At 39.3% G+C, this 140,799-nt stretch overlaps 1 protein-coding gene, 2 long non-coding RNA genes and 1 pseudogene across 8 annotated transcripts; 2 read left to right on the top strand and 2 right to left on the bottom strand.

Moving 5' to 3' along the window:
* Positions 1-13,674: 13,674 nt before the first annotated feature.
* LOC111770122 (small ribosomal subunit protein uS2 pseudogene) lies at positions 13,675-14,376 on the bottom strand (annotated as a pseudogene).
* A 13,505-nt stretch (positions 14,377-27,881) lies between these two features.
* ZNF782 (zinc finger protein 782) lies at positions 27,882-80,789 on the bottom strand. 6 transcript variants are annotated; one of them, XM_070249010.1, is made up of 7 exons: positions 80,689-80,748; positions 79,484-79,629; positions 78,956-79,310; positions 78,512-78,567; positions 74,514-74,640; positions 32,145-32,240; positions 27,882-31,433 (listed from the first exon to the last, which is right to left on the bottom strand). In XM_070249010.1, exons 4-7 carry the CDS (start codon positions 78,524-78,526, stop codon positions 29,569-29,571), a joined length of 2,103 nt encoding a protein of 700 aa, XP_070105111.1. In that variant the 5' UTR covers positions 78,527-78,567; positions 78,956-79,310; positions 79,484-79,629; positions 80,689-80,748; the 3' UTR covers positions 27,882-29,568. The 6 variants fall into 6 exon arrangements, with proteins under 6 accessions (XP_070105111.1, XP_070105109.1, XP_070105110.1 ...); XM_070249008.1 differs by having other exon boundaries at positions 78,916-79,310; positions 80,689-80,742; XM_070249009.1 differs by lacking the exon at positions 79,484-79,629 and having other exon boundaries at positions 80,689-80,789.
* LOC102149159 (uncharacterized) lies at positions 80,778-111,366 on the top strand. Its single transcript, XR_289316.4, has 3 exons — positions 80,778-80,991; positions 98,703-98,863; positions 111,142-111,366. It is a non-coding gene; the product is annotated as an uncharacterized lncRNA (long non-coding RNA).
* Positions 111,367-133,872: 22,506 nt separating this feature from the next.
* On the top strand, positions 133,873-135,436 carry LOC138920489 (uncharacterized). The gene is made up of 2 exons (XR_011431725.1): positions 133,873-133,998; positions 134,119-135,436. It is a non-coding gene; the product is annotated as an uncharacterized lncRNA (long non-coding RNA).
* The last annotated feature ends 5,363 nt before the right edge of the window (positions 135,437-140,799 follow it).

Raw genomic sequence — 140,799 nt, 5'->3', positions numbered from 1 at the left:
TTTTCTCTTTGCTTTTTAGTTCTGGAGGTTTCTATTGATATATCCTTAAGCTCAGAGATTATATCCTGAGCCATGTCTAGTCTACTAATGAGTCCATCAAAGGTATTCTTCATTTCTGTTACAGTGTTTTTGGTCTCTGGCATCTGTTTTTTTGAATTTCCCTCTCTCTGCTTACATTGTTCATATGATCTTGCATGTTGTACACTTTTTTCCATTAGAGCCCTTACCACATTGATCATGGTTAAATTGCTGGTCTGATAATTCCAATACTCCTCCCATATCTGACTCTGCTTCTGATGCTTGCTTTGTCTCTTCAAACTGTGTTTTCTTTTACCTTTTAGTATGACTTGTAAATTTTTGTTGAAAGCCAGACATGATGTACCAGGTATAAAGAACTCTAGTACATAGGCCTTTAATTGTGTTGTTGTGAGGTGTTGCGGGAGGGGAAGTGTTCTAAAGTCCAGTGATTAGGACTCAGTCTTTTAGTGAGCCTGTATGCCTGGGCTCTGTACTTCACAAGTTCTCATTAGTGCCCTTCCTCACATTAGGAAGGGGAGTGAGTTCTCCTTCCTAATGGAGGCTGGAGTTGGGTATTTCTCTCCCTCCAAGTCATTTAGGTTCTGATAAAACCTCAGCAGGTTAGCCTCTGATCACAGTTTCCTTTGAGGGCAAACCTTTTGTTAAGAAGAACAGAATGCTCTGGCGGACTGTAAAATGGCTACTTTCCCCCTCCCCCTGCCTGAAGCATGAGAAGATTTTTCTCCAGTCTTCACTGGGAGAACTTGATAGAGCTTCTGGAGGTAAAACTCATGAAAGTGTGAGGACACTCCCCTAAGACTGGGCCACCTTGAAGTTTCTGATCTCTTAAACTTGCTCCTACCTAGCCTCTAGCAGTTCATCAGTTACAGTTCAGACTTTTCTCAGTGCTGGTTTGCCATGGAAGTTTCTGCTTACGGGTCTCTGTTCCAGTAAGTCATGATTCTCTGTATCTGCCTCTGTGTCTCTTCAATTTTTGGGGCTGTAGTTTGTCTTGTGACTTCAATTCTTTGATGTTTCTAAGAAGAGTTGTTGACTTTCAGCTTGTTCAGCTTTTTACTTGTTACTGGGACAGAGTAACAGCTTCCAAGCCAGACATTCAGACTATCTCCATCCTCTTTTTTCTTTTTCTCTTTTTTAATTTAATTGTTCTCTGGCACTAAAGAAACTCCAGGTTAATGTTATATTTTCCTTGCCCCCTTCATCAAATCAGCAATTTCTACAAGGAGCCCTTGCTCCTTTCATTTAAGAACCCAAGATATGGGCACTAGGTATGCTTATTACTATTGGGGTATCACTGCTTCTATGTACTCTCAGCAGACAGAGCTAGAATATATTTATATGAACCCACACTTAACTTAAACATGAGTTCATACTAATGTTTCTGACTCTAATCTAGCACCACAGAGTCCATTGTAGCATCTTCCCTCTTGCTAATTTGTAACTTATTTCTCTGACAGAGAGAAACCTAGCTCTCTACAATATATTTACTTATTTGCTCAACTCTCATATACATGCAGCTTCAGAATTGCTAAACTCTATCCCTGTTAGAACAAATTTGCTAGCTAAAGTAGTGGTTATATATAATTCATTTTGTCTTTGGCCTTATCTTATCTAGACAAAACATTGTTTTCTGGATTTATATGGGTCAGCTCCTTCCCAACCACGTTCAGTGAGGTTATGTCGTTTGTCATAGTCTACATTCCATCCTGAGTTCCTTCGACTCCAGTCAATTTTTAAAATTTGCATGTAGTAAGTCACTCTTACTGGGCTACAGTGCTAGGGGTTTTCAGAGATGCACAGAGTCACGTATCCTCTGCCATACAGAACAGTGCCATCACACTAAAAATTCCCTTGTGTGGCACTTTTGTTGTCAATGACTCCCTATACTGCCAACCCCTGGCAACTACTGAACTATTTTTCACTCCTCGTTTGACATTTTACAGAATGTCATGTAAATTAAATCATAGAATATGCAGCTCGTGAGGTCTGGCTTTGATCATGTAGCAAAATTCATCTATGTTGTTATGTGTGTCCATAACTTACTTATTTTTACTGAGGAATAGTATTCCAGGGTATGGATACACTAAAGTTTGGTTGAAGGACACTTGGTGGCTTCCAATTTTTTACAATTATAAATAAAGACACCGTAATGTAACATTCACATCCAGGTTTTTGTATGAAAATTAGTTTTCAATTCTCTTCTTAAAATCTTTTCTTCTTTGAATTGTCTTATATGTCTATTCTTTTGTAGATATGCTGTTTGGATTACTCTACCTTTATAGAAAGTCTTGGAATCTCTTAGTGTGAATCTTCCAATTTTGTTCCTCTTTTGCAGAATTGTTTTAGCTCTTCTCGTTCCTTTACTTTTCCATGTAAATTTTAGTATTAGTATGTCAATATCTATAAAAAGATTTCAGAGATTTGGGAGAATTGATATCTTAATCCTTTAATCCATGGAAATGGTATATCTCATTTAGCTCTTTGATTTCTTTCATCTGTGTTTTGTAGTTTTCAACATACAGATCCTGCACATATTTTGACAGATTTATGCATAAGTGTTTTTTTCCTCTCCTTTTTTTGTGTTATTAGATTTTTGTATGAATAGGTTTTTTAAAAAAACATAAGAAGTGGGGTTCAAGATGGCAGTGTAGGAGACTCTGAACTTCACCTTCTCTCATGGACACAACAAATTTGCCAGTACATATGAAATAATTTTCCTCTGAAAAGGACCTGAGATCTAGATGAACAGTGCCTCTAAAACAAAAGGGAAAGAGACACACCACCTCAGGCACAGTGACCCACATTTGGGAAAGTATCCCCCAAATACAGAACTTTCCCTCAAGGAGTGAAGGGATTGTGCTGCACATCTGGCACCCCAACCCTTGGGCCTGGCACCAGAAAGGCAAGCCCTCAAAATGTCTGTTTTGAAAATTAACAAGGATTAAGTCCAGGGGAACCATGGAACTGTAGGGAATGGAGAATCTGCTCTTAAAAGGTTTGTGCACAGACCCACTCACCCTGAGATCCAGCACAAAAGCAACAGTTTGAAAAGCACCAAGGCCATAAGTGAGGGAGTGCCACTTAGTAATCCTAAAGCAGCTGCTGAAGAGGCAGGAACCTGCAGTGGCTTTCTCTGGGGATGGAAGCACTGGTAGGCACCATTTTGGGTGTCCTCCCTCTAGGCTGCTAGCACTGCTGGGTGTGCCCCACACCCCACATTCCCCATGCAGTAGCTGTGCCACAACTGTGCTCCACCCACCCACACCACATCCACAACCCTGCCACAGCTGGCCAACACACATAGCCCACACAAGGGCTCTAGTGGCCAGGGAAGATATGCTTCTGAGACCCACAGATCATCTCCTACATAAGACCACTCCTTCAAGACTGGGAGAGGTAGATATTTTGCCTAATACATATAGACAAACGTAGAGAGTAAGGCACAATGAGGCAGAGTAATATGTTCCAAGCCAAAGAACAAGACCAATCCCCAGAAAAAGACTTGATGAAATGGAGATAAACAGCCTACTTGATAAAGAGTTCAAAGTAATGGTCATAAAGATGCTCACTGAACTCAAGAGAAGAATGGATGAACACAGTGAGAACTTCAACAAAGAGAGAAAATATAAGAATGCACCAAATAGATGTTATAGCTTAACTGAAAAATACACTAGAGGGGTTCAACAGCAGAATGGATGAAGTAGAAGCATGAATCAGTGAGCTGGAAGACAAAGCAATGGATCTCACCCAGACAGAGCAGCAAAAAAAAAAAAAAAAAAAAAAAATTGAGGGGTCAGAAGATGGGCACGGATGTTAGCTCAGAGCTAGTCTTCCTCAACACAAAGAGGAGGATTGGCAGCAGATGTTAGGTCAGGGCTAATCCTCCTCAAAAAAAAAAAAAAGAAAGAAAGAAAGGATGCCTTAAGGGACCTCTGGGACAACATCAAGTGGAATAACATTTGCATTATAGGAGTAACATTTGTATTAGAAGGTTTGCATCTCAGAGAAGAGAGAGAGAAAAGGCTAGAAAAATTATTTGAAGAAATAATGGCTGAAAACTTCCATAATCTGGGGAAGGAAACAGATATTCAGGTTCTAGGAAGACTGGAGAGTTCCAAATAAGAAAAGCTCAAAGAGAACCACACCAAGACACATGATAATTAAAATGGTAAAAGTTAAGGATAAAGAGAGAATCTTTTTTTTTTTTTTAGGAAGATTAGCCCTGAGCTAACTACTGCCAGTCCTCCTCTTTTTTGCTGAGGAAGCCTGGCCCTGAGGTAACATCGTGCCCATCTTCCTCTACTTTACACATGGGACGCCTACCACAGCATGGTGTGCCAAGCGGTGCCATGTCCACACCCGGGATCTGAACTGGTGAACCCTGGGTCGCTGAGAAGCAGAACATGTGAACTTAACCGCTGCGCCACTGGGCCAGCCCCTAAAGAGAGAATCTTAAAAGCACCTAGAGAAAAATAACTTCTTACATACAAGGGAAATCCCATAAGGCTATCAGCAGATTTTTTAGCAGAAACTTTAAAGGATGAAAGGGGGTAACATATTCAAAGTGCTGAAAGAAAAAAATTCCAAGCAAGAATTCTCTACCCAGCAAGGTTATCATTCAAAATTGAAGGAGAGACTAAGAGTTTTCCAGATAAGCAAAAGCCAAATAAATTCACTACCACTAAACTGGCCTTACAAGAAATGTTAAATGGACTTCTCTAAGCTGAAAAGAAAAGACACTAATTAATAATAAGAAAAATATAAATATAATAATCCCACTGGAAATGGTAAATATATAGTAAAGGTAGCAATCAATCACTTATAAAGCAAGGATGCAGGTCAAAAGACAAAAGTAGTAAAATTAAGTAAAATTAATTCATTAAGGGATGCATAAAATAAAAAGATGTAAAATGTGTCATCAAAAATATAAAACGTGGGGGCAGGGGAGTAAAAATGTAAAGCTTTAGAATGTGTTCAAACTTAGGTTGCTATCAACTTAAAAGAGACTAGGATATACATAGGATGTTATATGTGAACCTCATGGTAAACATAAAGAAAAAACTTATAGTGAACATACAAAAGAAAATGAGAAAGGAATCTAAACATAATACTAAAGTAAGCTATCAAACAACCTGGGAAGAGAGAAAGAGAAGAAAGAAACAGAGAAGAACTATAATGATAGAGAAGGGAACTCTTCCAAACACATTTTATGAGGCCAGCCTTAACCTGATACCAAAACCAGATAAGGACACCATAAAAAAAGAAAATTACAGGCTAATATCCTCGAAGAACATAAATGCAATTAGTTTACGACAAAGGAGCCAAGAACATACATTGGAGAAAGGACAATCTCTTCAATAAAGGTGCTGGGAAAACTGGACAGCAACGCGCAAAAGAATGAAACTAGACCACTATCTTACACCATAGACAAAAATTAACTCAAAATGGGTTAAAGACTTGAATGTAAGACCTGAAACTCTAAGACTCCTAGAAGAAAACCTAGGTGGTGATTTCCATGACATTGATCTTAGTGATGTTTTTGTGGATCTGACTCGAAGGGCAGGGAAACAAACGGAAAAATAAGCAAACAGGACTAATCAAACTAAAGAGCTTCTGCACAGTGAAGGAAGCTATAATGAAAACAAAACGACAACCTACCAATTGGGGTAAATATTTGCAAGTCATATATCTGATAAGGAGTTAATATCCAAAATTTATGAGGAACTTGTACTACTCAACAAAAACAAAAAAACAGATTAAAAAATGGGCAGAAGATCTGAAAAAACATTATCCCAAAGAAGACATACAAATGGCCAAAAGGCACATGAAAAGTTGTTCACCATCACTAATTATAAGGGGAATGCAAATCAAAATCACAACGGGACATCACCTCATAACTGTTAGAATGGCTATGACCAAAAAGACAAGAAATAACAAGTGTTGGAGAGTATGTGGTAAAACAGAACCCTCATACACTGCTTGTGGGATTGTACATTGGTGCAGTCATGGTGGGAAACAGTATGGAGATTCCTCAAGAAATTATGGATAGAAATACTATATGACCCAGCTATCCCACTAGCAGGTATTTATCTGAAGAATACAAAAACACTAATTCAGAAAGATATCTGAACCCCTATGTTCATTGCAGCATTACTTACAACAGCCAAAGATACAGAAACAACCTAAGAGTCCATCAATGGATGAATAGATAATGATGCAGTATATATGCAGTGGAACACTTTTGTTTTTGTTAGTGCTGTTGAGTCATTTCTTTTTTTTTTTTTAAGATTGGCACCTGGGCTAACAACTGTTGCCAATCTTCCTTTTTTTTTTTTTTTAAAGATTGGCACCTGGGCTAGCAACTGTTGCCAATCTTTTTTTTTTTCTGCTTTATCTCCCCAAACCACCCCCGTACCCCCCCCCCCCCGTACACAGTTGTATATCTTAGTTGTAGGTCCTTCTAGTTGTGGGATGTGGGACGCCTCCTCAACATGGCCTGACGAGCGGTGCCATGTCCGCGCCCAGGATCTGAACCCTGGGCTGCCGCAGCAGAGCGTGCGAACTTAACCACTCGGCCACGGAGCTGGCCCCTGTTGAGTCATTTCTGACTCCTAGCGACCCTGTGTACAGCAGAGTGGAACCCTGCCTGGTCTTTTTGCACCATCCTCTATTCTGGTGCCATATCACAATTCTCCACTGTTGTTCATAGTCTTTCATGGCCAATATTTTCAGAAGTGGGTGGCCAGGTCCTTCTTCCTAGTTTGTCTTAGTCTAGAAGTGTCACTGAAACCTGTCCACCATGAGTGACCCTCTAGGTATTTGAAATACTGGTGGCATAGCTTTTAGCATCACAGCAACATGCAGCTGCCACAGTATGAAAACCAACAGATCAGGAAAAAACCCAGGCTGCAATGGTGAGACCACTGAATCTTAACCACTAGACCATAAGGACTGGCTAATGGAATACTAGTCATCCATAAAAAAGAATGAAATCTTGCCATTTGCAACAACATAAATGGATATTGAGGGTATTATGCTAAGCAAAATAATTCAGAAGGAGAGAAATATTGTATGATTTCACTCATATGTGGAATCTGAAAACAAAACAAATAGAACAAAAACAAACTTATGGATATAGAGAACAGATTGGTGGTTACCACACAGGAAGGGTTTGGGATTGGACAAAAGGGGTGAAGGGTGTCAGTTGTAGGGTGATGGATGGTAACTAGGCTTTTGGGGATGATCACCTTGTAGTATATATGGATGTTGAATTATAATGTTGTACACCTGAAACCTGTATAATAAAAAAGAGAAATCCCCTCATCAAGTTCCTATTCATTACTTGTATACAGGAATATGATTGACTTTAAAAAAGATTTGAATTGAGGTAATATTAGTTTATAACATTATATAAATTTCAGGTGTACATCATTATATTTTGACTTCTGTATAGACTGCATTGCACCACCAAAGTCTAGCTTCCATCCATCACTATACACATGTGCCCCTTTACCCTTCTTGCCCTCCCCCGGCCCCTTCCCCTCTTGTAACACCAATCTGTTCTCACTATTGATGTGTTTGTCTATCTTCCACATATGCATAGAGTCATATGGTAATTGTCTTCCTCTATCTGACTCATTTCACTTAGCATAATACCTTCAAAGTACACACATGTTGTCACAAATGGCAAGATTTCATCTTTTTTATGGCTGAGTATTATTCCAGTGTGTGTGAGTGTATGTTTGTGTGTGTGTGTGTATATATACACACCACATCTTTATCCATTTGTCCCTGATGGGCACCTAGGTTGCTTCCAAGTCTTGGCTATTGTGAATAATGCTGCAATGAACATAGGAGTGCATATATCTTTTTAAGTTAGTGTTTTTGTGTTCTTTGGATAAATACCCAAAAGTGGAATAGCTGGGTTATATGGTATTTCTATTTAAAAATTTTTAAGGAATCTCCACACTGTTTTCCACAGGGATGCACCAATTTACATTCCCACCAGCAGTGTATGAGGGTTCCCTTTTCTCTACATCCTCTCCAACTCTCATTATTTTTTTGTCTTTTTAATAATAGCCATTCTAATGAGAGTGTGGTGATATCTCATCATAGTTTTGATTTGCATTTCCCTATTAATAGAGATGTTGAATATCTCTTCATGTCCCTGTTGGCTATCTGTATATCTTCTTTGGAAAGATTTGTGTTCATATCCTCTGCCCATTCTTTGGTTAGGTTTTTGTTTTCTGTGAGGAAGATTGGCCCTGAGCTAACAACTGTGCCAATCTTCCTCTATTTTGTTTATGGGTCACCACCACAGCGTGGCTTGATGAGCACTGTGTAGGTCTGCACCTGAGACTCGAACCCATGAACCCCGGGCTGCCAAAGCAGAGCATGCGAACTTAACCACTACGCCACTGGGCTGGCCCCAGGTTGGTTTTTGTTGTGGTTGTTGTTGAGTTGTATGAGTTCTTTATATTTTGGATATGATCTCATTATTAGATATATGATTTGCAAACATTTTCTCCCAATTAGCATGTTGTCTTTTTGTTTTGTTAATGATTTCCTTTGCCGTGCAAAAGGTTTTTAGTTTGATGCAGTCCCATTTGTTTACTTTTTCTTTTGTTTCCTTTGCCTGAGGAGACATGATATTCAAAAAGATACTGCTAAGACCACTGTCAAAAAGTATACTACCTATGTTTTCTTCTAGGAGTTGTGTGGTTTCAGTTCTTACATTCAAGTCTTTAATCCATTTTGAGTTAATTTTTGTGTATGGTGTAAGATAATAGTCTGCTTTCCTTCTTTTGCAGGTGGCTGTCCAGTTTTACCCACACCATTTATTGAAGAGACTTTCTCCATTTTATGTTCTTGGCTCCTTTGTGGAAAATTAGCTGTCCATAGATGTGTGGGTTTATTTCTGGACTCTCAATTCTGTTCCATTGATCTATGCATCTTCTTTTCTGCCAGTACCATGCTGTTTTGATTACTATAGATTTGTAGTATATTTTGAATTCAGAGAGTGAGATACCACCAGCTTTGTTCTTTTTTCTCAGGATTGCTTTGGCTATTCAGAGTCTTTTGTTGTTCCATATACATTTTAGGATTCTTTATCCTATTTCTGTGAAAATGTCACTGGGATTCTGATTGGGATTGCATTGAATCTGTAGATGGCTTTAGGTAACTTGGACATTTTAAGTATGTTTATTCTTCGAATTTATGATCATGGAATATCTTGTCCTTTCTTTATATCTTCAGTCTTTCAACAATGTCTTATAGTTTTCAGTGTACAGGTCTTTCACGTCCTTGGTTAAATTTATTCCCAAGTATTTTATTATTTTTGTTGTGATTGTAAATGGGATTGAATTCTTGATTTCTCTTTCTGCTAGTTTGTTAGTGTATAGAAATGAGACTAATTTTTGTATGTTGACTTTGTAATCTGCCATTCTACCGTATTCAATAATTATTTCTAATAGGTTTTTGGTGGATCCTTTAGGGTTTTCTATATACAGAATCATGTTATCTGCAAGTAGATAAAGTTTTACTTCTTACTTTCCAATTTGGATCCCTTTTACTTCTTTTTCTGAAACTTCCAATACTATGTTGAATAAGAGTGGTGAGAGTAAGCATCCTTGTGTTGTTCCTGTTCTTAGAGGAATAGCTTTCAGTTTTCACCATTGAGCATGATGTTGGCTGTGTGTTTGTCATATATGGCATTTTTAAGGTGTACTTTCCTTATGCATCTTACTGATAGTTTTTATCATAAATGGATGTTAATCTTGTCAAATGCTTTCTCTGCATTTCTTAAGATGTTGATGTGATTTTTATTCTTCATTTTGTTAATGTCGTGTATCACATTGATTGATTTGCAGATGTTGAACCATTCTTGTGTCCCTGGAATAAATCTCACATGATCATAGTATATTATCCTTTTAATGTATTGTATTCGATTTGCCAATATTCTATTGAGGATTTTTGCATCTATGTTCATCAGTGATATTGGCCTGTAATTTTCCTTTTTTGTGTTATCCTTTCTGGTTTTGGCATCAGGGTAATATTGATCTCATAAAATGGGTTAGGAAGCATCCTGTCCACTTCAATTTTTTGGAAGAGTCTGAGAAGTATAGATATTAAATCTTCTTTGAATGTTTGGTTTCACCAGGGAAGAATTCATCGGAGAAGCTGATTTATCCTGGATTTTTGTTTTTTGGGAGGTTTTTAATTACTCTTTCAATCTCTTTACTTGTGATTCATCTATTCAGATTCTTTATTTCTTCTTGATTCAGTTTTGGGAGGTTGTATGATTATAAGAATTTATCCATTTCTTCTAAGTATCCAATTTGTTGGTGTATAGTTTTTCATAATATTCTCTTATAATCTTTTGTATTTCTGTGGTATCCATTGTAATTTTTTCTCTTTCATTTATGATTTTATTTGGTCCTTCTTTTTTTTTTTCTTAGTGAGTCTAGTCAAGGGTTTGTCAATTTGTTTATCTTTTCAAAGAATCAGCTCTTAGTTTCATTGATGTTTCTATTGTCTTTTTAGTCTCTATTTCATTTATTCCTGCTCTGATTTTTATTTCCTTCCTTCTACAGACTTTGGACTTCATTTGTTCTTTTTTTCTAGTTCTTATTGTTAGATTATTTGATATTTTTCTTGTTTTTTAAAGTAGTCCTGTATTGCTACATACTTCCCTCTTAGAACTACTTTTGCTGCATCCCATAGGTTTTGGTATGTTTGTGTTTTCATTTTCATTCGTCTCCTGGTATTTTTTGATTCCTCTTTTGATTTCTTTGTTGATCCAACAGTTGTTCAGTAGCATGTGATCTAGCCTCCAGATATTTGTGACTTTTGCAACTTTCTTCCTGTAGTTGATTTCGAGTTTCATACCACTGTGGCTGTAAAGAGGCTTGATATTATTTTAATCTAAATTTATGGAGACTTGTTTTGTCTCCTAATATATGATCTATCTTTGAGAATGTTCCATGTGCACTTGAGAATGTGTATTCTGTTGCTTTTGGATGGAATGTTATATATACATTAAGTCCACCTGGTCTAATGTTTCATTTAAGGTCATTGTTTCTGTGTTGACTCTGTCTGATGCTCTATCCATTGATGTTAGTGGGGTATTAAAGTTCCCTACTATTATTGTGTCACTGTTAATTTCTCCCTTTAGGTATGTTAATATTTGCTTTATATACTTTGGTGCTCCTATGTTAGGTGTACACATATTAAGTGTTATGTCTTATTGGTGGAATGTCCCCTTTATCATTACATAATGTCCATCTTGTCTCTTATCATTTTTGGCTTTAAGTCTATTTTGTCTAAGTATGGCAACACCTGTTTTATTTTGCTTGCTATTTGGAGTATTATCTTCTATCCCTTCACTCTGAGCCTATGTTTGTCTTTAGAGCTGAGATGGGTCTCCTGAAGGCAGCATATTGGTGGCTCTTGTTTTTCAATCCATCTATCCACTTTTGTGTCTTTTGATTGGTGATTTCAAACTACTTACATTTAAGGTTTGACATATGGATTATTGGTATATGAGGGCTTATTACTGCCACTTTATCTTTTGTTTTCTGGTTGTTCTATATTTCCATAATTTCTTTTCCCTTGTATTTCTGTCTGCCATTTCAGTTTGGTGATTTTTCTGTGATGTGTTTCTCAGTTTCCTCTTTTTTTTTTTTTTATTTTTAATGTTTCATGACTCTGCTCTGAGTTTTTGTTTTGTCGTTACCATGTAGTTTGTATAAAAGATATCATAGATGAGATGGTTCTTTTTCTGCCAATAGCATCTTATCTCCATTTGCCTATGCAGGTTCCATCCTTTTCCTGTTCCCCCTCTATGTTTATGTTGTCGCAAATTATCCTTTTCTGTATTGTGAGTTTGTTACCAAATTAAAATGGTTATAGTTATTTTTGATGCTTTCTTTCCTCCAGCCTTTATAATTAATTGTTTTCTAACCTATTCTGATATAGAGTTGCAATTTTCTGATTCTGTCTATCACCTTGCTCAAAGCTGTGTATACCTTTGTTATTTTGTTTCAGGTAGGAGGGCTCCTTTCAACATCTCTTGTAAGGCAGGTCTGGTGGCAATGAACTCCCTCAGCTTTTGTTTGTCTGGGAAAATATTTATTTCTCCTTCAAATCTGAAGAATACCTTTGCTGGATAGAATATTCTTGGCTGACAGTTTTTAATCTTTCAACATTTTGAATATATCATTCCAGTCTCTCCTGGCCTATAGAGTTTCTGCTGAGAAATCCGCTGATAGCTTAATGGGGGTTCCTTTTTCTAAGTAATTTTCTTCTTTCTGGCCACTTTCAATATTTTGTCTTTGTCATTGACTTTTGGCAGTTTTAATATAATGTGCTTTGGAGAAGGTCTCTTTGTGTTGAGACAACTAGGTGTTCTATTGGTTTCATGTACTTTTATATCCAGTTTCTTCCCCAGGTTTGGGAAGTTCTCAACTATTATTTCTCTAAATAAGCTCTCTGCTCCTTTCTCCCTCTTCTCCTTCTGAGATACCCATTATCCTTATGTTGCTTTTCCTAATTGAGTCAGATACTTCCCATAGAATTGCTACATTAAAAAGCAAATCTTAGTTCTCTGTCCTATTCCACCTGAATCATTTCTAGAGTTCGATATTCAAGCTTGCTAATTCTATCTTCCATATTACCTGCTCTATTTTCAATACTTTCTACTTTATTCTTCAGCTCATTAATTGTATTCTTCATTTCCAGAATTTGTGTTTCAACCTCTTTGGTGAAGTACTCCTCCTGTTCATTAATTTGATTTCTGAGCTCAGTAAACTGTCTTCCTGAGTTTTATTGTAACTCATTATTGTAATTTCTTCATGACACCTATTTTGAATTCTCTATCAGACCACAATCTTCTGTGACTTCAAGTTTGGTTTCTGGAGAGCCATCATTTTCTTCTTGTGCTACCATGTTACTGCAACTCTTCATGGTGCTTGATGAGTTGTTCTGCTGCCAGTGCACTTGTGGTAGTAAACACCTTTCTTATTTGGATGCAGCTTTGGTTACTTTGATTCTAAGCTGATTCTTGTTGTATTTGGGAGCCTCCATTTTTCGCCCTCCACTGACTCTGCCAGAGGCATTGACAGTTCCCTCCTTGTGCTGCCTTTGCCTCTAAGATTGTTGATGCCTTGCTGCTTATATCACTGTAGTTGTGGGTGCTGCCACTGGGGTCATCAGGGTGCAAGCACCTTTGCTGCTTCTGGGGTCACCTGGATGTCATGTTACCTCAGCATGGTGGAGGGAGGTGGTGAGGTGAGAGCTGGGGTCATGCGCACCTTCACCACCTCTGGGTTTATTGGCTCTGCGGGCACCACTGCCACATATGGGGCTGATGTGGGCACGTCTACTGCAGGGGACTGGGGTTGTGGGCTCCACTGTCAGTTTCCTGGCTCTCTTCACAGGCTCAGGTGCTGCTGCTCCTGGGTTAATCTGAGGGTGCTGACAGCACTACTGCCAGAGGTGCTGAGTTCTTTGGTGTTGCCACTGCTGCCAGGGACCTGGGATCTTGTGTCCATCCCCCATTGCCAGTAGGGCTGGTGTTGGTGGTGCCATTACCGGGACCTGGGTCACGTGAACTGCTGTGGCTCCTGAAGCCTCAGGTCACAGATGCCCCTTTCCACTTCTGGGGGAGAGGGTGATTGTACCCAGCACATGGGAAACTTCCCAGGTCAGCATCCACCACATCAGACCCACTTAGTGAGCTCCTTTTCTGTTGCACAGGATGGCATGTCCACCTAGTGCAGAGTAGACTCTGTGTAACAAAGAAAAATGGTAGGCACGTTAACATAATATGCCTCTGTGAGAGGATGGCGGTCAGTCCTGAGATCAGTACCAGAAGTCTCGGCTCCTGGAAGGCTGCCCAGATCTGGTAAGTGAAGGTTACAGGAGTGAAGCAGCCAGCAGTGAGTGTCTCCAGTGGCATCATCAAACTTCAGCACAGCTTTCTGGATAGTATTCATCAACAATGTGACACTGTCATCAGCTGGGTTTTCAATGGCAACAATGGCACAAAGTGCCAGCAGAAACATCTTCCAGGTTCTCTTCAGATTTATGATGTAAGTGCCTTCAGTTTTCCTTTTGTAGTTGAACTGTTCCATTTGGAAGTCAAGATTGGTGCCACCTAAGTGGGTTCCTGCTTCAAGGAACTTGAGAACATCCTCCTTCATTTGCAGGACATGAAGGGCTCTAAACATTGTGGAAGTTTCCCTTTAAGTTATGATGGGAACTCAGAACAATGCCATATCTACTCCTCTCTGGGTAGTGCAGAAAGGCCCATTTGGTGTATAGTGTAGTTCAAATCCAGTTTCCTTACTGATTTTCTGTTTGGATGATCTATCCATTGTTGAAAGTGAGGTATTAAAGTCCTCTACTATTATTGTATTGCTATTTATTTCTGCTTTTAGTTTGTTAGTATTTATATATTTAGTTGCTCCAATTTTGAGTGACTATTTTTAATTGTTATCTCTCCCTGAAGAATTGACTCCTTTATCATTGTATAATGAGCTTCTCTGTCTCTTGTAATCTTCTTATTTTGGCGAGGAAGATTGGCCCTGAGCTAAAATCTGTTGCCAATCTTCCTATTTTAGCTTGAGGAAGATTCACCCTGAGCTAACATTTGTGCCAATCTTCTTATATTTTGCATGTGGGACACCACCACAGCATGGCTTGACGAGTGGTGTGTAGGTCTGTGCCCAGGATCTGAAGCTGTGAGCCCTGGGCCACCAAAGAGGAGCATGTGAACTTAACCACTATGTGACTGGGCCAGCCCCTCTTGTGACCATTTTTAGCTTGAAGTCTATTTTCTCTATATAGGTTTAACTACCCCAAGCTCTCTTTCATTTACCATTTGCTTGGAATATCTTTTTCCATCCCTTCACTTTCAGCCTGTCTGTGTCCTTAAAGTTAAAAAGAGTCTCTTGTAGGTGGCATATTCAATCTTGTTTTTCTTTTTTAATCCATTCATTCTCTTTTGATTGCAGAATTTAATCCATTTACTTTTTTTTCACTTTTTAAATTAAGATTATGATAGTTTACAACCTTGTGAAATTTCAGTTGTACATTATTTTTAGTCATGTTGTGGGTACACCACTTCACCCTTTGTGCCCTCCCCCCACCCCCACTTTCCCCTGGTAACCACTGATCAGTTCTCCTTGTCTACATGTTAACTTCCACCTATGAGTGGAGTCATAGAGAGTTCATCTTTCTCTGTCTGGCTTATTTCGCTTAACATAATACCCTCAAGGTCCATCCATGTTGATGCGAATGGGACGATTTTGTCTTTTTTATGGCTGAGTAGTATTCCACTGTGTATATATACCATATCTTCTTTATCCAATCATCAGTTGCTGGGCACTTAGGTTGGTTCCACGTCTTGGCTATTGTAAATAATGCTGCGATGAACATAGGGGTGCATGGGACTCTTGGAATTGCTGATTTCAGGTTCTTAGGATAGATACCCAGTAGTGGGATGGCTGGGTCATAAGGTATTTCTATTTTTAACTTTTTGAGAAATCTCCATACTGTTTTCCATAGTGGCTGCACCAGTTTGCATTCCCACCAACAGTGTATGAGGATTCCTTTTTCTCCACAACCTCTCCAACATTTGTCACTTTTTGTTTTGGATATTTTTGCCAATCTAATGGGTGTAAGATGATATCTTAGTGTAGTTCTGATTTGCATTTCCCTGATGATTAGTGATGATGAGCATCTTTTCATGTGTCTATTGGCCATCCTTATATCTTCTTTGGAGAAATGTCTGTTCATGTCCTCTGCCCATTTTTTGATCGGGTTGTTTGATTTTTTGTTGTTGAGCTGTGTGAGTTCTTTATATATTATGGAGATTAACCCTTTGTTGGATAAGTAGCTTGTAAATATTTTTTTCCCAATTAGTGGGCTGTTTTTTTGTTTCAATCCTGTTTTCCCTTGCCTTGAAGAAGCTCTTTAGTCTGATGAAGTCCCATTTGTTTATTCTTTCTATTGTTTCCCTCATCTGAGGAGTTATAGTGTCTGAAAAGATTCTTTTGAAACTGATGTCAAAGAGTGTACTGCCTATATTCTCTTCTAGAAGACTTATTGTTTCAGGCCTAATCTTTAGGTCTTTGATCCATTTTGAGTTTATTTTTGTGAATGGTGAAAAAGAATGGTCAATTTTCATTCTTTTTACATGTGGCTGTCCAGTTTTCCCAGCACCATTTGTTAAAGAGACTTTCTTTTCTCCATTGTAGGCCCTCAGCTCCTTTGTTGAAGATTAGCTGTCCATAGTAATCCACTTACTTTTAAAGTAATTATCGGTAGGGAAGGACTTAGTATTGCCATTTTGTCAAATGTTTTCTGACTGTTTTGGTGTTCCTTTGTTTGTCTATTGCTGTTTTCGTTTGTGCTATGTTAACTTTTTGTGGTGGTATGCTTTCATTCCTTTATCTTAATCATTTGTATATCTACTACAGGTTTTCCTTTGTGGCTACCATAAGGCTTAAACAAATTATCTTATGGATACAACATCCTATGTTAAGATAACTTCAATAGCATACAAAAACTCTACACTTTTACTTCTCCCTCCCTCACATTTTAGGTTACTAATGTTATAATTTACATCTTTTTAATATTGTGTATCCAATAATAAATCATTGTACTCATATTTAATGTTTTTTTTTAACTTTTAAACTAGAGTTGAAAGTGATTTGTACACCATCACTATATTAGAGAATCTGAATTTGAGTATATAATTAGATGTACTGCTGAGTTTTACATATTTCTATTTTTATGTTAATTAGCATCCTTTCATTTCAGCTTGAAGAACTCCCTTTAGCATTTCTTGTAAGGTAGATCTGGTGGTGATGTCTCTCAGCTTTTGTTTGTTTGGGAAAGTTTTTATCTCCTCTTCATTTCTGTAGGACGGCTTTGCTGGGTACAGCATTCGTGGTTGACAGTTTTTTCTTTCAATATTTTTAATATGTCATTCCACTCTCTCCTAGCCTGAAAGATTTTTGCTGTGAAAACCACTGATAAGGGGGTTTCAATGTATGCAATCAATTGCCTTTATTTTGCTGCTTTAAAAATTCTCTTTCTTTTTGACTTTTGACAATTATAATGTGTATTGGCGTAGCCCTTTCCATGTTCAACCTTTTGGGGACTTTTGGGTCTCAAATCTGGGTCACCATTTTCTCCCCATCTTTTGGAATTTTTCAGCCCAGTTTTCAGTCTATTTGTTTCTTTAAATAGACCGTCCCTCTCTCTCTTTCCTTCCTGGGATTCCTATAGTGCCTATATTATTTCATGATATAAATCTTGTATGCTTTCTTCATTCTTTTTAATTTTTTCTCCTATGACTGGATACTTCCACATACTTTCTCTGAGTTCACTGTTTCTTCTCCTTGGTCAAGTCTGCTGTTGAAACTTTCTATTGAGTTTTTCAGTGCAATCACTCTATTCTTCATCTCTAGAATTATTATTTTTCTTTGTTGAATTTCTCTTTTTGTTCATGTATTTTTCCCCTAATTTCATTTAGTTGTCTGTGTGTTCTTGTAGTTTAGTGAATGTCTGTAGGAGGATTATTCTAAATTCTTTGTCAGATCATTCATAGATCTCCGTTTCTTTAGGGTCAGTTTTTGGAGCTTTATTAGTTTCCTTTGGTAGTGTTATGTTTACCTGATTCTTTGTGATTTCCTTGTATCCTTGCTTTGGTTTCTGTGCATTTGAGGAACTGGTCCTCTCTTCCAGACTTTACAGGTTAACTTTAGCAGGGAAAGACCTTCATCAGTCAGCTCGGCTTGGGGCTCTGGAGAGGTGTGCCAGTAGTGTCTGTGGGCAGGTAAGGCTTGCCATTAAGGTCTTTAATTGTGTGATGTCACTGCCTGTACTCTGAGGTGTGGGGAAGGTGCCAGCAGGGCTCCATGTTCAAATGAGACTTCTGGATGGGTTCCATTGTCAGTCATGGCCACTAGTTGGGCTCTGAAGTCACCTCTGGTTGGATGTAGTCACAGGCTGTTGCATGGTATTGAATTGGTAGCCACTTCTTGGACTCTGATTGGGTGGGGTTGCAGGCTCTGTTTGCAATTTCTCTTGGTTGAGTGGGTCCTCAGGCTGTTTCTCAGATGGTGCCATTGGTTGGACACTTGATTCAGGCAGGATCACAGGGAAGGCTTTGGGACTGGATGGGGCTTCAGGTTGTGCTCTGTAATCAGGTGGGGCTGCAGGCTGTGCTCTATGATTGGGCAGGCTGCAGGTTGTGTGCCACTGTTGGGTGAGGTCCCTGGTTGGTCTCCCTGGTCTGGGGGGCCTCCAGCTGTATCTTGCAGTTGGGTGGGGTGGGAGACTGTGCTCTATAGTTGGGCAGGGTCACTGGACTTCCTGGTCAGAAGGGAGCCACAGGCTATGCTCTGTGATTGGGTGGCATCATTGGCTGGGATACCTGACTGGGCAAGATTGCAGGCTGTACTCAGCAATCAGGTGAGGCCATTGACTGGGATCTGTTGCTGGGTGGGGCTGTAGGCTGAGCTCTAAGCCTGTCTGGAGTCATTGTTTCAGCTTTCTGGTCAGGCAGGGCTGGATGTTATGCCTAGCAGTTGGGCAGGGCTGTTGTCTTACTTTCCTGCATGGGTGTAGTTCATTGGCTGGGGACCCAAACCAGGCAGAACTCCTGATTGACCTCCTGGGTCAGATGGGGCCACTGGCTCAGCTCTGCTAAGGAGCAGAGCCACTGGCTGGGACCTTGGCTCAGGCACCACTGCCAGCAGGTTTGCTGAGATCTTCCTGTTAGTTGCTATAAGCCCTTCTTCTGTGTCTGCCCCTCCTTCTCTGTCTCTGTTTCCCGGTGGTCCAGCACCACCCATTCCCCTGGTGATTCCTGTGACATGAGACCTAAGTGGGCCTCTTGGGTAGCATCTTTTAATGCTGGGGATCCTATATGTCCACCTTGGGCTTTTTTCTACCCGAGAAACTGTAGACACAGGAGGGCTCTAAGCATGGCACTGTGACAGCCTGGGGGGAGAGGCGATGTGGCCAAAGTAAGATTGCATCTCTTACTCTTCTAATGTGGTCCTTTCCTTTCTGTGTGTTCAAGGGGGTACTTCAGTATCACCCCTGGGTTCTGAGATTTTCATGAAGGTGTCTTGAATATGGATAGTTGCTAGTCAGTTTTTCATGAGGGGGTTCGAAGCTGAGGACGACCTCTTCTTCCATCTTGCTAATGTCACTCAAAATTACATCTTTAATGTAACTGGCCCCTCACTGCAACTTATCTATTTCTATTATGAGTGTGAGCAACAAGTCTCAGTAGTATTGGAGGAACCACGACTCTGTCACCAACAGAAATCACAAATATTCTCATATATCACATACCAGTTATTTTAAGTATTTAAATTTGCTGATGTCTACTTTGAAATTATGATAGTTAATAAATCTGACACTAGATTTTGGTATTTGATGCATTAATGAAGTTCACATTTATTACCATACCACAAATTTATATTTAAAAAGTTTTGATTACTTTTAGTACATTTGGTTTTCATTGTAATCCTATTATGCTTTATGCACTTAAAAAATTTATTGGGAAGGACTATTGTCTTCACTGAACTGCCAAAGTTGTCCACTGCATAAAATATTCAGAAACCAAGACACGAGGACTTGGCATTGCAATAACCATATTAATTTTCAGTAACATTACATTTCCCTACTATTTTGATTTAAAATACCACACACTGATTTCATACAGTGAATTAATTTTGATTAATGGAAGCCAGTAACAAACTTGAAGGAACCAATACTAATTAGCTACGGTGATTTGTGAAAATATAAAAGGTAATGAATCTTCATGAGTTGGTCTGCCAATGGCCCACAGCTATTCACAAGGGTCGTTGGCTTACTATTGCTAAACAGCCCTTCCAGAGAAAGGAAGGGCACCTGAAAGCCATATCTGATTAGAAAAATGAAAGACGTCAGGGCCCCCATAATTAAGTTTCACAAATAGTCTAAGTGGGATTTAAGAGGTAGAATGAAATTAATATTAACTGATAGCAGGAGTGCCACATAAGGGGGTAGGGAGATTTAACTCTTAGAAAACTACCCAACACAATTACAAATCTTTCCCATGGGCTTAAAGAAAAATGCTATAGATAAAAACAAGTACTTAAAATGTAAAATCATACATCAAATGCCCGACTAAACTGTTCAGCTTCTTAGAAACAAAAAACTTGGCTTTCCAGTGATTGAGGATATTGACTTCAGCTCTAAAAATTTCCAAGCCACAAACTGGAAAACAATCAGAAATAAGCAATAGAACTGAATATGGCTAAAGATGCTGTTATAGAAATAAAACAAAACATTGTCCCTTAAGTAAATTATTAACCATACTAAATTCAAATAGGAAAAGGAGGTGAAGCTAGAGGGAAGATGGTGGGATTAGGAAGGACTAAGAATCTTTCTCCCCACCTAGACAAAAATTCTGCTGGCAGAATCTGTCTGATGTAACTATTTTGGAACTCTGGAGTCTATTGAAGGCTTGCAACTTGCAGGGGAAGGCTTGGGCTTGTTGACTGCTGTTAATTTCAGCCCTTAGCACCACAGCAGGTACTCCTCTTTCATACCCCCAATCCCACTGCAGGCCACTATGAACGTGTTCCTGGAGCAGTCTGCATGTAGCCTTTGGGTCCAGGGTGGGCACCAAGGACCCATCCTCCAAATATCGGGGATCTGTTTTGATTGCTAATTGCTGTTTCTGATCACAGAGGTGCAGAGACAGAAGTGGACAGCCATTGTTATAAACCCCACCTCCATGGTTGTAAGCTCCTCCTCCTCAGGCTGAAGCATCTTCTAGGGGATTTATAGGGCCAGCACTGTTTTCTCCTTCATTTTTCTCTTTTTTTCCATTTTTTTGGAGGCAGACATTTATAGACAAGGACAAAAGCAACCACACATGTAAGGGAATTTAGAAAGTCATCATGAATGCCCAGGGAAAGGAGCAGGCTCAGAAAAGACCCAAGAAGACCTTAAGTTCATACCCGAGGCTAATTCCTAGCATAGAGACACCCTACAACATTTTAAAAATGAACAAAACAGTAAACCTAGGGAGAAGAGAGAGAATCTGATTTCTAGAGTCACTAACATCTAGTTTTCAACAAAAAAGTCAGAAGGCATACAGAGAAACAAGAAAGTATTGTCCATTCAAAGGAAAAAAATAAATCAAGAGAAATCATGCCTGAAAAGTCTGGATGGTGGACTTTACTAGACAAAGATTTAAAATAACCGTCTTAAAGATGCTCCAGGAGCTAAAAGAAAATGTGCACAAAATCAGGAAAAAGACGTATGAACAAAATGGAATTATCGATAAAGAGACATAAAACATAAAATGGAACAAAAAGAAATTCTGGACCTGAAAAGTACAATAATTGAAATGAAAAATTCAATAGAGGGATTCACAAGCAGATTTGAGTAGGCAGAAGAAATAATTGACAAACTTGAAATATGAGAATGGAAATTATAGAGTCTGAGAAAAAGAAAAAAAATTAAGAAAAGTGATCAGAGCCTAAGGGACCTGTGGGACATCATCAAGTGGACCACATTGTGGAAGTCTGAGAAGGAAAAGAGAGAGAGAGGGGCAGACAGATTATGTGAAGAAATAATGGCTTAAAACATCCCAAATTTGATGAAAGACATGAATATAAACATTCAAGAAACTCAACAAACTCCAATTAGGATGAAGTCAAGCACTCACACTGAGGCACAATGTAATCAAACTTTTGAAACACAAAGTACCTTGACAGCAGCAAGAGAGAAGCAAATCGTCACATACAAGGGATCCCCACAAGATAAAGAACAGATTTCTCATCAGAAACTTTGGAGGTCAGAAGGCAGTGAGTTCATATATTCAAAGTGCTGAAGGAACAAAACCGTCAACTATGAATCCTGTATCTGGCAAAACTGTCTTTCAAAAAAGAGGCAGAAAGTAAGACATTCCTAGATAAAACAAAGATGACAGAGTTCATAACAACTAGACCTCTCTGAAAGAAATGATAAAGGGAGTCCTTCAGGTTTAAATGAAAGGACACTAGTAACTCAAAGTCATATGAAGAAATAAAGACCTCTGGTAATGGTAAATATAAAAATAAGTATAAAAATTAGTATTACTATAACTGTGGTTGGTAACTCCACTTTTTGTTTTCTACATGATTTAGAGAATAATGCATAAAAGCCCCTAATTATTAGTTTATGTTTTTGGACATACAATGTATGAAGATGTAATTTTGTGACATCAATAACTGAAAGAGTATAAATGGAGCTGTATAGGAGCAGAGTTTTTGTATGTTATTTAAATTTAAGCTGATATAAATGAGAGTGCTATAACTTTAGGAAGTGAAATGTAATCTCCACAGTAATCACAAAGAAAACAGCTATTGAATATACAGAAAAGAGAAGGTAATTTAAAAGTTTCACTACAAAAAAAATCAGCAAAATACAAAAGAAGATGAATGCAGGAAATGAGGGACAAAAAGGCTTCAAGGCATATAGACAACACATACCAAAATAAATGGAAGTAAAACAGAAGTAAGTTTCTCCTTGTCGGTAATTACTTTAAATGTAAATGGATTACACTCTACAATCAAAAGAGAGACTGCCAGAATGGATTTAAAAAAACCATGATCTAACTCTATCTATCCAACTCTACATGAGACTTACTTTAGATCCAAAGACACAAACTGGTTGATAGTGAAAGGAGAGAAAAAAAATATTCTATGAAAATAGCAACCAAAAGACAGCAGGTGTAGCTATACTATCAGACAATACAGAATTTAAGTAAAAGAGGTTAGAGAAGACAAAGAAGAACATTATATATTAATTAAAGGTTCAATACAGCAAGAAGGTATAACAGACCATCAAAATACATGAAGCAAAAATTGACAGAATTGAGAGAGAAACAGACATTTCTATAATGAGATTTCAATAACTCACTGTCAACAATGGATAGTACAACCAGACAGAAGATAAATAAGGAAATAGAAGATGAACAAAATAAACCAACTAGATCTGACAGACATTTACAGAACACTGTACCCAACAACAGAACTCATATTTGTCTTAAGTGTACATGGGACATTCTCCAGGAGAGACAAAATATTAGGATACAAATTAAGTCTCAATAGATTTAAAAAGACAGATATCATACAAAGTCTCTTTTATGACACAACAGGATGAAGACAGAAATCAATAACAGAAGGAAAACTGGGAAATTCACAAATTAAACAAGACACTCTTTTTTTGAGGAAGATGAGCCCTGAGCTAACATCTGCTGCCAATCCTCCTCTTTTCTGCTGAGGAAGACTGACCCTGAGCTAACATCCGTGCCCATCTTCCTCCACTTTATATGTGGGATGCCTACCACAGCTTGGCTTGCCAAGCAGTGTCATGTCCGCACCCAGGATCCGAACTGGTGAATCCTGGGCCGCCGGAGTGGAACGTGCAAACTTAACCGCTGTGCCACTAGGCCGGCCCCACAACACACTCTTAAACAAACAATACATCAAATAAGAAATCACAAGGGGATTTAGAAAATACTTAGGGACAAATGAAAAGGAAAACGTAATATACCAAAATCACTGGATGCAGTGAAAACAGGGCTAAGGGGGCAAGTGTGTGGGAAGTGCTGCTGCGCAGCCTCAGTGGAGCACCAAGCTGACCAGAAAAAACGTGTCATGATCCCCAGGACCCTGAAAGTGCCTGCCATCAGAGCAGCCAGCAAGAGAGCATTCCCTGCTGGTGTCCCATTTTTACCTACCTCAGACTGTCGCTCTCCATGAAATCAGGCAGTACCACAGGTGCAGGAGCTTCTGATCCTCAACAACCCTTTACAAATCTGATCTGGGAAGTTGCTCAAAGCTTGCAGCCTGACCAGAGTGGGGCCATCAGGATTTACAGGAGGCCCCTGACATCAACCTGTTTGGTCTGTTTGAAGAGACCAATCTCTGTGCTATTCATGCCACAAGGTTCACCTTCCTGCCCAGGGACCTGCAGCCACTGTGGAACTTCCGTGGGGCAAGCACTTGGCCTGTGGGCCCAGTAGAAGACATCCTCTTATGGGGATGCAGGCATTGGATTTTGCTTTTTCCAAGAATAAGTTACTGAAACATATGATGCAAATGGAAAAGGAAATAACTGAAACCCTCATTTCCATTTTAAATATAATAGGTGAATATAGAGCATTAATGCAGGGAGTAAGGGCCAGCAATTAAAACTGATGGTAACTTAATAGTTGCTGTTGCATACTTATGTACAGTAGACTCATCCTTTCACTATAACCTTCTATACTTGTTTTCCTATATCTTGTGACTACAGGCATACCTTGGAGATAGTGCAGTTTGGTTCCAGACCATCACAATAAAGCAAACATTGCAATAAAGTGAATCACACAAGTTTTTTGGTTTCCTGGTCATATAAAAGTCATGTATATACTACACTGTAGTTTATCAAGTGTGTAATAGCATTATGTCTAAAAAAACAATGTACATACCTTAATTAAAAAATACTTTATCGTTAAAAAATGCTAACCATCATCTGAGCCTTCAGTGAGTTGTAATTCTTTTTGCTGGAGGACCTTGTAAAAAATGTAGTACCTGTGAAGTGCAATAAAATGAGGTATGCCTGTATTGTCTTTGCCCTGTTCCAATAATTTCAATATGAAAATAAATTATACTACCAAATACAAGACTGCTTTTGTCTCATCACTTCATTGGATTTCACCTCATCTGCTGCTGAAGCACTTACAGGTATAGTCATGCCCATACCACTGATGAGTGCTTCCCTTGGAGATATGGAAGGGCCTCTGAGAAGTCAGCTCAATCTCCCCTCCAGGTCCTTATCAACATTCTCCAGTAACCAAGATGAGTTTCAAACTCTGGCCCAAGTCCTGCCCCTATGAACTCTACACATTGGTAGGTGACTCTCTATTACTTGAAACGGTTTTTTTTTTCAGGTCCTGATACACCTGTGGTGAAGAATGTAAAACCTCATGCCTTTTGCCCACGATTAGGGCCAAATCAGCTGCCAATCTCTGAGTCCTCTTTTCTTAAGAGTTCACCATGATGTGATTCCATTACAAAGGAGAACTCAGGATGCAGTTCCTGTGTAAGAGGCACCACGGGTCACGCCTGAAATCACTTCCAGTATAACAGGGAAACAGAACTTAGGGCAGCACTGGCATTATATGCTGCCAAAGTTAAAGGTTGTATGTGTGTATGTTGTTAGCTCTATCCTGAAGTGTGGCTTCTCTCCAGAATGTTTATACATCTGGTGTGTATACACGCTACCCTGAACTGTAGCAGAGAACCCAAGTGACAATACTTCAGCTTAGTTTTGGCTTCTAAAAGCTTCCATCAGAGAGAATCTCTGGGGGGAGGGAGGACAGTGAAGAGTCACGGAGGGCTTTTTCTGCCTTTGTCGAAAAGCAATTTCCCAGGAACTGGATAATTAGAAAATGTTTTGGGCTAAGTCACGTCAGCCAGACAATAGGGCCTGAGGCTTCAAAACTTTCAGAAATAGTGTCATCAGATAGTATAATTGGTGCCACCATAGGGTGAGGAATTCCCACCTATCACATCAAGGCTGCACCTCCTTTAGGCCTAATTCATTCCTGTTTTATTATGAACTATAATCTTGCTTCAAGCTCTTTTAAGGAACACAGACCTTTATTTTGATTTTTAATAATACTAGTAAAATAATGATATCTATTTATTGCTTACTTACTCTGTGCCAGGCATTGTTTTAAGTGACTGACATAGATTAACTTAGAAAATGCCTCCCAAAAGGACTGTAGGTAATTATCATTATTATGCATCTTTCACACATGAGGAAACTAAGGAACATAAAGAATTGACTTGCCCAAGGTCACATAGCCTTATGGGTAGGGGGAAGGGAATAAACACCCAAGTAGTAAAGTCAGGAAGCCACTTGGCAAATGCTGAGTCTCATAATACATGGGGGATCCAAAATTAACTTCTATAATTTTTAAAATCAACTGTATTGAGGTGTAATAAAAGTGTACACATTTTTGGTACATTTTCACAACTCATTTTGATGAGTTACATCTTTGTAAACACTATCACAATCTAGATACAGAACAATCCATCACGCTAAAACAGTCCCTAGTTCCCCTATGCAGTTAATCCTCACCCCCACTCCTAGGCAAACAATGGTCTGATTCCTATCCCTCTAGATTAGATGTCTTTTCTAGAATTTCATAAAAATGGAATTATACAGCTCTATTTTCTTGGCTTCTTTTCCCAGCCGAATCTTACTGAGATTTATCAATGTTGTTATACGCATCAGTAGTTCCTTTCTTTTTATTGCTGAGTGGTATTCCACTGTAAGGAAATATTTCTGTTTATACACTTATCTGTTGATGGACATTTTGGTTCTTTCTAATTTGGGGCTATTATGAATTTTGGTACAGTTCTTTAAAAAAATTATTTAAAAATTCTTTATGTTTCTCTGGGAGGTAAATATTTAGAACTGAAATTGCTGGTTGTAGGTAAGGTATCATTACCTTTATAAGGAACTACCAAATGGATTTGTAATGCTATCATATTATAGTTCTAATTTGCACTTCCTTGAGGACTAAAGCTTTGGACATCTTTTCTAGTACTTACTGACCGCCTACATATATCTCCTTTAATGAAATGCCTGTTTTGACCATTTTAACTGGATGCTTGTATTATTATTGCATTATGAATATTCTTTACATATTGTGGATGCAAGTCTTTGTGAGATAATTCTACTTCTATTTTTGTCTATAATTCTATTTCTCCCAATATTCATTTTCTGTAATCTTTGCTTTTCTTTTTTCCTTAATAAAGTCTTGAAAAGGAGACACTTTAAATTTTAATAAACTCCAACTCATCTTTTTTGCTCTAACATTTCAAACTTTTTTGTGTTACATCTCAAAAAATCTCAGTGTCTCAAAGTACAACTAGTTTCTTCTGTTTTCTAATGAATTTTGTACTGTTAGCTATTTTGTTTGGATCTATGATTTATTTTGAAGAAATGTGTAATTATGGTGTAAACATCAGTGTGCATTTAAAATATATGAATATCCAGTTATTTTATCACCATTTTTGAAAATAGTCATCCTTTCCCCATCAAATTACCCTGAAACATTTGTCAAAAATCCACTGACAATTTTCAGTTATAGCTCAGATAAGCAGAGAGCAGGAAAGAACATTGCTCCTATCCATAAAACAAGAAAACAGCTGGGCAGACTTTACATTAACAACTTTTCTTGAACATATCAGATATCTGAGATCACACAGCAAAAACTAACCCAAAGTCTGGAGAGCTAGGTGGCTGCAGGGAGAAACAAGAGCCCAGGCAGTTGCTAACTGAGACAGAGAATACCAAACACCATATAAAATGACTCTAATGGAGAAGCTAAACAACATGCAAGACCAGATAGGTTATTTCAGAGAGAAATGGAAAGTACAATAAACTTTAAACACTAGAAATAAAAAACACAGTACCGTAAGTGAAGAATGCCTTCAAAGGGCTCATCAGTATACTTGACACTGCTGAGGAAAGAACCAGTTATCACTGAAGACAGAGAGGGGGAGGAGGAGGAGGAGGAGGAGAAAGAGAGATATTTGTGTGGGGGCATATATGCTTAAATGTATATGTTTAAATGTACTGGTGACCCTGAGAGAATACAACAGTACAGAGAAAACCTTGTTTGGCTTCTTTGAAAGGAGACAGTTTAGTAACAATGGCCTTTCCTATATGCACAGGTCAGAAGGCAGCAGGAGAAAGGAAATGTAGCGTGGGATTCTGAATTTTCAGATAGTTCCTGTAAAAGGTTTATTTGTTATTCACACACATGTGGCAAAATGTAGCTGATGTCAGAATAGTTACTAAGCAAGGGGTACATAATTCTATTACAATGATGTTGAGTTCCAGTACACATATAAAACAAATAACTGTTAAGTGGCATGCACAAATACATACACAGATAAACAACAGAGAACTCAGAAAATATTCACATACATTCAATGCTGTTCAGTTTATGGAATTTATTTCTTGTTCTTTTAAAGCTGCTTCACCTAGTGAATGTCTATGAATCAATATGGTTATATTTCATTAAATGTTTTAATACATATGAAACAATAGCTTTGACATAACAATTTCTAGGTAAAGGCTATTACTTACCTTTCTCAAATTGACAGATTTTCCCCCTGTAACACACTGAGAGATATTAAAGTTTGATGACTTGAAAACTTTCACACATTCACAACTCAATTATCAGATATTGAATGAGACATCATTTTTTGATAAAGGATTTCCTACATATGTTGAAATATTGAATTTCTTTCCCTGATTATTTACGTGACTGATGAGGAACAGTTGTGGATAAGAACTGTGGTGATTCAGGATGTCAGGGGATTCTTCTGAGTGATGTTTCCCATATATACTGAGTTCAGATGTCCACAGAAATCATATTCATACGCTTTGTTAACTGAGGGCTGGTGACTATATGTCAGTATTAAGTATACCCAAACCTGTAGAAGCTCAGGAAAGAAAAAGTTTATTTCCTCACTGCAAAAAGTCTGTGTACATGGAGGAGAAAACTCCATCCCATGGTCACTCTTTGACCCTGTTTCCTCACATCTCATACTCTCCCATCTTCAATGCATGAGCCCCATGGTTTCAACTGGGGGTAATCTCCACTCCATTCTGATAAGGGACAGAAGAAAACATTGAGAATTTGAGGGATGTATTTAATGAGACTTGTCATTGACCCTCACATTCCACTAGCTAGAGGTTACTAACATGACCCCATTTGGATGACAGAGTGGTTGAGAAATTTGGACTAGGTGTAGCATGAGGGAGAAGAGAAAATGGGTTACTGGTGAACAATTAATGGTCATTATATGACATACGGGTACTACCCCAGTCTAAGTCAAATTGAGGGCTGACTTATAGAAGGATTCCCCACATCCATTACCTCTTGTACATTCCTTGTCTGTGTTGAACTATGAGGTCTCTACCCTCTATGTATTTTCTGCTGTACTGAGAAAGCTGGGTTTTGGCTGAAAGTTATCATACACTCATTATATTCTCAGTTTTCTCATTGTGTGATTTCAATCATGAATGAGTTTTGACTGCTGGTACAAGTTTTCACATTTTTATTACATTCCCAGAGCTTTTCTGCAGGGTGAGTTTTCTGCAGATTGAGTGCACAGAGTATTTCTCATATTCATTATCTTTATAGAATTTCTTTGCTGCATGAGTTCTCTGATTAACAATGAGGATTGTACTCTGGATGAAAGACAGCCCATATAAAATACGTTCCAAGAATTTTTCTCCTGTGTAAGTTGTGTTTAGTGAAGGTTGGTATCTTGCAGAGGAACTTCCAAGTGTTCACTATATTCATAGGGGTTTCCCTCCTATAAGTATTCTCTTTTGTATCGTAAGATTTGATTTCCAGCTCAGAGTTTTTCCATATTCTTTACATTCATATGTTTAATTCCCTGTGTGGGCTTTCTGATGTTCTCTAAGGCTTGATTTCTGGCTGAAAGTTTTCCCACATTTATCACATTTGTGGGGTTTCTCCCCTGTGTGAGTTCTCTGATGTACTCTGAGATTTGACTTCTGGCTGAAAGCTTCTCCACAGTGATTACAATTATAGGGTTTCTCTCCTGTGTGAGTTCTTTGATGTTTTCTTAGGACTGACTTCTCACTAAAAGCTTTTCCACATTCATTACACTCATAAGGTTTCTCCCCTGTGTGAGTCCTCTGATGTCCTCTGAGATTTGATTTCTGCCTGAAAGTTTTTCCACACTCATCACATTTATAGGGTTTCTCCCCAGTGTGAGTTCTGTGATGTACTCTGAGGTTTGATTTCTGGCTGAAAGCTTCCCCACAATGACTACATTTATAAGGTTTCTCCCCTGTGTGAATTCTATGATGTCCTCTGAGTTGTGATTTCTGACCGAAAGCTTTTCCACATTGATTACATTTATAGGGCTTCTCCCCTGTGTGAGTTCGATGATGTTTTCTTAGACCAGACTTCAGTTTGAAAGCCTTCCCACATTCATCACATTTATATGGTCTTTCCCCTGTGTGAGTTCTCCAATGATTCCTTAGGCCTGACATGTGGCTGAAAGATTTTCCACATTCATTACATTCAAAGGGTTTCTCCCCTGTGTGAGTTCTCTGATGTACTATTAGGATTGACTTATAGTTGAAAGATTTCCCACATTCATTACATTCAAAGGGTTTCTCCCCTGTGTGAGTTCTCTGATGTATTCTTAGGCCTGACTTTGCACTGAAAGCTTTCTCACAGCCATCACATTTATAGGGTTTCTCTCCTGTGTGAGTTCTCTGATGTTTCCTTAGGCGTGACTTCTCACTGAAAGCTTTTCCACATTCATGACATTCATGCGGTTTCTCTCCTGTGTGACTTTTCTGAGGCTGAATCAGGTGTAAATTCATACAGCAGGATCTTCCACATTCATTACACTCATAGGATTTCACCATTATGTGAGTTCTCTGATGTATATTAAAAGTTGACTGGTAACCCAATGTCTCTGTACATGTGTCAAGATCAGAGGATTTGTCTGTTGTATGAGTTCTCTGATGCACTGGGAGGGCTGAATTATGGCTGAAATTCTTTCCATATTCAAAAGGTTTTACCGCTATATGAATTTTCTGATGTTCTCTAATGTGTGATTTTTGGCTGAAAGATTTCCCTTCTATGTCAGCTCTTTGAGTGAGCCTACTGAAATTATTTCTGTTTTCAGTACATTGATGGAATTCATTAAACTCACAGTGACTCTTCTCCTCTGGAGGACTGTTAGGCGAGACTATAAGGGTTGATTTATCACATTGCTTTTCCCCAAATTTGTGTTTCACTTTTGAGTGGGTACTCTTAGATGTCATGAGGGCAGTCTTTTCAAGGAAAGCTTTTTCATATTCATTATATTCAAAAGCTTTCTGCAAAGTCTGAATTGTCTGGTGCTGACTAACTTCCTCTTTATGACCAAAGGGTTTCACATTTTTACTATAAACAAAAGATTTCTCTCCAGTATTAGCTCTGCCATCCTTAATACTGAGAAGCCATTTCTCACATACATTAAGCTCATGAACCTTCTTTCTTGAATACTGACAGTGTGGGGCCAATGAGCTGAGATGCAAGTAAGCAGGCCTTGTAGTGTCAAATTTACAGGGCATTGTTCTTGCAGGAAAAATGTTTATGTCCAGATTGCATGGTTTTCTTGAAATTTCTTGCTCTGTAGTCAATGATTTGTTGGTGAATAAAACTTGCCACAAATGTTTGCCTTGGTTTTCTAGGCTCTTCTCTGAGAGATCCTCAGGTTGGGATTCTTCTAAAAATGAGAAAATTACAAATATTTCATGATATTTAACACGTTTCTTATGGAATGGGACTTAAAGACATCTGCCCTACTATGTGTGTGACTCCTTGGTTTTTGGCTCAGTTCCCCAACAATAAAGTAATTCCAAGTGTGTATTCTCTCTTTTTTGTTGTCAATAAAACTTTTTGTAGTGGAAGAGAAAAATGAATATACATAGATATTTGGCATCTTCAAGATGTATAATTTTCAAAATTGGTTAAAGAAGAAGATATAAAGGAAAGGAATAATTGAAAATAGAGGATACATTGAAGAGAGTTGGATCCAGTGAAGAGAAAAAGTAGAGAATGGGATAAATTCAAAAAGGATTATGGCACTAAGCAGATAACAAAAACCAACGGAAGATGGCTTCAGTGGATTTATCTGCTTTAAAAACCTTTCTTAGTTTTTACCTGTTTACTGTTAAGTATACATCCATTACTTAATTTTTCAGCTGCACATGGTATACTTAGCTCCTATCTGTTAAAGATGAGACTATCAACATGCTTACAATTCATTCCTTTTGTTAGCTGTCCCTATTCCACATTTTACTATTATTTCTAAAATTTCAAATGTAAAGGTCTCTAAAAGGAGAGTGCTGAAAAAATACTTCAAATTGCTCACTTGTAGCCATTCACTTTGGATCTAATTTTCTTGGACATCTTCTGTCAGTATTCAACAACTCACCTGGGGAGCTTCTGCTTAGAAGTTCTTTCTTTAATAACCATGGATCATCTCCTTGTTCCAATGTGAAGATCAGTTCTGGTTTCGTAAAGCAGTACCCTATAAATGGGAAATAATTTAGCATTTGAGTTAACTGCATAGGTTTTACTGTTTCTCAATGTGAAGGAAGGCATAGCTTCAGGAGCAGCACATTGAGGGTGCTCACCAGAACTTTTTTAGGAGGAATTGACAATAAAAAACATTTTCCTATAATTTAAAGAATCAGTCTCCTTAAACCCTTGAATCAGAAGCCTAAATAACATTAAATTCTAAAATGGTCAATGTGTTTCAAATAAGAGATTGCATAAGGACTTCCAAGTCTTTCCATAATGGAGTAAAAGGAATTGATTACCCCTCCATATCAGACATCTAAAAAACCATACATACTACATGAAATGGTTTTTAGACTTTAGACAACAGGCAGTGCAGACAGGGATACCTGAGAATACGGAAACAAATGAAGTGAGGACTATGATTATCACAGCGTACTGCTGAGTTTCCAACCCATAGCACAAAAAGAGAGCACCAAAACAGAGTGCTTACCTGGCTGACTCAGTAAGTTGAGGCAACAAAACTAGATTTTAAGGAAGCCATGGCAACTAGAATTTGTAGGATAAAATACCAGAGAAGAAAGAGTTGTACTGATACAGTGTCTTGGGGATCTGCACAAGGGTCTCCTAAGTACTAACTTGTATAACTGTGTAGAGAAAGGACCAGTGAGAAAGAATAGGCTGAAAAATCACCAAAGCACACACAGAGGTAGGAGGTTTCTGTTCTCACCAGTCAGGGTAGAAAAATCTCATAATTCATGGCCAATTGAGTAGAGTAACCAGAAGGGTAATTATTTCTGAGTAGAGGAGACAAATTTTAGTCCTAGACCAAAGTCAGCTCTGAATCCAGCATAACAAACCTTAAAGCAATACTTGAAAGGATTAAATTAATTCCAAATAACTGAACGACATCCCAGAAAAGGCCCCAAAAGATTTAAAATAATATAACAAAACTAGTAGCTAAAATATAAAACTCATAACATACAACACCCAATAAAAAATTACTAGTTATGAACAGAAGCAGGGATACACGACCCTTGTCAAAGAAAAATCAATCAGTAGCAACAGAATAAGAAATGACACATACGATAAAGCTAATAATCAAGGCCATTAAAACAGTGAATAAATGCCATATGTTCAAGAAGAGAAAGAAAAATATTAACATGATGAGAAGAAAAAGGGAATTTATTTAAAAAGTTCCAAACTGAAATTCTAAATACGAAAAGTAACTGAAATAAGAAAACAAATCAACCAAACAACAAGCAAGAAAACACTAGATAGGATTATTAAGAGTATAGATATCACATAAAGAAGAATAAATACATAAGACAGATTAACGACTTTAAGGCATAGCAATGAAAACCATGAAATAAGAAACCCACAGTGAATAAAGACTGGAAAATAATAAACAGTTATCTGTGACCTGTGTGATAAGATCAAGCAGTCAAACATATGTGTAATTAGCACTTTAGAAGAAAAAAAGGACGATAAAAAATTTGAAGAAATAATGGGCAAATGTTCAAATTTTGATGAAGTGTATAAACTCTCAGATCCAAGAAGCTAAATTAATGCCAAGGAGGAGAAACAAGAAGAAAATCATACCAAGGTACCTTAAAATCAAATTGCTGAAAACCCCTGATAAAGGGAAAATCTTAAGTCCAGAGAAAGACGAAATATGTACAGAGGGATGAAGATAAGAATGAATGCTACTTCTTGTCAGAATTATGTAAGCCAGAAGACACCAAAGTGAAATTTTAAAGTACTGAAAGAAAAAAAAAATCTACCTAGAATTCTATACTTAGCAAATATAAGACATTTTCAGATAAATAAAAGCTGAAAGAATTTATCTCCCAATGACATATATTACAGGAGAAATTCTTCAGACAGAAGAAAAATGCTATCAGGTGGAAATTTGGATTTAAACAGTTATGCACTGCATGATGATATTTTGGTTCACAATGGACCGCATATACAATGGTGGTCCCATAAGATTATAATGGAGCTGAAAAATTCCTATAGCCTAGTGACGTCACAGCCGTTGTAATGCCAAAGCACAATGCATTACTCAAACCTACTGCAATGCCAGTTGTATAAAAGTATGGCACATACAATTATGTACAGTACATTATACTTGATAATAATAAACGACTATGTTACTGGCTTATGTATTTATTATACTATTATTTTCATCATTTTAGAGCATACTCTTTCTACATATAAAAAAAGGAATACTGTAAAACAGCATGCTGTGTCATGCCGATGGCAGCCTCATACATCTCATGTTTACTGTGTCTCTTGATTGCATAATTTTCTCTTGTGCTTGATTTATTCTCACATTGTTTTGTTCACATGGCCCCTAAGGGTACAAAATCCACTGCTAATGTTGCCAGTAAGATGCCACATCAAGCGACTGACCAGGAAACAAAATTAAAAGTGACTAAGGACTATGAAGGTGGAAAATCAGTGATGGTTAATTGCTTGCCAGTCAGGCATGTCCCATTCCAACATAGCTACAATCTCGAAGAACAAAAACAAAGTGACGGAAGCTGTTAATGGATCTACTTCATTTAAGGCAAGGACACCAACAAAATTGCGAGACAGGTCTATATCGGACATGGAGAAACTTCTAATGACCTGGATTGAAGCCCAGACACAGAAGTGTATCCCTTGCAACACTGTGACAATTACACCAAAGCAAAAAGTTTGTTTGCAATGTTGAAAGAAAGGGTAGGATTCGACTACGATGTTGAATTTACTGTTAGCTCTGGGTGGTTTAAACAATTCAAGAATCGTTATTCATTATATAATGTGGAAGTGAGAGACGAGTCTGTGAGTGCTGATGTGCAGGGAGTGAAAGAATTTTTTAGGAACTCTAGATAAGCTGATTGTGGAAGAAAATTATTTCCCAGAGCAAATATTCAATATAGATGAAACCTCCCTATTCTGGAAACAGATGCCTGAAAGGACTTTCATCCATAAGTAGGCCACATAACTCCCAGGTTTTCAAAGCTTTGAAGGACAGGATAACAGTCTTGCTTGGGAGGCAATGCTGAAGGCTACAATTGGAACCTTTTGTGATCTGGCACAGTGGGAACCCCAGGGCCTGCAAGCATATCAGTAAGCACACACTGCCAGTGTACTAAAGGAACAGTAAGAAGTCACTGATGACCCAACGTCTCTTCCAAGATGTCCTCCTGAATTGCCATGCCAGCAAAATGGAGAAGTACTGTCTGGAGAATAACATACCTTTCAAGATTTTGCTTATTGTTGATAATGCTCCCAGACATCTTTCTACTGGTGATCTTCATCCCAATATCAAAGAGGTGTTTCTCCCTCCAAATACCATCTCTTTGATCCACCCAATGGATCAAGGAGTTATAGCAGCTTTTAAGGCTACTACTAGAGCAAGACCTTTGCACAGGCTATTGTTGCAACTGAGGAAGACACTGATACAATTCTGGAAGGATTACAACATCTATGACTGCATCCAGAACCTTGTTTAGGCTTGGGATGATTTCGCCAAGGAGTGTATGAATGGCATCTGGAAGGAGCACTCAGAGGGGTGTCCGTGACTTTAAAGTATATGCCAGGGGCCGGCTCTGTGGCCAAGTGGTTAAGTTCGTGTGCTCCGCTGTGGCGGCCCAGGGTTCGGATCCTGGGCGCGGACATGGCACCGCTCGTCAGGCCACGCTGAGGCGGCGTCCCACATCCCACAACTAGAAGGACCTGCAACTAAGATATACAACTGTGTACGGGGGGGGGAGGGGGGCGGGGGGGGGGCGGTTTGGGGAGATAAAGCAGAAAAAAAAAAAAAGATTGGCAATAGTTGTTAGCCCAGGTGTCAATCCTTAAAAAAAAAGGAAGATTGGCAACAGTTGTTAGCCCAGGTGCCAATCTTTAAAAAAAAAAAGTATATGCCAAGGATGAGGAGGTTGCAAAAACCAATAAGGCTGTGGTAGAGATGGCAAACAGCTTTAACCTGGGCGTGGATGAGGATGACACTGAGGAGCTCCCAGAGGTGCTTCCCAAGGAACTGACTAATGAGGAATTACCGGAACAGGAATGCATAGCTGAAGAAGAGGCAAGAGAAAAGGAAACTGCAGAAGAAAAAGAACCCCCAAGAAAACTCACAAACTGGGTTTAGCAGAAGCTTTTGCAAACCTCAACAAGCCCCTTAAAAAGCCTGAAAACAGACTCAACACCAAAACGTTTTCATTAATAGAGAGGAATGTTCATGGTGCATTATTTGCTTACAAGCAAATCTATAATGAAAAACAAAAACAAAAACAAAAAGAAACCAAGCAAACCACCGTGGGCATATTTCTGAAAAGACTGACACCTCTTCAAGAAGAGCCTCAGGCAGATCCTTCAGGAGGTGTTCCAGAAGAAGGCATTGGTATCAGGAGATGACAGCTCCATGCGTAGTATTACCCCTAAAGACCTCCCAATGGAACAAGATGTGGAGGTGGAAGAGAGTGATTTTGATCATCCTGATCCTGTGTAGGCCTAGGCTAATGTGTGTGTTTGTGTCTTAGTTTTTAACAAAAAAGTTTACAAAATAAGAAAAGAATTTAAAAATAGAGAAAAGTTTATAGAATAAAGAAAATATTTTGTACAGCTGTACAACGTATTTGTGTTTTAAGCAGTGTCACCTCAAGAGTTAAAAAAATTAAAACGTTTATAAAGCAAAAAAGTTACAGTAAGGTTAATTTGTTACTGAAGAAAAAAATTTTTCTAACAAATTTAGTGTAGCTGAAGTGTACAGTGTTTATAAAGTCTAGAGTAGTGTACAGTAATGTCCCAGGCCTTCCCATTCATTCACCACTCACTGACTCACCCAGTGCAAGCCCCCTTCAAATAAGTGCCCTATACAGGGGTACCATTTATTATCTTTTATACCATATTTTTTACTTTACCTTTTCTATGTTTAGATATGTTTAAATACAAAAATACTTACCATTGTGTTACAACTGCCTACAGTATTCAGTACAGTAACATGCTGTACAGGTTTGTAGCCTAGGAGCAATAGGCTATACCATATAGCCTAGGTGTGTAGTAGGCTATATCATCTAGGTTTGTGTAAGTGTACTCTATGATGTTTGCATAGTGACAAAATCACCAATGAAGCATTTCTCAGAATGTATCCCTGTCATTAAGTAATGCATGACTGTACATAGAAATAAAGAGTACCACAATTTGGAAACATGAGGATAAAGATAAAATAGTTTTCTCATTTTCTGAACTCTTTTTTCAAGAAAGGTAAATTATCTTTTAAAACAATAACAATTGAACAATACCACCAAGGATGGAAGGCAAAAAATGGAAAATTATTATAAGATTCTTGTAATACATATGAAGTAATAATTTGTGATAAGTTGAAGACCTACATCGTAAATGCTAAAACCACCACATAACCACAGAAAAGAGGCACAGCTAATAAATCACTAATATAGATGTAATGGAATCATTAAAAATACATAATTAATCCAAAGAAAGCAGCAAAAGTAATAAAAAGGGAAAAACAGATTGGAAAAACAATTAACAAATAGCCATATGGTACATTTAAACACAACCACATCAATAATAACATTAAACACAAATGGTCTAATCACTGCAATTAAAGGGCATAGATTAACATATTGGATATAAAAGCTAGACCCAAATATATGATGTCTACAAGAAATCCACTTGAAATATAAAGACACAGATAAGTTATAAGTAAAAGGAACAAAAAAGATATCATGCAGACATAATAAAAGGAAAGTCTGAGTGACTATATTAATATCAAAATAAAATTCAAAAGAAAAAATATCACCTGGGATAAAGAGAAATGCTACACAATGATAAAGGGAATAATTCATCAAGAGGACAAAACAATCCTAAACATTTTTCCATCTTATAACACTACCTCAAAATATATGAAGTAAATCCTGATAAAGCCGAAATAACCAAATCCACAATTACAGCTGGACGGTAACTGAATCTTCTCAATAACTGATAGAAAAAGTAGATGAAAAATAAGTAAGGGTATAGAAGACTTGAACAATACTATTAACCAATATGACCTAATTCCCATTTACAGAACACTGATCCATGGATTTAAAAAAAAAAAGGACCCAACTATATGCTGTCTACAATAAATTCATTTCATAAATACATTCAAATTGTTTTTCCCTTACAAGGTATCATTTTTCTCTCATTGCCTTTAAGATTTTTCTTGTCTTTAGTTTTCCTAAGTTTGAAAGTCATGGAGTTCTGGCTTGGATTCCTTTGGTGTTATCCTACGTGGAGTTTGCCCAGCCTCTTCAAGCTGCAGGCTCTTCCTTCTGAGACTCCCGAGATACAAATGTTAGACGTTCTGTTGTAGAGCCATAGTCCCCGAGGCTCTGTTCATTTTTATTCAGTCTTCTCTGTAATGACTGAACCACTTCTATTGTTCTATCACAAAGTTCAGTGATTTTCTTCCTCTGTCCTCTCCATTCTGCTGCTGCGCACATGCACTGAGGGTTTTTTTTTTTTTAATAAACTTTATTTTAGAATAGTTTTAAATTCACAGAAGATTTGCAAGGAGAGAAAAGAAAATTCTTGTATACCCTGTACCCTATTTACTCTACTGTTAACATATCACTAGCAGATTTGTCATAACTAATGATATAATATTGATACATTATTATTAAATAAAATCCATACTTTATTCAGATTTCCTTTTTTTCCTCCTAATCTCTTTTTCCTGTTCCACAGTTCCATCCAGGATATCACATTACATTTACTTGTCATATTTCCTTAGCCTCCTTTAGATTCTAAATGACTTGCCTCGTTTTTGATAACCTTGACAGTTTAGAAGACACTGCAAAAATTCCTTCAGTTTGGGTTTGTCTGATGTTTTTTCATAGTTTAAAAACAGGGTTTTTCTCCCCAAAATAGACTACAATGTAGAGAGACTACAGAGGTAAAGTGACTGCTCTTCTTATCCCATCTCATCAAGGGTACATGCTATCAACACGACTTATCACTCATGATAACCAGGATCATCTGGCTGAGCTGGTGTACGCCAGGGTTCTCTACTGTAAAGTTACTTTTGTCCCCCTGTACATATTGTACTCTTTAGAAGGAAGTCACTACCTCACTACAGGCCACTAAAGGGGTGGGGAATTATGCTCCACTTCTTTGAACGTAGAATAGGTACATATATTATTAGGAATTCTTCTGTATTGGAGATTTTTCTGTTCTCTCTCATTTATTTATTTACTTATTCACTCATTTATATCAGTATGGACTTATGGACATTCTATACTTTGGGTTATAAACAACACTGTTATTTTATTGCTCAAATTGTTGCAGCTTTGGCTACTGAAGGCTCTTTCATTTGGCTTCTCTGTTCTTTGATATGCCACCATCATTATTTTTTAAGAATTTCCTTATGTTCCTCCACACTCATATGTTCCATGCCCCAGCCCTACAATCAGCCATGTCTCCACAGAACTTCGGCTCCTTTTATTGGAGAATGGCACTAGAAATTACTTATACATTTATTTAGATTTCCTTTTTTATGATTTAGTTTTAGAAGATTATGTTTTTAGGAATTTGTCCATTTCATCTAGGTTGTCCAATCTGTTGGCATACTATTGCTAATATTCTTATTTTTATTGCTATAGAATCAGTAGTACTCCCCTCACTTTGGTTTCTGATTTTAGTCATTTGAGTCTTCTCTCTCTTTTTTTTTTTTTTGAGGAAGACTAGCCCTGAGCTAACTACTGCCAGTCCTCCTCTTTTTGCTGAGGAAGCCTGGCCCTGAGCTAACATGTGTGCCCATCTTCCTCTACTTTATGTGTGGGACGCCTACCACAGCATGGCGTGCCAAGTGGTGCCATGTCCGCACCCGGGATCCGAACCGGTGAACCCCGGGCCGCTGAAAAGTGGAACGTGCGAACTTAACCACTGTGCCACCGGGCCGGCCCCTCTCTTTTTTTCTTATCTGATCTAGCTAAGGTTTCTGAATTTTGTTGACCTTTTCAAGGAATCGACTTTTTTTAAAGAAATGTTTTATTGAGTTAACGATAGGTTACAATCTTGTGAAATTTCAGTTGTACATTATTGTCTGTCAGTTGTATTGTAGGTGCACCCCTTCACCCTTTGTGCCCACCCCCCACCCCACCTTTCCCCTGGTAGCCACTAATCTGTTCTCTTTGTCCACATGTTTAAATTCCTCATATGAGTGGAGTCATACAGAGATTTTCCTTCTCTATCTGGCTTATTTCACTTAACATAATTCCCTCAAGGTCCATCCATGTTGCTGCAAATGGGACAATTTTGTTCTTTTTTACGGTTGAGTAAAGGAATTGACTTTTGATTTCATTGATTTTGCCTATTTTTAAAATTCTTTCTCTCTTATCTCCTTATTTATGCTAGCTTTAGCTTTCATTTGCTCTTCTTTCTCTAGTTTGTTAAGGTGTAAAGTTAGGTTATTGACTTGAGATCTTTCTTCTTATTTAACGTATATTTTTACAGCTACAATTTTCCATCTTAGTGTTACTTTCATCAGATCTTTCTTCTTATTTAATGTATATTTTTACAGCTACAATTTTCCATCTTAGTGTTATGTTCATCACATCCCGTAAATTTTGGTATGTTGTTTTTGTTTTCATTCTCTCAAGGTATTTTCTAACTTCCCTTAAGATTTCTTCTTTGACTCATTGGTTGTTTAAGAGTGTGATGTGTATTTTCCATATATTTGACATTTCACTTCCCTTCTGTTACTGATTCCTTAGTTTCACTAATTGTGATCGGAACAGATACTGCATATAATTTCAACTTTTACAATGTAGTAAGACTTGTTTTTGGTCTAATCTGGAGAATGATCCACATGCATGTGAGAGAAATGCATATACTGTTGTTGGGTGGAGTCTTTTATATGTCTGTTGGGTTCAATTGGTTTATGGTGTTGTTCAAGTCCTTTATTTTATTTGTGTGGTGTTCAATCCATAATTGAAAGTGGGGTGCTGAAGTGTTTATTATTATAGAACTGTCAAATTCTCCTTTGAATTCTGTTAATGTTTGCTTGATATAATTTGGGACTCTGATGTTTGGTGCATATATATTTACCATTGTTATGTCTTCTTGGTAAATGGACCCTCTTATCATTATATAATGTCCTTTGTGTCTCTTGTAACAGTTTCTGAATTAAAGTCTATTTTGTCTGATATTAGTATAGTCACCCCTACTCTCTTTTGGTTACTATTTGTATGGAATAGCTTTTCCCACCTTTGATTTTCAACCTATTTGTATCTTTAGATCTAAATTGTCTCTTGTAAACAGCATAGAGTTGGATTTTTAAAAAATTCATTCTGCGTATCTCTGCCTTTTAATAGAATTTAATTCATTTTCATTTAAAGTAACTATTGACAAGGAAATATTTAATTCAGCTACTTTGCTATTGGTCCTCTGTATGTTTTATAGTTTCTTTGCCCTCATTTCCTCCATTATTGCTACCATTGGTTGATTTTTTTTTTTTGTACGGATGCATTTTGATGTTATTCTCATTTCTGTTTGTGTATATTCTCTCTATATTTTCTCTGTGGTTATCATGGAGATTACACATAACATCATAAAATTACAACAATCTAATTTCAATTAATAACTTCAACCCACAAAAAAACTACACAGCTCCATCCCCTACTTTTATGTTACTGATGTTACAAATTACATTTGTATACACTGTCAGTCCAATAACATGGATTTATAATTATTTTTACACATTTGTCTATTAAATTTTGCAGAAAGTAAAAAGTGGAGGTATAAACCAAAATTAATAATTATATAAAATTAATTAAAATAATGGCTTATATATTCACCCATGTATTTGTCTTTACTGAAGATCTTTATATCTTCACATGGTTTTAAGTTACTAGGTAGCATCCTTTCATTTAAACCTGAAGTATTCCCTTTAACATTTCTCATAAGGCAGCTCCAGTAGTAATGAACGCCTTCAGATTTTGTTTACCTGGGAAAGTCTTAATTTCTCCCTCACTTTTGAAGGACAATTTTATGGATACAGAATTCTCACTTGACAGTTTATTTCTTTTAGCACTTTGTATACGTCATCCCACTGCCTTCTGGTCTCCAAAGTTTTTGGGGAGAAACTGGCTAATAATTGTATTGAGGATCCCTTATATGTCACTTCTCTCATTGCTTCCAAGATTCTCTATTTGTCTTTTGACAGATTATGAGTCTTAGTTTGGGTCTCTTTGACCTTATCCTACTTAGAGTTTATTGAGCTTGCTGGATTTGTAGACTCATGTCTTTCATAAAGTTTGGAAAGTTGTTAGCCATTATTTCCTTAAATAATAGCTCATTTCTTGTTCTTCTCCTTTGGGGAATCCCATTATATGTTTGTTGTTCTTCTTAGCAATATCCCACAAGTTGCTTAGTCTCTGTTTACTTTTCTTCACTCTTTTTCTTTGTGTTCCTCAGATTCGGTACTTTCAATTATCCTATATTCAAGTTCATTTATTCTTTTTTCTGCTTGCTGCTATCTGCTGCCAAAGCCATTTAGTGAATTTTTCATTTCACATATTGCACTTTTCAACTGCAGAATTTCCGTTTGGTTCCTTTTTATTACTTCCATCTCTTTGTTGGTATACCTATTTTATTCCTATTTTGTTTTCCTGATAACCTTTAGTTCTTTTCCCATATTTTCTCTTAGCCCTTTGATAATATTTAAGACAGTTATTTTAAAGTGTTTGTCCAGGAGCTCATCAAGATGGTGGCATAAGCAGATTCTGAACTCATCTCCAGCCATGAGCACAACCAAGTTACAACTATTTTTGGAAAAATTACCCTGGATGGAAAACTGAAAACTGAATAAAAATAATCCCCACAACAAGGGATAGTCCTGACTAAGGTGGAAGAAGCAGAAATTCCTGCTGGAGAGAAAAAAAAGCCACCTTCAGGAGCAGCAGAATTTCTCAGCTGGCTGGGTGGGAGCCACTGTAAGGTATGCAGCCCTCCCTGGAGGAGTGAGGTCTGGAGCAGGGACCGATACTGCTATAAGCATCCTTAAGACTCAGCACAACTGAAATGAGGGTCTTACTATCTGGCTTTGCTGGCTATTAACTGCAGCGAGAATACCCCCAGAAAAGCTATCCAACAAAAGCTGAAAAGACCTGGGTCTTAAAGGGCCCACGCAAAAACTCACCCGTCTCAGCAACCTAAAATCACCAGAGAGAAGGCTGACAGCACTTTGGTGAAAAGAGACTCACCTGATGGGCTCTGGGGGCATCTTGGTGAGAGGAGGGACCTCTCTAGAGACCGAGAAATTGGTGGGGGCCATTGTTGTGACTTGGCCCAGGAATGCTGACACAGACCCTCGGGGATGCCACTGAGGTCTTCCCCTGGCCTGCTAGCCCAGGGGTCTGCCACACCCATAAGAGTGCAGATTTAATCAAGTTCAGCCAGGGAAGGCAGCCCACCCTAGGGACTGGTCCCGCTAAACAGCAAGCCCTCAGGCTACTTGTTGGCCTGCACTGAGTGGGTGCCTTGATCCTCTACAGGTAGGCAACTGTGTCTGCCTCTGTGGGGCAGGGACTGTGTGAGGACCAGGTGAACTGTGGTGGACACTGGTGGAGAAGGGGCCTCTGCAGTGGGCCGCTGGGGTATGTCCCAGGGGGTTGGGAAGTGTGCAGGGACCAGGACTCTGTTGACGGTGTGTGCTCCTGTAGGGGGTGAGGCCTATCAGCAGCAGTAGACCTGAGCTTCACAAATGGCCATGAAAAGGATCAGCCCCACCTTCCAAAGCCTGAAACAATTGAGTTCTCCCCTGTCGAGGGGCAGCCCCACTCAGCTGCACTCCTAAGAAAACTGACAACAGTCTTGTAGGCCTGAGGCCTATAGCAACTGTAAGCCCCTGAGCCTAGCAACCAGCTACACTGGGTACCTACCCAATTAACAGGAAAACTGCAAAAGGAGAGTGCTGGTAGACCTTGTAGCCAATGGTGCTGAGGCTCCCCAAACTGGATGTACAAACAGCTGGCCAGGGAAAGAAAGACTAGACTCCCTGGGTACCTGAATTAAGAGCAACCCTGCCACAGCAGAAGAACACAAGCAGCCCGCAAAGGGGTCATTCCTGGATCGTTTGGACTGGTGACGAGTGGGAAGCACACTGGTGGGCCTCAAAAGGCATCTCTTACATAAGGCCACTTCTCCAAGATCAGGAGACAAAGCCGACTCACCTAATACACAGATATAAGCACAGACAAGCAAGAGAACAGGATAAAACGCCAGAAAAAGGACTAAATGAAACAGAAATAAGCAACCTACCCGACGAAGAGTTCATACAAAAACTCATAATGCTCACAGATACTGGGATAAGACTGGATGAACACAGTGAGCTCATCAACAAAGAACTGGAAAATATAAAAAAAGAACTAATCAGAAATGAAGAATACAATACTGGAAATGAAAAATTCATTAGAGGGACTCAGTAGCAGAGTACAGGATACAGAAGAACGGATCAGCAAGCTAGATGAAAGACTAGAGGAAATCACCCAAGCTGAACAGAAAAAAGAAAAAAGAATTAGACAGAATGAGAACAGTCTAAGGGAACCCTGGGACAATATCAAGCACACTAACATTCGTATTATAGGTATCCCAGAAGGAGAAGAGAGAGAGACAAAGAGGCAGAAAATTTATTTGAAGAAATAATAGCAGAAAATCTTCCTAACCTAAGAAAGGAAACAGACATCCACATACAGGAAGCACAGAGAGCTCCAAACAAGATAAGCCCAAAGAGGCCCACACCAAGACATGTTATAATTAAAAGGTCCAAAATTAAAGAAAGAATCCTAAAAGCGGCAAGAGAAAGGTAACAAGTGACATACAAATGAAAGCCCATAAGGCTTTCTCAGCCAAAACCTTACAGGCGAGAAGAGGATGGCATGACATATTTAACGTGCTAACAGGAAAAAACCTACAGCCAAGAATACTCTATCCATCAAAGTTGTCATTCAGAATGGAAGGAGAGACAAAGAGCTTTCCAGACAAGCAGAAATTAAACGAGTTTATCACCAAGAAACAGGTTCTACAAGAAGTGCTGAAGGGACTTATTTAAGTGGGAAAGCTATCACCACAAATAGGGATAAAAAAATTATCAAACCTCCCCCCAAAAAATATCAGGAAATAAAATCACTGGTAAAGGTAAAAATATAGTAAAGGTAGTAGATCAACAACCTGTGAAGAAAATATGAAAGTTAAAAGACAAAAGTACTAAAATTACCTATTTCAATGACAAGAGGGTAATGGATAGACACACACAAAACAAGAGATTAGAGACGATTTCAAAAACATAAAATGTGGGATGAGAGGAGTGAAAAAGTAGAGCTTTTACAAAGAGGTCAAGCTAAAAGGACTATCAACTCAATAGAAATTGCTATATACGTAGAATACTATATATGAACCTGATGGTAATCACAAATCAGAAACCTATAATAAGTAAGCAAACAAATAAGACAAAAGAAATCAAACATATTACTAAAGAAAGCCATCAAACCACAAGGGAAGAGAGCAAGAGAAAAAGGAAGGAACCGAGAACAACTACTAAAACACCCCCCCAAAAAGTAACAAAAGGGCAATAAATACATATTTATCAGTAGCTACTTTAAATGTCAATGGACTAAATGCTCCAATCAAAAGGCATAGGGTGGCCAATTGGATAAAAAAACAAGACCCATATATATGCTGCATACCAGAGACACAGTTCAGACCTAAAGATACTCACAAACTGAAAGCGAAAGGATGGAAAAAGATACTCCATGCAAATGGCAAAGAAAAAAAAGCAGGGGTAGCAATACTTATATCAGACAAATTAGACTTTAAAACAAAAACTGTAACAAGAGACAAAGAAGGGCGCTATATAATGATAAAGGGAACAATCCAACAAGAAGACATAACACTTGTAAGTATCTATGCATCCAACATAGGAGCACCTAAATATATAAAGCAATTATTAACAGACACAAAAGGAAAAATAGTAACATAGTAATAGTACGGAACTTTAACACTCCACTTACACCGATGGATAGATCATCCAAACATGGAACATTCTGAAGGATTGATCACATATTAGGCCACAAAACAAGTCTCAATAAACTTAAGAAGATCAAAATAATACCATGCATCTTTTCTGACCACAAAGGTACGAAACTGGAAATCAATTACAGGAAGAAAACCAGAAAAGCCACAAAAATGTGGAGATTAAACAAAATGCTACTAAACAACAGTTGGGTCAATAAAGAAACCAAAGGAGAAATCAAAAAATTCCTGGAGACAAATGAAAATGAAAATACAATATGCCAAAACATATGGGCTACAGCAAAAGCAGTTCTAAGAGGGAAGTTTATAGCAATTCAGGCCTACCTCAACAAAGAAGAAAAATCCCAAATAGACAATCTAATAGCACACCTAAAGGTACTGGAAAAAGAAGAACAAACAGAGCCCAAAATCAGCAGAAGGAAGGAAATAATAAAAATCAGAGCAGAAATAAATGAAATAGAGACTAAAAAAAAAAAAAAGAAAAAAATTAATGAAACCAAGAGCTGGTTCTTTGAAAAGATAAAATTGACAAACACTTAGCTAGACTCACCAAGAAAAGAAGAGAGAAGGCTCAAATAAATAAAATCAGAAATGAAAGAGAAGAAATTACAACAGACACCTCAAAAATACAAAAGATACTAAGAGAATACTATGAAAAGCTATACATCAACAACTTGGATAATATAGAACAAATGAATAAATTCTTAGAAACATACAACCTTCAAAAACTGGACCAAGAAGAAGTAGAGAATGTGAATAGACCAATCAACAGTAAGGAGATCGAAACAGCAATCAAAAACCTCCCAAAAAATAAAAGTCCAGGACAAGATGGCTTCCCTGGTGAATTCTACGAAACATTCAAAGAAGACTTAATACCTATCCTTCTCAAACTCTTCCAAAAAATTGAAGAGGAGGGGAGGCTTCCTAACTCATTCTACAAAGCCAACATTATCCCGATACCAAAACCAGACAAGGACAACACAACAAAAGAAAATTACAGACCAATATCACTGATGAACATCGATGCAAAAATCCTCAACAAAATGCTAGCAAATCGAATACAACAATACATTAAAAAGCTCATACATCATGATCAAGTGGATTTCATTCCAGGGATGCAGGGATGGTTCAACATCTGCAAATTTATCAACGTGATACACCACCTTAACAAAATGAAGAGTAAAAATCACATCTCAATAGATGCAGAGAAAGCATTTGACAAGATACAGCATCCATTTATGATAAAAAACACCAAAATGGGTATAGAAGGAAAATGCCTCAACATAATAAAGGCCATATATGACAAACCCACAGCTAATATCATTCTCAACAGAGAAAAACTGAAAGCTATCCCTCTAAGAACAGGAACCAGACAAGGATGTGCACTGTCACCACTCTTATTTAACAGAGTATTGGAAGTCCTAGCCAGAGCAATCAGGCAAGTAAAAGAAATAAAAGGGATCCATATTGGAAAATAATAAGTGAAACTTCCACTCTTTGCAGATGACATGATTTTATATACAGAAAGCCCTAAAGAATCTACTAAAAAACTTTTAGAAATAATAAAGGAATACAGTCAAGTTGCAGGATACAAAATCAACATACACAAATTGGTTGTTTTTCTATACACCAACAATGAAGCAGCAGAATGAGAAATTAAGAATACAACCCCATTTACAATTGCAACAAAAAGAATAAAATACCTAGGAATAAACTTAACCAAATAGGTGAAAAATCTGTACACCAAAAATTATAAAACTGTTGAAAGAAATCAAAGAAAACACAAAGAAATGGAAAGATATTACGTAATCTTGGATTGGAAGAATTAACATAGTTAATTTAGTCCATACTTCCTAAAGCAATCTATAGGTTCAATGCAATTCCCATCAAAGTTCCAAAAACATTTTTCACCGAAATAAAATGAATCCTAAAATTTATATGGAACACCAAAGACCCCGAATAGCCAAAGGATTCCTGAGAAAAAAGAACAAAGTTGGAGGTATCACACTCCCTGATTTCAAAATATACTACAAAGACATAGTAACCAAAACAGTATGGTACTGGCACAAAAACAGACACACAGATCAATAGAAGAGAATTGAGAGCCTAGAAATAAACCCACACATTTATGGACAGCTAATTTTCGACAAGGGAGCCAAGAGCATACAATGGAGAAATGAGAGCCTCTTCAATAAATGGTATTGGGAAAACCGGGCAGCCACATGCAAAAGAATGAAAGTAGACCATTACCTTACACCATGCACAAAAATCAACTCAAAATGGATTAAAGACTTGAATGTAAGACCCGAAACCATGAAACTTCTAGAAGAAATCATAGGAAGTACACTCTTTGACATTGGTCTTAGCAGCATATTTTCAAGTACCACATCTGACCAGGCAAGGGAAACAAAAGAAAAAATGAATAAATGGGACTACATCAAACTAAAAAGCTTCTGCATAGCAAAGGAAACCATCAACAAAACGAAAAGACAACCTAATGATTGCGAGAAGATATTTGCGAACCATATATCAGATCAGGTGTTAATATCCAAAATATATAAATAACTCATACATCTCAACAATAAAAAAAACCAACCACCCAATTAAAAATAGGCAAAAGATCTGAACAGAGATTTCTCCAAAGAAGATATACGGATGGCCAACAGGCATATGAAAAGATGCTAAATATCATTAGCTATCAGGGAAATGCAAATCAAAACTACAACAAGATATCACCTCACCCCAGTCAGAATGGCTATAATTAACAAGACAGGAAACAACAAGTGTTGGAGAGGATGTGGAGAGAAGGGAACCCTCGTACACTGCTGGTGGGAGTGCAAACTGGTGCAGCCACTATGGAAAGTAGTGTGGAGTATCCTCAGAAAATTAAGAATAGATCTACCACATGATCTAGCTATTCCACTGCTGGGTATTTATCCAAAGAACTTGAAAACACAAATGCATAAAGATACATGCATCCCTATGTTCATCGCAGCATTATACACAATAGTCAAGACTTGGAAGCAACCTAGGTGCCCATCAAGGGATGAATGGATAAAGAAGATGTGGTCTATTTACACAATGGAATACTACTCAGCCATAAGAAAGGATGAAATCCAGCCATTTGTGACAACATGGATGGACCTTGAGGGTATTGTGCTAAGTGAAATAAGTCAGGGGGAGAAAGTCAAATACCATATGATCTCACTCATAAATAGCCATATGATCTCACTGAGATAAAAACGACGACAAACACACACATAGCAATGGAGATTTGATTGGTGGTTACCATAGGGAAAGCAGGGAGGGGGATGGCAAAAGGGGTGATTAGGCTCACATGTGAGGGGATGGACTATAATTTAGTTTTTGGGTGGTGAACATGATGTAACCCACACAGAATTCAAAATATATTATGATGTACATCTGAAAGCTATATAATGTTATAATCCAATGTTACTGCAATAAAAAAATAAAAATAAAAAGTGTTTGTCCAGTAAATGAATGTCTGAGCTTCCTCAGGGACGGTTTCTGTCAATGTATTCTGTTCCTTCAATGAAGCATGTTTTTCTGTTTCTCTGTATGCCTTGTAACTTTTTGTTGAAAACTGAGCATTGAGCATAACGTGGTAACTCTGGAAATCAGATTCTCCCCTTTTGCAGAGTTTGCTGTTTTCTTTTTAAACTGTTGGAGGTTATAGTATTCCATTTGTTCTGAGACATTTCCAAACTATTTTTGCAAAGTCAATGGCCCATAGTGTGTGATCACTGAAGTCTCTGTTCCTTTAGTTCATATTCACTTTTTTTTTAATGTTATGATAGATTACAACCTTGTGAGATTTCAGTTGTACATTTTTGTTAGTCATGCTGTGGGTACACCACTTCCCCCTTTGTGCCCTCCCCCCACCCCCCCTTTTCCCTGGTAACCACCGATCTGATCTCCTTATCACTATACTAACTTCCACCTATGAGTGGAGTCATGTAGAGTTCGTCTTTCTCTGACTGGCTTATTTCGCTTAACATAATACCCTCGAGGTCCATCCACGTTGTTGTGAATGGGCCAATTTTGTCTTTTTTTATGGCTGAGTAGTATTCCATTGTGCATATATACCACATCTTCTTTATCCAATCATCAGTTTCTCGGCATGTAGGCTGGTTCCACGTCTTGGCTATTGTAAATAATGCTGCGATGAACATAGGGGTGCAACGGACTCTTGAGATTTCTGATATCAGGTTCTTAGGATAGATACCCAGTAATGGGATGGCTGGGTCATAGGGTATTTCTATTTTTAACTTTTTGAGAAATCTCCATACTGTTTTCCATAGTGGCTGTACCAGTTTGCATTCCCACCAACAGTGTATGAGGGTTCCTTTTTCTCCACAACCTCTCCAACATTTGTCACTCTTGGTTTTGGATGTTTTTGCCAATCTAACGGGTGTAAGGTGATATCTTAGTGTAGTTTTGATTTGCGTTTCCCTGATGACTAGCGATGCTGAACATCTTGTCATGTGTCTATTGGCCATATTCATATCTTCTTTTGAGAAATGTCTGTTCATGTCCTCTGCCCATTTTTTGATCGGGTTGTTTTTTTGTTGTTAAGCCGTGTGAGTTCTTTGTATATTATGGAGATTAACCCTTTGTCGGATAAGTGGCTTGTAAATATTTTTTCCCAATTAGTGAGCTGTTTTTTTGTTTCAATCCTGTTTTCCCTTGCCTTGAAGAAGCTCTTTAGTCTGATGAAGTCCCATTTGTTTATTCTTTCTATTGTTTCCCTCAACTGAAGAGATACAGTGTCCGAAAAGATTCTTTTGAAACTGATGTCAAAGAGTGTACTGCCTATATTCTCTTCCAAAAGACTTATTGTCTCAGGCCTAATCTTTAGGTCTTTGATCCATTTTGAGTTTATTTTGGTGTGTGGTGAAAAAGACTGGTCAATTTTCAATCTTTTGCATGTGGCTGTCCAGTTTTCCCAGCACCATTTGTTGAAGAGACTTTCTTTTCTCCATTGTAGGCCCTCTGCTCCTTTGTCGAAGATTAGCTGTCCATAGATGTGTGGTTTTATCTCTGGGCTTTCAATTCTGTTCCATTGATCTGTGGACCTGTTTTTGTACCAGTACCATGCTGTTTTGATCACTGTAGCTTTGTAGTATGTTTTGAAATCGGGGATTGTGATTCCGCCGGCTTTGTTTTTCTTGCTCAGGATTGCTTTAGCAATTCGCGGTCTTTTGTTGCCCCATATGAATTTTAGGACTGTTTGTTCAATTTCTGTGAAGAATGTTCTTGGGATTCTGATTGGGATAGCATTGAATCTGTATATTGCTTTAGGTAGTATGGACATTTTAACTATGTTTATTCTTCCAATCCATGTGCAAGGAATGTCTTTCCATCTCTTTATGTCATCGTCAATTTCTTTCAAGAAAGTCTTGTAGTTTTCATTGTATAGATCCTTCACTTCCTTGGTTAAGTTTATCCCAAGGTATTTTATTCTTTTCGTTGCGATTGTGAATGGGATTGAGTTCTTGAGTTCTTTTTCTGTTAGTTCATTGTTAGTATAGAAATGCTACTGATTTATGCACGTTAATTTTATACCCTGCTACTTTGCTGTAGTTGATTATTTCTAATAGTTTTTCTGTGGATTCTTTGGGGTTTTCTATATATAAGATCATGTCGTCTGCAAACAACGAGAGTTTTCTTCTTCGTTACCTATTTGGATTCCTTTTATTTCTTTTTCCTGCCGAATTGCTCTGGCCAGCACCTCCAGTACTATGTTGAATAGGAGTGGTGAAAGTGGGCACCCTTGTCTTGTTCCTGTCCTCAGAGGGATGGCTTTCAGTTTTTGTCCATTGAGTATGATGTTGGCTGTGGGTCTATCATGTATGGCCTTTATTATGTTGAGGTACTTTCCTTCTATACCCAATTTACTGAGGGTTTTTATCATAAATGGGTGTTGGATCTTGTCGAATGCTTTCTCTGCATCTATTGAGATGATCATGTGGTTTTTGTTTTTCATTTTGTTGATGTAGTGTATCACGTTGATTGACTTGCGGATGTTGAACCATCCCTGTGTCCCTGGTATAAATCCCACTTGATCATGGTGTATAATCTTTTTGATGTATTGCTGTAATCGGTTTGCCAAAATTTTGTTGAGGATTTTTGCATCTATGTTCATCAGTGATATCGGCCTGTAGTTCTCCTTCTTTGTGTTGTCCTTGTCAGGTTTGGGGATCAGGGTGATGTTGGCTTCATAGAATGTGTTAGGGAGTTCTCCATCTTTCTCAATTTTCTGGAACAGTTTGAGGAGAATAGGTATTAAGTCTTCTTTGAATGCTTGGTAGAATTCTCCAGAGAAGCCATCTGGTCCTGGACTCTTATTTTTCGGGAGGTTTTTGATTACCGTTTCTATTTCCTTACTTGTGATTGGCCTATTCAGATCTGAGAATGTATTTTTAATTTTGCACTTCTAAATTTGTTCAAGTGTGCTTTATGGCCTAGAATGTATTCTATTTTGGTGAATGTTTCAAGTATGCTTCAGAAGAATGTGCATTCTTCTGTTGTTGGAATAGTCTATATATGTCAGTAGATCCAAGTTGGTTAATAGTGCTGTTCAGGCCATCTATATTCTTACTAATCTCCTGCTTTCTTGATCTACCAATTCTGACAAAGCAGAGTGTAAGGCTCCAACTCTAATAGTGGATTTGTCTATTTCTCTTTTTAGTTCTATCAGTTTTTTGCCTCATAGGTACATAGCTATTTAGGAGTGTTATGTCTTCTTAGGGAACAGACTCCTTTACCAGTATGTAATGTTCTGGTAATGTCTGTAATGACTGGTAATCTTCCACGTTTTTAAGTATACTTTGCCTGAAATTAATATACTTACTTGCAATTTTCTTTTGATTAGTGTTAGCATGGTATATTTTTCTGTATCTCTTTACTTTTAACCTGTCTGAGTCTTTGTATTTATCATGTGTTTCTTGGAGAGGATATAGAGTTGGGCTTATTTTTTTATCCAATCTGGCAATCTCTGTCTTTCACTGAGTGTTTTTAGACCATTCACATTTACTGTGATTTATTGATATAGTTGGATTAAATTTTTGCAACCTTTCTCTTCATTGCATTTGTTCTTTGTTTTTCTCCAATTCCTTTTTTTTTTTTTTGCCTTCTGTTTTTAAGGAGCATTTTATATGAATCTGTTTTATTTCTTCTCTTACTGTATCATTTATACTTTCAAAATCATTTTAGTGGTTGTCTAGTGTTTACAAGATACATTTTTAAGTAATCTATGTCCACCTTACAATAACACCATAACCATATCACTTTACATGTAGTGAAGGCATCTTTATTCCCTGTGGCCCTTGCCAACTCTTGTGAAAGTGCTTTCATTAACTTATCCATATGCTATAATCACCTCATACATTGTTATTGTTATTATTTTCAATTGCATCCTGGATATTCTAGGCATCATGTTATGAGACTCTGGATATTCTTTATCTTCTGTTTTAGTAGGTTTCCTCTGACACCATGGCAGCTGGAGAGGGAGATATTGTTTCTTACTGCCATTGAAGTCTGAAGTCCAGGTTCTCCTCTTGGCCTCTACTGACACCATGGGGTAGGGACTGGGGCCATTTTTTGCTGCTAGTCAGCGGTGAAAGTCCTGGCTCTCCACTAAGCCTCCTCTGACATCACCCCAAAGGAAAGGTGGAGGGATACCTTGTTAGGATGAACAATGGTACAAGTCTTTCCTGATGGAAGAGGGATTCAGTTTTCTCCATGGTGTTTAGTTGAAGCAGAGCAGTTGTCCAAAATTTTCTGTCTTTTGAGGCTGCCCCTTTCCTTTTACTTGTCTAGAGAAAGCAGGCTTTACTGGGAATTTTTTGTTTGTGCCCAGTGGCTGGCACAGATTGGGTTCTTTGGGTGGTTGGTTTTATCTAGTACCCAGGCTCAGATATGTTAGCAAAAATAAAACTGAGGAAACTCGGTGTTCTTTCTTGGGTTCTGAGATCACTAGCCAGTCTGTTTCCATCTTTCCACTGTCCAAAATCTTGTTTGTTTTATAAATAACATCTAGAGTTTTAGCTGTACTTAAAGAGAGGAACAGGTGAAGTATGTCTAATCAATGTTACCTGGAACTATCAGTACCAAAAATTTTCATACTTAGGGGTTGCTTTTAAGTGTAATTTTTAAATATGTAAAATATTTATGTAGTTCAAAAACCCAAACTGTATAAAAAGGTATATTCAGGATCCCACTTCCATTCCTCTCCTTTCCACTCAATCGCCTCCTATCCCATTTTTATTATTTTCTGATTTTTCTTTCAGTATTTTATTTTTGCAAATATAAGCAACCATATAATTCCTGCCTCTCTTCTCTTCTTACTCAAAAGATGGCTTTTTATACACACTGTTCTGCTTCTCTGTTTTTGATTTTATACTAAATATTACTCATTAACTGTACATAAGCTCTTGCCTATACTATGATGCATAGTCTTCATTTGCGGATAGGTGTAACCCAAGTTTAGTCAATTAGTCAATGATGAACATTTGGGTTGTTGATATTTTACTGCTATTACAGCAATGCTGTAATGTATAACCTTGTGCATATATTATTTTGGACTTGTGCAGGTATAGCTTAAAAATAGATCCCTAGAGGTGAGATTCTGGGCAAAAGCTAATGCATCTAGAATTTTTCTTACTGCCAAAAATTTACATTTCTTAAAGGCAGATGTGACTGTGCTACTATTTTACTTAAAACACTCAATGATTACTCGTTGCTTAAAAACTTCAGAATATGGACTCAAGAAAATATATTTTCTTGGTTTTCTTCTACATCTTGTACCATATGCCCTCTTGCTTTCTTTGTTCCAGCCTTACTAATCTGTTTTTAGGACCCTGTGCTATCTTCTCTTCTACCAAGGATCTTGGTACTTGTTCTTTTCTATGCTGGGAAGACTTATATTTCTTTATTTCACTTATTTCTACATTTTCCTTATATTTGCTCAAGCATCATTTTACTTTAACATTTTTTTTTGAGTTTGAAAACTTTCATAAAAATAGTATATAGTCCAGTGAACCCCTCCGGACATATCCTTCACCTAGCTTCAACAAATATCACATATTTTTTACGGGAAGTTTTCACTGAGTTCACTTAAGTACTGCTATTAGAGAAATTGCATTGCATATTTTTGCTTCCTGGTGTTTATCAAATTTAGAGTCATATCTGTTTATATAACTTAATTTCAATTTCCCCTCCAAATTTTGAGCTTCCTGAAAGCAGAGACATTCTGTATTTTGTTCATAATTACTTTTCCAACACTTAGCCCAGTATTTGGACTGAGTGTTCAAACTATCCTAGGAAAATTAAAGTCTGTGCTATTAAATATCTTGAGAACTGCATAGGTGTCTACCAAATACTGGCTATTTGGTAAATACTTGTTATGTTTTAATTGCATTTCTTCAAGATCACATACTGTATAAATCACAGTTACGTCAGAGAAGGAGATGCACTATAATATATAAATTAAGGATTTGTTTTAGTCACTTGATACACAATTTGCATAATGCAGCAAAAGCAGTGCTGAGAGAGAAATTTATAGCACTAAATGCTTGCATTAGAAAAGAGGAAATGTCTTAAATTAATAAGTCTATAGAATCTCGCGTTAAGAAACTATAAAAGAGCACAATAAACCCAACTTCAGCAGAAGGAAAAATCAAGAGCAGAAAATTGAAAACAAAAACAACGGAGAAAAATCAATGATAGAAGAAGCTGGTTTAAAAGAGCAATAAAACCGACAAACCTCTAGCAACAATGAACAAGAAAAAAGAGATGGCAGAAATTATCAATAAGATGAACACAACCAAGACATAAATAGATACTACAGACATCAAAATGACAATTAGAAAATAGTATGAACAACTCTACACATATACATCTGACAGATTGAATAAAATGAACTAAGTGCTAGATAAGCAAAAATACCACAATCCACCCAATAGAGATGATTTAAATAGTACTATAACTATTAAACTGATTTGTAATTTAAAACACCCCAAAGAGAAATCTCCAGGCCTAGAAGCTTTTGCTGGAGAATTCTACCAAGCATTTCAAGAATAAAAAAACATGACTTCTATACAATTTCTTCTAGAAAACAGAAGAGTAGGGAATAATTTCCAACTAATTTTATAAGACCAGCATTATCCAGATATGCTTTTGTCTAGAAGATGAGGACAACACAAAATTATAGACCAATTTCCCTCATGAATAGAGATGCAAAACTACTTAAAAATATTAGCAAATAGAACTGAGCAATAAATAAAAAGAATTAAACAACATGACCAAGCAAGGTTATTCCAAGTAAGCAAAGCTGGTTCAGTATTCAAAAATCAATCAATGTAGTCTACCATATTAATGGGGTAAATAAGATAAACCACATAATCATTGCAGTAGATACAGAAAAAGTTTTTGACAAAATTCAATATTCATTCATGATAAATACTCTCTGAAAACTAGGAATAGAGGGGAACTTCAAGTTGATAAAGAATATCTGTAAAAGATCTCCCACTACATAACATTATCTTGTGAAAGACTGGATGCTTTCTCTCTAAGGCTGGAAACAAGGCAAATCTGTCTGCTCTTACCACTCATAAGAAAGTTCAGCAAAGTCTCAGCATAAAAGAACATATAAAAATACTTCTATAAAGTAGCAACCAATAAGGAAACAGAAATTTAAAATACAATGCCATTTATAATCACTCAAGATAATGAAATACTAAGGTAAAAAACAGAACATGTACAGGACTTTTACGCAGAAAACTACAAAACAGTGATAAAAGAAATCAAAGATATAAATAAATATATATATTTTGTTGATGGACTACAACACAGTAAATAAACTCTTACACAACTGATGACTTACATTTAATGTAATTCCTATCAAACACCAAGCAAGATTTATTTTTAACATAATGACCACATTATTCTAAAATTTATATGTGAAGATAAAGGAACTAGAATAGCTAAAACAATATTGAACAAGAAGTATAATGTGGGAAGCATCACTCTACGTTATTTGGAGAACCCAGAAATAGACCCATACAAGTACAGTGAACTGATTTTTGACAAAGGTGAAAAAGCAATTCAATGGAAGAAATATAATGGTGCATGAGCAAATGGATATCTAAGGGCAAAAAAATCTCAACTTAACTTCACTCCGTATACAAATATTAACTCAAAATGCACCACAGATTTAAACATACAATGATCTAATTTTTTTTTTTTTGAGGAAGATTAGCCCTGAGCTCACATCTGCCACCAATCCTCTTCTTTTTGCTGAGGACGACTGGCCCTCAGCTAACATCCATGCTCATCTTCCTCTATTTTATATGTGGGACGCCTGCCACAGCATGGCTTGATAAGCGGTGTGTAGGTCCACACCCAGGATCCAAACCAGTAAAACCTGGGCCACGTGCAAACTTAACCACTGCGCACTGGGTTGGCCCCAACAATGACCCAATTTTTAAAATTTGGAGAAAACTTTTAGACCAAGGACTTGGTGAAGCATTCTTAGACACGACAACAAAACCGTGACAAATTGGACTTCTTCAAAATTAAAAATTTAGGCTCTACAAAAGACTTTATGAAAAGGATGAAAAGGTAAGTTACAGACTGGCATAAAAATCCACAAACCACATGTATGAGAAAGAACTCATATCTAGATTACATAAACTCACAAAACTCAATGGTAAAAATACCCTCCAATTAAAAAATGTGCAGGAAGAGGAGGGAACATCCAAACTCATTTTATGAGGCAAGGATTATCCTGATACAAAACCAGACAAGGACACCACAAGAAAAGAAAATTATAGGCCAATACGCCTGATGAACACAGATGCAAAAATCCTCAATAAAATATTAGCAAACCAAATTCAACAATACATTAAAAGGATCAGACACCATGATCAAGTGGGTTTCATTCCAGGAATGCAAGGATGGTTCAACATCTGCAACTCAATGTCATAATCACATTAACAAAATGAAGGATAAAAATCATGATTATCTCCACAGATGCAGAAAAAGCATTTGATAAATTCCAACATCTATTTATGATAAAAACTCTCAAGAAAGTGGGTATAGAGTGAACATATCTCAACAAAATAAAGGCCATATATGAGAAGCCCACAGCTAACATCATACTCAATAGTGAAAAGCTGAAAGCCTTTCCTCTAAGATCAGGGACAAGACAGGGATGCTCACTCTCACTACTTTTATTCAACATATTGGAAGTCCTAGACAGAGCAATTAGGCAAGAAAAAGAAATAAAAGGCATCCAAATTGGAAATAAAGAAGTAAAACTGTCTTTGCAGATGACATGATACTATATATAATAAAAACCCTAAAGATTCCACCAAAAAAATTGTTAGAGCTGATAAATGAATTCAGTAAAGTTGCTGGATACAAAATCAATACACAGAAATCTGTCGCATTTCTATATACAAATAGAAAGAGAAATGAAGAAAACAATCCCAGTTACAACTGCATCAAAAAGAATAAAATACCTAGGAATAAATTTAACCAAGGGTGTGAAAGACTTGTACATGGAAAATTGTATAACACTGATGAAAGAAACTGAAGACACAAATAAATGGAAAGATATTCTCTGCTCATGGATTGGAAGACTATGTTAAAATGTCCATACTATCCAAACTAATTTACAGATTCAATGCAATCCCTATCAAAATTCCAATGGCATTTTTCACAGCACTAGAACAAAAAATTCTAACATTTGTATGGAACCACAACAGACTCCAAATAACCAAAGCAATCTTGAGAAAGAAGAACAAAGGTTGAGGTGTGATGCTCCCTGATTTCAAACTATATTACAAAACTATAGTAATCAAAACAGTATGGCATAAAAGCAGAATAGAGAGCCCAGAAATAAACCCAAGTGTATATGGTCGATTAATTTAGAACAAAGGAGCCAAGACTATATAATGGGGAACAGACCGTCTCTTCAATAAATTGCTGTTGAAAAACTGGACAGCCACATGCAAAAGAATGACACGGGACCATTATCTTACACTATACACAAAAATTAACTCAAAATGGATCAAAGACTTAGATTTAAGACCTGAAACCATAAAACTCCTAGAAGAAAACATAGGCAGTAATCTCCTTAATATCAGTCTTGATGATGAGTTTTCGGATTTGAAACCAAAAGCAAAGGTGGTATTATTCATTATTCAGCCATAAAAAAGAATGAAATCTTGCCATTTGCGACAACATGGATGGAGCTTGAGGGCATTATGCTAAGTTAAATAAGTCAGACAGAGAAAGACAAATACAGTATGATCTCACTTATATGCGGAATCTAAAAGAAAAAAATAAAATAACAAACCAAGCTCACAGATACAGAGAACAAAAGCTAGAGGTGGGGGGTGGGGGATGGGCAAAATGGGTGAAAGGAGTCAAATGATACAAACTTCTAGCTACAAAATAAATAAGTCATGGGGATGCAAAAAAAAAAAAAAAATTTGCAACGGAGAGTCTAGTGTAAGATGGTGGACTAGGAAGTCCTAGCCATTTTTCACCAGTAATGATGTGAAAACTACCCATTGACAAAAACAGATCTGGGATAGCACTAGAGTATAATTAAGACATTGCAGCAATCTAGAGGAGCACAAAAACTGAGAGTAGTGGCACAGAAATGCATAGAACACATTTTATGCGTCACTCCATCCCTTAGGCTGGCACAGTTTGGTGCCAAGAGGGATTGTGTCAGCCACGACCTCCCCCTTAACAGGGAAAAAAGAGAGCAGGAGGACCCCTGCAGCCTTTGCCACCAACGACCCCAACAGCCCTCGCTGTTGCAAGATACTTGTAACTTTCTCCACTGAGGACACCCATGGTCTTTGCCCACGGTTATCCCAGCGGATGGAACTGCCTGGTGTCCGTGTTGCTGTGACCCTCTAGAGCAGGAGATGCTACCGAGCTCCCTTTGGGGCTGAAGCCACTGCAGCTCCTCTCATCTGCCACTCCCCGCCCCTGCTGCCCCCCGGCAACACCATGCACTTGTTTGAGCCCTGGACTCTGGTGTGGTCATTGTCTGTGCCTGTCTAATGGCACTGAAAGGGAACCCCTTAGCTACAACATCCACCTGTAGGGGAAAAAGAGAGCAGAAGGAATCCAGCAGCCTTTGACACCAAGGACCCTAGCAGATCTTGCCACTGCTGTAGACACCCACAGCCTTTGCTGACAAGGACCCTTACAGTCTTTGCCAATGCTGACTTCAGCTGATGAATCTGCCTGGTGGAACCAGCAGAACTACACCACCACTGCCCCCCCAGCTCCCACATACCCATAAAGAATTCTGTAAAGTCTGGAAGAGGTGACTGCTTTTTCAAATGCAAAGACATCAACATAAAGCTACAAGGAACATGAAAAATCAAGCAAATATGACACTACCAAAGGTAAGCAATAAATTTTTAGTAACCAATCCCAAAGACATAGAGATCTATGAATTGGCTGACAAAGAATTAAAAATAATTGCTTTAGGGATGATCAGCTAGCTACAAGAGAAGAGAGAGGGACAACTCAATGTAACCAGGAAAATATTTCAGAAACAAAATAAGAAGTTCAACAAAGAGATAGAAATCATAAAAAAGGACCAAACAGAAATTCTGGCACTGAAGAACACAATAAATGTAATGGAGAGTGTCAACAGCAGACTCGATCAAGGAGAAGAAATAATCTACAAGTTTGAAGATAGGTCATTTGAAATTATCACATCAGGGGAGCTGGCCTGGTGGCGCGTGCAGCAATTAAGTTTGCAGGTTCTGCTTTGGTGGCCCACGGTTTGCCGGTTCGGATCCCGTGGGCGGACATGGCACAGCATGGCAAGCTATGCTGTGGTAGGTATCCCACATATAAAGTAGAGGAAGATGGGCATGGATGCTAGCTCAGGGCCAGTCTTCCTCAGAAAAAAGAGGAGGATTGGCAGCAGATGTTAGCTCAAGGCTAATCTTCCTACAAAAAAAAAAAAGAAAAAAATTATCGAGTTAGAGGAGAAAAGATAATGAAAAGAGTGAAGAACACCTTTGAGGTTTTTTTTTAAATTTTAAAATACACTTTATTTTTAAATTTTTTAAATTATTTTTTGAGTTGACAGGTTACAATCTTGTGAAACTTCAGTTGTACATTATTGTCTGTCAGTAGTGTTGTAGGTGCACCCCTTCACCCTTTGTGCCCACCTCCCACCCCACCTTTCCCCTGGTAGCACTAATCTGTTCTCTTTGTCCACATGTTTAAATTCTTCATGAGTGGAGTCATACAGAGATTGTCCTTCTCTATGTGGCTTATTTCACTTAACATAATTCCCTCAAGGTCCATCCATGTTGTTGCAGATGGGACGATTTTTTTCCTTTTCATGGCTGAGTAGTATTCCATTGTGTGTGTGTGTGTGTCTGTGTCTGTGTGTGTGTATATATATATATACACACACACCACATCTTCTTTATCCAATCATCTGTTGATGGGCACTTAGGTTGCTTCCATGTCTTGGCTATTGTAAATAATGCTGCCATGAACATTGGGGTGCATGGGGACTTTTGGAATTGCTGACTTTAAGCTCTTTGGATAGATACCCACTAGCGGGATGGCTGGATCGTATGGTAGTTCTATTTTTACTTTTTTGAGGAATCTCCATACTGTCTTCCATAGTGGCTGCACCAGTTTGCATTCCCACCAGCAGTATATGAGGGTTCCTTTTTCTCCACAACCTCTCCAACATTTGTTACTATTTGTTTTAGTTATTTTGTCATTCTAATGGGTATAAGGTGATATCTTAGTGTAGTTTTGATTTGCATTTCCCTGATGCACAGCGATGATGAACATCTTTTCATGGGCCTATTGGCCATCCGTATATCTTCTTTGGAGAAATGTCTGTTCATTTCTCCTGCCCATTTTTTTTTTTTAAAGATTTTATTTTTTCCTTTTTCTCCCCAAAGTCCCCCGGTACATAGTTGTGTATTCTTCATTGTGGGTTCTTCTAGTTGTGGCATGTGGGATGCTGCCTCAGCGTGGTCTGATGAGCAGTGCCATGTCCGTGCTCAGGATTCGAACTAACGAAACACTGGGCCGCCTGCATCGGAGCGCATGAACGTAACCACTCGGCCACGGGGCGAGCCCCTCTCCTGCCCATTTTATGATCTGGTTGTTTGATTTTTTGTTGTTGAGTTGTGTGAGTTCTTTATATATTATGGATATTAAGCCTTTCTTGGATGGATGACTTGCAAATATTTTTTCCCAGTTAGTGGGTTGTTTTTTGCTTTCAATCCTGTTTTCCTTAAAGAAGCTCTAGTCTGATAGAGTCCCATTTGTTTATTCTTTCTATTGTTTCCCTCATCTGAGAAGACATAGTGCCCAAAAAGATCCTTTAAATACTGATGTCAAAGAGTGTACTGCCTACATTTTCTTCTAGAAGCCTTATGGTTTCAGGTCTCAGCTTTAGGTCTTTTTACATTGACAAATCTAGGAGATCTGAAGACTTCCTCCACACACATTTCTCTCTCAATCCCTAGACTTGGGAAGTTCTCTTCTATTATTTCATTGAGCACACTTTCTGCTCCATTTTCCTTTTCCACGTCCTCAGGAATTCTGATTATTCTTAAGTTGCATTCTCTCATTGAGTCAGCTATTTCTCGGAGATTTTCTTCAGTTTTTTTAATTCTTAGTTCTCTTTCTTCCTCTGTCTGGAGCCATTCAGCCTGTCTATCTTTGATTATGCTAATTTTCTCCTCTATGGTGTCTACACGGGCATTCAGGGAATCCGTATTCTCTTTTATCTGAGCCATTGTATTTTTCATCTCTAGTATTTTTGATTGATTCTTCTTTACAGTTTCAATCTCTTTTGTAAAGTAACTCCAGAACTCGTTGACTTGTTTCTCTGTATTTCCCTTTACCTCATTGAGTATTTTGATGATAGCTATTTTGAACTCATCTTCACTTAGTTTACCTATTTGCAAGTCATCAGGATTTAATTCTGTGTTTTTATTGTTTTCCTTGTGGACTGGAGCTTTTACAAATTGCTGGATGGTAGAGGAGCGGTTTTTGTGCATGATACTATTATTTGGTTGCAGTTACAGTCTGTTGCCCTAGATGGGGGTCTAGAGCCACGCGTTCTGAGCCCTCCGCCTTCAGCTGCCATGGTGGTGTGCAGCTTGAGTTGGGTAGGAGGGGCATTTTCTCTTGCACGCAGACCTGGACTCCGATCAGCTCTCACTCTCTGGTTTCCTAGGGCCCTGGCTTGATGGGGTCCCCCCACGCAAAAGCCTTCCCCCATTAGAGGGTTTCTGCTGCACGGGAGGTGGGAGTCCTGGATGATCCCTGGACACGCAGCCCCTCCCTCACTCCTTCCCTCACGCGTGGCAGCAATCCCAGTCTCCAGGGGAGGGAGTAAAGTTCTCTCCTACCACGTTCCAGCTCCTCCGAGGGTGGCTCCAGCCTCTCCACCCCCCACTGCCTGGCTGCTGTGGGTTTACAATGATTTCTGTTATTAGGATTTTTTTTTTGGTTGGAAAACAGTTGCTCTTTTTGGTTGTAATTTGGAGGGGAGAAAGTCCCAGGTGAGCTCATGCTGCCATGTTGCTGATGTCACTCCACCTTTGAGATTTATGGGTTACTGATGAAAGAATTAATACACACATTCTATGAGTCTCAGGAGAAGAGAGAGAAAAAAGGGTAGAAAGTTTATTTAAAGAATTCGTGGCTAAAAACTTCTCAAATCTTGGGAGGGAAATGACATCCAGACTCGTGAAGCCCAAAGGACCCCGAATAAGATCAACCTAAAGAAGAGCACATTGAGACACACTATTATCAAACTATCAAAAGTCATGTACAAATAGAATTTTTGAAAGCAGCAAGTGAAAAGTGACTCATCACAAAGAAGGGAACCCCCATAAGACTACTAGCAGATTTCTCAGCAAGAACCTTGTAGGCTAAGAGAGAGTAGGACAATATATTCAAAACAGTCAAAGAAAAAACTTGCCAACCAAGAATACTATGCCTGGCAAAATTATCCTTTACAAACGAAGAAGAGATAAAGTCTTTTCCAGACAGACAAAAACCGAGGGAGTTTGTTACCACTAGATCTTCCTTACAAGAAATGCTTAATCAAGGGAGTTCTTCAAATCAAAATGAAAACACATTAAACAGCAACAAGAAAGTGTATGAAAGCATATATTTCACTAATAAAGGTAAATAGACAAACAGAATAATGTAATTCTGTAATGGTGGCATGTAAATTACTTTTAACCCCAAAAATCAAAATTAAAAGATAAAAATTTGTTAATAGATAGAAAATATAAAAAGAAGCAAACTTGGACTACAAGAACATAGAATGTGAGGGGAAGAGTAAAAGTGTAGAGTTCTTGTGTGCAACTGAGGTTACCAACTTAGATAGTTATAACTGTATGATTTTTTATGCAAGTGCCAAGTTAACTACAAACAATATATCTATAATAGATGCACAAAAGATAAAAAGAAAGAATCAAAGTAAATCATTATAAAAATAATTAAATAATAAAGGAAGACAGCAAGACAGGAAGAGAGGGACAAAACAACTGCAAAACAGACAAAAAACAATTAACAACATGGCAACAGTATGTCCTTACCTATCAATAATTACTTTAAATGTAAATAGATTAAACTCCCAAATCAAAAGGCACAGAGCAGCCAAATGGAAAAAAACAAAGATCCAGAGATATGCTGTTTACAAGAGACTTATTTTAAATTTAAAGACACACATACACTGAAACAGAAGGCATGGAAAAAGATATTCCACACAAATTGTAACCAAAAGAAAGCAGGGATGACTATACTTATACTCAACAAAACAGACATTAAATCAAAAACCGTCTCTAGAGACAAAGGTCATTATATAATGATAAAAGGCTCAATTCTATAGGAAGATATAACAATTATAAATATAAACACACCCAACATCAGAGTGTGTGTGTATATAAATATATAAATATTGACGTATCTGAAGGGAGAAACTGATAGCAACAAAAAGTAGGCAACTTCAATACTCCACTTAAAATAATGGATAGAAAATCCAGACATAAAATCAATAAGGAAACAGCTGACTTGAACAACACTATAGACCAAATGGATCTAACAGACATATATGGAACCTTCCATCAAATAGAAGAAAATACATTCTTCTCAAGCTCACACAGATCATTCTCTAGGACAGATCATATGTTAGGTCACAGAAAAAGTGTCAACAAATTTAAGAAGACTGAAATCATTCCAAGCATCTTTTCTAAGTTAGAAATCAACAACAGCAAGAAAACAGAAAAATTCACAAATATGTGAAAAATGAACAACACTCTTGGACAAACATTGGGTCAAAAAGGGAATTCAAATGTATCTTGAGACAAGTAAAACCAAAAATACAACATACTGAAACTTAGGAGATGCAGCAAAAACAGTACTAAGAGGGAAGTTTATAGTAATAAGGCCTACATTAAAAAAGAATATTAAATAAACAAACTAACTTTACATCTCAAGAACTAGAAAAGGAAGAACCAACTGAGCCCAAAATTAGCAGAAAGAAGGAAATAATAAAGATTAGAGCAGAAATAAATCAAATGGAGAAAAGAATAGAAAAATCAGCAAAACTAAAAGCTGGCTTTTTGAAAAAATAAAATGAACAAATTCTTAGGGTAGACTAAGAAAAAAGAGAGAAGATTCAAATAAAGTCAAAAACAAAAAAAGGAGATATTACAATAGATGCCTCAGAAATAAGAAGGATCATATGGGATTATTATGAACGACTATGCAAATTGGATAACCTAGAGGAAATGGATAAATTCCTAAAAATATACAACCTATCAAAACTGAATCAAGAAGAAATAGCAAACTTGAACAGACCTATAACAAATAAGGGGACTGAAACAGTAATCGAAAATCTGCAAAGAAAAGCCCAGCACCAGATGGCCTCATGGTAGAATTCTACCAAAGAATTAATACCAATCCTTCCTAAACTCTCCCCAAAAATGGAAGAGGGAACACTTCCAAACTCATTTTATGAGGTCGGCATTACCCTGATTCTAAAATCAGAGAAAGACATCAGAAGAAAACTACAGGCCAATATCCCAGATGAACATAGATTCAAAAGTTCTCAAAAAAACTAGCCAACTGAATTTAACAGTACATTTAAAAGGATCTTATACAGGCATTCCTCACTTTACTGTGCTTCGCACATACTGCCTTTTTTTTTTACAATACCCTCCACCAACAAAAAGATGATGACTCACAGAAGGCTCAGATGATGGTTAGCATTTTTTAGCAATAAAGCATTTTTTAAATTAAGGTATGTACTTTGTTTTTTTAGACATAAAGCTATCGCACACTTAATGGACTACAGCATAGTATAAACATAACTTTTATATGTACTGGGAAACCTAAAAATCTGTGTGACTTGCTTTATTGAGAAATTAGCTTTATTGTGGGAGTCTGGAACCAAATCCCCAATATCTCTGAGATATGCATATACGGTGAACAAGTGAATTTATCCCTGCCATACAAGGTGTTTAATTATATGAAAATCAATCTACGTGATACACCACACAGATAAATGAAAAGAAAAAAAACACAAGATTAGCTCAAAAGACAGAGAAAAACCATTTGACAAAGTTCAACATCCATTCATTATTAAAATTCTCAGCAAAATAAATACAGAAGGAAATTTCCTTAACACAATAAAGGCCATATATGAAAAGCCCACAGCTAACATCACAATCAATGGGGAAAAATTGAAAGAGTTCCCTCTAAGATGCACTATAAGGCAAGGATGCCCACTCTCACTACTTCTTTTCAACATAGTATTGAAGTTCTATCTGCGTCAATTAGACAAGAAAAAGAAATAAATGTGATCTAAATCTGAAAGGAAGTAGTAAAATTATCTCTGTTTGCAGAAGACATAATCCTATATGTAGAAAGCCCCAAAGACTCAACAAAAAAATTGTTAGAACTAATAAACAAATTTAGTAAAGTTGGAGGACACAAAGCCAACATAGAAAAATCAGTTGTTTCTACTACTAACAACAAACTATCTGAAAATGAAATTTAAAAACATTTAGAAATAAACAAAAAGGTGGAAGATTAGCACACACATATTATAAAAGAGTGATGAGAGAAATTAAAGAAGGGGCCGGCCCCATGGTCAAGTGGTTAAGTTTGCGTGCTCCACTTCGGCATCCCAGGGTTTCGGCGGTTCGGATCCAGGGTGTGGATGTGGCACCGCTTGTCAGGCCATGCTGAGGTGGTTTCCCACATGCCACAACTAGAAGGACCACAACTATAATATACAACTATGTACTGGGGGAATTTGGGGAGATAAAAGCAGAAAAAAAAAAAGATTGGCAACAGTTGTTAGCTCAGGTACCACTCTTTAAAAAAATACAAAAATAAAATTAAAAAAAAAGAAATTAAAGAAGACACAGATTAATGGAAAGACATCACGGATTGAAGAATTAATACTGTTAAAATGTCCATACTACCCAAAGTGATCTGCAGATTCAATGCAATTCCTATCAAAATCCCAATGGCATTCTTTGCAGAGATAGAAACAACTATCCTAATATTCATATGGAACAACAAAAGATCCTGGATAGCCAAAGCAATCTTGAGAAATAAGAACGATGCTGGAGGCATCACACTTCCTGACTTTAAAATGTATTACAATGCTATAGTATAACGAAACAGTATGGTACTGGCATAAAGACAGGCATATAGACCAATGGAACAGTACAGAAAGCCCAGAAATATATCCACAGATCTATGGTCAACTGGTCTTTGACAAGGGTGCCAAGAACATACAATGGGGAAAGGTCAGTCTCTTCAATAAATGGTGCTGAGAAAACTAGATATCCACATCAGAAGAATGAAATTGGATTTTTATCTCAAACTATATAAAAAAATCAACTCAAAATGGATTAAAGACTTAAATGTATTTAAGACCAAAATCATAAAACTCCTAGAGGAAAACATAGGGGAAAAAACTCCTTGACATCAGTTTTGGCAATGGTTTTTTGGATATGACACAAAAAGCAGAGGCAACAAAAGCAAAAACAGACGTGAGAGATTGTATCAAATGAAAAAATTTCTGGAGAGCAAAGGAAACAATCGGAGTGAAAAGGGAACCTGTGGAATGGGAGAAAATATTTGCAAATTATAATAATAATTATAAGGGGCAAAGATCTGAAATATATAAAGAAGTTGTACAACTCAATGGCAAAAAAGCAAATAACCAGATTAAAAAAATTGGGCAAGGGACCTGAGTTGACATTTCTCAAAGGAAGCCATAGACATAGCCAACAAGTATAAGAAAATGTGTTCAACATCACTGATCATCAGGGAAATGTAAATCAAAACCACAATGACACACCTGTTAGAGAAAGGTGATTACCAAAAATACAAAAGATAACAAGTGTTGGTAAGGAGTTGGAGAAAACAGAAACTTTGTACACTGTTAATGGGAATGTACACTGGTAGAACCAATGTCGAAAACAGTATGGCGGTTCCTCAAAAAACTATAAATAAAAGTACTCTATGATCCAGCAATCTCACTTCTAGGTATATATCAAAAGGAAATTAAATCAAAGAGAGATCCACACTGCCATGTTCACTGCAGCATTATTCATAATGGCCAAGATATAGAAACAATCTAAATATCTGTTGATGGATGAATGACTAAAGAAGATGTGCTATGTAAACTATACAATGGAATATTAACCAGACAAAAAAGGGAAGGAAAACCTGATGTTTGCCCCAACATAGATAAATCTTGAGGGCAGTATCCTACATGAAATAAGCCAGACACAGAAAGACAAATATTGTATGTTCTCAGTGGAATCTAAAACAGTCAAACTCATGGAAATGAGAGTAGAATCATGGCTTCCAGGGACTCAGAAGTTGGGAAATGGGGAGATGTTGGTCAAGAAGTACAAAGTTCAGTTATGCAAGATGAATAAGCTGTGGAGATCTAATACACAGCAATATGATATAGCTAACAATACACCATTGTATTCTTTTTTATTTTTATTTTTGTACTCGGGAAACATTGGTTTATAACATTATATACATTTCAGATGTACAACATAATATTTTGACTTCTATATAGACTACATTGCCCTCACCACCAAAAGTCTAATTTCCATCTGTCACCATACATTTCTCAAAGGAAGCCAAATGTCCCCCTTTACCCCTTTTGCTCCATCCCAGCCCATTTCTCCTCTGGTAACCACCAATCTGTGCTCTGTATCTATGTGTTTGTTATTGTTGTTTTATCAACCACATGAGTGAAATCATACTGTTTTTTATTCCTGAAATTTGCCAACAGGGCAGATCTTGTGTTCTCTCCACAGAGGAAAAAAAAGGTAACTACGTCAGGTGATGGATATGTTAATTAGCTTTGACTGTGGCAATTAATTCATAATGTATATATGTGTATCAAAACAAGTTGTACATCTTAAATGTATACAATTTTTAATTGTCATTATACATCAATAAATATGGGGAAAATGCATAAAAGTCATGAACAGATATATTACTGTCTAAGGATATATAGATGGTACATAAATACAAGAAAAGAGAAATATCACTATCCACTAAGCAAATACAAATTAAGACCATGATGAAATATCACTGTACTATTACAACCACTAATACATAGGAAGTAACTGGATTTCTCATACACTGCTGGCACAAAATGTTACAGCAATTTTGGAAAATACTTTGGCAGTTTCTTAAAAAAACAAAATATATACTTAACATACAACCCAAATCACACTCCTAGGCATTTATCCCAGAGAAATAATAATTTATGTTCACACAAAAACTTGAACATGGATGCTTACAGCAGCTTTATTTATAATAGCCCAAGATTAGAAACAACCAAAATGTCCTTCAGTAGACGAATGGCTGAACAAACTAGAATACATTCACACAGTGGAACACTATGTAGTAATAAAAGAAATAAACGATTGATACACACTACAACTTGGACTGATCTCAATCTCACATCAAACACGGAATGATTCCATTGATATAACACTCCTGAAATGGCAAAATTATAGAGATGAAGAGCAGATTAGTAGTGGGCAGAGATTAGCGGTGGCGTGGGAGAGGGAATGGTTGTGACTACAAAGCAGCAGCAGGAGAGAAACCTTTGTGGTGATACAATATTTCTGTATGGACCAGATGGCTTCCTTGGTGAATTCTACCAAACATTCAAAGAAGACTTAATACCTATCCTTCTCAAACTCTTCCAAAAATTGAAGAGGAGGGGAGGTTTCCTAACTCATTCTACGAAGCCAACATTATCCTGATACCAAAACCAGAAAAGGACAACACAAAAAAAGTAAAATTACAGGCCAATATCACTGATGAACATTGATGCAAAAATCTTCAACAAAATACTAGCAAATTGAATACAACAATACATTAAAAAGATCATATACCAAGATCAAGTGAGTTTTTTTTCCCCAGGGATGCAGAGGTGGTTCAACATCTGCAAATCAATCAATGTGATATATACCACATTAACAAAATGAAGCATAAAAATCACATGATCATCTCAATAGATGCAGAGAAAGCATTTGACAAGACACAGCATCCATTTATCAAAACTCTGAATAAAATGGGTATAGAAGGAAAGTATTTCCACATAATAAAGGCCATATATGACAAACCCACAGCTAATATCATTCTCAATGGAGAAAAACTGAAAGCCCTTCCTCCAAGAACAGGAACCAGACAAGGATGCCCACTTTCACCAACCTTATTTAACATAGTATTGGAAGTCTCAGACAGAGCAATCAGGCAAGAAAAAGAAACAAAAGGGATTCAAATTGGAAAGGAAGAAGTGAAACTGTCACTATTTGCAGATGACATGATTTTCTATATAGAAAACCCTAAAGAATCCACTAAAAACCTTTTAGAAATAATAAATGAATACAGTCAAGTCGCAGGATACAAAATCAACATACAAAAATCAGTTGCGTTTCTATATAGTAACAACAAAGTAGCAGAAACAGAAATTAAGAATATAACCCAATTTACAACCACAACAAAAATAATAAAATACCTAGGAATAAACTTAACCAAAGAGGTGAAAGATCTGTACACCAAAAATTATAAAACATTGTTGAAAGAAACTGAAAACACAAAGAAATGGAAAGATATTCCAATTCTCAGATTGGAAGAATTAACGTAGTTAAAACGTCGATACTTCCTAAACCAATCTATAGATTCGAGACAATTCCGATCAAAGTTTCAACAACTTTTTCACAGAAATACAGCAAGGAATTCTAAAATTTATATGCAACAACCACAGACCCCGAATAGCCAAAAGAACTCTGAGGAAAAAGAACAAACCTGGAGGTATCACACTCCCTGACTTCAAAATATACTACGAAGCTATAGTAACCAAAAGGGCATGGTACTGGCACAAAAACAGACACACAGATCAATGGAACAGAATTGAGAGCCCAGAAATAAACCCACACGTTTATGGACAGCTAATTTTCAACAATGGACCCAAGAACAATACAACAGAAAGGAAAGTCTCTTCAATAACTTTTTGGTGTTGGGAAAACTGGATAGCCACATGCAAAAGGATGAAAGCAGACCATTATCTTATACCACATACAAATATTAACTCAAAATGGATTAAAGACTTGAATGTAAGACCCGAAACCATGAAAATTCTAGAAGAAAACATAGGCAGTACGCTCTTCGACACTGATCTTAGCAGCATATTTTCAAGTACCATGTCTGACCGGGCAAGTCAAAGAACAGAAAAAATAGACAAATGGGACTACATCAAACTAAAAAGCTTCTGCACAGCAAAGGAAACAATCAACAAAATGAAAAGACAACCTAACAATTGGGAGAAGACATTTGCAAACCATACATCTGATAAGGGGTTAACATCCAAAATATATAAAGAACTCATACATCTCAACAACAAAACTAACAACCCAAATGAAAAATGGGCAAAAGATCTGAAGAGACGCTTCTCCAAAGAAGATATACAGATGTTCAACAGGCACAGGAAGAGAAACAGGCATATCACTAACTATCAGGGGAATGCAAATCAAAATTACAATGAGATATCACCTCACTCCCACTGTAATGGCTATAATTAACAAGACAGGAAACAACAAGTGTTGGAGAGGATGTGGAGAGAAGGGAACCCCCATACACTGCTGGTGGGACTGCAAATTGGTGCAGCCACTATGAAAAACAGCATGGAGACTCCTCAAAAAATGAAAAATAGATCCACCAGATGATCCACCTATTACACTGCTGGGTATTTATCCAAAGAACATGAAAACGTGAATGCATAAAGTTACATGCACCCCTATGTTCATCACAGCATTATTCACAATAGCCCAGACTTGGAAGCAACCTAGGTGCCCATCAAGGGATGAATGGATAAAGAAGATGTGGTCTATACACGCAATGGAATACTACTCAGCCATACGAAACCATGACATCTGGCCATTTGTGACACCATGGATGGACCTTGAGGACATTATGCTAAGTGAAGTAAGTCAGAGAGAGAAAGTCAAACACCGTTGATCCCACTCATGAGTGATCCCACTTATGATTCCACTCATAAGTAGAAGATAAAAACATCGAAAAACACACACATAGAAACAGAGGTTGGATTAGTGGTTATCAGAGGGGAAGGGGGGAGGGTGGAGGGCAAAAGGGATGATTAGGCACATGTGTGTGGTGATGGATTATAATTAGACTTTGGGTGGTGAACATGTTGTAATGTACAGAGAAATCGAAATATATAACGATGTACACCTGAAATTTATATAATGTTATAAATCAGTTACCGCAATAAAAAAGAATAAAAATCAAAAAATAAAGTTCTGTATCTTGATTGTGGTGGTGATTACACAAATTTCCATATGTGATAAAATGGCACAGAAATACTCACACGTATTGTACCAGTATCTGTTTACTAGTGTTGAGACTATATTATGGTTATGTAAGACATAACCATTGAAGGAAACTTGTGAAGAATACAACTGTGCTAACTCCTGTAAATCTATAATTATGTCATAAAAAGTTTTTTTAAAAGTATATGTAAAAACCAGAGGCAATCTGAAAACATTTTCTTCTTAAAAAGGAGGAGAAATGTTTGCAAAACATATTTGCTAAAGGTCTAAACTTCTTCAATTCAAAAATAAGACCAAAAAAACAAAAAACGCAACTAAACAAAAAATGGGCTAAATATCTGAGCATACGCTTCATTAAAGGAGATTATGAATGGTTAAAAAACATAAAAAGAGGTTCAACAGTATTAGTCATCAGAGAAATGCAAATTAAAACTCAGTAAGATACAACTAGACACCAATTAGAATGGTTAAAAATAGACTTGCCAAACCAAATATTGGTAACCGGAGAGCAATGAGAATTCTCAGACATTGCTTATGGGCATGAAAAACAGTAGAGCCAGCTTGGACACATTTGGCAGCTTCTTATGCCGTTACACATAAACTTACCAGAAGACCCAGCAAGCTCACTCCCAGGTACTTATACAAGAGAAATGAAACTACGTCGACATAAAGACTTGTATGTGAATGTTCATAGTGGCTTTACTCATAATCTCCCCAAAGTGGAAAAAAACCCATGTGTCCATCAACTGAAAGGATAGCAAACTGGTTTATGCACAGAAAGGAACACTACTCAGGACAGAAAGAATAAACTAGTAATACACATATATCACGAGTCTCAAAAGCATTCCACTAAGTGAAACAAGCCAGACAAAAGACAGTCTATACTTTATGATTCCATTTATATGAAAGTTGAGAAAAGGCAAAACTACTGCAATAGAGGGCAGACCAGTGACTGCTCTGAGGGGTCTGAGAGGTAGGGGTGGAGGGAGGGGACTCACTGCAAAGGGGGACAAGGATCTTTTGGGGATGATGGAAACATTCCAAATCATGATTTTGATGATGGTCATCTATTGTATTATTTTTCAATACTCACTCACTTGTACACTGAAAAGTGCTGCGTTTTGTTTTCTGTTAAGTATACCTCAACAAAAGTGATTAACAGTTAAAAAAGAAAAAAGGAAAAACAGAATTTGCAGTCTAAATGGAGTCACATGGTAAGGTCTGCTCACCCACGGAGACCAGGTGGCTGTAGTTCTCCAGCATCACATCTCTGTACAGGGTCCTCTGTGTGGAGTCCATCTGCCGCCACTCCTCCTGGGTGAACTCCACAGTCACGTCCTTGAATGACACTGATACCTGCAACAGCACATTTCTAATCAATGTCCAGAGTCAGGGACATGGACTACTTTTGGAAACTGAGTCTTACTGTTTACTGTTCAAAGTCTAAAACAAAGTATTATAAAGGATGACTATCACAGCCCTAATCCTGTTTTATACTTTGAGGATATGTACACAACTAGTAAAAAATATTATTCTCATGCTCTGATTTACTTATATTTATTTTTAATTTGTACACATATATTGTCACTTAATATAATGAGAAAGCTTAGTGTCTTATTTTTTGAGGTAAAGTTATTACAAATAGGATTCCTGTATACATTTCCCATACACCATGGATTATGTTGAGCACTCTGCAGAGCATACACCCCAGCATGGAGATCTCTGCTGTGGCAACAGCGAATCAATGAGATACATGTAAGACCAGGGAGGTATTACATACCACCAGATTTATATTTCAGGAGCAATGCTCTAGAACAGGGTTTCTTCAACATGGCACTACCAACACTGTGGACCATATAATGTTATTTTTGTGGAAGACTGTCCTGTGTACTTTAGGATGTTTATCCCTGTCTCCTATTGATTAGATTTCAGTACCATCCCCAGCTGTGACAATCAAAAATATCTCCCAACACTGCCAAATGTCTCCTGGGGAGCAAAACTGACCCGTTAGGATTATTTATATTGCTCTATGTGAATAGTGAACAATGTCTTAAGCAGCAAAACAAAAGATCTAATTTAAGAGATAATCTATATTAAGGCAAAGTTACAAAGATAAAGGATAAGAAACTAATCCTTATAGGAAACAAATCTGCTTCCTGAAACAAAATTTTCTTGTGCAGCTACACACAGAGTTGCACAGGCAACTGGGTAGATGCTACATAGAGACTGGAAGAATAAATAAGAGGCAGAGGTTGGGTCATAGTGAAGCAAATGTTTTTCATTTGCTCTCAAAATGGCTGTGGAATGTACAGATAGAATTATTTATTTTGCTGTTTTTGCATGATTTTGGAACAGAGAGGGAAGTCTAAAATGAAAATAAGGATTTAGAAGACATTAGTCATTAAGATGGTAATTGAAGTCACCAGACAAAAAGGGCTGGTTCAGAAAGGACACAGAAACTGAGGAGAGAAAAGGACCAAGTACAGAATTCACGGAGATAGCAAAATTTAACAGGCAATTAAAAAAAGAATAGGCCACAGAATCTCTAAATGTTGGAAAGAGAAATCAGAAATATTAGATTACTGGAAATTAAGAGAAGAGAGAATTAGAAGCATAAATGATTCCCCTAGTTCAAGGGAATAGATGGAGCACACACATTTACATCCCCTGCCTCCAAAACCACACTCGGATAAAATACAAACTTACTATGAAAGTATGACAGAAAAGGATTACAGAGAAACGTTGCAGCAGAAGGCCCGAAAATTTGAACAAACTCTGGAAGACAGAGGGTAAGGTCGTATTGAATAAGAAAGCCAGGACAATTTAGCCCACAATCTAATGCAAACAGAGAAGTGGGCAGAGGAGCAGGGCACTGATGAGAGCCAGAACGACATCCAAGCTTCAAGCGAACAAGAGCCGGAATAAAGTGTGTGGTGAGAACGGTTAACAGAGTAAACTTCCTATCTGAATACAGGTGACGTCATTCAAATGAGTGAGGAAAGGCTGGACACTAATATCACAGGGATAGCTGGAGGCCACCTGGGAAAAGACAGATCTCTTTCTCACACCAGAGAGCAGGATAAAATGAAATGCAAGAAATAACATCACATTCTAGAAGACTACACAGAACAATGATTTTACAACACTAGAGTGGGAAATGTCCAACTCTGACTGAAAATCCAGGAATCAGAAAAAAACTGCTAAATTTGACAAAAATCAAATGCCTTTATGGCAAAAAAAAATCCTGAGCAAGGTAACAATACAAAAAACAGTAGGAAAATTGTGCAATTAATATCATAGAAAAAGGGCTGTAAGGGTATACTGGATACAGTCATTAAAATCAGCACATCAATAGAACAGGTAAGGGATAAACAGCTCAAGAACAAAGAAATACCATGAACTACAAACAAAAAACAATGTTCTGCCTCACTCATGAGAAGAATAAAGTGTATAGAATTAAACTGAGATCAGTTCTAATTCACACTGGTAAAAACCCAAAGTCTGATGCACACTCTACTTGCAAGGTTGTGGGGAGGAAACAAGCGGTTTCAGACTGTTGGCTCTACCCTCAATTACACCCACAACCTGACCACTTCAAAGTAACTAACACCTGTGATCACCATTTCTTGCTAGGATTACAGAAATGGCCTCCAACACTGTATCTGCTTCCACCACTGCCCCACTAGAGTCTATCTTCAAACAGCAGACAGTGTTATTCTTTTAAACTCTAAGTCAAAACTATCCTTTTGACTCAGAAGGATAAAAACCCAAACCCTCAAAACCCTCCATATCACCTAACTAAATGGAGAGAGATATTTTTCATGAACTGGAAGACTCATTATGATCAAGATGTTAATTCTCCCCCAAATGATCTATGCTACAAATTCTATAGAATCCTGCAATAGAAATCAAAATCTCAGCAGGCTTTTTTGAGATAGACAAGCTGACTTTTAAAACTTTCTATAAAGATGCAAAGGACCTAGAATATCCAAAACAATTTTAAAAACAGAACAAAGGCAGAAGGCTCACATTACCTGATTTCAAGACTTCCTCTACACAGACACGCATCGAGACAGCATGGTATTAACAAGAGGACTAACACAGATCATCAGAAGTGAAGAGAGTCCGAGACAGACCATACATACACTGCCGGTTGACTTCCCACAGAGGTGTCAAGGTAATTCAATGGAGAAAGGATAGTCTTGTCAGCAAAAGGTGCTGACAGGGGGCTATGCAGAGCTAGAGAGCACAATATGGCAAGGGCACGTTCCTCTACTCCCGATGTTTAGAGTCCACTGCCAGAGTGTAATATGAAGACCCTCAGACTCAAAAATTCTAGGTTTCAGATTGTGCCAACTAGAACATATTCTGTCCTTTTCTGATTAGCAGCTTTATACTAAAATAAAATTTAAAAGCTGAACAAAAAGGGCAATTATTAATTCTAATTGAAAATTCTAAGAAAATACTATCAATAAGCTTATGAAAATACATTTAAAAACTTAAAAATACGAAAAATTTTCTTTGAAAATGTAATGACAAAAGTTATACTAACAAAAAATACAAATTCAGTATAGGCTTATGACTAATAAATTAATTCAATAATCAAAATCTTCAAGCAAAAGTCTTCGTAAGGCCAAAATTTATATGTAATACAATTTTCTGACCTAAATTATTAGAAAAGAAAAGGAGCAGGAAAGTGCCCCATTTCCTTTTATGAGACTATGACCTCGATATCATGATTAGACAGGGAAACAAGAAATTATAGTCTAATCCAACCTGTGGATACAGAAATAAAAATCCTAAATATAGTATTAGCAAAAAGCCCTAGGAAAATATGTAAGAAGCAACTAACCACACAGCAACTAGGGTCTGTACAGGAATTCAAGTTCATATTAGAAAATCCATTGTACTGTTTACAGTATCTACAGATGGAAGGAAATAAGCTATAGCTTTATTCCAATAGATACACAAAGGGAATCAATATAATGCATTGCACAGTCATGACTAACATGATCTCAGCAAACTGGTACCTGGAGGGAACCTACTTACCCTGACAAGGTCACCTACAAAAGCTGACAGCAAACATAGTTAACAGTCATGCAGGGTATATTTTCCCTCAAGATTGACTTGATCTATTTCTATTTGTCCTTTTTCCATTTCATGCATGGATCCTTCTAAACCTATAAATCCCTTACAATACAAAGTAGGGAATGAAGAAAGCGCTCACCTGAGGGATGTTCATTTTCTGTTGCTCCTGGGCGAGTGTAGAGAACTGTGGCTCAGCTGAGGGGACAGAAAGAAGACAGGGGTCCTGAGATTTGACCTGCCACAGCTCCTAGAGTCACCTCCCCACATCTCAGCACCCCAGCTGGGGATCATCCTCCCCCAGACACAGGGCCCTCTGGGCCTTGAAAAGGCACGAGGAGGATCATGGACAGGCGGCACCACCTGTCTTTGTGTGACTCTGCAATGACCATCTGCAGTTTTTTACTGAGTGAACATAAACTTTTCTTGATTGATTTAATAGTAACGCATGTGTCCTTCTGACTAACACAAGGAAATAAAAACAAAAGATGAGTTGAATTAAACTACACCAAAGGATAAGACATTACTCTTTCATTAAATACTCACTGTGCATCATTTATCTATTTTTCTCAGTAATATTATTTACCCCCTGGTAGAGACAATCCACGGGAAGCCTAGTAAAAGAGATGGGATGCTTGAAGGCAGGAACTTTTGTTCGTTTCAGCTGGGATGTATTCCTCAGAAGGCCCCTTTGATAAGATGCTTTTGGTGACTTATCTGAGAGGAAACTGCAGTTTTCCTTCTGACTCTGTCATAAACCGGGTTTCCCTGGACAAGTCACTGAAACTTTCAGGCCCAATGTCTTTAAAGTTTTCAAGAGAGCTGCAAGTAGACGACTTTGGAAAATCCTTCAAGAATCATTATTCTGGGATCCTGCGAGGTCAGGATGATGTCACTAATGTCACATGTGGTGGCAGACACGTCTGACAGCAGCACAGCCTCTGTAAAGAGCGGGGGCCATTTAAGGGGACCAGAGCCAGAACCTCCTCCCTCTGCTTGGTTGTCCCTGTCCCCCGGACCTCGCCCTCACAAGCTCCCCAACAAAGCAGCCTTTCCTGAGCAGCCTGCCCCTGGGCCACCCCAGCTCACCTGCTCTACTCAGGGATAAACAAACCTCCCACTGTCACACAGTGTGGTGGCTCCTGAAGGTGGCATCATCATCAAGTCTGGCTCATTCTGGGCAAGGGGATCAGAACGGCTCCTGACCGTGCAAATCTAGGACCTGCTCTTTCTGGGCTCTTCTGTTTCTGCTCTGAAGCTCTGGAGAGAGGTCGAAGGTCAGAGGGGTGCTCTCCTCCAGGTAAGACTCCTGCACAGAGGCCCCTGCTTCCTGCCTCACAAGGGTTGCTTTGTTCAAGGAAACTGGGAAGTGGATCTGGGAAACAAATTCATTTTAGGGGCCAAAGCCTGACTCTTGAAATTCACTACAATATCAGACTTGAAGGACATCCCGTCAGTGCAGAAGGGGCCAGGCCCCTCTGTCTGACCCAAGGGACCTGAAGAGACACTAGAAACCCCAGGGTACATGTGACACATGTTGGGATTCCATCCACATCCCTTCCCTTACATCCCTGGGGATGTGGGGACAGGCCATGTTCCTAAGAGCTGGGAAGGCCGCAGTGCCAGTCTTGGGCAGGTGTGACATCAGACAAAGCCTGAGACTGAAGGGAAGCCACCTGCCCTTGAACCCAAATCCTGCGCTGCGACCTCCTGACCGAGCACATCGGGCCACCGACCTGAGCCTCGGCTGCTGGGGAAGCAGTCGTGAGGGCACATCAGGCCATCCAGCGACACCAACAAACTGACTTCCAACTATGGCAGCAGCTGTCCCTTACCCAGGGCTTCCTACCCGGCCCTCGTCTAAATACTGTACAACGATGACTGGGACCTCAAAACGACGCCGTGAGACGGCGCTATCAATCTCACGTCCACACCACATGAGCACGCTGACCCAGGCCCTTCTGTCGCCCCTGCTCACAGGTGACAGAGCCGGGACTGACCGGGCCTTTCCGGCTCCGGAGCTCGGCTGCCCCGCAGACTCGGGCCCCGTCCGCGTTTTAACCGGCCTCCCGCCGCCGACGTGGGCTTCTCTCGGGTCGGGCTGCAGGAGGGCCGGGCACACGGCCCCCGCTCCCGACGGGCTGCGCCGCACCTGCGCCCCGGGAGCCCGAGGTCCCCCACCGGCCGCCCCGCCGAGGACCCGCCCGGGCGCATTCATGGCGCTGGGGGCGACGGGGGCCCGAGACCTCCCGCCCCCAGCGCTGCCCCTCACTCTCAACCCGGGCGCGCCCTCTACTCTCTGAGGAGATTCTGAGGTACCTAACGCCTCCCGAGAAGTCCGGAGAAGAAGAGCAAGGAGGCGGGGCTACGGCTGCACATGCGCAGAGGGAGCCCGGAATCCCCTTCCCAGAGTGCCGCGCGGGGAGCCAGAAGGAGGCAAGACTACATTTCCCATAGACCCCGGCGGTCACTGTTGGGGTCACTCTTTCGGCGCCTCCGCTTTTCAGGAGACTGGGGAATGATCTCTCCGAGCCCGAAGAGTTTGAGGATCAAACGTGACTTCCGCCGCCAAATGCAAAAGGTGGTCCTCTATTGGCTCCTGATTGAAATAGCGTTTTTTCCGTAAGTCGTGTAGAGACAATTTGGGGAACTTGAATATGGATTGGTTATTGAAAATATTAAAATAACTCTTAATTAGATGAAGTGTGAAAAAATTTTGGAGTTATATAGGAAAATTTATTTTGTAAAAAAAAAAGAAGGCGTGACGACTGAAGTATTTGGGATTGAAATTGTATAGGTGTAAAATTATGATTTCATAATTTTTCAACCAGTGGACCCCCACCCTTTACAGCCACTGGCCTGGTCCCAGCGCCCCTGGAGCCCAGTGTGGAGGTTCTACTGGGCGTAGAGACAGGGGCTCCCGGTGTAGATGTGTATAGGAAAGCTGTTGGTTTTCATACGTTAACATTGTTTCTTGCTGAAATCTCTTACTGTTTCAACAAATTTTTATGTTAATTATCTGGGATTTCTGTGCACAAAATGACAAATTTGCTTGCTTTTTTCTGACATTTATAATCCTTTGTCATTCTTTCATGAATTACAAATAAAAGCACAAAAATGCTGGTCAAACTATATTAAATCAATCATAATAGACTTTAACGTAAAAATTACTAATGGAGAGAAAGTAGTCACTACATATGTTCATTTAATCAACATTTATTGAGAACCCGCTTGCAATAGACATTATTCTAGATGCTGGGATAGCAAGCATCAAATCAAATAAAAGAGATTAAATTCCCTACCCTCATGGAGTTTAGAATCCATGGGGACCTATTAGTCAGGGTCCCCTGAAGAAACAGGTGTCACTTGTCAAGGAACAATGAGACACTTGAGGAGAGTCTACTAACATGTCTCTAAAAACATGGGTAGGGTGGGTGAAGCATCGTGTAACTAGTGACAGTAGGGAATCATTATCACCACCAGGCCTATAATGAAGGTAGGTAACATTACCAGACCTTGGCAGAAAAGGCCACACTTGGGAGAGCTGTGTGGCCTTAGGAAGAGAAACATTGTAATGGCCATTACATGGCTCAGCACAGAGTGCCAAAAGAATAAATACCCAACCTCATTTATTCTCTTCCCTCTAATGTCTCTTGTCTTTAAGCATTTGTAAACCCCATTCAATACCTGTACCTAGAATTCCATCCACATATGTCTCCTGCAGACCTTTTTGTCACCAATTTTCCAGTCTTATTCTTGTCTGTTCCCCTACTACCAGTCAACTCATTGAGCTATTGGACATGAATCAATATAAATCTAAACTCAGGACGTGTCTCCTCTTCACAAGGGGAGCAACTAAATATATCTCCTTAAACTCTGCCCCTTTGGAAGATTTCTTTTTACCACACGTTTCAGAACCACCTGTAAGTGAGACTGTAATCGCAGCAGCCATAACTTCCAATGATGCCGCCAAACATAGTAGACTCAGGTTGAAGGAGATTCAACTGGTATATGCCACAAGTCTCCCTTGGGGACTTTTGAGGGTTGATTAATTATATATACTTGTGACTAAATTATGAAGAATTTTGTCAAAGGGACCTAGCCTCCTCTTCAGCTGAAGCCTCTTGTCTATAAAGTAGGATATATAAAGGACAGGGAAAGAAGATATGAATCCCTGTTATTGTGACTTGTGTTAGTTCTCTGCCAGGAGACCTAGAATTTCATAGATAGATAGATAGATGTCTCAAGAAGCATCTTAGTAGGGTGCCCATTTATTAAAACTTCATGATCAAAGAGACACCACCACAGATCCCTTCAGGTCACCACAAAAAATGTCTATACCTCAGAAATACTCTGAGAATTTAGAAAACTATTTTTCAGGATCCCATTAGAGAAATAACATATTTCATTGGTATGAAATGCGCCATGGGCTGCTCCTAAGTTCATGGAGTATAATCATACTAATAAATTTGGCCCTATCCAAAACATAGTAGTTCATTCTTCCTGGTCTAATTTCCTAAGGATGCTACCTAGTTTCTACTTGTACTATTGAGCAAAATCTTAAGTTCCTTTTGTATTTTGTTTTTATATTTCTGGATTAGACTTTGCTTGTCCTCTGAGCATAGTTGTTTTTTTATTAACATTATGGGCCTGGAGTCAGTAAGGCAGGTTGTACAGGCAGGCCCTGAAGAGAGTGTGCATCCTCTTTCAGGGGTGAGTTATACTGGGATCACCCCTCAGGATTTGGAGAGAGAGAAAAGTGAGAGAGTCACTGTCAGAAGTCAGTTAATCTTCACTTCTTTTTCTCAGTTCAGCACAAGCAGTGACTTTTAGTAAACCTTGAGGGCCTTAAAATTGCAGAGAGTGTGCCAGGTACAATGAACCTGAATTGCCTAGTAAACTTCACAGGCTCAATTTGCCAGGCAAGGTGTACAGAGCAGAGAGTATCTGTTCTGAGCAACAGCAACCAGTTGTGGTGTTTGACCATATCCTTCTCCTCTGATAATAACTTTGGGCTTCCTGGATGCTTGGTAAACCAACCTAAGTGAAGGAATACAATTTCTTCACCTTGATCTTGACCTCACACTGAATCCATCCTAGCAGGGATTAGGAGAGAAGATGTATTTACCTGGCATCCATCCTTATATGGATTCTGATAATTTTATAAAAGATTCAGGAGCATAATTGCCCACTTGAAGATATTCTTGTATTTAAGTCTTACCTGGAAGAGTACTTGAGGTAATCTCCATCTACTGAGAGCCAAATATATTGGATCACTTTTTAAACTGTCCAGACACCTCCATCTGGGAACTGTCCTTCTTGATTTCTACCATTATAGATTAGTTTTGTCCTTTCTGGAGTTTCATGCAAAAGGAGTCATACAGTGTGTACTCTTTTGTGTGGCTTTATTTTTTCCCACTCAGGATAATGATTTTGAGATTCATCCTATAGTTGAGTACCAGCAGTGCCGGAACAGCCTCAAACGGGGAGAAACAACTGCTTATGAGATCAAGAGGGACTCATTGCGCCTGATGAGTTCAGGCTGTAAATGAATCCGAAGACATGTACTCATTCCAATTTCCAGGTTCCCAGACTTTCCCAGTGAATGTCCCAAATTTTGTCTAATATACCTCCTCAAATTGTGGATCCAATAGTTATTGGAATTTTTGGAAGAAATAGTGGCCCCAAACTTCCAAAATTTTATGAAAAATATTAATTTACACATCCAAGAAGCTTAATGAGTCCTAAGTAGGATAAGCACAAAGAGATTTATACCTAGACACATCATGGTCCAAATGTTGAAAGCCACACACAAAGGGGAAATCTTAAAAGAAGCAATAGAAAAACAATATGTACGGGAAAGCATCAATACAAATAATATCTAATGATAATAATATCATCAGAGAAAGTGAACCATAGAAGACAGTGGAATGACATATTCAAAATACTGAAAGAAAAAACTGCTAATGAAAAACTTTTATGCAGAAAAACTATCCACCAATTATAAAGGTAAAATAAAGAATTCCTAAATTTAAAAAGACTGGGAGAGTTCCTTGATGTCATAACAAATTTGTGAGAACTACTAAAGGAAATTCTTTGGGCTAGAAGAAAATGACACCAGACAGTAGGTCAAATCAACTGGAAGAAATGAAGAGAGCCAGAAGTAATAAATATCTGGGTTAAAAATAAAAGAATCTATAAATATATTTTTTTCATGTCTTCTGTTAAATTCTTTAAAAGACAGGAGATTGTTTAAAGAAATAATTATAACACTATTATTGGTTTCATAAGGTATGGATGCAATATAAATAAAAATAATAGCACAAGAGGGAAAGGATTAGAGTTATATTGGAGAAAATATTCTATATTTCATGAAAATTAAGTTCATATTAACTTGAAATAGACTGAAATAAGTTAAGATTCATATTGGAATCCCTAGAGCAGACATTAGGAAAATAGCTCAAAAATATAGTAAAAATAATCAATAGAGGAATTAAAACGATATACTGAAAGATTTATTTAACACAAAAGAAGTTAGTGAAGGAAGAACAGAGGAACAAAGAAGACTGAAGACATAGAAAACAAATAGCAAAATGGCAGATGTAACTCTGACCCTATCAATAACTGCATTGTGCAGATGGTCTAAACAATCCAATTAGAAGATAGAGATTGGCAAAATGTATAATAAAGCAAGACCCAACTATATGCAATCTAAAAAGACACACGCTAGATTCAAAGACACATAGATTGAAAGTAGGAGGATGGAAAAGATACATCATGCAAATAGTAACACAAAGACTGCTGGAGGGGTTGTATTGATACTTGAGAATGTAGATTTTAAAACAAGAAATATTGCTGGAGGCAAAGAGGGACATACCAAATGATAAAATGTCAATACATCAGAAAGATAAAAATTATAAATGCATACAAACATAATAACAGAGCTTCAAAATACATGAAGCAAAATCTGACAGAAATGAAAGGACAAATAGACAACTCAACAATAACAGTTGGAAATTTTAATTCCCTACTGTCCAGAATTGACAGAAAAAAGGAAAGAAAATCAGCAAGGTTATAGAAGACTTGAACAACGCAATCAACTTAAGTGACGTATATAGAACACTCCACTCGATGACTACAAAATACACATTCTTTTCAATAGCACATGGAGCATTCTCCATGATAGACAATGTACTCAGCCACAAAATAAATATCAATAAAAATAACAAGACTGTAGTAACATAAAATACATCCTCTAACCACAATGGAATATACCTGAGACATCCACAAATATTTGGAAATTGAATGACAGACATCTGAATAACACGAGTCAGAGTAAATTGGGAGGAAAATTAGAAAGTACTTTGAAATGAATGAAAATTTAAAAAATAGTATATCAGAATTTATGGGATATGCCTAAAGCAGTGTTTAGAAAGAAATTTATAGTATTAAACACCTATAGCGGAAAAGAAGTGTTGAATCAATAACCTGAGTTTCTACCCAAAGAAACTAACAAAAGAAGAAACCAAACTGAAAACAGAAAGGAAATACTACAGGTTAGAACAGATCTCAATTAAATACAAAGCACAAAAATCAATAAAACTAGAAATTGACTCTTTAAAAGATCAACAAAATTGACAATCCTTTAGCTAGTATCCCCAAGAAAGAGAGAAGATAGAGATTACCAAAATAAAAAAGGACCATCCATACAGAGATTAAAGGATTATAAGAGAATGTTATGAACAACTTTAGGCCACAAATAATCCAAGTTGTAAAATATAGACAAATTCTTAGATCCAAATTTCCAAAACTGACTCAAAAAGGAACAGAAAATCTCAACAGACCTATAGTGAATATGAAAATTAAATTAGTAATTAAAACTCAGTTAAGAAAAGCCCAGATTCAGATGACTCAACTGGTGAATTCCATTGACTATTACAGGAAGAAATAACCCCAATCCCTCACCATCTATTTCAGAAAACATACCAGGAGAGAACATGTCTCACATCATTCTGTTAGGCCAGCATTACCTTGATATCAATGGCAAATGAAGACATCACATGCAAAGAAAAGACCAACATCCTTCATGGATATAGATGAAAAAACCCTTAACAGTATAAGAAGTGATGTCACCAAGATGGGGGAGTAGGAGACCTTAGCCTCCCTCCCTGCACAAAGGTCAACAATTAGACTGCTATCTACGGATAAAAAGAGCTCTGGGAGAGCTCTAAATTGCACTTAAGGAACTTGAGCAACACAGCAGAACAAGAAACTTAAGAATAGTCACACAAAAGGGAAGAAAGAACAGCTTCATGTTGCCTGTGTCACCCCATCCTCCAAGCTGGCATTGCTCAGCACCAGGAGGGAACTCCCCAGCTAGAAAGAGAAAGGGAAAGGGACAGTGGAGTGAGCAACCAGCTTCCCAGCCTTTCAGGGTATACTGAATCATCCACTTTGATTTCACTCCACCCAGAGACCAGCAAAGCTGAGACGTATAGAGATGGCTATGAACAAGGAGGAAGAACAGGGTTTTCCAATATCATCCATGCAGTGGGTGCAGCCACAGTTCCATGACCAGCTCTGTAGATGACCTCAGCAGCTTTCACCACTGAGGAAAACAATGGCCAGCACAGCCACTGCAAACCCCTTGCAGATTTCAGTGGTTTTTGCCCCACAGGAATGTATTGTGTTGGCCGATGCCAGCCACCTGATTCCCTCCCTTCTCTTCACTCCCACTGCCACTGGAACCTGGAATCCATGCTGGCAAACAAACAAATCCATGCTGTGGCTGTGCAAGTGTAAAAAAGCCAGTCTAGATTCCCCCCATGGCTGACCCACACCACTGTCCATGCACTCGAGGCTAGCCCCTCAATCTGATCACTTACCTGCCACCGGCCTCCATTGTCATGTGTGCACCCATAGCAAGATCTTATAGCCAAGGAGGTGCACTCTGATAGCCAAGACCCCCCATAGCTGCTTGTGGGCCTGGTTTGACCCTATCTTCTATCACTGGCCTGCACCACTGGACTCACCTTTAACTAGCCCCCACAGCTGCCTACCTGCATGCCCCCAGCCCAGCTCTCATCACTGGTGTCCACTGCCATGTGCACACTTGTGGAAAGACTATGCAGCCACAGGAGTGCACACCAACAGCCAGGGGCTCCACAACCACTTGTGGGCCTAGATCCAGCCCTATCTCCTGTCACTTGCCTGCACCACTGGGCTCATTGATAGCTAGCCCTTTCAGCTATGCACCTACACACTCCCAGCCTGACCCCTGTCTCTGGCCTCCACGGCCGTGTGCATGCCTGTGAGGAGACCGTACAGCCACCGGAGTGCATGCCAATGGGCAGGGCTTCCACAGCTGCATGTGGGCTTATATCTGGCCTTATCTCCCCTCACTGGCCTGCACCACTGGGCTCACTTGCACCTAGCCTCTCCACCTGTACACTTGTATGCCCCTCGCTTGACACTCAACACTAACCTCCACTGCTGTGCACCTGTGGTGAGAATCAGCAGCTGTGCTAGTGTACACCAACAGTCAGGGCCCCCATAGCTGCCAGAGTGCCCACAGTTGGCCTCAACCCTTGCTGCTTACCCTGGTCCCCATCACTACATGTTTGTTTGCAACTGGCTGTACCACTGCACAGGCACCCACAGCTACCCCTGCAGCTGAGTGTGTATACATCATTGACTCCAGCTACCATTGCCGTTTCCTAGCTGCTGGATCTCAAGGTGCCTCTGAGGACTCCAACTACCTTTACACCTCTGTGAACTCCCTGCGGTGCTCACCAAAATCCACACACTTGTTGACTATGCCAAGGACTCAATGGAATGAGCAAATGAGTCAGCACCCCCTCAAAACTGGATCCACCACATGCCCTAACACTTGGTGCCGTGCCTACTAGACCTGGGGTCACACTATGCCCCAGCACGTCCTCACCCACAGATGAATATTTTTCCTTACCAAAGTCAGTCCATAAAGTCTGGAAGAGGTAACTGTTTCTTCAAATATACAGACACTTATGCAAGGCTACAGAGATTACAAAGAATCAGGGAAAGGTGACTCTACTACAGGAACACAGTAACTTCTAGTAATTGACCTCAAAGAAATGGAGATACAGGAATTGCCTGACAAAGAATTCAAAATAATTGTCCTAAAGATGCTCGGAGAGCTACAAGAGAACACAGATAAACAAATTCTCAAATCTAGAGGCATGGACTGGCTGAAAGGATAAAAAACGTAGACCCAATTATATAATGCCTACAAAAGACTCACTTCAACTTCAAGGACACACATGGGCTCAAGCGAAGAGATGCAAAAAGATTTCATGCAAATGCAAACTAAAAGAAAGCAGGGGCAGCCATATTTGTATCAGATGAAAGAGACTAACTCAAAACTGTTACAAGAGATAAAGAAGGTCATTATATAATTTTAAAGGGGTCAATTCATCAAGAAGATACAACAATTATAAATATATATGCATGCATAATTGGAGCACCTAAATATAGTAAGCAAATACTAACAAATTTGAAGGGAGTACTGACAACAATATAATAATAATAGGGAACATCATTACCTGGCTTTCAATAATGGATATATCATCCAGACAGAAAATCAGTAAGGAAACATTGGACTTGAACTATACCTTAGACCAAGTGGACCAAACACATATATAGAACATTTCATCCAATAACAACAGAATACACATTCTTCTCAAGCACACATAGATGTTCTCCAGAAGAGGTCATATTTCAGGTAATGAAACAAATCTCAGCAAATTTCTAAACATTGAAATCATACCAAGTATCTTTTCTGATCACAATGGTGTGAAACTAGAAATCAATAATAAGAGGAAAACTGGAAATTTCACAAATAACATGGAAATTAAACAACACACTCCTAAACAACCAATGGGTCAAAGATGAAATCAAAAGGGAAATCAAAAGATATCTTGAAACAAATGAAAATGGAAACAAACATACCAAAACTTACAGGATGAAACAAAAGCAGTGTTAAGGGGGAATTTTATAGTGACAAATGACTACACTAAGAAAAAGAAAAAATAAGCAGCCTAACTTTACATCTCAAGGAACTAGGGAAATAAGAACAACCTAAACCTAAGTTAACAGATGGGAAATGATAACCAAGATCTGAGCAGAAATAAATGAAATAGAGAATAGAAAAATAATAGAAAAGATCAATGAAACTAAGAAGTGGTATTTTTGAAAAGATAAACAAAATTGACAAAACTTCAGCTTTTTCTAGAAAAAATGAGAAGTCTCAAATAAATAAATCAGAAAGGAAAGAGGAGACATCATAGCTGATACCACAGAAATACAAAAGATTGTGAGACTACTATGAACAATTATATGTTAGCAAATTGGACAACCTATAAGAAATGGATACATTCCTGGAAACAGGCAACCTACCATATTCACATCATGAAGAAATAGAAAATCTAAACAGACCAATAATGAGTAAGGAGATTGATTCAGTAATCAAAAACCTGCCAAGAAAGAAAAGCCTAAGACCAGATGGCTTCATGATTAAATTCAACCAAACGTTTAAAGAAGAATTAATGCCAATCCTTCTCAAAATCTTCCAGAAAATTGATGAAAAGGGAACAATGTCAAACTCATCTTATGAGGCATTACCCTGATAACAAACCCAGATAAGGATACTGCAAGAAAAGAAAACTACAAGTCAATATCTTTGATGAATATTGATGCAAAAATTCTCAACAAAATACTGGTAAACTGAATTCAACAGCACATTAAAAAGATCATACACCATGATCAAGTGGCATTTATTTCTGGGATGCAAGGATGGATCAACAAACACAAATAAATGTGATATACCATATTAATAGAATGAAATACAAAAATCATGTGATTATCTCAATAAATGCAGAAAATGCATTCGATGGGATTCAACATCCTTACATGATAAAAACTCATAACAAATTGCATACAGAAGGAACAAACTTCAACATAATAAGGGCAATATATTACAAGCCCACAACTAATATTACAGTCAATGGTGAAAGGTTGAAAGCTTTCTCTCTAAGATTAGACACAAGACAAGGGTGCCCACTATCACCAGTCCTATTCAACATAGTACTGGGAGTCCTCTCCAGAGCAATTAGGCAAAAAATAAAAGGCATCCAAAGCAGAAAAGAAGAAATAAAATTGTCTCTGTTTGCTGATGACATGATCTTTTATATAGAAAATTCTAAAACTCCACCAAAACACTGTTAAAAATAATAAATTCAATAAAGTTACAGGATACAAAATCAACATACAAAAGTGAGTTGGATTTCTATATACTAATCATGAATACTATCTGTATACTATCTGAAAAAGAAATAAAGAAAACAATCCATTTACAATAACATCAAAAACCATATACGTAGGAATAAATTTATCCAAGGAAGTGAAATATCTGTACCGAAAACTGTAAGACATTGATGAAGGAAATTGAAGAAGACACAAATAAATGGAATGATATCCTGTATTCATGGATCAGAGGAGTTAATATTGTTAAAATGTCCATATAACCCAAGGCCATAGGTAGAGACTATGTCCTATCCAAATTCCAGTGGCACTTTTACAGAAATAGAAAAAGGACCCTAAAATTTGTATACAATCATAAAAGTCCCCAAATAACCAAAGCAATCTTGAGAAAGAACAAAGCTGGAGACATCAAGCTCCCTGATCTCAAACTTTATGACAAAGCTATAGTAATTAATATGTGGTATGGTACTGGCATAAAAGCAGACACATAGACCAATGGAACAGAATCAAGAGTTTAGAAATAAACCCATGTATGGGGCTGGCCCCGTGGCCGAGTGGTTAAGTTTGTGTGCTCCGCTGCAGGCAGCCCAGTGTTTTGTTGGTTTGAATCCTGGGCGCAGACATAGCACTGCTCATCAAACCACGCTGAGGCAGCATCCCACATGCCACAACTAGAAGGACCCACAATGAAGAATATACAACTGTGTACTTGGGGGCTTTGGGGAGAAAAAGGAAAAAAGTAAAATCTTTAAAAAAAAAAAGAGAAATATACCCATGTATATATGGTCAACTAATCTTTGATGAAACAGCCATGAATACTACATGAGGAAATGATAGTCTCTTCAAAAAATGATGTTGAGGAAACTGGCTAACCACATGCAGAAGAATGAAATTGGATCCCTGTCTTATACCACTCACAAAAACTGATTCACAATGGAATAAGGACTTTAAATGTAAAACCTAAAACCATAAAACTCCTATAAGAAAACATAGGGGAAAAAGTCCTTGACATCAGTCCTGGCAATGATTTTTTGGATATGACACTAAAAGCGTAAGCAACAAAACCAAAAATCAACTAGTAGGACTACAGCAAACTAAAAAGTTTCTTCACTAAAAAGAAACTATCAACGGAGTGAAAAGGCAGCCTATGAAATGGGAGAAAATATTTGCAAACCATATATCTGATAAGTGGTTAATATAAAAAATATACAAAGAACTCACACAACTCAATAGCAACAAACCATTAAAAAATGGGCAAAGGACCTGAATAGACATTTCTTTCAAATAAGACATACAAATAACCAACAAGTACATGAAAATGTGCTCAATACCATTTATCATCAGGTAAATGCAAATCAAAACCACAATGAGTTATCACCTCACACCTGTTAGAATGGTCATTATCAAAAAAAGAAAAGATAAAAGATGCTGGTGAGGATGTGGAGGAAAGGCAACTCTAGTATACTGTTGGTGGGAATGTAAATCGGTGCAGCCACTATGGAAAATAGTATGGAAGTTTCTCAAAAAATTAAAAATAGAACTAACATATAATATAATAATCCTACTTCCAGGTACATATCCAAAGGAGATGAAATCACTATCTTGAGAGATAGCTGCACTCCCATGTTCACTGCAGCATTATTCACAGAAGCCAAAACATAGAAACAACCTATGGATGAATGGATAGAGGAAATGTGGTATATATAGAGATATATATAATAGAATATTATTCAGCCATAAAAAAGGAGGAAATCCTGCCATTTGCAAAACCATGAATGACCCTTGAGGGCATTATGCCAAGTGAAGTAGGTCATACAGAGAAAGATAAATACTGTATGATCTCAGTTATATGTGGAAGCTAAAAACATTGAACTCATGCAAGCAGAGAGTGGAATGGTGGTTGTCAGGTACCAAGAGGTGGAGGAAATGGGAAGATGTTGGTCAAAGGACACAAGCTTTCAGTTATAAGATGAAAAAATTCTGGAGATCTAATGTACACAAGGTGACTGTAGTTAACAATACTATATTGTATACTTGAAAGTTGCTGTGAGAGTAGAGCTTTACTGTTCTCATCATAACAACAACAACAAAATGGAAATTATGTGAGGAGAAGGAGCTTTAGCATCCATGAACATGGGAGGCATTTGTTTTGAAGGAAGATGTAGCAGGAAAGGCATCTGCAGAGAAAGATTGCGAGTTCAGTCTGGGAGTGTTGAGTTTTTGGTACCTTTGTAAAATCTAAGACAATATATTATAATTGAATATACATAGGAGGGAAACCATGAGACTATTGAGTTATGAAAGCTCACTACAGAGAGTGTTTCCAAGAAAAAGTTATCATCATCTGCAGCCACTGTGAGGCCAAGTGAGACAAAGATGGAAAGGTGTGCATTAGGTTTAGCTGTAAGGAAGTCACAGGTGACCTTGGCAAGTGATGTTTCAGTGGAGCAGTGGGGCTAAAAGCCAGACTGTGGTGGGCTGGGAAATGAGTGGGAGGTGAGGAAGGAGAAAAAGTGAATTTAAACAACCATGGAGAAGTTTGGGACAGTCAAGGGGATGGAGAAGTAGGGCAGCGCCTGCAGGGGAAGATGGAAAGGGAGGGTTTTATGTCATATGGGAGAGAGTAGGGCAAGTTTCAGTGCTGATGGTAAGAGGCCCATTTTCCTACTGAAGAAATTTCTCTCTTCTCTGGCTCCTGCCTGCTGTCTAAAGGTCTGTGTGGTTCCTGGAAATCTCAGAGCAGATCTTTTTTGTGTGTGAGGAAGATTGGCTCTGAGCTGACATCTATGCCAGTCTTCCTCGATTTTGTATGTGGGTCGGCACCACAGCATGGCCTGATGATCGGTGTGTATGTCTGTGCCTGGGATCTGAAACTGTGAACCCCGGGCCGCCAAAGTGGAGTGCACAGACTTCACTACTGTGCCACCGGGCCAGTCCCTCTGAGCAGATCTCTTGGGAGCATCAGATTTCTCTCTCGCTAATCCATTATCAACTAACTCCTAACAACCAGATTTTGTTATCACCTCATAAGTCCACATTCCCCTCTGATGACTTTCTGGAGGCTCACACTCCGATTAGATCAAAACATCTCTCAAATATGTTAGTGGGGGTAAAGAGAGCAAAACCAATCTTCTCACATCTCAAAATGGCCTGTATATGAATTCAAACTGAGAAATTAACATTTTAGACCAAATTTTAAAGATCTGAAGAAATCATTATTTATGTCTAAGATTAACCACACATTTAGTTACTGATTCTGTTTATATTTACTTCACTGTTGTTTATTGATTGCCTACTATATAGCAGGTGTTTGGCATGAAACACCTAAAGATGACCTGAAAGTCTTGATTTTTAAGTATTTCACATTTCAAAGATAAATTTCTGGGGTTTATGATGATTTTCTACATTTTTGGTACAATATTCCCTGCTGTGTCAAAACAGTGTTCTTTAAGGGATAGCTGAAACTTTTCTTTTTTGTTATTCTACATCCCAATCCCTTTCTACTTCTAAAATAGGCCCTGCTGTGTGAATCTTACTAGGAAAAAGGCCCCGCTTCTTGCTCAGGAAGTTGAAGAGGCCAAATACCTTCTCCCGATGACCACCGAAAGCTGAGATGTGGACGTCTGACCTGGAATCAGCCAGTGGGTCCTCTCACCCAGGGTGTTCCATCCTGAGGGCGTGGTAGAAAATCTGAGGACACTGAGAGTCACTCTTGGTGTTGGCAGCGGTGCTGAGTGTCCAGTGGTGTCCACGGCTTTGACCTGAACAGACTGCTCCTGGGAGCTGGCCCTGGCGTGTCCTCAGCTGCCAGGCCTCTCTTGGTTCCCATCTCTGGTCTGAGCTGGCTCCCTGTGCAGTCGCTGAGCTCTCTGAGACCCTTCTATGAACCTTCTCTTCTGCTTAGGTTAGCCAGGCAGTTTCTGTTGTTTGCCATCAAGAACTCTGACTGATCCAGAGGGTCACATGGAATATAATGCAACCAACAAAACCATTTAGAGTCAGCTAACATTCATGGCCTGCAGGCATTGTGCTAAATGCTTCAGATAAATGATGTCACCAAGTCCTCCAAACGACAGGGTGAGGCAGGCGTGTGAGTCTGTTCTTTCAAATATCATCTTAAGGCCCTTCCCCTCTATGAGGGCTTTTCTGACCTCTGCTCCCTCTTGCAAGTGGACTTGATTCCTCCTTTGTGCCCATTCTATGCCCCATATGTATAATATTACATATAAAAAGTACAGGGGCTGGCCCGGTGGCTCAGCGGTTAAGTTCCGCACATTCCGCTTCGGCAGCCCGGGTTTCTTCGCTGGTTTGGATCCTGGGTGCAGACATGGCACCACTTGGCAAGCCATGCTGTGGTAGGCGTCCCACATATAAAGTAGAGGAAGATGGGCACGGATGTTAGCTCAGAGCCAGTCTTCCTCAGCGAAAAGAGGAGGATTGGCAGCAGATGTTAGCTCAGGGCTAATCTCCTAAAAAAAAAAAGTACATATATATCATAATATATAGTGTATTCTGTATAATATGTAATATATATATATATTTTATTTGCTTGCCACTTGTTATGCTTTTACTGTGTGTGAGATACTGGGCTTTGCAATTCACTCACATTATCTCAAGCCATTCCCACCAGAACTTTATGAGTTGGATATATTATCTATTTTACAGAAGAGGAAATGAGAACAGGAAAGGTCAGGTAACTTTTCAAGGTATTACCTGTGCATCACAGAGTAGAGATGTGCACTTAGTCCATTTGTTCTGTTCTGAATCCCAACCTTCTGCTCTTGTGAACGGCCCACACAGCCTCAGGGCATCCTAGGGGTGGTGCTCCCTCCTGCTCTGGACTGAGGCACAATTGGCATGTCACTTGTCTTTTTTTCTTACTGATCTGGGAGGGAAGGCAGATCTATGTTCCATATGGCCCATCACCCATTCCTCTGTCCATGACAGACACCACGAGCCCAGGACTGTACTCCGTCCCAGTGAGCCATCTCAGGAACCCCTCCCCTCTTTCCATTGGAAATCATTCCCAGGTGGTTAGAGATGGATCCTATTTGCCAGCCCTGGCCTAGAACAATGCCTCTCACACAAACGTGCTAAACAAATTGTTGTCAGCATGTTGCTGTTTTCTTCATTTTACAGATGAAGAAATAACAATTAGAGAATTAAATAATAAGCCAATCACCTGGGGATGTTTGTCCCTACCTCACTGGGGTTTTGTGAGGATTAATTACATTAATGCACATAAAGCTCTTTGAATCATGTCTTGGCACAAGGTGAGTTAGTTATTAGCACCATTTCTCAAAAGCACATGGGTTGTATCCAGAATAGGTAAATCCAGAGAGGGAAAAACTGCTGGTGGTTGCAGGGGCTGGAGGAAGAGGGGAATGGGGTGTGACTGCTTAATGGATACTAGGTTTCCCTTTGGGATGATGAAAATGTTTGAACGAGGTAGAGGTGGTGGTTGCACAGCATTGTGACTGTACTAAATGCCACTGTATTGTACACTTCAAAATGGTTAATTTTATGGTCTTTGAATTTTCCCACAATTAAAAAAAGGCACAGAGGTTGTAATGGATGGGGCAGGACCAGGGAGGCCCTGAGAGTGACCCTTACATTGTGCTCCTTGGGTCCTTAGCTCACGTCACCTAGTCCCAGCCCTGGTGATGTAGCCAGAATTTGGATCAAGTCTTTAGTTCTCTAAGTAAAGTGTTTTTTCCACTTCAATATGTAGCATTAGAAATCAGGAGAAGTCCATCCTCACTGGTGGACAGTTGTGATCTGTGTGCTGATAATTGCAGAAATAGGAGGAGTGTCTCCACCTCAGGCAGGAAAACAAATGAATTTTTAAGGCCCTTTATAGTTTACCAAGCAGTTTTAGAGAACAATGGTTGTAAATAATAGAACTTCCTGCACCTGAGTAATCCATCTAATGTGCATAGTTTTGATGCAAAAAATCTATAATTGATCTATAAGTCAAAACTGGGGTGAGTTTATTATATGAGCCAGTCTGAGGACCAAAGCCCGGGAGAAACTACCTTCACCAAGAAAGCACTCTGAAGAAGCAGAGATACAGAGTGGTTATATCGCATCTTGGAACAAGGAACATCCATCACATATTACAGGAATATCTCTTTTACTACAGTCATGAGATGTTTTGCTAGAACAATAGGTCATTGGTCACAAGGTGAGCACAGAAAGTTGGTGGTCAGCAGGTCAGTGGTCATGAGATGAGTTACAGCAGGACAGTAATCAATCCTTAGTTTCTGGGAAGAAATGCTTATTCTTTAAGAAATGCTGATATGGGGCGAGGCAATATCCCTATCTTTAAGGGCATCATTCTCATCTTTGGAACATTGCAAATGTTTAAAGCAAATGTACAAAGCATGCTCAACAGGCCATGTCAGGCCTTTCTAGAAAAACAAGGTCAGGCCAAATTAGTTTTAAATGAAATGGCTTCCTCATATACTCCAGTATATCCTATTGCTTTTCATTTATTTATCAATAGTAGACATGATTCAAGGGGAAGAGTGGGCCAGAAAGGAACTCCTGAAGGTTCATACTCAGAAATTTCTCTTCTTGCCCTTGGGTCTGTCTATCTGACTGCAAAGGAAACTCAAAGACTTCAGAACTGTGTCTGTTAAAAGCAAAATGACATTGTTCTCCTCCCTCATTTGTAAGCAGCTCCACTGAGCCTGCTGCGGCATTAATGGGGCTGGTGATGATGAGGATTATTTTAGGCTGGTTACTTTTAAAACTGCAGATGAGAAGGGGGCTGGTTACTTTTAATAAAAGCACCTCTGAGGAGCAGAGTTTGCTTGCCCTTTGTTGGGAAACATTTACATTTGTAAGGGAAACCTCCATCTGTAAAGATGCCTCCCTTTCTGTGCCAGGAGGAAGGCGGGATGGCCTTATCTCTGGGAACTCTTAATGCCAAAGATGCCAAAGGCAAGAACTTAAGTTGTTTACTGTCTGGCAACCTCATGTAACTGACCGCCCCCCCCCCGCCCCCCCCAACATCCTCCTTTGTCTTTGGCTGAGGATAATATTTAAGTGGTGGCTTCTGCCATTTACTCAATCTGGTTTGATTCTTATCTAAAAGTTATAGGACCACCCAATAACCAGACCCTACCAGCACTGATACCATTTGAACAACTTTTTTACATATTCTTTCCTTTGTCTTGTGAAGAGATAACTCACATACCTATGCCTTAAATTTAGCCTTACTCTCCACCCAGGTTAGCAGCAGCAGCTCCCCATGCCAGCAGCATCTCTGACTGCCCATGGGTCCTGTCCCCATGGTGGCAGCAGCAGCGATGGTAGCAACAGCTCCTCCTGCCCGTGGGTCCTGTCCCCACACAGCAGCTCTGACTGCCCGTGGGTCCTATCCCCATGCTATTCCACACTATTCTCTAAATAAAAGAGCACTACTGCCAGATCTTGAGAGTCCAAGAAATCTTTCTTTCGACTCCTTGGCTCACCGACCCCGCATCAGTGACAGCCACTGAGTCTAGGCTAACTAGACCTTGGGGTACAGTCATGACTTTGCCATTAAGCATGAAGCAACTGGGAGAGTCCTCATTAAAACAAATAAAATCTTGATCTTCCATTGCTAATCTCCTTGCAGTTTGCTTTATTTATAACTGTGTAAATGTGGCAACAGCTCATTTCGTAAACACAGCCACCTCACTGCTCATTAATAAACAGGAAGATATTAATAAACAGCCACCTCTCATTTTAAGGCAACTTGACCTATAGAACTTGGCTTAGGATTAAGTGGCAAAAGGAGGTTTTAATTTATTACATGTTGCTCTTGTATTTGTGTTAAAGGGATCCTGAGGTGGCCTTGACCTGATTTCTGGGTCAAGTGGGAAGCCAGTGTCCAAGTGGGCAGCCCAGATGTCTGCCGTCTATCTCCTTGTGGCCTGGCCCCGATGTACCAGTGGAGCAGAGGGGAGGGTGTGGGGGTTACTTCTATTGCTTACAAAACCTTTAAGACATCTTGAAAACCTTTTCAGATTTTTTTTTCTTTCTTTCAGTATAAATTATGAACCTTCTTCCTCTGCCACTGGAGATATGGAGATAAATGGCACAGTTTCTGCCTCCAAGATCTAAAAATCTAACGGGAAGATGACCACCAGAAAAGCTGACTGTAACGTAGGTGAAAAGACCATAATAAAATTTGGGGACCAAGTACCAGGTGAGCAGAGGAGAGGGGATGTTTAATTATATTGGCCAGACTCGGGGTGGGGGGGGGGCTGCAGTACGGGGTGAGATTAGTGAGGGGCTGAGAGAAGAGATGACATTTAAACTGAACCTTGAAGGATTTTCTGGGACAATGAAGGGAGTGGGAGTGTGTGCGTGTGTGTGTGTGAGTGTGGTGTGTGTGAGTGTATGTGTGTGTGTATTGTGGGGACAGGGAAGAAGGTTTTCCAGAGCAATGGAAGAACACAGAACTCTGCACTGAATTGAATTTAGAAAGAGAAAGAGGCTTAGATGATTGGAATGTGGGAACCACCTGGAGGGCAGGTTTGGGGAAGAGTTAGTTGAACAAATCTTGCTTCCCTATCTCATCATTGAGAAAGAACAAAGATGTGGGAAGTTTAGGCAGCCCACTTTAAGATCACAAAATAAGAATGCAGAGAGTAATGGGAAAAGCATGCAAAGGGGAAAAATGATCTTTTGAGATGCTAAGAAGGACCAAGTGACAAATAAAAAATGGCAAGTAATAGGATATATTTGAGAATATGAGGAATCCATTTGGTGTAAACCTAATTCGGCCTGACCTTGTCTTTCCAAAAGGGCCTGACTGTGGCCATTGAGCATGCATTGTATATCTGCTTTAGATATTCCCTATGGCAAGAACAAAGGCCCTTGAGATAAAGGTGTAACTTCCCTTCCCCTTCCGATGTTGGCATTCCCATAAGGATTAAGCATCTTTCCTTAGGCTAGGAACTGATTGCTGTGCTCACCTGTGACCGCCCAGCTCAGGACAATAGGCTTGCCTTCTGCTACACCTGCTGAGATAGCAGACCCACTACCTGCTGTGTCCATCAAGCGCTGTGCTGACAGGGCAATCTTGTGACTATTGTGGGGGGGACATTTCAATCATATGTAAAGCATCCTCTCTGGGGGTATATAACCACTCTGTATACCTCACTTCTTTGGTGCCCTTTCTTCCTTTGGGAAGAAAGGCCCTGGGCCATGGTCCTCAGATTTCAGCTCAGAATAAACTCACCCAAATTTTCATTTATAGATTGGTTATGGATTATTTTTGTTGACACAAGCTTTCTGTTTTCCTAGGAGTACAGATGATTTTGTCTTGATTTTAGACTGCAGATGTCAGAAAAGGTACCATTGAGGGCCTGTTTTAGCAAAGATATAAGAAGAGCTGGTACTTTAATGGTTTGTGTAGACATGTCTGTGTGGGTGAAGTGGAGGCCGTGGCCTCCGTTTGTGAGCTCACATGGGATCACTGTGTCTTCAGCTTTCATTTTCAGCATTTTTATTTCCAGATTTGTTTTGGTGATTAATTTTTATCATATGTTTATCTATATTAATTTAGGTGACTGACATTTGTGTTTAAATACATTTGTATACTCTTAATCCTGATTTTCTTGGCCTGAGGTTAATTTTTTCTCCTTGAGGAATATAATTCCATTTTTGCCAAGTGACTCAATGGGGAAATTTGACTTTATCACTGGTTTTATGTGATTTGAGTATTTTATATATCAATCACAACTATATTTTCCAGAATTTAGAAATCGAAATATATGTGCTGAATGTTTGCCCAGCACTTTCTGTGCCTGCTGATGTCCAAGGCACCAGCAGATCAGAGAGGAGGTCAGGTCCGTCTCTCTCTGGGCTTAGGCAACCACTCCCTCCCCTCTTGCCCTGCAGGCTTTTCAGCTTCCTTGAGTGAGAACCATGAAGTTTAGGAGGGGTGAACCTTATCTTCAGATCTAGAGGAGGGCCCTGCTTGGTCAGAATAATCCAATTTCCTTGTCATAGTGATTTATATGGTTTAAGCCAATCAGAGCACAGCTTTCCCCTAGCTACAGAGACTGTATCTGGATAGTCCAAAGAGAGTGAAGCTTGGGACTTTTTTATGATGGTTCTAAAAACTGGCTTGGCCTTCACTCTGCCCTTGGATGTGAATGTGGAGCCATCGTGAATGCTGCTGGCAGTCAGTTTATGAGATCAGCCCAGGAACAAAGCCAACATTTAAAGGCAGACAGAACTGAGAGAACTGCAGAAAAATTGAGCCAGAGCCTGGACCAAACCATGCCTGCACTAAGCCATGAACATCCCATGGACTTTTCAGTTACAGGAGGCACTAAATTCCCTTAATTGTTTAAGCCAGTTGAATAGCTTTTCTGCTATTTACCACAGAAATAATCTCAACTGGTAAAACTTTTGCTGCATTTGAGTAATTTAAACAGAATTAAAAGTTCTCATTAAAAGACAATACATTTATAGCTTCTGAGTATTAAATACATTTATGATACTGGTTCAACACAAGGTTGACATAAGGGAAGCCATATTATAGAAAAGAAACCATATTGTAACTTTGAGTGACCTCTGATTAACTAACCCAGACATGCTCTGTAGATTTTGTAGCACCCCCCCCCCAGCTGCTATAAGTTGATAATTTTGTTCTTTTGAGTTCCTCAGGGATGTGATGACCCCCAGGCAGAGAGTCTATGCTGGAAGCCATCATCATTGACAACTGAAAGATCAGGGCATAGGGAGTTGCTCCAGTCTCCAACACATATCCAGTAAAACAAAAGGAACTGAGTTATCAGGAGCTGAGACCAGGTGTCTGCCCCCACCTGGAGATTAGATGGAGGCCCCACTGGGATAAGGTCTATTTTTCAGGGACTTGTAAAATTTGGGTTGTCTATACTCCTTATCCTTCTGGTTCAATACTTGATTGTAAAATGTGCCTTTAAATATTGTTCCAAAACTGTTGAGCAAGGTACAAAATTCTAATAATGCAAAATGTCAACCTGAAGCCAGGAACAAGAGAATATTTCCAAATGAGTGCTAAACAGTTTCATCCTCTAACCCAGATCTAAGCCCCAATTCAGCAGGAAGTAGCTAGATCAGTCATTGCCCTGAACCCCTCAAGAGTTAAGAATGACCAAAGAATAGGGGGATTGAAACTGGCAAACATTTAGCCATTGATGACTAAGTAGCTAGGAACTAAAGATTTTTTTTCCTTTTTGCAATTACTGATTATAGCTTTTAGCTGTTTAACCCACCCATTGTTAACTGTGCTGCTTAGACAATTTGCTACCTGACTCCCAATAGGCTCCTATAGATAACATCTCCCTGGAGCCTGGGTCACTGTGTAATAGGTGTCTGAGCTGTTTTTCAGGAATTAGAACCCCTTTGTCCACTTCAGGCCGGTTGAGACCACCAACTCATCAACTGGGCCCACGCAGATGTCCGATAGGCGACCTCCTGACGTCAAGAGGCTAAAACTCCACACTCAGATCATGCTAATGCCGCCATTTTGTGAGCATGGGTCCTATGAAGAGCCATGAAGTCTGACTACGCTTGAGCAGATCATCATTACCTCACCTCTCCTCACCTCCAATCACCTCTCTCCATATTTCAGACCACCTTGCCCCCGACCCCATAAATATCCCTGAGTCCCTATATTCAGGCAAGCAGATTTGAGACTCATTCTCTCATTTCCTTGCATGGCTGCCTTGTGATTAAAACCCTCTCTCTGCTGCAGTCTCGTCATCTCAGTGTTTGGCTTTCTGGGCGGCAGGCAAAAATGAACCTGGTGCGGTAACATTTACGGTTTCTGTTATATACACATTGTAAAAGATCAAAACTAAAATCCCCAAAGCTGAACCTCACTGCCTAATTCACACAGAATGAGGGCTATGGAATTTCAAGGAAAACAAACTTTTACTATTAAAGTTTCTTGAAGATAAAGGAAAAATTGTACATGACCCAGAGAATGAGAGCTATTTTGACATAAACTTCTTCCAAGCTAGGCAGAATAGAAACGAAGGAAAACTGATACCAGTTTAAGTCTACTATGTATTGCCAGTTACTTTTATGTACATTATCACACTGGTTCTTACAAAAGTCCTTTGAGGTTGCTATTATCCCTTCCCTCACCTTCCCCCATTTTACATTTGTGGAAACAGGCTCACACAGGAAAAGTAATTTGTTCAAGACCACACAGTTACGTAGTATTAGAGGCAGAATTTGAGTCCAGATTATGTTTTTTCTACAACCTCACTGTTTCTTTGTAGGATATAGCCGGAAATGCCAGGGTCTGTTGATGCCAGCTGGGGTTAGAGCAACTTAGCCGGAACCATCATATGCTAGTGTCAGAATGCAGTTAGCAGTTTCTTCGTGTGCTGGAGGTCTGTTATATTGCAGGCCCTAAGCTTTAGCTGTCTGGTATTATTTAATTTACAAACAAGTCTTGCCCTCTGCCTTGGGAACAGCCAACACAAGGGAAGCACTGGATTCAGTGGTGTTTGCTTCCACAGAACCTAACCAAACACAGGATGCCTCACTCTAATGCACTACTTCCTCTCATTTTCCTAAAAAGGTTCATGAACCCTCTGCCAAAATGAAAAGTGTTGAGGGAAATGAGTATCTGAATTATCATTCTAGGAATTGCCTTTTGCAGCTGAAACTTCATCATGTAGTCATACCCTCCCCTGCCATCTGCTCGGCTCTGCAACTGCTGCAGAGGCTGAGAGGAACCTCTTCAGCTCCAGAGAACTGAATCTGTGATAGAAATGCCATGCTGTGAAATTTCCTCTCATTTTCCCAGCTTTGAGCACTGGCTCCAGTGGACCACACCTTTAGGCTCTCCAGGTACCATTGCAAGGTACCAGGTCTTCAAAGGCAGCCCTTTCATTAACAGATCACTGTTCACAAAAGTTCATCTGAACCAACCTCATAATCCATGCTTGCAACTCATCTCATCCCCGCTGGGCCAATTGAGTCAGAGAGAATTTAAGGAAACCTCTATCAGTTTTGATGGCTTAATATCATCTTAGTCTGTTGATGTAGTGACAGTGACTTGCTGGCACACAGTAGGCATTGTTCCACAGGTCTAATTTTTAGACTCTTCCCCAGTTTTTGTGAGCAAACACACTGTCTGGTGCTGCTGTTCAAGAATGACATCCCTATCTGTTCTCTCTCTGTTCAAGTCTTTAGTTGATCAAGTGCTAAAGTTCTTTTATTACCAGTTCAGCCTTTGTAAAGGCCTGAGTAAGTTTTTGATACTTGCTTCCATGTCTCTCTAACATTTACTCCTTCATTTGTTTATTTGTTTATTCATTCAATGTTTTGTTTATTAGAGAATTTTTGCCAAGTGTTACTGCCAGTCATGGGGATTCAAAATCTTAGTTCATGCTCCCTAGATGCAGACACTGAGGTGGGAATTCTAATGCAAGTGGTCTACTGAGGGAACACTCTAAAGAGGGGTGGGGGGAACAGAACAGGGCAGGGGAAGATGCAGGGCAATGCAGTGATTTCAGGGGTCACCTGGAGAGTGAACTGTATGTGCAGGTTATTCGCCCATCACAGGAGGGCTGGGCTCTCAGACCCCTGGACCAGTCACTGATGTCTATGGACCCCCCTGGGGGTGGGATGGGTGGAGGCTAATGTAAATCCCCAAGCGGCCCAGACAGTCCTGTCAGGCAAGGACAGGTCCTCTGGAGACTTGAGGCATGCACCAGTAGCAGCCAACCCTCTGATATCTGGGGGATGAGTGAACCCCCCTGACAAAGGATCTGAGCGGGGCATCAAGAGCTTCTGCTGTACAATGATCCCTGGTATTTAGTCTCTGAGGGACTCCATAGAAATAGGTGGTGACAGAGCTCTGCACATGAGGAGCAGATAAACCAAGCTGGGTGTGAGTACCCGAGGGGAGGGAGTGGTGGAGATAGGAGGGTGGTTATCAAGGAATGTTTCCCCAAGACAGTGACTCTACATTGAGTCCTGAAGGGTGAGACAGATGACGGGAGAGGGGAAGTTTCAGGCAGAGTGTGAGTGTGGACATCAGTGCCAAGGGCTGCATCAGGACTTCCATGAGCCCTGGGCCCTTTGGCCTCTCCTGGGCCCTCTCTTCCATAAAACATATATTAAAAATTGTATTTCATGACTGAGTTGATGTAAGTATGAATATAATCCAGGTTGGATTTTCTTTAGACTTTAAAGGAGATGGAAACATTTTCACGGGTCCCTGCAAGTACCTTGGCCCCGTGCTTCTTGTGCCTGATGGATACGTGGGCCCTGTTAGTGAAGGGAGGAACGTGTGGGAAGGCAACCCTGAGTGGTTCAGTGCTGCTGGAGGCTGAGTGTGCCTCTTTCTGTCTCCCTGCCTTTCCTCCCTTCTCCTGCCTGCACTTCAGCTAACCCTCATCACCTTCTCCTCCTAAGACAAACTCTACTGAGCCGGGACTGGGTTGGATAGTGTCTCCTCCACATTCATATCCACTTGGAACCTCAGAATGTCATTATTTAGGAATAGGGTCTTTGCAGATGTAATTAGTCAAATTTAGGTGAACATCTTGGAGTAGAATGAGCCCTTAATCCCAGGACTGGTGTCCTTATAAGAAATGACACAGAGAGAAGAAGGCCATGTGATGATGGAGGCAGAGATTGGAGTGCTGCAGCCTCAAGCCAATGAATGTCGAGAATTGCTGGCATCCACCAGAAGCTGGAGAGAGACATGGAACAGATTCTTCCCAAGAGCCTTTAGGGGGAGCGCGGCCCTGCCGACACCTTGCTGTTGAATTTCTAGCCTCCAGAACTGCACAATAACCAATGTCTGTTGTTTCAGCCACCCAGTGTGTGGAACTCCATTATGGCAGCCCTAGGAACCCAGTCCAGACTGTCTCTGCAAAGTGTCTCCTCTGCATCTCAGGTGTTCCTGGTTAGGACTCTCTGGGCACCGTTGGGCCAAGACTCATAAACTCTGTGCCTTACTTTCCGAAGTGGCTGTCTGCTTCTCAGCACTGATAGCTAGCCCCTCAGTGCTGAAGAGCAAGCAGAGGAAGGTACAGACCGGAGAGGCGGTGAGGTAGCTTTTATCTCACCAGAGTGGTTTCCTTCCTTCCTTCATTGCATCCCACTTATTATCAGCAGTGCTCGATGCTAGAAGGAACTGGAGTGATGTCTTCAAAGTTCCAAAGAAAAGTGTTTGCTTTGGGGGACAGGAGGAGGAGAGGAAGCTAGGTGCATTTATTGGTTAATATCTTTGTTTTATCCCTGATCCAGAAAGAATAGCCATAATACCCTATCCATAAAAATCAGGCTTTTCCAATTTTCTAGCCATTTAACAAAACATTGGGTAATGTGTAAAAAATTCGGTTGCGTGTGTAATACACACAAATGTGAAGATGATCCACTGAAATATCTCATAAACTATGTGCAACTGGAGGAGAAGGACCATATCTTTTTCTTCTTAATGCTCAGCATCTGGTACAGCGCCTGGAACATCATGGTCTTCCAGGAAATGTTTGCTGAATGAATTAATCTGCCATTGCATGATCACCAAGGTGATTTAGCACATCAGGGTCACTGGGCGGATGTCCCTCTCTGCATCACATGCACAAGTCCTGAAGGTGCATCTTAGGGATGGGACCACAATTTCTTTGGTGGGGTGAATGAATGAATAACTCTGTTCTCCAGGTAGTACCTCCAAACAAGATCTCAAGATCGAATACTCTCCACTTACGTGTCAATATGCTTGACTAAGGCACTGTCCTTTATATACAGTAACACTAGTACAAAATTGTAATTAAAAATTTTTGTTTGTGATTGAAAACACTTTATTTCTAGTAGGTTTACTGGATACGGAGAGTAGTTTTAGCATTTGTTGAGTGTTTACTATGAACTAGGACTATGCTAAGCACTATATATGCTTTATCTCATTCAATCATCACAACCTACCTATGGGGTCATTATTATCACCACTTTACTGATGAGAAAAATGACATTAGGCAGATGAATTAATTTTCCCATAAGTGGCAGAGATGGAATTCAGATAATTGTTTTTCTAACTGCAAGACACTCTGTTGGTGAATCTCCAGCTGTAGTGTACTAAAAATCATCTAGGGGAGTTTGATAAAAATACAGACTCTTAGGTCTCACTCCTAGAGAATCAACAAGTGTAAGGCAGGCTCAGGATTCTATATCTGTAAGTATCACCCAGGTGACTTGCATGCAAGTGGTCCATGGGCAACAGTTTGAGAAGCACTGCTGTAGACTATGAGATGTCAAATACACAATGTGAATTACTTTTTATCTAACATTTTGATTCAACATGATTTTCCCTCTGTCAGATATCCAGTTGTTCCAGCAGTATTTATTGTAATGATGATTCTTCCCCCACTTCTCATAGTTTTATTTTTGTCATAAATCAAGTGTCCATATATACTTGGGTTCTGAACATGACCCTCCTATTTCATTTTTTCTGTATAATTCTTATCATCATTCATTGTAAAAACTGTATGAGAAATTCCACTCTGGACCAATGGGCAAGAAACCTCAGAAAACTCCATGGATCATATTGTGAGTGGACATGATATCTGTAAAATTTAGAGATGGCCATTGACAAAGCAATGCCCAGCATTTCCTGAGATCCTCATTTAAATACATTTGTTTGGCCTACCAAGTACAAATTTTGGTATTTTTGGAAGTCTGTCCACAGCTCTGTAACACGCAGGAATTACTCTTTTTTCCTCTCCATTTTCATAGCTCTCCTTACTTGGAACCTCTTTTACCAAACCAACAGTACAACATTTTGGAAAACAAGTCATCTTTTATTAAGAGCATCTTCTCTTACATTCAGATGTTGTTAGGAAAGAGATATAAAATACAGACATAATAGTATTTACCTCTCAGGTGTTCTGCTTTTGAACAAACATTTTCCTCCCCAGCAATTTGCTATTGCCTCAAATAGGGTGCCTATTTAAATTTAGTTTCATTCAATCTGATTTAAAAATGAGAAAAATAAGAGATTATACGTATTTGCCCACTGGAACAAAAGGCTTCCATTTAAATATGGCTTCATGCCAACAAGTAATTTGGGTATCCTGTCACGCAAACTCTTAAAAACATCTTTTATTTTTATAGTATCATATGATACAGGTTAAAATTCGTCATTTATGATGAATCACAGGTGAGGAAACTGAGGCACAGAGATATGAATTTATCCAGCTAAACTCATGAAGGAAACTATATAAACAACACAAGATTCTACCATGTTGCTTTTCAGTGAGTTCTGAGGTTGAAGGCAGTTACCCAGCTGGCTTCCCAAGCAGGCAAACAGCTTTCCCTTAGCAATGGTTCAGCACCAAGTTTCCATTTATAGCTGCATCACGGACCGTCGAGCGGTGACCCAGCTGGTCACAGGAAGTGTGTGAGCTTGAGGGTTGCTATCCACATGATAAGAGAATGACCAACTCAAACTCTGAACACTAATTTCTCAATAGCACAGAAAGAGTGTTTCTCCTGTACAGGGGGTGAGGCAAACTCAGACTGGCTGTGTGATGTGTGTATACATCCTTTCTGCATTCTCTGTCAGTGAAAAGCCCGACCACTAAGTGCTGGAGAAATTTCATTTGTTCTGTAGTCGGCCACACAGCTCTTGGGACCTCAACTGGTGATTTAATTGTTAGTCATTTGGGGAGAAGCAAATGGATTTGGAGGCCTAAGAAATCACCCATAGACTCCACATGCATGGCAGGAGTTCTTCCTTCTGCACAGCATCCAGTTTCTCTAGCTTTTGGGCATAATTGGCTGAAGTTTTCCTCCAGTTGCATGTGCAATTCTCCCAAAGATATGATGACTACACTTGTATTTTCCATGTGCCAGCACAGTCATGCTTTATCATTATATTGGGAAAAAGGTCATTATGTTAATTCCTAATGGAAGTTGATGTTTTCTTGGACAGCCACATCCCTGCCAGGCCAACAGACAGAGCTGGGAAAGGATGCTGAGCTCACCTGAGGGAGGAATGGGAGTTCCCTTTGAAAATGTTTCTCAAGCTTCCCTGATACTAAGACTTACCTGGGGTGTTGGTTAAACATGAGATTTCCAGGCTTCTCCTTTGGGGATGCTGATTTGGGGGGTTGGGATATGTCCCTGGAATGTGCATTTTAACAGCCACGTGACTGTTTTCCTTAGGGAAATGTGGGAAACACTGTGCTATGAAGTATGATTTTGAAAAGGTGACCAGAGACGGGAGTCCCTGATTCCCACGCATCCCCCATCATTCCTGTGAAGGCATTTCTCTCTTTCTGATCACCTTCCCCAACCTTTATCTGTACATCCCGCTAACTGCCTTTCAGTCCCACTTGGGTGTGTTGTTCTTACCTCAGATTTATCGTGTCCTCCTCTCTTCACCTCAGCCCACAGTTTCCACCCCATCTCAACTCATTCCCTTCCCACACACTCTCGGGCACAGTGGTGCCTCACTATCTGCTCTTCCAGGATATTCCTAGCTCTTCAGGACTGTTGACTTTTTCACATTCCATCTTCTGCATAGAACGGCTTCTCTCACTAGTTTGCCCATTGCACTTCTATTTCTTCTACAAGAGCTCAAAGGCCACCTCCTTAGAAGTCTGTCTTCTGCCACTTCCCGAGGCAGAGTTAATTCTTGCCTCTGTGTTCTCATCGCGCCTGGATTTCTCTTACCTACAATGTGTGTCGTGTTGTAATTATTTGTTTACTCATCTGTCTCTCTCAGGGGGCAGCAATGACAGGGACAGTGTCTTCATCTCTGCATTACAGTGCCGGCAGAGTGCCAGGTACATGGTGGGGATTTCATAAATACTTGCTGAGTGAACTTTAGACTTTTAATAACTATATATTAAATGGTTATTATCAAATAAAAAATATGGATTAACTTATTTATATAAGTCTACATATTCATTCATTCATCCATTTATTGAGACAAATATCTATTGAAGCCCTATTGTATGTTAAGTGTTAGCAATTCAGTGATAAGCAAACAATAGACATGACCCTTGCCTCATGGAGCTTTGAGTAGAGAGAAATATACTAATTAAGTAATTATGTAATGGATAAAGGATTTGCTACAGTGAAAAATACCAAGAAGGATAGGCATATGGGGGCAATGAAAGCACGTGGTGGGGATTGAAAGTGACAACTCACCTGAGTTTTGATTATGAAAAGGAATTATCTAGGGGAAAAGTGGAATGAAGAGCCTTCCAGGCTCAGGAAAAGGCCTGTTCAAAGGCTCTGGGGTGGGAGGGAGTATGGTAAGAACAAGGGACTGAAATATGTCTGGAGCAGAGAGAGCAAGTGGACTTATGGCAGAGAAAAGGCTGTCATGTAGGGCATATGGGTTTTTATAGGTCCTATGAAGAAGTCTTATCTTTATTCTAAATATAGTGGAAAATCAGTAAAAAATGGGGTGATTCTGATGAGTGTGTTATCGCATTTTTGGTGGGGATTTATGCTATCCAAGTGATGATTTGCTTTACTATGTATTTTTGTTTTGATCATGAAAACTCCCTCAGGGCAGGAACCGTGTCATGTCTTATATTTCTTAGTGTTCCCAGCATCTAGCACCATATAATAAATAGAGTGGGCGACCAAGAGATGTGTGCTTCTTGTTTCATTTCAGATTCCTGTGAGTGAGGCTTTAGGTAAACATACTTAGAGAAACTTAATTAACCACATCCCTTGATAACTTATAGTGCATAACAGTTTGTGAGAAACATGTTTGATATGGTGAACAGACTGCTGGTTTTCCACTATTAGCTTAATTGACAAAGACTGTTTCCTAAGTGTTTGGGAAGCTGATAGTCAGGTTTAGTTTCGGAAGAAGCTGTTTCCCTGTCCCATATAAACTAATTTCATCACTGGTGATGCTTCAAGTTTGACTATTACAGAATCATCACCAGGGCCTTAAAGACCCTTTGGTCTTTAAAAGTCCTCTTTGAAACTGTAAATACTTAATTGGGGGTAAGAGATATATTAATATTTATCAACTGACATCTTTGGGATATTTGGATGGAGATTCAACTATAAAGGAAATATATGTACAGTCAGATGCTTAATGACGGGGATGTGTTCTGAGAAATGCATCGTTAAATGGTTTCAGTTTTGTGTGAATGTCATAGAGTGCACTTACACAGACCTAGGTGGTGTAGCCTACCACACACCTAGGCTCTATGGTACTAATCTTATGGGACTACGGTTGTATATGTCGTTTGTCATTGACTGAAACATCATTATGCAGTGCATGAATATACTGGGGGTAGAGCAGGGGCATTGGCCATGTGGAAGTGAAGGCTGCCAGGTGGCCAGTTCCTCAGTTTCACTTTTGTTTTCGCCTCTAGAAATGAAAGTCATTTTGAGAATGATGGCAATGGCTGTGACTAGTGACTGTAGCCGAATCTGCCTGGATTTCAGTTTCACAATAAAACAGAGAGTACTTTTCTCCCTAACCTCTAGGACACTGAAGTTTAATGTCATCATGAGGGACAGTGCAGTGACCTTTGGGAGACAAGTTGCTCTGTCATACAATCTGAGCCAGCAGCACTCTCTACCCAAGCCTTTGTGTTTCAATGGACTCCTCAAATCAACTTTTCAGAAACAAGTTCTTTTTGTAAGGCCAGGATTTCATTAGAACGTCAGTGTACCTAATATTAAAATAAAGCTTTCTGATCTTCCGTCAAATTTTCCAGACTTCTTTATTTGCCTCACTGCTCAGTAAATTTTTAGTTGCTAGAGGGGACATGAATGAGAAAGAGAGCCTTTGTTGAGGTTTTGGGGTGAATGTGGTTTTCCAGAATATTCCATGGTGATTTGAAAATTAAGACCTCTGTGCATGACAGGGGCACACTTGCACTGCACATGTTCTATGAGGGTTTTCTTATTTCCTTCTAGGCCTTCCTTCACTCTGCCTGTGGATTTCTATAACACTGTTTTCGTATTTGGCAATTGCTCCTCATGAATGAATTATGACTATGGCAAATCTTGTATTAAAAATATTTTTAAATGAATAAAGCCATTCTATTATTAAATGTAACTCCTTTATTTTCTCACATATTCATGGGATATGTCATAAATCTTATTTGTAGTTTTAATATGTTAAAATAATCACCAGCAAGAAATAAGGTTGTGATTATTCAAGTGGCCACACTAACCAAAGACTGATCCACCCGTTTTTCCCTCTTCCTCTGAGATGCTCATCTCAGGTCCTATTTCTCTGATAGAGTCTAAATCAGGGGTCAGTAAACTATAGGCCAAATCTGACCAGTAGCCTTTTTCTGTAAATACATTTTTATTGGAACATAGTCCCACCCATCTATGTAAGTACCGTCCATGCTGCTTTTGTGCTACAAGAGTAGAGCCGAGTAGTTGCAACAGAGAACATATGACTCAGGGAACTGAAAACGTTTACGTTCTGACCTTTTACAGAAAGAGTTTCCTGACTCTGGTCTAAAATATGTTTCTATATAGTCTTTGACTATTGTGCGGGATCAGAATTGGCCACCTCAAAATGTGTCTCTTTGGTCTGATTATTTTTTTATTTTTTATATATTTTTTAACTTTTTCTTAAGTTTATGATAGTTTACAACCTTGTGAAATTTCAGTTGTACATTATTGTTAGTCATGTTGTAGGTGCACCACTTCACACTTTGTGCTCTCCCCCCACACTCCCTTTCCCCTGGTAACCACCAATCAATTCTCTTTGTCTCTATGTTTAACTTCCACCTATGAGTGGAGTCATACAGAGTCCGTCTTTCTCTATCTGGCTTATTTCACTTAATATAATACCTTCAAGGTCCATCCATGTTATTGTAAATGGGACAATTTTATCCTTTTTTATGGCTGAGTAGTATTCCATTGTGTATATATATATATATATATATATATATATATATAAACACCGTATCTTCTTTATCCAATCATCTGTTGATGGGCACTTAGGTTGCTTCCATGTCTTGGCTATTGTAAATAATGCTGTGGTGAACACCCGGGTGCATGGGACTTTTGGAATTGCTGATTTCAAGTTCTTTGAATAGATACCCAATAGTGGGATGGCTGGGTCATATGGTATTTCTATTTTTAATTTTTTGAGAAATCTCCATACTGTTTTGCATAGTGGCTGCACCAGTTTGCATTCCCACCAACAGTGTATGAGGTTTCCTTTTTCTCCACAACCTCTCCAACATTTGTCACTTTTTGTTTTGGTTATTTTTGCCATTCCAATGGATGTAAGGTGATATCTTAGTGTAGTTTTGATTTGCATTTCCCTGATGATTAGTGATGATGAACATCTTTTCATGTGCCAATTGGCCATCCATATATCTTCTTTGGAGAAATGTCTGTTCGTCTCCCCTGCCCATTTTTTAATTTTTTTTGTTGTTGAGCTGTGTGAGTTCTTTATATATTATGGAGATTAAGCCTTTGTCAGATAAATAACTTGTAAATATTTTTTCCCAGTTAGTGGGTTGTTTTTTTTGCTTTAATCCTGTTTTCCCTTGCCTTGAAGAAGCTCTTTAGTCTGATGAAGTCCCATTTGTTTATTCTTTCTATTGTTTCCCTCATCTGAGGAGTTCTGGTTTCTGAAAAGATCCTTTGGATACTGATGTCAAAGAGCGTACTGCCTATATTCTCTTCTAGAAGACTTATCGTTTCAGGTCTAATCTTTAGGTCTTTGATCCATTTGGAGTTCATTTTTGTGAACGGTGAAAAAGAATGGCCAATTTTCATTCTTTTACATGTGGCTGTCCAGTTTTCCCAGCACCATTTGTTGAAGAGACTTTCTTTTCTCCATTGTAGGCCCTCAGCTCCTTTGTTGAAGATTAGCTGTCCATAGATGTGTGATTTTATTTCTGGGCTTTCAATTCTGTTCCATTGATCTGTGCACCTGTTTTTGTACCAGTACCATGCTGTTTTGATCACTGTAGCTTTGTAATATGCTTTGAAGTCAGGGATTGTGATGTCCGCAGGTTTGTTCTTTTTTCTCAGGATTGCTTTAGCAATTCGGGGTCTTTTGTTATCCCACATGAATTTTAGGATTCTTTGTTCTATTTCTGTAAAGAATGTCATTGGGATTCTGATTGGGATTGCATTGAATCTGTAGATTGCTTTAGGTAGTATGGACATTTTAGCTATGTTTATTCTTCCAATCCATGTGCATGGAATGTCTTTCCATCTCTTTATGTCATCAATTTCTTTCAGGAAAGTCTAGTAGTTTTCATTGTATAGGTCTTACACTTCCTTGGTTAAATTTACCCCAAAGTATTTTATTCTTTTTGTTGCGATTGTGAATGGGATTGAGTTCTTGAGTTCTCTTTCTGTTAGTTCGTTATTAGAGTATAGAAATGCTACTGATTTATGTATGTTGATTTTATACCCTGCAACTTTGCTGTAGCTGTTGATTATTTCTAATAGGTTTCCAATGGATTCTGTGGGGTTTTCTATATATAAGATCATGTCATCTGCAAACAGCGAGAGTTTCACTTCTTCATTGCCTATTTGGATTCCTTTTATTTTTTTCCTGCTGAATTACACTGGCCAACACCTCCAGTACTATGTTGAATAAGAATGGTAAAAGTGGGCCCCCTTGTCTCGTTCCTGTTTTCAGAGGGATGGCTTTCAGTTTTTGCCCATTGAGTATGATGTTGGCTGTGGGTTTGTCATATATGGTCTTTATTATGTTGAGGTACTTTCCTTCTATACCCATTTTATTGAGAGCTTTTATCATAAATGGATGTTGGATCTTGTCAAATGCTTTCTCTGCATCTATTGAGATGATCACGTGGTTTTTGTTTCTCATTTTGTTAATGTAGTGTATCATGTTGATTGATTTGCGGATGTTGAACCATCCCTGTGTCCCTGGTATAAATCCCACTTGATCATGATGTATAATCTTTTTGATGTATTGCTGTACTCAGTTTGCCAAAATTTTGTTGAGGATTTTTGCATCTATGTTCATCAGTGATATTGGCCTGTAGTTTTCCTTCTTTGTGTTGTCCTTGTCAGGTTTTTGGATCAGGGTGATGTTGGCTTCATAGAATGTGTTAGGGAGTGTTCCATCTTCCTCAATTTTCTGGAATAGTTTGAGAAGGATAGGTATTAAATCTTCTCTGAATGTTTGGTAGAATTCTCCAGAGAAGCCATCTGGTCCTGGACTTTTATTTTTGGGGAGGTTTTGGATTACGGTTTCAACTTATTTGCTTGTGATTGGTTTATTCAGATTCTCTATTTCTTCCTGCTTCAGTTTTGGGAGGTTGTAAGAGTCTAAGAATTTATCCATTTCTTCTAGGTTGTCCAATTTGTTGGCATATAGTTTTTCATAGTATTCTCTTATGATCCTTTGTATTTCTGTGGTATCTGTTGTGATTTCTCATCTCTCATTTCTAATTTTATTTATTTGAGTCTTCTCTCTTTTTTTATTAGTAAGTCTGGCTGAGAGTTTGTCAATTTTGTTTATTTTTTCGAAGAACCAACTCTTCATTTCATTGATCCTTTCTACTGTCTTTTTTATGTCAATATTGTTTATTTCTGCTCTAATTTTTATTATTTCCCTCCTTCTACTGACTTTGGGCTTTGTTCGTTCTTCTTTTTCTAATTCTGTTAGGTGTCATTTGAGATTGCTTATCTGAGATTTTTCTTGTTTATTGAGGTGACCCTATATTGCAATGAATTTCCCTCTTAGGACTGCTTTTGCTGTGTCCCAAATGAGTTGGTATGGCATGTTTTCATTTTCATTTGTCTCCAGATAATATTTGATTTCTTCAGTAATCCATTGTTTGTTAAGTAGCATGTTGTTTAGTCTCCACATTTTTGCCCCTTTCCCAGCTTTATTCTTGCAGTTGATTTCTAGTTTCATAGCATTATGATCAGAAAAGATGCTTGATATTATTTCAACCCTCTTGAATTTGTTGAGGCTTGCTTTGTTTTCTAAGATATGGTCTATCCTTGAGCACATTCCATGTGCACTTGAGAAGAATGTGTAACCTGCTGTTTTTGGATGGAGTGTTCTATATATATATTAAGTCCATCTGGTCTAATTTTTCATTTAATTCTACAATTTCCTTGTTGGCTTTCTGTCTGGATGATCTATCCATTGGTGTTAATGGGGTGTTGAGGTCCCCTACTATTATTGCATTGTTGTTGATGTCTCCTTTTAGTTTTGTTAATAGTTGCTTTACAAATTTTGGTGCTCCTGTGTTGGCTGCGTATATATTTATAAGTGTTATGTCATCTTGGTGGAGTGTCCCTTTTATCGTTATAAACTGCCCCTCTTTGTCTTTCTTTATCTGTTTTGCTTTGAAGTCTACTTTGTCTGATATAAGTATGGTGACACCTGCTTTCTTATGTTCATTATTAGCTTGGGGTATTGTCTTCCATCCCTTCATTCTGAGTCTGTGTTTGTCTTTGGGGCTGAGGTGTGTTTCCTGGAGGCAGCATATTGTTGGGTCTTGTTCTTTAATCCATCCTGCCCCTCTGTGTCTTTTGATTGGAGAGTTCAATGCATTTACCTTTAGAGTGATTATTGAAATGTGGGGGTCTAACGCTGCCATTTTATCACTTGTTTTCCAGTTCTCTTGCATTTCCTTTGTTTCTCATCCCATGATTTTTGGACTACTAATTCAGGTAGGTAGATTTGTATATTGGCTTTCTTCTTACTTGTAATTTGTCTCTTTGGTCTTGTTATTTGTTTAGTGGTTACCAAGTGGTTTGTATAAAACATCTCGTAGATGAGATAATCCATTTTCTGATAGCCTCTTATTTCCTTAGATTAAGACGTTCCATCCCTTTCCTCTTCCCCTTCTAGGTTGTTATTGTTAGATTTTTTTTCCTCCTTCTTGTGTTGTGAGTTTGTGGTTAAAATGACAAGATTATATTTATTCTTGGTGTTTCCCTTCCTTTTATCTTTAATGTTATACTTAACTTTTGCTAACCTGTTCTGATGGAGAGCTGCAACTTTCTGATTTTGTCTTTCTACTTATCTCCTTTGCTCTGCATTTTGTAACCCCTTTCTTTTTTTTTTTTTTTTTTTGATTTTTCAGGTATGAGGGTCTTCCTGAGCATTTCTTGTAGAGGAGGTCTTGTGGCAATGAACTCCCTTAACTTTTGTTTATCTGGAAAAGTTTTTATTTCTCCATCATATTTGAAGGATATTTTCGCTGGATAGAGTATTCTTGGCTGCAAGTTTTTGTCCTCCAGAGTTTTGAATATATCGTTCTACTGTCTTCTAGCCTGTAAGGTATCTGCTGAGAAATCTGCTGACAGCCTTATGGGGGTTCCTTTGTAGGTTATTTTCTTCTGCCTTGCTGCCCTTAGTATTTTCTCTTTGTCATTGACTTTTGTGAGCTTCACTACTATATGCCTTGAAGTTGGTCTTTTTACATCGATAAAGTTTGGAGATCCATTGGCTTCTGTCACATGGAGTTCCATCTCTCTCCACAGGTTTGGAAAGTTCTCAGCCATTATTTCTTTGAACAGGCCTTCTGCCCCCTTCTTCTCTTCTCCCTCTGGGATACTTCTAATCCTTATGTTGCATTTCCTAATTGAATCAGATAATTCTTAGAGAGTTTCTTCATTTCTTTTTAGTCTTAGTTCTCTCTCCTCCTCTATCTGCAGCATTTCTATATTCCTATCCTCCAAATTGTTAATTCTGTCCTCCATATTGTCTACCTTACTGTTCAGAGAGTCCATATTTTTCTTAATCTCCTCCATTGTGTTTGTCATCTCCAAAATTTCTGATTAGTTCTTCTTTATTGTATCAAGCTCTTTCATGACATAGCTCCTGAACTCGTTGAGTTGTCTATCTGTATTCTCTCTTAACTCATTGAGTTTTTAAATGATGGCTATTTTGAATTCATTCTCATTAAGGTTATAGATTTCATTGTCTTTGGGATTGTTTTCTGGGTACTTGTCATTTTCCTTCTGTTCTGGAGATTTAATATATTTTTTCATACTGCTTGATAGTGTGGATTTGTGCCTCTGCACAGAGATAGAATTTAGTTACTGCTTCCACTTGCTTCTACTCGAGTGTGGAGGGGGAGAAGCTGTTTAATCTGCACCAGCCAGAATCACTGTCAGCTGTTGCTGACTGGACCTGGGCCCCTCCTCATGGTCACAGTGGTCCTGTGGGGTCTCTTGTCAGCTGTTTCCACCATCGCTCTGCCGATGTGCGCACACGCCCACCCTTGGTGTGTGGTGATGCTATGAGCGTGTCCGCTGGAAGAAAGTCACTTGCAGGTACTGGGCTGTTCGGAGGTCGGGGTCAGAGAGTTTTCAGCTATCTCCACCTCCTCCCAGGGGGAAGTCTGTCCACCTTCTGATGTATAGCAGCACGGGTCTCTCAGGCATCCTGAGATGCTGTGTGGATATCCTTTGTTGACTGATGAATGTCCAATTAGTTGTAGATTCGAAGGGGGAGAGACAAAGAAAACTGCTCACTCTGCCATGTTGCTGACGTCCTGGCTTGATTATTTTTAAGAACAAAAGACTCTAAAAGAAACTTTGACCTTCCCTCTAATTGCCTAAAAAAGTTTAAGATAAAAGCCCTGTCCCCAGGATAGGCCATCACCATAGATAACTCTGGGTATTGGCAGACTGGGAGGATCCTTGCTAAATCCACTCTTATCAAAGTTCTGTCTACCAAACATTTGCTTTTCCATTTCCATGTGAGTTGTCTTCCTCCCCTTGGAAGCCCCAAACCACTACCCCCAACACCCTCCTTTGTTTTTAGCTGAAGATGATATTTAAGGGAACAGCCTCTGCCATTTTGGCGAGTTGCTCAGTTTTCTTGAGTGTCTCCCATGTATACACGTTATAAAGCTTTGTTTGATTTTCTCCTGTTATTCTGTCTCATGTCAATTTATTTATTTATTTATTTAACATTTTAACTGAGATTATGATAGTTTACAACCTTGTGAAATTTCACTTGTACATTATTGTTTGTCAGTCGTGTTGTAGGTGCACCACTCTGCCCTTTGTGCCCACCCCCCACTCCCTTTCCCCTGGTAACCACTAATCTGTTCTCTTTGTCCACATGTTTAACTTCCACATATTAGTGAAGTCATATGGAGATTGTCTTTTTCTATCTGGCTTATTTCACTTAACATAATACTGTCAAGGTCCATTGATGTTGTTGTGGATGGGACGATTTTATCCTTTTTTTATGACTGAGTAGTATTCCATTGTGTATATATGTATGTATATATATATATATATATATATATATATACACCATATCTTCTTTATCCAATCTTCTGTTGATGGGCACTTAGGTTGCTTCCACATCTTGGCTGTTGTGAATAATGCTGCAATGAACATAGGGGTGCATGGGTCTTTTTGAATTGCTAATTTCAAGTTCTTTGGATAGATACCTAGTAGTAGGATGGCTGGGTCATATGATATTTCTATTTTTAATTTTTTGAGAAATTTACATACTGTTTTCCATAGTGGCTGCACCAATTTGCCTTCCCACCAGCAGTGTATTTTCTCCACAACCTCTCCAACACTTGTTATTTTCTGCTTTGGTTACTTTAGCCATTCTAATGGGTGTGTCTCATGTCAATTTAATTCATAGCCCAGCCAGAAGGACCTAAAATGGATGGAGGAAATGGTCTTTCTCCCCTACACTATCAATTAAGCTCTTAGCTCCTTGAAAACAAGATCAAATGCTGTTTCTCTTTGTATATTCAGTACTTATCACAGAGTCTTGTTAGAAAGAAGTTCCCAAGTTCAGAAAGAATGAAAGTAACCTAATCTGTCTGTATAATCATGCTCTCCCTACCCTCACCTTAAAGAATATGGGAAAGAACTGTTGAAAGCCAAGCATAGGGTGATTTCCTATCAGGACAATTTGGGGTTGATTTTCAGGAAAATCTGTATCAATAGGGCAGACTGACCTTGGTGGTGGCAAACGGTTGCTTCTGTTCTCGTTCCAGCAATCCAGGGGTGGGAAGGCAGGGATGTGAGGGAAGGACCCATGCAGCCTTTCTGCCCCAAGAGCAGCTTCATACCTGTGATTTCCCACAAGTCTTTGTAAGGACGTCGCTGTCTCAGGTGCTGGGCAGCTTGGCCGAGGACTGGCTCAGCGGCATGCTGGGGATATCTATGTTCCCCACTCACTCATCCCAGCAGGCAGATTCTGTTTGACATTTGGTAATACATGAAGAGGGTTCTGGGGAAGCACATGGAGCCTGTTCTCTGTCCTCCTTCTGCCTCGGTTTGGATGCTCTTGGTTGACTTTCCCTACATGTGTAAACCTGGGAAGTGACTAGAACGTAAATTCATTTTTATAAATGTTCATAGATCTAATACCTCATTTGAGTAGGCCTTGGAAAGCCCTCAGGGATATAATCTTCTTGTTTCCTTAATAACCAAGCCAGACGTGGCAAATATGTACTAAGTTTATTACCACTCCGACCCCTTATTGCCCTTCTGCTGTCAGACATCACTAATAGATCACTGCATTCTTTCAGACAGAGCCTCAGAATCCTTCTTAACACGTTACACATAGCCATCACCAATTAGTTAGAATTGGCACATGAGATGAAACCTTACTTTCCAAAGCTGGTTTTATGTATTTCTTAGTGTGAGAATTTTATTCCACCTTTTATTTTTTCTTAGCTCTTCATGTGGTAACTGATCCAGCCTGAAGGCAGAAACTGGGGAGGCCTGGCAAAGCAAGGCACTCTCATCAGAGTGCTGAGCACAGACAAGATGTGAGGTGACCAGGTGGAGTAAAGCAGAGTGTGCACTGGAAAGTCACGTACAGGGAACCTGGAATAGGAGGGAGGAGCCAGGTGAATGTGGGCATTGGATCCAGGCCAAGACATCTGAATGTGATTTGGAAAGTCAGTGTTCCTAAAGGCTGGTAAGGGTGTTAGGGTTCTCCAGAGAAACAGACCCAATAGGATAAGATGTGTATACACACACACACACACACATATATAGAAGGAGAGACAGAGACAGACAGAAGGGTGGGAGTGGGGATTTATTTTAAGGAATTGGCTGATGTGTTTGTGGAAGCTGGCAAGTTCAAAAATCTGCAGGCAGGCCAGCAGGCTGGAAATGCTGGCAGGAGTCGATGCTGCAGGCTTGAATGTGAAGGCCGACTGGAGGCAGAATTTCTTTTTCTTGGGAGAACCTCAGTCTTTTATTTCAAGTCCTTCAATTCATTAGATAAGACCCACATACATTATGGAGGGTCATCTGTTTTATCTAAAGTCTACTAATTAAATGGTAATCACATTTTAAAAACACCATAACTGCAACATTGTCTGGCACTTGACAAAACAATGGGGCACCACAGCCTAGCCAAGTTGACACATTAAAATTAACCATCATAGTCAGCACAGGTAATTTTCAATGGCAGACAGATTTGTGTTTTTAAATTTGTATTCTATACTTTAATTTCATTTACGTAAAACTTCTGATTTCACAGAAATTATTGGTTAGAACGAAGGTAAATTTATTTAAGTAAAACAACGTTGATTTAAAGAAAATTCTTAAGTAAATATTGGGCACAGATGGTATATGGATTTGGTGAGTATACGAAGGTTGTGCTGAAATGACCGAGATTAGAGAATTGCAAGTGACAGAGAATTGCTACTTTTGGCCTTAAACAAATGACACCTAGATATTTCTCCAGCAAAAATGGGTTTATCCAGGATCAGCAAAGACTTACAATTCAGGGCCTGCACCCATGGCAAGCCACATACTAGTCCCTAGCTGCAAAGGGAGAAGAAACTCTTTTATAAAAGGGAAGAGGAAGTTGGGAGGGCCATTGTACACAGAGTTTCTTGCAGGAACGGAGAGTTCTAAGCGTACTGGCTTTTCATGGGCTGAGTTACTTGCTGGTCAAGAAGAGGAAGTCTTTCTTCTTCCTGTTCCATGTAGGGCATGACAGCGCCTCCTTTTGGCCTCCTAACTCCATTTTAATGAAGTTTCTGTTCATTAGTTTTTACATTTTCCCCTTTTGATTGGGATTTTTCTCTGAAAGCATCACTGATCAAGAGTCAGGTTTTTCCAGTTTCAGCAGGCTTTTGTCCTTCAGTGCCAAGGAGGACCTTTCTTAGGTGTGATATCCCATGTTGGAGGGAAAGTGCACACTGATTGGAAAACTATTGAGGCCACATTTGAGTAACAAGGAGGAGTAGGAAGGACAACTCTCAGGCATTTTTCCTTTCTAAAGTCCATATGTTGTCAAGATTGTAGACACCGGAGATCACATGAAGCATTATGTTGTCATCAAATGTTTGGCAGACAGACTTTCAGCAGGCCTGGTCCAGACATCGTGGGAAAGCTGTCTCATCAGATGTCATCTGCTTCAATTCCAGGAAATCTTTACTTTTAGATCACCAGATGATGTGTAGGTCAAGTCAGGCTTTGGTACTTTCTGTAGGTGTGTCACATGAGTCCAAGAGTCAAGGCCCTGGAGTTTGGCAGCACAAGGGTTAGTAATAGTACCTGACAGAGACCTTTCCAGCGAGGTAAAACAGGTCCTTCTGGCCATGTCTTTTCCAATAGATGAAATCTCCAGGTTGTGAGGTGCGATGCTGAAGGTCTTCATCTCCTTGGTGTGCACTGTGAAGAGATTTCTCTACCAAAATGTGGTTATTTTTAATAGAAGAAATTAGGCCTTTGCAATACTGGAGTGTAGCTCCTTTATCAGCCATGGGTCAAAAGGAGCCAAGTGCATTGGGCATCATGTGACTGTCTCAAAGGTGAGAGTTTATGAGTTCCAGAGGGGGGTGGATCTGAGATTTAGAAGGACACACAGCAATGCTTTTGGCCAAGGTATTTGGGGGGTCTCTACAAGCTTTGCCAATTGAGCCTTAATGATGCTGTTAGTGTGTTCAACTAAACCAGAGGATTGAGGGCGGTAAGTGCAGTGAAAGTGAAAAACAGGCCGAACAGCACAGACTTGTTGAAGTACCTGATGAGTAAAATGGGTTCCTCAATCACTATGAAGCTCAAGAGGAGTTTTCCAGGTGGGATAATCCTTCTCAAAAGGACTTTAGCCACAGAAGAGGCAGTAGCCTGTCTACAAGGGAAGTCTTCAGTCCAGTGAGAAAACATGCAAACCATGACTGATACATGTTTATCTCCATGAGACCGAGGGAGCTGTATGAAATCTGATGCAGGGTCGGCGAGCTGAGGAGTCTAAAGAAAGATTTCTTGGACTCTCAAGGTCTGGCAGTAGTGCTCTTTTATTCAAAGAATAGTGTGGAATAGCATGGGGACAGGACCCATGGGCAGTCAGAGCTGCTACAAACATGGGTTGAGGGTAGGGCTAATTTTAAGGCATAGATATGTGAGTTATCTCTTTACAAGACAAAGGAAAGAATATGTAAAAAAGTCTTTAAAATGGTATCAGTGCAGGTGGGGTCTGGTTATTGGGTGGTCCTATAATTTTTAGATAAGAATCAAACCAGATTAAGTAAATGGCAGAAGCCACCCCCTTAAATATCATCTTCAGCTAATGACAAAGGAGCATGTTGGGGGTGGAGGGGGACTCGATCATGGGAGATTACCACACAAGTACAGGAAACAAGATGCAGATTTAAGTCCTTGCCTATGGCATTGATTAAGAGTTTCTAGAGATAAGGTCATCCCCCCTTCTTCCTGGTGTGGAGAGGGAGACACCTTTACAGATGGAGATTTTCTTTACAATGTAAATGTTTCTTAACAAAGGGTAAGTAAATTCTACTCCTCAGAGCCTCCTTCCCAACTGCAGTTTTTAAAAGTAACCAGTCTAAAATAATCCTCATCAAAATCCATTTGCCAACCTTGAATGGTCCATTAGGTAGTTTAAAATGTCCAGCAGTAGTATGAAAAGGCTTCTTTGGATTGTATTTTGGACAAGTGAGGTAGGCACTTTTTGCAGCCTTGTTGATATTTCCCCACCAATATTGACTCATGAATGCTATCATTTTGTCAGTAGACCAGTGGTTCAATGCATGTACAGTGGTTAGGTGTGGGAATGTTAGAGTTTCCAGTAGGACTGGGCTGTTATTGGTCTGAACCAGAGCTTTCTCTTTTTATCAAACCAACAATTGTTGAATTTACAATCTTATTTTTTTCTTCTCTCAGGCCAATTGTTGGGCTTCTCTAGTCAGATTTCTAAGTTATCATTTTGGGAAATATCCCTTTGAACCATGACAGAGGTTTGGCTGCTGTTGGTTCCTTTAAGGGCTTCATACTTTGTGGAAATGTCAGCAAGATGATTTCCTTTAGCTTCCAGAGAGTCAAGTTTAGAATGTCCTGGGATCTTAATAATAGCTAACGTGGCAGATCAAAGTATAGCATCTAATAATTCCTGAACATAGTGGCCATTTTTAATTTTATTTCCATTGGAAGTAAGGAACACTCATTGCTTCCACAACATTCAAAAATCATGAGCTACTCTAAAAGCATATCTACTGTCAGTATAAATATTAGCAGTTTTGCTTTTGGCTAAAGTACAAGCCCATGTAAGAGCATGTAATTCAGCCTGTTGGGCCAAAGAAGCCATAGGTAAAGGTGCTGCCTCAATGGTATCAAAAGGAGTTTCAATAGCAAACCAAGCATAGTATTTGCCATTGTCATCTTTAAATAAGAACCATCAGTGACTCATGAGAAGTTGGTGTTCCCTGAAGGAGTTTCCTGCAGGTCATCACGAGGAGTCAGGAGGTGATCTGTCAGCATTAAGCAGTCATGAGGCACTTCACTGGTAATGGAGGCGAGAAGAGTGGCAAGGTTAAGGTTAATTACAATTTAAAAGAGTTATGTGAGGAGCAGTTAACAAAAGGATTTCATAGGAGGTGAGGCAGCTGGCTGGAAAATGTCGAGTGTGATGAGAATTCAGGGGGGCTTCTACTGCATGAGCTACAAAAATGGTTAAAGGGGATCCCACAATGATTTTCATGGTGGCCTTAACCTAAAGGGCAGTGGCAGTAATGGTTCGGGGGGGTGGGGTGGGCATTTCCATACTACAGGGTCCAATTGCTGGCTGTAATACCCTATGGGTTTATGGTGGTCCTCTTGTTTTGAGGTAAGTACCCCAAGAACACTCTCTTCCTTTTCACGTATAAGAAGGGAAAACTGGACTCTGATAAGTGGGATGTCCAAGGGCAGGTGGGTTCATCAAACTCTCCTTTAAGGCTTTAAAAGCTGTGTCATCCAGTTCTTCCCTTAAAATCAGGTCGGGGTTGTTGTTCCTCAGTAAAACATGCAGAGGTTTGGCCATAAGAGAGAAATTTGGAATCCAGTTTTGGCAATAACCAAGTAGCCCGAGGGAACCTCACAGCTGGTGTTTAGTTTCGGGTTTTGGGAAGCTTAGGCCATCATGAAACCTATCTGGATCTAGGTGTAGCCCTTGTTTTGATATATGATACCCTAAATGTTGAACCTGGGTTTGGGCAAACTGCCATTTCTCTTTAGCAACCTTATATCCCTTTAAGGCTAAAAGCTTTAGCAAGTGGAGGCTGTCTTCCTGTGGGGAGACTTGGGAGGGAGAGCAAAGAAGAAAATTGTCCACATATTGCAATAAAGCAGAAGCCCTAGGGAACTCTATATCCTCCAGCCCAGCCTTCAGGATTTGTGAGAAATAAGAAGAGCTCTCAGGAAAACCCAGAGTCGTTTCTGTCCAGGGGAATTGTTTTCCTTCCCAAGTGAAGGCAAAAATGTACTGGCTAGCTTCCTCAGCCAGAATGTAAAGAATGCACTGCATCAATCAATTAGCCTGAAGGATTTGCTTCCAGTGGGGATGGATGTTAGTAGTGTATGAAGGTTAGAACAACAGGGTGTTGAGGGATAACGGTGTTGTTTATTGTTTGGAGGTCCTGCAGTAACATCCACCCTCAGCCCGTGGGTTTCCTCACAGGTAAAGTAGGAGTATTACAGGGACAGTAAAGGGACAATGAGGCCTGGAGCCTTGCGATCCTCTATAATGGGCTTTATACCTTGAAGGGCTTCTTTACTTACAGGGTATTGATCAATTCTGAGGAGAGATTTGGAGGGATATTATTGATTCTTGATGGAAGGTGTGCTCTGAGCTTTACCAGTATCAGTTAAAGATTTTGCCCTTAGGAGGGTGGTAGTTGATTCAATAGGAACAAATGATCAGTGTTTCCAGAATCAGCTCTAGTACCATAGAGACAAGGCAAATAAAAGATGTCAAAGTGTCATTTAATTGGCTGTTTTGATGGCTACTGTCAAACTCTAGAATTATTTCTCCCTTTTGGGAGAAAGAAATTCCAGCATGATTCTTTTCTAAGAAGTCTCGGCCTAATAAATAAACAGCAGTGGAGGAACTAAGAAGAAAAGGGTTTGCATCTCTAAAAGGGCCTAAACAAAAGGGAATAGGTTCAGACAGGAGCCTGCTGAGGCTTCTTAGAGATGCCCACTCTCTGCACTGTGCTAGCACTCCGAGGCGGGGGCTGCTTTACAGTAGTGGGGTTAAGCACGGAGAGGGTGGCTCTGGCATCAGTTAGGACAAAAAGAGATCCATTTCCAACCTGGAGAAATGTTTCTCCAAGCTGATTAAGAGGGAGGATTGGGAAGAGCCCCTGTAGTTCCTTGGAGCCCCATCATTGGGAATTTGGAGGACGTTGGAAAGGCTGGTTAGAGGGTTGAAGGTGCCTGAAGAGCTTAAATTTGCAACAGTCTCTTTCCCAGCCTTCTGGCTCTTTGCAATAATAACACAAACTAGGAGGTTTTGGGTTTCATTTAGGGGCCTTCATTTGCTGGAGTTGGAGATTAAGAATTTTAGTGGTCTGGGGGCTGGCCCCGTGGCTGAAAGGTTATGTTCACATGCTCCACTTCAGTGGCCCAGGGTTCACTGGTTCTGATCCTGGGCACAGACCTACACACTGCTCCTTAAGCCATGCTGTGGCAGCATCCCACATAGAAGAGCTAGGATGACTTACAACTAGGATATACAACTAGGTACTGGGGCTCTGGGGAGAGAAACAAAAAAGAGGCGGATTGGCAACAGATGTTAGCTCAGGGCCAATCTTCCTCCCACACACACACACAAGAATTTTAGCAGTTTGTCTTTAGGTGGCGCATCTAGAGCGCAAGAGAGTCGGTTTGCCAGATTAACTAAATCTGGAGTGGACATGGTTCTCGTCCCATCTGGGTCCTTTTTACTAGAAGGGAAGGTCCTAGTCCAGCCCATTAATAAATGTACAGTTAAAAGCTACCTAGAAGCTAGACCAGAATTTTCTTTAAAAACAATCTGAAGTTGATTCTAATAGTTCATCAGGTTTTTGTGTACAAACCTGAATTTTGGTCCAATCAACAGCTTTGCAAAAGCCCTAGGAATTGCCTGACGATGTCATCTAGTGATTGCCCGAGCCCGATCATACAGCAGGGCAGTGGGTTGATCCACTGATTGTAATTCTATAGACCTTTCAGTATTTTCCCTATTAGCAGTCTTCATCCAATGCTGGGCCTGGCCTTCTCTGACAAGTGTATGAACTAGCTGATATAAGTCAGAGAAATTGGGATGATAGGTTTGAATGACTATATTCAATTCCTCACCAAATTTGTGAGAATCTTTGGCTATTTTGGGGAAATCTTTGACTATGGCTTGCAGTTCAGCTGTAGTCCAGGGAAACTGAGAGTTTAGCTTTGGATCCTCGGAAGGCTTAATTTTAAAGGTACGGTTCTGATAGCTTCAGAGGAAGAGAGAGTGGGGAGAGGTCCAGGGAAAAGGGGAAGACTGGCAGGAGAGTTAGTGTCGGGGAACTGAGGGTATGGAGGAGGTGTAGGCATATAGAAGGGGAGGAGGAAGATGGCACTGAAGGCAGGGCCGGAGCCCGAGGGGTTGGGGGAGAGCAACATGATGGCGCCTGAACCCATTTTATCTTTCTTTAATCGTTTGTTTGCCTCAGTTAATCTTAAAATCTTATTTTGCAAAGAGGCAATTTTAGACTCGTGGTAAAGTTTGGAAACCTCAAGAAAGCAATAGAAATAGGCCTTCCCTTCAGCTTTGGAAATTGCAGAGCTGTGATTGTCCAATTCAGTTTTATTAAAAGTAAGTTTGGGGAGTTTGAAAGCTCCCTATAATGGCCATTGGTATTCTAAATGACTTTTGGTCAAGTCAGTCCATTTAGTTAGAAATGCACATGAGGAATGATGGAGGTTTTTAAATATAAAATCATCTGGGGTCCCTGTTGAGGGGTGCCCTCAAAAGATTTCGATAGCCAGGTTGAAGGCTAGACAGCACAGTTCCAGTAGAACATTCCTGCTCTGAAGGAATGGGCCAAAGGCTGAACAGCACAGTTCCAATAAACTGTCCAAAAGTTGAACAGAAGGCTAGCACAGTTTCAGTAGAAACAGTCCAGTTCCAAAAGGAATCCAACCAAAGGCTGGCACAGTTTCAAGGGACAGCCTGATTCAGAGTGGGGCCAAAGTGCCACCTGAGTGCTCGCAGACAAACAAGGTCTTAACCGAAAAAAGACAAACCTTAAAGTAGATCCTGAATAAGGTCTGGAGAGCTTCAGACACAAAGTGGGCAGAAGCTCAGACCCAGGAGGAAGACTGACCCTCAAAATCCCGGGTCGAGAGACAAGCAGCGAGCTCAGTGGGTCCTGTGTGGGGCCACACCTGTTAGCTCATGAGCCTCGGAGCCATCAGGGGTCTTCTCTGGATTCTCGTATGGGCCACCAAAATGTTGACCTTAAACAAAGATAGCCAGTTATTTCTCTAGCAAAAATAAATTTATCTGGGATCAACAAAGAATATCAATTCAGGGCCTGCACCCATAGCAAGCCATATGTAAGTCAGTAGCGGCAAAGGGAGAGGAAACTCCTTTATACAGGGGACGAGGATTGGGGATGGCTGTTGTGAACAGAGAGTTCATGGGAAGAACTGAGAGTTCCAACTGTAGCCGCTTTTCCTTGGCTGAATTGTGACAGTCTCACAGTGGCTGACAGCTCTTACTCATCAAGAAGAGGGAGTCTGTCTTTCTGTTGGGCTCTGCCATCTAGATAGGGCATGAGAGCTCCCCCTTGTGGCCTCTTGACTCCATTTTAATGAGGTTTCTGTTCACACTATACTCCTGTAACAAGGAAATGTCAGAAGAAAATGGGGTTTTAGGAGGATTAATTTTGCTGCCCTGAACAAAGGCCACGGACAGACAGAGTTCATCAACAAATAATAACTGTGAAAATGTTCTCTCTTATAATAATAAAATTATGCATTTTCTAAAGATATCAACTTTTTTTGTACGTGTGAGGAAGATCTATGCCAATCTTCCTTTATTTTACTTGGAATGCTGCCTCAGCATGGCTTGACCAGCCACGCTCGGTCCACACCCAAGAACGCACGCCTGGGATCTGAACCTGTGAACTCTGGGGCCGCCAAAATGGAGCACGTGTACTTAACCACTGATGCAGGCTTGGCAAGCCGAGGAGTCAAAAGAAAGATTTCTTGGAATCTCAAGGTCTGGAAGCAGTGCTCCTTCATTCAGAGAATAGCATGGAGTATCATGGGGACAGGACCCGTGGGCAGTGAAGAGCTCCCGGCATGGGGACAGGACCCATGGGCAGTGAAGAGCTCCCGGCATGGGGACAGGACCCATGGGCAGTGAAGGGCTGCAGGCATGGGTTGAGGGTAGGGCTAAATTTAAGGCATAGGTATGTAAGTTATCTCTTTACCAGACAAAGGAAAAATTATGTTAAAAAAGCCATTAAAATGGTATCAGTGTAGGTGGGGTGTGGTTATTGAGTGGTCCTATAATTTCAGATAAGAATCAGATGTGATCAGGTCAGGACGGCCTATGTTTCCAGAGGGTGACATAGGTTGGTATGCAGGCAGCACGCCTTGGGCTTCTCTCCCTGGGGCAGCCTCAATCCTCATCAACCACTATGACATGGGGCTGGCTTAAACAACCCTAAAGATGCTAACCTTTTGCCCTAGTTTCTGAATGTAATTTTCGCAGTCTGCTGTTGTTTTTTAAAAAACAGTTGCTCATACTACCTTTTTTTTTCACAAGTAGAAGTTTTATATTTTTTCTTCTTTTAGTAGCGTCTTACTTTAATTATCATAGCCCTACAGTATAGTTAAATACCTAGTGTTGTTAGTTCCATCTCATATTCTTTATTCAAATTTTTCTTTGATAAACTTATCTAGTTTTTCTTCCTGAGACCATCAGAATCTAGTCAGATTCTCCAAAATTTTCACAGAATGTTAATTGGATTTTGTGTAAATCATTTTGAGAGTTGTAATGAATTCACGTATAATTCACTTATGGCTGAATTTATGCACATTTTCAATAAAATTTGATGTTTGTGACTACAAGCACAGATAAGATTAGAGTCAATGAATTGGTCTAAAGTAAAAACAAAGACATTTTATCTCAGTTGCCTCCTTCACTTGAGCAATTTAGACTATAAATAGCTAAATTGGATTTAATTTCCTTTCACTTTTGCACCTAAATGTTTGGTTGAGATGTAATCCAACAATCAAAGAGCCAGTGACCGGTGGCAGGGAGCAGAATAAAATAAACAATGATCAACATTGTCAGTGAGCGGATTTAGAAACTCTTGAAGCATAATTCCCATTTCAACTTTTATTTCAACTTTGATTTTAATTCCTTACTATTTCAAATGGAAACTCATGATCCCTTTCTGCAAGGATCGGCACCTTGGGTGTTCTTATATAAATTTTTTTCTCACTTCCTCTGCCCTCCTCATGCTGGTGGTGTCTGTGCCGCTGGGTCTCCTGGCCCGGGCTAATTCTTGGTACTCTTGAATCTCTCCTGACAGCAGAAAGCAGTGCTCAGACAAGTTGAATGATTCAATGAAAATTTAATCTGATCTCATCTTAGCTGTAAGCGGCAGCCTGCTATGAACTAGAATTGTAATGCTGGGAACGATCTGCTTCCTGCAGGCCTCTCTCCCTTCTCTGCCTTGGTGAGTGACTGCTACAGGAATTTAAAGCATGTAAAAAACGTGGTAAATGTTGGTTTGTTGACTTGGCCATTGAACTGGACATCTTGCCTTCCTGCAGGTAAAATGAAAGAGGGCAATCACAGATTCTAGATTTTGTTTCTAAGGGCAACGCATTTAAGTGTATTCACTTAAGTTGCTTCTTGATGCAGTAATGTCCTGTTTTGCTTTAAACTAGACTTCCAGCTTTGAACTCAGATATAAAAGCAAAACAAAACAAAACAACAACCAGAACGAAGGAATCTCTGTCAATAGAACACTTGAGCTGCAAAGACTGGCGACCTGAAGGACAGAGTTGACATGATGTGATTTGTCAGTTCATGATCTGAAGGAAGGGAATCCTTTATTTGTGGCTGGCTAAGGAAGGCTAGTTATGATGCAGAAAAGCTGAAAAATGGTAGAAGAAAGGAGGGACAAACAGGAGAAGAGAAAAAAGCTGGATATAAGAAAATTATTAGGAACAGAAGAAATGGCAGCTTGTAGAGTTGGTGATGCCAACGTTGAAGAAGGTTATGGTGACCACTGTCACATTGCTGGCCCCCAGTGATCCACATCTCCCAGTAGTTGCCTTTGTGTGGTCCTCTCTCTTTGAACCTGAGTTGAGACTGTGACTTATTTTAACTAACTGGAAGTGGCAGAGTGATGCTGTGTTAGTTCTCGGTCTAAGCCTTAAGAAGTTCTGCTTTTGCGCTCTTAGGAGCCATGGTCTGCCTTATAAGAATTTTGTTATCCTGCTAGAGCTATGTGGAGAGGCCGTAGGAGGAGCCACCTAAGAGGGAGAGGCCCTGAGAGAAAAGCCCAGCCATCCCAGTGTCCCAGCCAAGCCCAGGCCCCTGCTGACCTACCAGCTGGATGAATCCGCAAGAGTGACCATTGGCAAGATCAACAGAAGAGTCACCCAGCTAAGCCCGGATCACAGAATTGTAATTAAATAAAATGTTTATTGTTTTAAGCCTCTAAGTTTTGGGTTGGTTGTTAAACAGCAAAAGATAGCTGCTGGTATGACAGTGGAGGAGAAGAGTCAGAGATCAAGACCCAGTGACTACTCTCCGGGACAGCATCGTGTAATGTGAAGATGCAGGCCTGGGACCAAAGCAAGCTTGGTTCAAATCCTTACTTTGTTACTTTTTAGCTCTGTGGCCGTGGGCAAGTTATTTAATCTCTCTGGGGCTCAGCCTTATCTGTAAAATGAGAAAAATATTTCCTCCCTCACAGGACCATTAAGAAATGAAGTGAGTGAAAGTTTGGGGCACGTAGAAAGTAAGTACCCACCAAACAATAATTCTGTTCCGTCCCCTCCCTGTGCTTCCCTTGGCCTGAGAGGATGAAAGTGATCCAAACTACATTGACTCTGAAGGGTGGTCCCGTGACCTGCCAAAGGCAGTTCTGTCACAGGTCAGTTTTACACTGTGTGTGTGTATTTGATAAACAGTCATTGTGTTTCTAGGAAAAGAGGTAAACCCCTAAAGTAGAAATGATGGATTATTTTTAATGATGACAGGTTTTGGGGCCACGGCTGGAGTCAATACGCATTTGTGTCAGACCATCTGCACCTGTTCCTCTGGAGGAGCACAATTGCTCATTAGACTAAACTTCCATCATCAGGCAATGTGGAAGTTACATTCACCTTATTTTATTGCAGAAGGCATGAAGGCATATACTATATTTCCATTAGATTTTCACAAAAAAGCATTATTATCCCAATTGTTTATAAAGTTTGCTTAAGCAAAAGTTGCGCATTTTGAGGGTCAGCCCCGGTGGCCTAGTGGTTAAGTTTAGCACACTCCTCTTCAGCAGCCTGGGTTCAGTTCCCGGGTGCAGACCTACACTGTTCCATTAGCAGCCATGCTATGCTGGGGGCCCACATTCTAAAAAATAGGGGAAGACTGGCACGGATGTTAGCTCACGGCAAATCTTCCTTGGCAAAATAATATAAAATAAAATAAAAAATTGCACATTTTGAGGCAGCACTGGCTGACATATGGCAATTGTTGAGGCCTTGCCTTCATACTGGAAGCTGATTTAGGGCCCTGGAAAGAAAGAAGCCCCAGACTGAGGGTCTAAATTATGTTGAAACTGTACAGACATGAGGTTTCCAAGCCTTTTAAGAGAAACACACACACACACACACTCATGAAAGAAAGGATAAAGAAGAAAATAAATCTACTCTGGCCTCAATTTCCAATCTGTAAAATGAGAAAGCCAGACTGGAAGGTTCTGCAAGGTCCTTCCAGCTCTGAGTGCAACAGACTCTCAGATCCCGTGTCTGTGTTAGCCCTGTGTGGACAGTGAGATTAAAAACACAGGCTGCTCTCCAGCAAAACTTTAATTGCAGACCTTTAATTAGAAAAACAATCAAAGTACACTTTCAGATTATGTTTTTTAATTTTATTTTTGTGTTTTTCTTGTTTCCATTTTATTTTGAAAGAGACATGAAAGCCACAATTTTGCCAAATTGCTGCGCCCATTTCCTTACTATACGACTAACCTGGCAAGATAACCTAAAACAATTTTCTAAAATTTATTTTTAATGAGAAACTTAGGACCCTGAAATTTGTCTTAAAAATGATTTTCCTTCGGACTCTTCTAGGGCTCACAGGGTTTCCGTACCTCAATGCCAATGGCAGGGCAAAGGGACGCGGCTCAGTTTAGCAATTCCCTCGTGTTAGTCTTGTTCAAAGTTGTTTTTTTCTTAATGGCTTAGAAGAGCCATTCGATTGCTTTGATTCTAGTAGTAGAAGCTTCAATGGGGACGGTAGGTGAACGCCCGTGTAATGTTTAGTCTATTAAAATGGCCCTATCCAAAGCTTACACAGGGTGCATTCTTACCAGGGACTCTGAATAAGGGGAGGTCATCACGGAAGAAAGCATGAGAAAATAGGAGCGCTAAAGTGAGTCTGGGAGTGCCCCTCCTCTGTCCAGATTAGGTCCCATGATTATAGTGGACATTTGTTTTCGCCCCCTCTCATGGCGAGAGGGAAGGATCTCCCCAAAGTCTCCCTGTGTGCTTCCAGAAAGCTGACTTGCCCGCAGGCTTCACAGTGGAGCATGGACATTAGACCACAGTTCCTCAAACTGTCTGTGGTGAAGGCCCAGTTTGCTTTCTCTCCCACATCCCCACACACTGTGGACTGATACTTGTGAAAAATACCATACGAATGAAGCACTGGAAAAACGACCCACAAAATAAAGACATAAAATATAAGCCTCAATTTTTTATTATTAGATTTAATCACTCTGTCGAATTGCAACAAAAGTTTGTAACCATCCTCAATTTCTATACTTATCATGTTGCAGATGATAATAGAAATGTGTGAGCAGGCCCTGGTCCGTGGACTACACTATGAGCAGCACTGACTTAGATGAGGCCAGTGGTATTCTCTGGTTCCCAGTAAGTATCTCAGGGGTGTTCTTATGTCCTGAGCTGGTCCCATTCACGTGAATGTTGGGGCTTGAGTTGAGGGCACTGGGACAATAATGCTCTGTTTTTCCTGGCTGGATGCCACCTTAGGATCACAAGAGAAGTTTGGCTTGAGAATGAATTAACACTGAGAAAGCAGAACCAATGGATCACGAGTCAGAGGCTGAATCTACTCCTGTATTGTACGGAAATATAAGCCAATAAATTAAAATTTTTTGCTTAAGCCACAATTCATCTGATTTTCCATTGTCTGTGAAAGAAAGAGTCCTATGTGATACAGTGATTAATTTGCATATTTCCCATGAACTCTCAGCCAGCTTCTCTTTTGCCAGTCATCTTTCCAAAACACAGATCTGGGTATGCCAGTCTTCTGGTTATGGAAACCTAGCTTCCCACTGCCGTCAGCATAGGTTCAAACTTCCTAAACTGTCACTCAAAGTCTTTCACAATTGAGTCTCCTACACTTTTTCAGCCTAATTTCTTGCCACTCTCGCCCTCAGGCACATACCCTATGCTTTAGCGTGACCAGACATCTACTCTCATATGTCACAAGTTTTCTCACGTTCCCTCTGCCTGGATTGCGCTTCCTCTTCCAACACCCTTTCTGACTTTCCAAGAATGGACCCTTGAGGACATAAGGTGTGCATTATTTCCCAATGTTAAGCATTAGGCATCACCATCATTCCTGCTGATTCAAGGGCTAATTTTGAGAGTGTTGGCAGGAGGACAAATTGATGCCCCCAGACATTTGATAAAAACTGCATTTAGACCCCAAAGATCTCATTTCACAGGGAGTCTAACATAGTTATGCTACCAACATCTCAGAAAGCAACAAGCTTATATGAAGTGTGACTTTAACTTATTGCAAACATGGATAAGCAAGAAATGAAAACATACATCCACACCAAAACATGTACACAAATGTTCATAGCAACTTCATTAATAATAGCCAAAAAGTGGAAACAACCCAAATGTCCATCAACAGATCAATGTATAAACAAAATGCGGTCTATCCATACAGTGGAGTGCTATTTACCATAAAAAGAAATGAAGTAATGATACATGTTACAACATGAACAAACCTTGAAAGCATTATGCTAAGTGAAAGAAGCCAGATACAAAAGGCCACATATTGTATGATTCCATTTATATAAAATGTCTGGAACTGACAAATCTATAGAGAAGGTAGATTAGTGCTAACCTAGGGCTGGGGGGAATGAGAAGATAAAGGGTGAAGGCTAAGGGGAATAGAGTTTCTTTTTACAGTGAAAAAATGTTCTAAAATTGATTGTGGTGATGGATGCACAGCCTTGTGAATATACTAAAAGCTGTTGAATTGTACACTTTTAATGGGTGAATTGTATGGTATGTAAATTAGGCCTCAATAAAGTGATTTTTAAAAAAATTTCATAGGAGTTTTATTCATAATTGCCAAAACTGGGAAGAAACCAAGATACCCAAGGTGACAGGATAAATCAACTGTGGTGGATCCAGACAACTGAACATTATTCAGTGCTAAAGAGAAATGAATTATTGAGGCATGAAAAGACATGGAGGAACCTTAAATTCATATTACTAAGTGAAAGAAGTCAGTTTGAAAAGACTGTGTACTGTACGATTCCCAACCACATGACATTCTGGAAAAGGCAAAATTATGGAGACAGCAAAGACATCAGGGGGCAGTGGGGAGGAAGAACACAGAGGACTTTTAGGGCAGTGAAAATACCCGCAGTGGTGGATACCTGTCATTGTACGTTTGTCCAAACCCATAGAATGTACACCACCAAGAGTGAAGCCTAATGGATTATCGAGTGATAATAATGTGTCAGTGTAGGTTCATTGATTGTAACAAATGTCCACTCTGGTGCCGGATGTTGATAGTGGGGGACGCTGTGTGTGTGTTGCAGGGGAAAGGGGCATATGGGAACTCTGTATTTTCTGCTCAATTTTGCTGTGAACCTGAAACTGCTCTAAAAAAATAAAGTAAGAAGAAGAAGATGAAAAAGAAGAGGAGGAGGAGGAGGAGGCAGAGTAAGAAGAGGAGGAGGGGAAGGAGATGTCATGAGGCCCATCTCACTTGGCACCAGCTCTGAAGCTTTCCCTGACCCCTCTCTCCTCTGCCTCCTGGCAGGAGAATATCTGTGTTTTCACTGTGTTCTCATTCCTACTTCTTTTACAGTTCGCGTCACTTTATCATAGTTGTTTACAGGTCTCACTTACTGAACCATGACCTGCTCAAGGGCAGAGGCACTGCCTTATTGTGTTGATGTTTCTTCTAGAAACACTACAGACTAGAGTTTGACAAAAGTTTGTTGTGTGGATGAATGAAGGACATCGTACAGCTACTCTTTTAAATGCAGCTTTAAAGGATTTCGCTCCAGAATCTGTTCTTCATGCTTTTTGGTATCCTGAAAACAGCTGCCTCCATGTGGCTCATGCCAGGGACAGTGGTCAGGATGTGAGAGGACTGTCCCTAGAAAATTGAGAATGTATGAGAATCCCAAACTAACGACTTAGCCCTCTTGAGTCTCCTCCAATGGCAGCATGTTATTCTAGTAGAGCCTGTGGAAAACACTCCTCCTGGGAGACATAAGCAAGTGCCGTCTGAAATCCAGGACCAGACTTCTGTGGTGACGTCAGTCCACTGGGAAGATGTTATGGGGCTGTGGGGAGAAGATCTCACGCTACCAAAAGCCATCTCTGCCACCTCTGCATGGCTGCCTGAAATGCTCTGGTGAGAGATTTGTTCCAGGGCTTGAGGGGAGAGAGATGTAAAGTGTGTGAGCTGTATTCCTGGAAGAGGGAGGTTTGAACTGTTATTGTCCGTTTACACTTTACTGATAGTCATGTGTAATATAGTTCTTGAAAGCAGGTTTTAAGAGGGCAATAGAGAAAACCTATAAAGACGCTGGTGCTGAGGTGGAAAAGGAAAAGATACCTGAGAGGTGACAGAATAACAAAAATAGCTTTTCTTTACTTCCCACATTTGCCAGCATTTAATGGACAAAGTGAATATTCTTAGCCACACAAGTGCTTTAATTTTAGGACTCGGGCACACTTTTTATTTTAAGAAGTCTCTTATTGACATTGTTTAAAATAGAAGCGTTGAAGATGTAGGGGATTCAGTAGTCAGGGTTCTGCTACTCACTTGCTGAACAATCTGGGGAAGTCACTCACCCTCTCTGAGCTTCAGTTTTACTCATTGATAAAAGGGGCACAATAATACCTGTCCTGCTTGCGTCCCAGCGTGGTTGTGAAAATCCACTGAGATAACGGCAAGTAAAGTGCTTTATAAATTAGACACGTAAGTTTCTTATTCACAGTTGATGTTAGTGTGGGGGGAGCAGGAGCTATGGACCTCTCCCACTAAACATCGATGGGGTTTCTTTTTGGTGGTACAAAAAGAAAAAAAACCCCAAATATTGTACCTTTAGAATCTTGTTCCTTGTTCTGAAAAGGAATCGTACCAGCATTTGGGGAAAAGCCTTTTTATTGAAACTTCTGGTAGGTGTTAACTGAAGGCACTCAGTGTATGTTAAGGATATTTATCCAACACGTGCCCTTTTAAAGGAGGCAAGCTGCTCTTTGACCATCTTTGTTGATTTGTATCAGAAACTGGAGAGGGGAGAGCTGCAGGGACGCCCTCCTGAGGAGCCCGGTGTGTTGGAGCAGTTGTCACTCACAGTGTCTGTCCCTTCTCTGATCTCTTCCTGAGATCGCTTGGCAGTTCCCAGATGTGCCGGGGCCTCTCCTGTACAGTGGTGTCACTCTTGACCTGTGCAGGGTTTTTCCCTAAAACCGCAGCTCATGGTTCAAGGACAGAGACATGACTTACAGGTACTTGTGTCTCCTGGTTTCCAGCAGTAAATATTTATTAAATGAAACTTGGCTCAGGCTGCCTATCAAGGCAAGGAGGAAGTGGCACCTCCCAGCAGGTTTTGTCCTCCAGGAAGGGTACCTGTTCCTGTGTAATTGAAAGGAGACCCCACCAGAGTGAAGGCTGTCTCACCCTTTCACAGAGATCAGGTGACAGTGCTGGGCTGTGGGTGTCAGAGCAAGGGCATCACAGCTTAAGAAAGACGTGAGAAATTAGGAGACCCGTCAGAGGACAGCTGTCATGAAGATAAGGAGTTTGGAAAAGAAGATGTAGGAGGAGGGGAGGGAAGTACTGGGATTATTTAAACCTGACAGGAGGAGCCTGAAGAAAGCGTGACAGGTGGTTGATTTTTGAACATACGTGGGGTGATCATATAGAGCAGAGCTTCTCAGCCTTTTTCGTGGCAAGGCGCTCTTAGGAAGAGATCATATTTACAGGGCCCACAAGGGCACTTGGATGAGGCTGCACAAGACAAGATTCTGCCCTGGGCTTTGACACTCCTGGGTCCCACCTGCCACCTGAGGGCTGAGGGATCAACAACTTAGCATAATGTAACCTATCCCGGCCTTTGGGCAGTATATGGACTGAATGTTTGTGTCCCCCCAGTTCATATGTTGGAACCAAATCCCAATGTGATGGCATTAGGAGATGGGGCCTTTGGGAGGTGGTTCCGTGATGAGGGTGGAGCCCTCATGAAGAGGATTAGTGTCCTCATACAAGAGACCTCACAGAGCTCCCTCACCCTCTTTTTCCACCACGTGAGGTTGCAGGGAGAAGGCAACTGTCTGTGAACCAGGAAGTGAGCCTGACCAGACACTGAATCTGCTGGTGCCTTGATCTTGGACTTCCCAGCCTGCAGAACTGTGAGAAATCAGTGTTTGTGGTTTAAGCCGCCCAGCCTGTGGTATTTCTGTCACAGCAGCCTGCACTGACTACGACAGGGATGTGTACACCTGTCAGGAAACTGATGGAGAGGGCAAGGACTGTCTTTATATTAGGTAGAGTAAGAAAAAGTAGAGTCAAAATAAAAAATGAAAGATTGAAAAAAGTGGAAAATACTTTATTCCTGGAATTCAAAATACTGCATTGGCTTGTGAAAGGATGCATGTGTGTGTATGTGTGTGCAGCAAGTCCTGATGGTCTTTATGCAGCTTAACCTTCGCTAACTTCAAAAAAATAAGTGCTACTCACTTACCCTAAGATCATTTGAAGATTTAATTATTTACATTTACTTTTTACGGTCATGTGCCCCATAGCAACGTTTCAGTCAATGATGGACCACATATACGATGGTGGTCCCATAAGATTAGTATCATGTGGCCCAGGTGTGTAGTAGGCTATACTGTCCAGATTTGTGTAGGTACACTCTATTATCTTCACACAATGACAAAATCGCCTAATGACTCATCTCTCAGAACTTATACTCATTGTTAAGTGACACACACCTGTATTGTAAACACTTCTCTAAGGCATTACAGAATGTGTATCGCATCCATGCACTGAACGAACTCTGTACTGAATGCGGCTTGCAAGTAGCTTGTTAGAAACATCTTTATTACAAATTTCTTGAACGACTCACTACATGCCTTACGAAATGGGTACAATTCCATTCATGGAAAGAACACTGCTGAACACAGCTTGCAAGTAGCTTATTCAAATGTCTTTATTGAAAGTATTTAAAATACTTCGCATCATGCATTACAGGATCAGTATCACTTTCATTCAGCAAAAGAACATTGCGCTAGTGCAGCTTTAAAGTACTTGTTAGAAACATCTTTATTACAAGTCTCTTAGACACTTCTCTACATTCTTTACATAATGGGTATTACTTTTATTCACTGAAAGAACACATGCTGGAAGCAGCTTGCAAATAGTTAGAAACATCTTTTTTTTTTGCAGGGAAAGATTTGCCCTAAAATAACATCTGTTGCCAATCTTCCTCTTTTTTTTTTCCCTCTCAAAGCCCCAGTGCATGGTTGTATATCATAGTTGTAAGTCCTTATAGTTCTTCTATGTGAGCCACCGCCACAGCATGGCAACTGACAGATGGGTGGTGTGGTTCTGTGACTGGGAAACGAACCTGGGCCACTGAAGCAGTGAGAGCACCAATCTTTAACCATTAGGCCATCAGGGCTGGCTCTAGAAACATCTTTAATACTACTTAAACACATCACTACATGCATTACAGATTATCACTAGTATTCACTGACAGAACATTGTGCTGAATGAGGCTTGCAAGTAGCCTAATGGAAACATCTTTATTACAAGTAGATAAACATTTCACAACATACATCATCCACTGTGTATAACTTCCATTTATTGAAAAAACACTGAGCTGAACACAGCTTTCAAGTAGATTGTTAGAAATGACTGTACTGAAAGTCTCTCAAACACTTCACTACATGCATTACAGAAAAGGCGTCCTTTTCCTTCACTGAAAGAACACCATGCTGAATGCAGCTCTTAAGTAGTTTCTTAGGAACATCTTTATTACAGGTTACTTAAAGACTCTACTGCATGCACTACAGATAGGGTATATCTCATTCACTGAAAGAACACTGTACTGAACGCAGCTTGCAAGGAGTTTATTGAAAACATCTTAATTACAAGTATGGTACTGATTTTAGTTTTGTGAATGTCAAATAATGAATTATTCATTTTAATTATTTGAGTCAGCCCCTCTGATTGAAGATGGTATAGGCTGACTGAAACAAAAAACTGAAATTTGCTATTCAACATTCACAGAACTAAGTAAGTGTTGTTAAAATTAATAAAAGAAACCTCAACTAAAATTGAAGTCAGGAAGGCCTGTAGAGGGAGCCTTCACACCCTACCACTCCTCATCAATTATCCCAAGCAGGAAGACGTCAGTTACTGACCCCAGCAGGAAGAGA

The sequence above is a fragment of the Equus caballus genome, chromosome 23 (assembly GCF_041296265.1).
Source record: "Equus caballus isolate H_3958 breed thoroughbred chromosome 23, TB-T2T, whole genome shotgun sequence".
In the NCBI taxonomy this organism is placed as follows: Eukaryota; Metazoa; Chordata; class Mammalia; order Perissodactyla; family Equidae; genus Equus; species Equus caballus.
The sequence above is the reverse complement of the archived record's forward strand: the minus strand, read 5'-3'. Positions and strand labels throughout refer to the sequence as shown.

Excerpts from the sequence above, each read along its gene's own strand:
- ZNF782 (XM_023627065.2), bottom strand. Across the intron at positions 74,641-78,511 it reads AGAAAATGAACATCCCTCAG|GTATCAGTGTCATTCAAGGA; the intron begins GTGAGCGCTTTC and ends GTGCTGTTGCAG. Across the intron at positions 32,241-74,513 it reads CAGCCACCTGGTCTCCGTGG|GGTACTGCTTTACGAAACCA; the intron begins GTGAGCAGACCT and ends TCCCATTTATAG.